This window comes from Psittacula echo (genome assembly GCF_963264785.1).
Source record: "Psittacula echo genome assembly, chromosome: 5".
NCBI lineage: Eukaryota > Metazoa > Chordata > Aves > Psittaciformes > Psittacidae > Psittacula > Psittacula echo.
This window is the reverse complement of record NC_137739.1, coordinates 75,995,164-76,139,342: the sequence shown is the minus strand read 5'-3', so window position 1 is coordinate 76,139,342 and position 144,179 is coordinate 75,995,164.

The window sequence follows — 144,179 nt, the reverse complement described above, 5'->3', positions numbered from 1 at the left end:
ACAACCCTGAAAAACGGCACAACCGGACATTTAAGGGAGCAGTGTGTTTTGCTGTGTGAAGTGCTGCTCCGTGCAAAGCATGAGAGCTGGGGCCCTGCTGCCGAGCAGCTCGGGTGGGTTGACCTCCCCAGTGTGCCAGAGAGCATGGCTACCTTGCAGGGGAGAGGAGGGATTGTGACCCTAAACCCTTCCTTTAGCACTGAGCTGAAAAAGTGCCTTCTCCTTTCCTGCACTTTTTTTTTCTCTTTGACTTCTTTATTCTTAGAAGAAAGGCTTTGTGGCTGAATCACTTATTCTACAACCAAAGCACGTGCAAATCTCCTCAACAGATTTATAGGACTGCATTTCTTCTTTATTTGAAAGTTCATTTTTCACAGTGGATGCCGCACATGGGAGCCAACGTGGGCAATTTACAGCTGGGGAGGGGCCAGGGGGTGGCAGTGGGCTCCCTGCCAGCTCCACAGGATGATGGGCTCACGGGCACGAAAGCAATGTCTCACTGTGGAGGCTAAGGGATCCCGTGAAAAACTACAGCAAGCCTGTAACTGCCAAGCTAATCAAAGGGCCATGGCAAGTAAGCTTTTGGTCTCCTGCCCTGGCTGGTGTCCATCTCCCTCATCAAGTCCCAGTTAGTTCTTTGCATAAAGTCACTTCATCTGAAACATAAGTAGCTAAATAACAGGGGCAAGAGATTGAGTTGTACTTTAAGCTCAGAGCTTAGTTAAAAACAAGCCCATCTAGCATATAATTTAGAGTAGTAAGGTTGGATTCAATGCTTATAGTAAGTACAAGGATCTCTATGGCTTTGGCTGCCTGTACTGATCCATAGGTAGCAACCCAGAACCTTTATGCTTATAAACATGCACTTCTCCAGGTTATTCATCCCACTTCCAAAAGCTCATTGAGAGGCAGAGACTTCCTTCATGTCAGCAAACATGCCCAGTTTCCCATTCCAAATTCACAATGAATTTGAGCTTAGGCAAAGCAAGCATGAGTAAGTACTTCTAGCTTTTGGCAAATTTGTTTTCCTAATTTTTAATGAGCTCTCTGCTCATTACACACACTGCTGTGTGCATTTCTTTTCTTGAACTTGTGTGGGATGGAACTAGGCTCTGACCAAAGAGCATCCCACAGGGAATAATGGGGGAGGCCGATGGTCAACAATTCCGGTATTTTCCTAACTGTGCTACAAGAAATTCTCTCTGTGGAGACACAGTGCTGCTGCCAGCCACATATGCAGGGCATTAACCCTGACTTTAAAATTTATATAGAGTCTGCTTAGGCATTTTCAGGTGAAAATGGCATTTGAACACACTCAGCACAATGAGTGAACCACCTTGTGAAGCCATGGCTGCCAGGGATGAGAGCATCCTCCATGCCAGTGAAGTGATGAATGATCCATAGATCCCTGTATACAATGCTGTGTTTCCAGGGGATATTCTGAAAGATGGGATTTCTACCCTAACACTTGCAAACAGCAGCCTTGTGTGCAGATATGGCACCCTGGTGAATGTTGCAGAATACATCAGTGAAGCCCTTTCAGGTCTTTGTGGGGGATATCCTGAGTAATTCAAAAGTAGGCAGTATATGTCTGGGTTTGGCCTTTTCTAACTGCTGCAGCTGTTTTAGCATTTAGAAATCTAAAGTGCCATCTGAGCCATCAATCAGCAGCTCCGTATTTGTGTGTTGTGTCAGTTTGTGATGCCATGCCAGCAATTGCATGCAACACAATGTTCAGTGCAGCCTGGCATGGAAATCCTATGTCAAAGGAAGTGAGAAAGGTTTCCCTGTCACGTATATGATGTGGGGTCCACAAGCATAGTGGAGAGGACTGGCAAAGGAAAAATGGCAGCAGATCCTGCAGGATTTCAGAGCTCAGACCAAATTTCAAGTGGGATTGTCAGGCAGTGTAAATACACACTGCTCCATGGATGTCACAAGTGCTACACTGAATTATGTCTGGTAAGACTGTGGGGCTGCCGTGAACGGCTGCAGAGACAAACTCCTGAGTTCCTACCACTGATTGTACAAGGCAATAAACTATTACTTAGGGAAGAGAACAAAAAGAGTGGTTCATTTTTGGAACATTTTTTGTAATTGTTTAAAATAGACACCCAAGGTAAAACTGCAGACAGTTGGCCAGAATTTGGTTAAAACTGCTTACTAGATTATTTTTAATCTCTGTTCTTGATATTCTTTATCCATTTATTATTCTCTTCTCAAATGGACATCTTAATTCAAATAGTTATACAAGTTATAATATGCACTAACTTCAAAGGACAACTGGATTTTGTCTTCCCCACATCTTTCCTTTCCTGTGTCACAATGACTCATACGAAGAAGGGAAATAACGTGGACAAGCTGTCTTTTTTTAATTTTCTTTCAAGTGGAGAGATATATAATTTTCTGCATTATATAAAATAAAGCAAATATATAAATCTCGTGCATTTTCATGCTGAATGTCCCAGTACTACTGAGAAGGCCTGAAAGTCTTGGTATAGAGCAGAATTACTCAGTTCATTTTAATTGCAGTCCACTAGATAAATTTATCGAAGTCACCTGGGTAGAAAGCAGTCTGCTGGCTCCAGGCCTGCTGTGAGGACAGGCTCCGCATACCGATCTTGCAGCAGGCAAGAATCGCTCCCAGCTGCCTGCAGAGCAGCTGAGGCACTGGCAGAGAAATACAGGCTCTCCTGGAAGGAGATTTCATGGGCCTTTGTGGACATTGTGTAGTAGAAGTAGTGCAGAGACCACAACTGAAAGAAAGTACTCTATTTCAGTTCTTAATGACCTGAAAGTAAATATTGCAAAAAGACCTTTTTTTATTAGGAGGAGGGTAAAATTCCCAGAGACAATTTCAGTTCTGGAGAAACGTTTTTTCATTCAACTGAAATGAAATGCCTGAAAAAAAACCCCATTCTGTCAAAGAAGATTTTTCTTTGTAGGTGCCATGAGCAGAGCCTAAGAAGGGAGTCAAGCTTTAGAGTGTTGTTGTAGTGGATCAAATGTACAGCCTGGTCTCCTCAGCATCCAGCTCAATTTTAATATTTCTGTTGTTTTGTAGTTCTCTATGTATTTTTCCAAAGTATATTCATGCCTTCAAAAGAATAAGCATATGGTGATGGAAATGGTATTTTGTGTGTTCACACAACAAACATTAAAACCTGGAATTTTGTTAGCTTACCCCAATATTAGATTGTGATTCCAGGCAGCCTCCTGGGCTGTAATGAGAAACAGAAAGAGCTGTGCAAGCCTTCTCTCTGTCCTCTTTTTTTTAGAGGCATAAGAGGGTAAAAGTTGTTTTGCCTTTGGCTAGTCACACAAGTTGGCATGGTAAAGTGTACTTTTAAGGAATCATTATAATTAACTTTTCTTTAGATCATGTTCTGATCATTTAGGACGTAAGGAATTCTCCCTTGTACATTATTTGCTCTTACCCCAATACAGCTAATATTCTACTTAACACAGCTGATACATAAACTACTTTGAATATCTTTTCAGATGTCAACATTGAGAACAACTTAATTAGGCATGGTGAATTGCAGTGACCTTGTGGAGCTTGAAACACCTTCTGTAGGGCATTACAGTAGCAGTAGCCACGTGTTCCTCAATATTGCTTTTTCTTTCACCTTTAACAGCTGTGAATGTAATTTAATATGGAATGGCTATGTAATAATTGAAGTGCAGGCTGTGACGTGTTTAGTACAATAAGGTGATTATGCCTTGGACTGTAGCACTTTTTTTTTGCAAATGCATGATTTAATTAAGAGATGTGGAAGTAAAAAACCAAAAAAACCCCAACAAACAAACAAAAATAAAAAAAAAGCACCAAACCCACACACAAAAAACCCCACAACAACAAATACCCTAGGAAAACGATACACCACCTTTCCTCTCCAAGCAAGGATGATTTATAAGCATGTTCTGTCCAGACATTCTTAGCAGTCTGTGGTCTGAGCAACCAAAAAAAACACTGAAGAGTTGAAAACCTGTGTTTTAGGAGGAGGAGGAAGGAGTTTTATAGGTTAGGGATGTAGAGCCTCACAGGAAGAAAACTCCTAGCACACCTGGGACTCCCATCACAACAATCATGTAGCTTAGGACCAGGGTTTGTTAACTGCATGACATAGTGCCATCAGAATGGTAGAAGAAGCACTTCCTAATGTTTTATATGGGGAAAGAAAGGAGAAGGAATAAATTACACGATGAGACTGTGAAAATCTGCATTAATGAATGAGTTTGTATCTCCAGATTAGCTTGCCCTGCTTTTGGGAAAGGGAGCAGCTTCCTGATCCCTTGGGGTCTTTCCAAGTCCATAGGGTCCTGTATATGGAATTGTACTGCTCTGTGTGTGTGCTCTGTAACATCTCTTGCTAACTGTGGTATTCATCCTAACCACATACTGCTCTGCATCAGGAAATCCTAGTTTTCTACATGACACTCAGATGTTTTGTTCTTAAAAGCACACCATGGCCGCTGTCTTGGCTCAGTTGCTTCACTGGGATTCTTGTGGCATTTGTCCAATTCAAAATTTTGATCCTAACTTCAAGGCGTTCACATTCCTTCTTAGCTGCCATCCACAAGTCGCGTGGGTGAGTTCTTTATTTCACCATGCAAGCTATGAAGAAATTATTGAATGGAACTGAACTCAAGGCTGAGTCCTCTGGAAATTAATTTGAAATGTCCTCTGAATTTGACAACAAAACATTGATCATGCTTACCATGTGGTGGCTTCACATAAACACCTGCTTTTCACCTTCTGAAAATACCATGCAAGGCAGCATCTGATAGACACCTTATTAAATATATCTCACAGTAACAAAGCAAAAGTGCAACATAGATACCCTTTTACTATTTAGATACAACGTTCTTATAGTGACTCTGAGTCAAGATTTCAATGGCAGCACTGGACAGTGAGGTGATGGTTGATGGGAACTTGTGTGATTCTCACCAGTTTTGATCCAAATTCAATCCATGTAGACTTGTGCCTTCCAAAACCAATGGGGCAAAGCTTATGGAGCTGCTGGCATCATAGCCTGAGGGGTGTATTTAAAGTGAGAAGTACAAAGACAACAGTTTTTAAGAACACCCTATTAGCTATTCATGATTTCAAAACTGGCTGAAAAACTATCCTTGTTAAAAGAATACAGAGGGCTATGGTAGCATGGCAAAGGAAATAAATTAAAAGTTTGAAAAGGGAAGTGACTGGCCGGGGAAGCTAAGTTAGCAATGAGTTGGAAACCCAAAAAGGACTAAAGATCATAAAGAGTCATTAGAAATATTAGGAAAAAAAATTCTGCAGGGCAGGTTTTGCATATAGACCATTGCTACACAAAGACTATAACCCTTTAAGAGGTGATGAAAAGGAAGAATTTTTCAGTAGATATTTCCATTTTCTTTTTTAGCATTGATAAGGTAGGAGTTAGCAGAGGAAAATTACACATTAATCTTCTTCATAGCACATGTGAATTTTAAAGTAATTACCTGAGGATCACTTCTAAATTTCTCCATTTTTCAGACATCGAGCACAGCAGATTGGGGTTTTTTGCATGGCTGGCCATAAGCAAAAGGTCAAAGTGATTTTCCCGGTGAGAATTTTACCAGTGTTAGTCATGGTAATAGTGAGTTTTGCCTTCCTCTAAGTGTAGGTTCTAGATCTTATATCTTAGCTGGTCATGTCTCCTCCAGAGTCTTCAGTACTAGCGCACCTCAGTCCCTTGTTTACTCACATGAGAACAAACCCAGTATATTTTACATGATTTTTTTGGCTTTCTGTAGAGGTATGTGGGTGAAATATAGGGTTTTATAATGTACAGGAGGTCAGAGGAGATTTGACCCTGGGCAGAGACCATGTGAAACACCTCGAGTGCCTCTGTGCAGCAATGTAAAAAATATTCATTCCAGACTGACTGTGTTTATTTTCATCTAAGACTATCAATAGAAAAAAGGACATGGGACAAAAAGAAAGCCTGAAAGGATGCACATTTGCCAAAAATATCATTCTCTTTTCTATCAAAAAAATGCTGCTATTGCTGTTCTGTGTCATTAGCCAGGCAGTGATTTTTGTTTCTCACAGGTTATTGAAGTCGCTATCCTATGCTTTGGCATCCATTGGGAAGGGACTCTCAGATTCCTACCTTGAACTCACAGCCAGCCCCATGCAAGTACTGACAGGAAATGTGGCAACAAACAAGTACTATTGGAGAGTGTTGTTGGTGTTTACTCAGTTATGTCTATCTGGAAAACAGATGGACACAATTGAGTGTCTACATTTACCAATTGCTTAATAGCACTTTCTTGTCTGTCTGTCTAGCATGGTGTTACTTCTGTGGTCTTTGCTACTATCAGAATAATTCATGTACTCCCTGGGGATCCCTCCAGTGGCAACTGGTACAGCTCTTTGGAATAAGCTTTTTAGTCTAATATATATCCTATCCATGTTATGATGAATGCAGAAATGGAGGCTAAACTAAGGATTCTGGAGACATCATTGAAACAAACGAACAAATATCAAAACATAATTTGAACAGGTCTCAGGCTGATGTATATAGGACGTAACAATTTGGGAAGATAAAACCTGAAATGGTGGACTGTAATACATAAAATAGTGCTAGAATAGAAATCTTGAAGAAACAATTAGTCTTGTTTCTAGTATGAAGTGCAGTTTGCAGCATAGTAGAATTCTGACAAGCCCCATCTGCTTAAACTATGCTTCCTTATAATTTAATTACACAAGGTATCCATGCCTGAGTCGTTAAGAGCATTATGAATAATGTGATTCATTACCAGTGTCCTACATGTTTTGTTTGTTTCTTTTTTTTCCTGAGATATATAACAGTTACTTACAAAGATTTATATTTTGACATCTCCATCTGGGCTATTCTAATACAATTTTCCAGTATATATTTGTTCTATTTCAGTAACTGAGGCATGTTGCAATCTTTCTCTGGGGTATGGGAACAGCTTTATAAATGCTCAAACAGATGTGTAGTTCCGTAGTGCTACAAAGTTGCATTTTCTCCAAATAAAACTGCCTTTTTACAACCACAAGCAATATCCTCTGTGTTTCAGTTGGTACTGCTTTGGTCAATATTTTGACTCTTTCTTGTCCTGAGTTGAGTTTGTATCTTTGCAAACAGGCAGCAAAATAAATAATTTAAAAAAAAAAAAAAGGAACATTTTAATGGACAGGCAGTATAAGAAAATAGGAAAAGTCTGAAATGTCCTAAAAATGTTTAATGTCAGATATCTGGATAAAACAGGTAAGCAAGTTAAAGCTGCAAAGAAAATTTCACAGTTCAAAATGTGGCCTGTCGCAGTCACATTAAGTTGTACAGTAGGTTGCTTCATTTTAGAGTTATCTCTTCAAGTAATATTAATGTAATCATGTTAAGACTTCAAGGGCTTTTACAGGAGAGCAGGGCATCATTTAACAGAACGTCAGTGAGGAAAGACTGCTGGCTAAAATCTTGTCATGGTATTAAGGGCTGTTCTCATACACGGTTCTTAATCCCTTCAGCGTTCTGTATATGCCAAACCTCATCCAAGAAGACAGGTTTAGTCACTGGAATTAAGAAAAGAGATGTTTTAGATGTTTTCTAGCAAGTCCCTCTGCTTATTTTAAGGTTATACTCTTAACGAATCATTTCTGTTGGCTGTGGTTGAGGGCAGAATGCTAACATAAGTGAAATTTTGATCTGAAATGATTCAGTCAAGAAAAGATTTACACAGGTAATCTGATGTTCTTTTCCATTGTTGGCTAGAGAGAAGATAGCCAGCAATTAATACGTTTTCTAGTGCCATGAGTAAATGATTGTAATGTAGCTGACCGACACCAAAAAAAGGGACTAGCTTCTGGTTCCCTTCTACAGGGGATTTTGGTCAAGGCCTGTATGCCAGGTTGAAAAAGGAAGGAAAATAATATTATCTGATGAAGCAGGTGACAGGGTTGAAGTTGGAGAGAATTTCATCTTACAAGTAGAACCTACTTTTGTCCCTTCATCTAGTGGGGAGCAGGTTCCCTCATTCCTTAAGGTGTAAAGGCATAGACTCATAGAATCATAGAATAGTTAGGATTGGAAAGGACATTAAGATCATCTGGTTCCAACTCCCCTGCCATGGGCAGGGGCACATCACACTAAGCCATGTACCCAAGGTTCTGTCCAACCTGGCCTTGAACACCGCCAAGGATGGAGCATTCACAACCTTCCTGGGCAACCCATTCCAGTGCCTCACCTTCCTCACACTAAAGAACTTCTTTATATCTAATCTAAACTTCCCCTGTGTAAGTTTGAACCTGTTGCCCCTTGTTCCATCACTACAGTCCCTAATTGAAGAGTCCATCCCCAGCATCATTGTAGGCCCCCTTCAGATACTGGAAGGCTGCTATGAGGTCTCCACGCAGCCTTCTCTTCTGCAGGCTGAACAGCCCCAACTTTCTCAGCCTATCATCATACGGGAGGAGCTCCAGTCCCCTGATCATCCTCGTGGCCCTCCTCTGGACTTGTTCCAACAGTTCCATGTCCTTCCGATGTTGAGGACACCAGAACTGCACACAATACTCCAAGTGAGGTCTCACGAGAGCAGAGTAGAGGGTCAGGATCACCTCCTTTGACTCACTGGTCACGCTCCTCTTGATGCAGTCCAGGATACAGTTGGATTTCTGGGCTGCGAGGGCACACTGAAGCTGGCTCATGTTCATTTTTTCATCGACCAACACCCCCAAGTCCTTCTCTGCAGGGCTGCTCTGAATCTCTTCTCTGCCCAACCTGTAGCTGTGCCTGGGATTGCTCTGATCCAGGTGTAGGACCTTGCACTTGCCATGGTTAAACTTCATAAGGTTGGCATCAAGCGCACCTCACAAGCGTGTCAAGGTCCCTCTGGATGGCATCCCTTCCCTCTGGCGTATGAACTGACCCTCAGCTTGGAGTCATCGGCAAACTTGCTGAGGGTGCACTCGATCCCACTGTCCATGCCACCGACAACACCGATCCCTGAGGGCCACCACTCGTTACTGGTCTCCAGCCAGACATCGAGCCATTGACCACAACTCTTTGCGTGCGGCCATCCAGCCAGTTCTTTATCCACTGAGTGGTCCACCTATCAAATTGATGTCTCTCCAATTTAGAAACAAGGATGTCGTGTGGGACAGTGTCAAAGGCATTGCACAAGTCCAGGTAGATGACGTCAACTGCTCTGCTCCTGTCCATCAGTTTCATAGCCCCATCATAGAAGGCCACCAAATTGGTCAGGCAGGATTCTCCCTTAGTGAAGCCATGCTGGCTGTCACCAACCACCTCCTTGTTTTTCATGTGCCTTAGCATGCCTTCCAGGAGAATCTGCTCCAAGATTTTGCCAGGCACAGAGGTGAGAATGACTAGTCTGTAATTCCCCGGGTCATCCATTTTCCCCTTCTTGAAAATGGGGGTTATATTTCCCTTCTTCCAGTCATCGGGAACTTCACCTGACTGCCATGATTTTTCAAATATGATGGCCAGTGTGGCTTAGCAACTTCATTCCCCAGCTCCTTCAGGACCTGCAGATGGATTTCATCAGGTCCCATGGACTTGTGCACATTCAGGTTCTTAAGATGCTCTCGAGCCAGTCTCCTGGGTTCAGCCATAGCAGTCATTTTTCTCCTTCTTAGTAGCTGGTGCAGTGCTGCGTTTTTGACTTTCAGCCTGGAAACAGCGCTGATAACACCGACATTTTTAGTTGCTGCTTAGTAATGCTTAGTCTGTCCAAGGACTTTCTGAGTCTCATGCTCTGCCAGGGAAGAGGGTAAGCCAGGAGGAAGCAGAGACAGGACACCTGACCCAAACTAGCCAAAGAGGTATTCCATACCACATCACGTCATGCCCAGGATGTAGAACTGGGGGCAGTTACCCGGAAGGGTTAGATCACTGCTCGGTCGGGCTGGGTATTGGTCGGCGGGTGGTGAGCGGTTGTATTCTCTTCCCTTGTTATTTCCCTTATCATTATTATTATTGGTGGTAGCAGCAGTGGTTTGTGTTATACCTTAGTTGTTGGACTGTTCTTACCTCAGCCTGTGGGAGTTGCATTCTTTCTATTCTCCTCCCCATCCTTCTGGGAGCAGAGAGGAGGAAGGGGGGTTGTTAGAGAGCGGCTGTGTGGTTCTGATTTACGGCCTGGGCTTAAACCACAACAACCAGATCCTCTCCTACAGTGGGCCGAAGGTCTTCATTCTCACAATCCCTGTGTCTGCCTTCCAAGACTTGCGTGGTGTGGTCAGAGCATTTGCCAGTGAAGACTAAGGCAAAGAAGTCATTGAGAACCTCAGCCTTCTCCAAATACAGGGTAGCCAGCTCTCCTGATAGCTTCTGGAGAGGGCCCACGTTGTCCCTAGTCTGTCTTTTATTCACTATGTACCTATAGAATCCCTTCCTGTTATCTTTCACATCCCTAGCCAAGTTTAATTCTAATTAGCTTTCTTAACCTGGTCCCTAGCTTCTCAGACAACATCCCTGTATTCTTCCCAGGCTGCCTGTCCTTGCTTCCACCTTTTCTAAGCCTCTTTTTTCCCTTTAAGTTTCCTCAGCAGCTCCTTATCCATCCAAGGAGGTCTCCTGGCACTCCTGCTGCACTTCCTTCTAGTTGGGATGCAACACTCCTGAGCTTGGAGCAGGTGATCCTTGAATATCAACCAACAGTCTTGGGCCCCCCTGCCCTCTAGGGCTGTATCCCATGGAACCTTACTAAGCAGGTTCCTGAAGAGGCCAAAGTCTGCTCTCCTGAAGTCCAGGGCAGTGAGCTTGCTGCATGCTCTTCTCACTGTCCTGAGGCTTTCGAACTCAACAATCTCATGAGCACTACAACCAAGGCTGCCCTGGAGCGTCACATTTCTAACCAGCCCTTCCCTGTTGGTGAGCACGAGGTCAAGCATGGCACCTCTCCTTGTCGGCTCCTCTGTTACTTGCAGAAGGAAGTTGTCTTCCACACAGTCGAGGAACCTCCTGGATTGCTTGTGCCGGGCTGTACCTTCACTCCAACAGATGTCAGGGTGGTTGAAGTCCCCCATGAGGACAAGGTCCTGCGAGTGTGAGGCTGTTCCTATCTGTCTATAGAGCGCTTCATCCACAGAGTCCTCTTGATCAGGTGGTCTGTAACAGATCCCCACAGTAATGTCCCCCATAGCTGTTCTCCCTTTAACCCTGAAACACATCTTAAACACAACTTTAACCTGAGTAGATGCAAGATATTTTGCTTCTCAGAAGGTGAACTTTCCAAGAATGGTGACAAATAGGATCACAGAATCATAGAATAGTTAGGGTTGGAAAGGACCTTAAGATCATCCAGTTCCAATCCCTTTGCCATGGATGGGGCACCTCGCACTAAACCGTGTTACCCAAGGCTCTGTCAAACCCGGCCTTGAATATCACCAGGGATGGAGCCTTCACAGCTTCCTTGGGCAACCCATTCCAGTGCCTCACCTAGTCAGAAGGGATAAAGTAGCCAATAGTGGAGCCAGACTGATGTTCTCATCTTGCAAATATGCCCCATGTTGTTTACACAGTTGGAAGCCACTCTCTGTGGGGATAGCACATGGACAGTCCCATAATTTCTCCCTGAAGTATCCTGTTTTAAGAAGACATACTGGTATTGCAAAAACAAAGTGGATCTCTCAGGTCCTCATCAGCCTACAGTCTCAAGCAATTTCATGCCTATTAAGCTCTGAATATACTTATTAACTTCCAGGGGACATCTCAGGCAGTCGCATGGTCAGTCTGGGGATCATTGCAAGAGGTAATGCTGCTCTGAGTGATTTCAGGTGGAAAATCTTTCCTTTCTGGAAAAACCTGCAGACTGGAATAATTGAGGAATTAAGGGGCAATAGAGTTTGAATCATCACTAATATTCTATTTGCTATGTAAACGCAATACTTGTTTCTTGCTAAAATTTAGGCAGCTTTCTGGTTATTCTTTGAAATTGTAGGGCCCTTTCTGGAAAAACGGAGAAAGTACGTATGCTTTCCAGGAGTTGTCACACAATGGACAGCAGTGACTTGAACCCGCAACCTCTCAATTACTCTGTGTCAGTCAAATGGCTTGGCTGATCGGATGATTTTGTTAGATTTACTTGATGAACACAACATCTGTACAGACAGTCTTCCAAGAACATTTCATGTGTACGTGCTTTGAGAAGCAATGGAGAGAATGCAATAAATATGGTAACTAGCAGGTGATGAGGAATCTGATGAAAATAAATTCAAGACACTTATGAAGACTAAATGAATGTCTCAGTACATATATAAATCTTCTGCTCTTTATTAAGTCCTGCAAAGATTTATTAAATTTTGTATGGTTTAAGAAATACAAAAGAACTGTAATAATAAGAGAGAAAGGCTTGCATATAATTCGCATTTTATTAATGGTCAAACGGGTGATTATATCTTTTCTGATATGATGAATATTACAGAGCATTATATAAACTAATATTTGTGGAAAATTTATGCAACTCAAAGATATTCAGATGGTTCAATCTTAAAAAAACCCTAAATAATTTTCTAGCCTTAAATATCTTTGGCATCATGGTTTCTACTTTAAAAGCATATGATTTCAGCATTATTTTTATCAGAATTGCTTTTTCTTTTGTAGGAAAAAAAAAAAAATTATACCAATGCACTTTTCTGAACAGCCTGAAGTTTTGATTTCTTCCCATACAGATGTAAATCTGACACATTTGTTCCCAGAGTGTTAATGCAGGGTTGGGACCAGATGTGAGCAATGAGCATCTGATCATAGATACATGCAACAAGGGCTTCCCTCAAAGCAAGAGAAGATAACACTGACTGCATGGCACATGAGAGAGACCAAGGCAGTGCTCAGCAGACAGTGCCATTAAGACCACATCCAAAGAAATCACACAGGAGGAGTTAGAAAGGGGAAACAGCAACATAACTAACTAGCCACAGTTATGGTAAAAATATGTAGATGAGTAGTGGTTAGAGCTTAAAGCTGGAAACATCTCCTGAAGTCCTATGGTAGAGCAAGATGTCTTCTACTCTTAAAAGATGCCATTCAACCAGACTGTGCACTAGAGCTGAACCCCTCCCCACAACCCACAAAAAAAAAAGCTTCAAATATAAAAAAAAGTAAAAATTACAATGTGAAAATATCCCATCAAACTGTAATAGAGCAGCTATCAAGCTGTTTTTCCTGTGTCCTAATTGCTTTACCTGAAAAAATTGGGAAGAGCCAGCTCCTGCCTTCAGGCACAAAGTACATGAACACGTTGCTTCTGGTCTCTTCAACCTGCTTGTTGAAGCTTAAGTCCAGGCTTAGCAAGGACTTCTGAGGAAACTCAACTGAGCTTGCAGAGAGAGAGCACATCACCTTTCAAGCCTGTGTTTGCTGGAGGGTAGGAACTTACAAACAGACATACCAGACCATTTGACATATGGTAACATTCTTGTCGGCAAAAGAAACTGACTATTTCAAACCTTCACTTACATCACAAGAAGTATTGTATTAAAAAAAAAAAAAAAAAAAAGAAAAAAATATTGCTAGTAACAAGAAAGTTTACTGAATGACTATAGGACCTCTTGATAAGGAAGCAGAAATGAATTAAGTGATGGATGGTAAAGTAGCTGGAAAGTGAAATGATGGGTCTTCCATTTGCCTTTCCATTTAAAATATGCACAATTTCTTTATCCAAGGGCACTTGTCATGGGAGCTTAGAATGAGACCTTGACAGAGGCTGAAGTCTCTGAGGAAGCTATGAAAAACTCCAAAACCCAGCATAAGACATTCAAGAACAGTAAACCCTCATGGGTAAAAATTCTGAGGGTTCTGAAAGAAATAAATTGAAAAATAATAGGGATGATAGGAAAAATAGTCACATTTCTTTGCTCTGGTGAGATATGATACACATGAGGACAACAACATTAACTGCTTTAAAGAGAAGACATATAAAATAAGCTGTGGATATTAGCATATTACAGTAATATCACTGAATACATATTGCAGAATTATCTCTGTCCAGCACAGATAACTCTACATACACTTGTTGTTTAAACATTTGAGAAAAATCTTTTTCCTGTTAGATCTGAAGGTCATTCGTATTCCGTTCTTCCTCAGAAAAGCATGAAAAATACAAAACACAAGCGTAGGTCACTGCTGCTCTGCAATATTGATAGACAGCTTTTCCAAATGTGATTTCCAGATTGAGTGTATTTACGTATGTGACTTTGGCAACTTGCATATTTGAGCAATTAAATACATCCAGTAGTAGCTGTGTATGTGCTAAGAGTGTGCTCCTGTAACGTACATCATGTAACGTACATATTAAAGAAGTGCTTTCACCAACTTTTGAACATTGCTTTTGCCATACAAAGACATTTTGAATACATGATTGTCAAGAAAAGAAGCCAGCAACAATAAAAAAATATTTTAGAGGACAGCTTCTTTGTACAGATGCAAAATTATGGATCACTCCAGTAGGGACAAACATGAGTTAATTTAACCAACACTTGAACTGTTTGCAGTGTTGGATTACTTTATCTGAATTTACAACGAAAGATGCTTGCAAAAGGTTGCAGACTCACAGAGGGAGACACGAGTGAACTCCAGTGACTATTTAGCCAGGTGGCCTAACCGAGGAAAGAAGGTGCAAAGCTTGTCTGAATAGCTACTGAGGTTTATGAGGCTAGCCAGGTAAAATTCTTGTGAGGGGTCATTTGACTCATTGCAAAATCAAAAAAAATTATGGAATAATGATGATCATAGCAGTGGTGTCAGGGATTTGATGGATAGCTTTGCACTGGTACTTTCAAAATAGCTGGAAGTGGTTGGTCTACAACCTCCTCTTCCTCAGGAGGGGAGACAGCAGGGAGGCTCATCTCCTGTGTTCACCCTGCGTGCTCACACATGGCACATACTGGCACTGTGTTATATTTGTTACAGTTATGGTACAGACTGTGCTTACTCTATGTTGAATAAGTTTATAGAAGGATTTTCACAATGAAGTGCTAAAGTAGCAGTACGTTGAACTCCATAATGCAGGAGTTCATGTGATACCTATGTTTTTATTAACAATGCCAGCTGTTAATGAAATGCAGAGAAGACATAATTCCAGTGTGCTATTAATGTTTATCCCATGTGAGCCCCAGAAGCTACTTTTGCTCCACTGTTCTTCTATGCTTTGGCATAATTGAGTTTTATATTTGTCAATATTAATGTTTTCCTGTACTCCCTGGCCTCTACCACCCCCAATGGACATTATCCAGGGCTTGGCATGACAGCAAAGTATATTAGTTGCGTGGTATATCCTGCCTACCTTCTTGATTAAAATCTGTTGATTTAAAGTCTTTACCCTAGTAGAGCTAGAAAATGTGGTTGTTGTCTCCCTTTCCTATCAGAGGAAGGATGTTTCCTAAATGTACTATCAGAAACGCTAGCTTTCCATGGCTTGACAGATAAAACCCACAAGCCTTTTGTGAATGTTTCCCCATAAGAATGAATTAAAGGATCTCTGGAATGAACTAGTTGCCTTATTTCACAATTAGAAATTAACAGAAAGTTCTGGATGGGAACATTGAGGCCAGCTGGGCAGCAGCAAGGAGGAGGGATGCATTTGTGCATCAAACAAGCCCGCACACTGACCTTTTTTGCTGATAGGAGAAGTCTAAACCCCAGTGATCATGTTATCTTCAGCAAAGCTGGGAGCAACCACTGGCGGAGAGGAAAAAGCAGCTTACAGCTTTCTACTGCATTTGGCCCAGACTCTGAACCCAGCATCAGAACACCTTGTGGATGAGCTGCTTAGCTCTCTCTTTAATGCCAACACTAGCTCTGACTCATGGTGGTGCATCATCTACCCATGCTGCCATGAACAATTGACACCAGGGTCTTCCACTGATGAATCTGAACACGTTAGTGATATGGATTATATTGCAAACAAGTCTCCGCATACACAGTATTTTCCCCAGGTATGATACAGATGTAGAAAGAGCTACAAACCCCATGAGCATCACTGGGGCTGCTGTCTGTGGTGCAGCCCCCTGACCTGCTGACCTGTTCTGCATGCTGAAGACTTTAGAAGAACTGGTGAAAGAAACAAGTCTAGCCTACTCCAGGAGCAATAAGCCTGTAGGCATATGATAGCTTTGCTAAATCATCAACCAGCTGCCAAGGATCATTATATCCTGTAGACAGACAGAGTAGAAACCTGGTCATAATAAAACTCTTCTACTTAGAACCAATTTTAGCCTGAGGCTCCTGGTTGGTTTCTTCTGACTTCATCAAATAACAAAAAAAGAACCCCATCAGTATTAAGCATTTAAAAATCAAATATGGAAAGGAAAATATTTTTGTTCATGGCCATTTTCAGGTTTATATTTCTCTTCACAAGATTTTGGAAACTGATACTGGTTAAATGTTATTTTTGTAATGAAAATTCATCCTTTAAAATGAAGCTCTGATCAGCAGCTATTTTTCTCCAAGGCAGATGACAGCCTCATGAAGATTCATCTTGGCCTAATACACAGAAACAGTGCTGGACCAGAGTAGAGTTTTCCAACATAATGCTGAGAATTTTATCATTTATTAGCTGTCATGCATTTTTTCTGTTATTATTACTGCTGATTGTGGAGATTTTTTATGTCTTCTTTATAATCAGCACTCTTTCCTCCTTATTTATTCATTAATGCCACAGCCCATATTTGAGATCTCCAAATTGTTTCCATGGTGACAAATGGGTAATGTCACAAAAACTTGATTGTAACGTAACTGCAGTTCAATAGGTGTCTTGAATAATGAATTGTAATTTTTAATCTTCCATATGTGGCAATGCTTTTTTTTTCATATGTGCAGAAAATGATGATATGTGATGTGAACTGCAATTCTGGTGCAAAAATATTACTGAGAGGCTATGAGATGCAAAGATTACATCTAGATCTGTACCCTGTGTTTCTTGTTTGTGGGTCCTTGAGCCAAGACTATTATCTCCTCAGCTGGTGAAACTTTAGGAAGTAATTGGTGGGCTTAACACACAGGGGACCTTGGGTGAGTATAGGCAGCCTAAAGATAAATTTAGAGCAACCGAGCACTCAGCTTTGGCTAGAGCAGCCCTGGAGTGCAGGGGTTGTCTCCAATAAAATCTATGGGATTCTGTTTTGACTTAGAACAAAAAGTTGGAACCCAGAATTTTTCATAGTTTTCTTCCTTGAGGTCTTTAAGTGACCCCACTCTCTGCCCCTGCTTCACTGAAGATGCTCTGCAGCTAAAGTATCCTACAGCTAACATGTTCTACATATAAGTCTGAGCAGTAGCCACTGCTCTTGCAGTGGGACTGAGCCACAAGAGCAAGCACCGATGTAGTTCATCACTTCTCGGTACATGCCCCACTGGCCACCCTTTCTTGGATTTCAAAAATCCATAGTGTGCATTCAAAAGGGGCATTGCAAGGAGGGACTGCATAATTTCTGAAGATTTTCTTTTTAGTGAAAAATATTATTGAAGTTCCAATTTAAAAGGTGTATGAAGGACCTGCTTATCTGATCATCTATTTATGTTTCTACCCTGAGATTCAACTATATACTGTAAGTTAAACTAGTGCTCTGTACTTTCCTAAAGAAGAATATGTGATACGGCTTACACAAAGATAAGAGTATATTTGTCCAAAACCTCCTGTACTCTGTACTCCATAACATCATAATGCAACTGATTTCATCATTTTTTAATACTCATTTATCAATCATGCATCTCCAGACACAAATAGAATAAAGCTCTCTCAAGCAGGTACAAGATCCACCTTGATGGACCTCCCTGTGTTGCAGTTACAAATTCTTCTACATGACTGAAACTATAAAGTGAGCTGAAGCTAATTAAAAACTTTGATCTACTCAAAAATTCCTGTGAATTGAAATGGTAAATTTTAAAATTCTTTTTTTTGCTTTGTTTCATTTTTCCTTTGTCACATAAAAAGCTATAAAATAAGAGGAGTTCTAGATGGGTGCATAGGCAGAGGAACCGTTTTTTAAAACAAACAAACAAACAAACAAACCCATCAAAACAAAACAGAAAAACCCACAAAAAACCCAAACCCGAAAAAACCTCTTAGAAAGATGCTTGTGTTCAGGACAGCAGAAAAACGGAAGTTGTAGCACATGAGAATTTTACAGGTACAGTACTTTTCTGGCACCGTAGTTCTCCTGATCCCCAGTTTTCAAAACCCACTGCTGCTCCCAACTCTGCTACATGTCAAAGTGGCCATTATGTACATTCTTGTATTTCTCTAAAAAGCCCACAACAATCAACATATTTCAATATATTAATGCTTAGGTATTATAAACTGCTTTTGCAAAAACTTTTTTCCTCCTTTCCTGCTTGCAAAGAAGACACGTTCTCAACTACATAGTGGTGAAATGATGGGTTTCCTTCCCATTTAAAGATGCAGGATCTAATCCTTTGCTATTAATGTTATGAGTTGTTCAAGGATTCATCTCAGTTGCATCACGCTCCAAAAGGGATGTTACAAACACATCTACATGGCCAAAGGGTGCGATTCTATGGGCACTTTTTATAAAGAAATACGACTCACTGGGCACAGAAAAATCAGCTGTCAAGGGCCAAAGCAATACCTCTGGGTGGCACTTTTTAAATATTAAGTAGCAAAGGCAAGCTTCATGCATTTCATTTGTATTAGGAACTGAACTGTTGATTTATTTCTACTGAGGAAAGATGTTGATGAGTTACTCTTGGCAGAAAAAATTAACCTGGAGTGTTCTACATGGAGAAATCACGTGTGGGTGGGGTGCAGTTATTTTGTTATGGGTTTTTTTCCTCCTATGCATTACTGTCAGTTTCCAGCAGATAACTTGGGGCATTCTCTTTGTATCCTTCATAGATCAGCAGCTATAGATCAGAAGAGAAGGTTCCTTCTAGGCTTTTGTCCCACTGCAGATGTCCCTAGTCTGTTCAGCATCAGGGAGAGGACTGGCTCTGTCTAAAAGTGCAGAGGTATGTTTTAGGAATAAGACTGCAGATTCACCCAGGTTATTACCAGAGACCTTTCTTGCACTTGTAAAGGAGCCTTTGGTGTATGGTCTCTTCTTCAGTTCAGCTCGACTTTTCCTTGCTTACTCAGGTATGTCCAGTGTCAGTTCCCAAGGACAAGTCATGCATTTGGCTCATTTGCTCCCCAGCATCTCCACTTGAGGAGCAGCTCTGCCCTCCCTCCCTTCTCCAGTAATTGCTCCCTCCCCTGAATTTTCTCCATCACATTAATTTCTCTCAGGAAATGCCAGCAAATTTCTTATGCAATTTTATTTCCTTAGTAATTTTTAGTTCATCATTTCACTGTTGTGCCCTGACCTAGCAGAAATACCTCATTAGTCTGCCTTGCTCTCCCTCATCTTGAGACAAGATGGCTGGCACTGTCTTTGTAAGTGATGGGCTTTGAATGCTAATTTTCAAATAATGAGACAGTTAAATATTAATTTTGCAATTACGGTAACTGTGTCTTTCTAAAAGATCAGCAAGTCGAACTAAACATTATTTTGGTATGTGTAGTTACTTGACACCTGAAGAGCACCTGGTGATTAACATCTTGAATGAGCTAGTGTCTGGCAAGTTTTAGATGGGACCATTCTGTGATGAAGTTCACAATGGTGCAGTTCTGCACCCTTTAAACTCATAGTTTTGAAAATATTTTTTCTGTAACAACAGTCACCACCACTCGAAAATTACTGGGTCTGAATTACTCTTTAAGAAAGATGTTAGTATGCTTCATCTATTGTCTGATAGTTATATTGAGACATTTTTGTGGTGTATAAAGTGTAGAAATATCTTTTTGTTCCATGGTAAAAAAAATTCAGAAATAAACACTGCTAAATTCTCATATGGATTTAGAAGAAACCTCTTCACAGTTCTATTTCTGTCTCCTCTTAGCAAAGCATTGGACAACAGCAACACATCACAGGTTGCATTGCAGCTGAAGAAGAAACTCACAGGCTAATGAGGACGTCACAGCTTTGGGCAGCTATTGATGCTGCAATTCTGCAGAGGCTGTCAGTGCCTGCAGTTAAAAAGGTTTGGCTTTATGTAGCTTCACATTTTCTCTTGTCACATCCTTCATTCCTTACTCAAGATATTTTTGCAATTTCCCTGACAATTTCAAAAAAACAAGCATATACGGTGTGGCATCAAAAGGAGTGTGACCAGCAGGCTGAAGGAGGTGATCCTGCCTCTCTGTTCAGCATTTATGAGACCTCACTTGGAGTACTGTGTGCAGTTCTGGTGTCCTCTACATAATTCTGTGATATGCAGTCACACATTTATGGGAAAAATATGGGAAATAGGAAAAAGTGCTGAAGCATTACCAATAAAGCAAATCTGGTACTTGCAGATGATGATGACAGACTGGTCCTGGTTGTGTCACAGTTGACCTTGCTATTGTCCCACTTGCCCACCTTCCAAACTGTTCTGCTTGCCATTTTTTAGATGAGTTTATTTGGGCTTTGGCAGGCAACAAGCTGGAAGTCAAACAAAATTGCAACATCAGTGACAGCTGATGTTGTGACTGGTACTGTACAAACCCATCTGCTGGAAACTCTGAGGCCACCAAATGCTGTGATCACTGGGAGCAGACTTTCTTTCCACATCTATGCTGAACCTGTGTTCCTTTCTTCAATCTACTTATTAAAATAATGCCTTGGAGGATTAACTGGCATACAAACCCACCAACTTAAGGCAGCTGGTGCTACTTCTTAGTATACAATAGACAAATAAACCATGTCCTATATTGTCCAGATTTTGTTTTATGTCCAGTTTCTGAATCCCTTAACATTGCTTCTGACTGTAGGAAATAATTGACCAGCTGTTCTTCAGTCATATGCAACAGTACAGGCTGAAACTACAACATCAAAACTATTTAGGAATATAAAAGATGGCATTTAGCATAGAGAAACCAATAAACTTCTCACTTTCCGTTATGACATGCATCATGGTGTTTATAGCAGATTAAGAGTGTTCATGGTAATGGCACTATTGATTCTAGAAGCTCTCTGAGCACTGACAGAGATTATAAACTGAAAACTGTTTGAGGAACAGGTAGTTTAGAAAAAGAGGAACAAGAAATGCAAGATTCATTCACATCACTATACCCACATCATCTTGGGGATGAGTCAGTGAAAAAAGACACCATCCAGTGAGTTAGTCCTGAACACTGAGAGACAGGTTCTTGCCATCCTATGTGATGGCAAGACTTTGTTTTCTTCACCTGTTGTTTTCTAAAATGATAGCTTTTGTAGAAGAAATAAAATGAGCAAAACTAAATATTTTAATTACTTTTTAATACTTTAGCATAAAGCAGCTCTAAAACTCAATGGAGTTTTGGTTTGTGGTTGAGAGACTTTTTAGGACTGCCGCTGCATCTAAATGGCAAGTCTGACACCCTTCTAGATAAGTGGCATCACACACACAAGTGCTTGCCTCAACTCTTGCAGCACACCTTTCCTCATACTTCCCCATATTGCCCACCTGAAAACAGGAGCTCAGGTTCTTGCTGCCTGCAGGCAGTGTCTGGCAGTGAAACAATAGCATGTCTTGAAAAGACACTTAAAAGGCTCTTATTATTAAAAACCAGGACAGAACGACAGATCAAAGGAAAGCAAACACAGCTTTGTCTAATCTTGATGCTGTGAAACTCTATCAGCTTCTGCCAAGCCCCTTAGGACTCCCATTTGCTATGGGAATTAGAGGTTTAAATATATCTTCAAGGAGCAGGGCTTAATTTTTCTGTTCTATGGGAAGGATCGTGCTCATCACCACCACCTTCCCCAAAACTTTTTTGTGCCTAAGATGTGAAGTTTCCAGGGTGAAAATCCTTCAGGGTGGATTGGGGCTGCTCTCTCAAACAACTGCAGAGCAGGCAGTCCTTATGTGTGATTCATCTCCCCCACCCTTGTCTAAGGTAGACGGAAAGACTTTTTTTCTAGAAGCATCTTTCTCATTGAGTGGACTGAGGAACTACTTTTAAACTATGTGCCTTAAAATGAAGTCCAGTGATATGAATCCCGCAATTTGCCTTCAGAATTAAGATACCTGGATACTTAAAACCTGGCCTTCCCAGAGCTGCAGAGGGATGCAGGCCCCCACTTCCTTTTGAGGAAAGAGGACATAGATGCAGAGGGTTTGGACACATTGTGAAGAGGCACTGTCCCACCTGCTCCACACAAAAATCTTGTAGGTAAGCAAGCATGAATGGGTCTGAGCAACAAAGAGGAGGTAAATGTTGTATCTTTCATTTGTCCAGGATCTGCCACCACCAGTGACCTCCTCATGTACATGGAAATAAAGAAGGTGGAGAAACCCTTGCAATCTTCAAGGGAGAAGCAATTTTGTAAAGAAGATGCTATCTAGTGTACCCAAGGCACATGGTGTAGGGCATTGAAAGTAACCATGGAGAGAATATAGTGAAGACTGAGGAAAAAAGGTATGACAGAAACCTGTGGACCCATTTGCTTTGTTGCAGGCAGAACAAAATCCTCCGACATTCTGGGAAAACCCAAGGCTCTCTTTTCCAGCTGTCTTCAGAGAGGTTGGCATGTTCATTACCATGTCCTGATGGACAGCCCTGCATGTGTAGGGAAATTGACTGCAGGAGCATGGCAAAACAGGTTGCTCTGCAGGAATTCTCTCTAAGCAACTCCTATTGTCCTGCTGTATGGTCAGTCCTGGCTGGAATAAATTTTAATTAATGCACTTGCTACCTGAATGAACAGAGCACTGCCAGGGGATCTACTCCAGAAAGCTGCACACCAGAGCCTCCACTATCCCCATGCATGCCAAAGAGTTCTGTGCAATGCTGGCTGTGATACAGGACTATATATGTCACTCTATACTGACTTTAAATTAATGGTCAAGCAAGTCAAAACACACCTCTCAGTTACTTATTACACAAGACAAATAGCACAGTATTTCTGCAGGGTCCCAGCATACCGTATGTCCAGTACAGGTATATTTATAGCAAAAAAGGTTATTCCTGCACTGAAGTACTTTCAAGCCCAAAAGCTATGACAGAAGTTTGGAGAAAAGAGGAATTATTACACCCATTTTCCGCTTATAGAGTTGAGGACTAAATACACTAAATAACACACCAGGCAGTCAGCAACAAAGCACAAATCCCTGTCATTTACAGGCCTAAAATGGGACTCTGCCAGGATCCTCCTTTGAAACCAGTCCATTTACAGACTGTGAGTCACTGCTTATTCCAAGCACATGTTTTTGCCCAATATTTCTTTCTGTGAGATGTTGAAAAGCAGACCTTGAAAAGTGCCTAGTCAGCACTTCAATAATGAAGGTCACTTATTTTGCTGACTTCTGTTAAAGAGGTCCCTAGGTACCGTTGCAGCTACAGGCAGTTCAGTGAGCAGATATGCTCTCCTTTTTCATTTTTCATTCAGTTTCTTCTTTTTTTCTTTTTTTTTTTTTCCCCATATTTCATAGTCCAAAGCACCTGATTAATTCAGTACTCCTCACAGCTCTCAGGCAGCTGTATGATTAGCCTCTGAATGTATTTTAAGCTGAGATGTGCTGAACTGCTGTGGTCTTCCATAAATTCTTTTATTACTGTGAGAAGCAACTACCCATTTAATAAGAACAGTCTCCATTAATTCTATGATCTCACAATGCCCCAACACTTTTTATCAGGAAAAAAAGACGTATCTTTCACCTTGGAATTTTAATAATCCAGTGATTTTAACTTTTCTCACTTTTAATCTTGAACAGATCCTGTTTCCCTGTGATAGACGAGACATGATATGGTTTATCTCACACAACATCTCAGCCCTGCTTCTGTCATTGGGTGTCAGGCAAATAGATTATAGTCAGTCCAGAAAAGCAGGTGATCAACCTGTTAAACAGGGAAAAACACAAGTACTGAACCAACAGGTGGCTCAAGGAAGATGTTCCTTCATGAGCAAGTGGATACCTAAACCAGGCAGAAGAGAGAACAGAGGAAGAAGAGAGAAAGTGCGCAGCCAGGTTAACGTATTCCAAAAGGACCCAAATTAATGAGAGGAGACAATAGGGAGGCAGAGGAGTCTGCAAGCTGGACCCTTCAGCTTGAATGTCTTTGTGGTGGGGCTTAGTGTAAACCCAGGTCACAGCAGAATACTGGCCATGCTTGCAGCTCAGTGCAAGGTAATGATCCAGGCCCAGAGCTTGGCAGATCACTCATGATTCTAGGCTGAAAGGGAAGCACATGGTAAAGAACATGAAAATTCTCAAAAGTCCTGAAAAGCAATGCACCTTAAATCCCACTGTCGTGGTTTAAGCCCAGGCCGTAAATCAGAACCACGCAGTCCACTTCCCCCCCAGCCTTTCTTCCCTCCGCTTCTGGAGGGACGGGGAGGAGAACCAAAAGAATGCAACTCCCACGGGTTGAGATAAGAACAGTTTAATAACTAAGGTATAACACAAATCACTACTGCTACCACTAATAGTAATAATGATAAAGGAAATAACAAGGAAGAGAATACAACCGCTCACCAACCGGTACCTCACCCCCACCCTGCAGTGATCCAGCCCTTCCGGGCCCTCTCCATTCTACATCCTGGGCATGACGTGCTGTGGTATGGAATACCTCTTTGGCTAGTTTGGGTCAGGTGTCCTGTCCCTGCTTCCTCCCACCTTCTCCTCCTCCCTGGCAGAGCATGAGACTCAGAAAGTCCTTGGTCAGTCTAAACATCGCTGTTATCAGCTCTGTTCCCAGGCCGAAAGTCAAAAACACAGTGCTGCAGCAGCTACTAAGAAGGAGGAAAACTGACTGCTACTGCTGAACCCAGGACACCCATAAATACCACAAGAAAACCTTGACAGAACTGATGACTCAGCTGAAACCTGGCTTTGGACTGCAGCATCTCCCAAGAGGGGAGCGTTTGCTGAGAAACCATTACAAGACAAGAAAAGAACACAGCTTACAACAAAGCTTTCAAATGAGGATGAATGTGTTTATCAGTGGTCAGCGATGAACCTTTGATGTGTCTTGGAGGAGCAGAGATCTCATGCATAAAACATAATAACTCTACAGGGCCTTGATCTGGAGTTGTCATTACTGTGATTCATTTTGCGTTTACATCAAGGCACAACAAACCTGCTAGTGTTTATTCCAAAATACAAAAATAACCTTACATCTAGTTTCCAGAACTACTCTGCTCACAGCCTCCCTCATACAGAAACCACTTTATTACAGTAAATAAAGTGATTCAAGAAATATATAAGGTATTCATAAAGTGCATGTAGAAAATCAAGAGGTAAAGATATGACAGATTTCCTATCTGAGAGAGGTACAGTTTTAGATTTTAAAAAGACTTATGCATAATTTGTAACACCTTAGTGTTGCTAGACCTAAGCCACATTTGCACTGTGCTGTGCTCGTACACACACAGGTATGGCAGAGATGGCCTGATAAGCTTATTTTATAACAAGGTAAATAATACAAATAAATAAATCATAGTAAACGCTGGTGATGGTTCCAGAATTAATCTGTAAACTGAAACTCTATCCTCCAGAAATAATCTTTCCACAATTTGAGGGTTCCTTGCTTTTGAGCCTGCTTGTCTGTCTCAATCTTTTCTGGAGACCTGAATATAGCATTGCTTCACCATTAATCCAAAGCACCAGGCTACCACCAAACCAGCACAGGTTACACTTAATCATCATTGTCCTAGATTATTTTTTCTCTCTTTTAGATAGAGATCTTTAATAAAAACAACTGTTTTGTTCTTCGTTAATACAGCAGTTTATATTAACAAATTGGCCAGGCAGTGGGTCGTGTTTTGGATGAGCTGTCACTATGTAGTCCTCTCTGCACTCTTGTCTAGTTGGCCTGGAAAGCTACTTGTGTTGCATTGCCATTGACATGGCCAATGCACTTCTTTTCTGTCTTCCTGGTTTTGCTTTCCTCTCATTTGCATTTTTTTGGCCTAAATAGCTAGCTCGTCAGCTGGCAACTGGGAACAGGAAAAGATCAGGGAGCTGATCCCTTCTACAATGATTTCCCACAGGATTTTACACTTGAAGCTTCTGTAGGATCCAATATTCCCAAGTGTTTGACCCAAGAGTTGACTTCCAAGAGTGCATACCTGAAAATAATACAGGTTATCATCAGTATTCTTGAAGGGTAAAGAGTGTGCACACACTTTAGGTCTGCAGTGACTATCCAGATCCCTTCCAGATGCAACTGGAATTTGCCCTTTTGATCTTCCTCTTGCAGCTACAGTTAACTTGGCTATGGCCTTATGACATGTGGGTCACTGTCATGGTTGAGTATCCTGTGGTAATGCTCATCTAACTTAGTAAAGCTGAGGCAAGAGACTAAATGAAGAGGATTTGGCTATTGGAATTGCCAATGCTCTCACTGAATCACACACCATTTTCTTTAATAATCTTCTCAGGTTTGTTAGCATTTATGGATTTATTTTTTTTTTTTTTATTTAGAAGAGTATTTCAAAATATGGGCAGTGTGACAGATTCCTTGATTCCGTAGATTTACAAGGCAAGAACAATGATGGAAATGTGATGGGGTAGAATTATAACAGATGTAGGAGGAAGAGTGAGGACATACATGATGCTCTTTTCTTCATTTGCTTTTTATGACTGTTTTTATTGCCTCTTTCTATGCATAATAAGTGAAGAGCTGTGAGAAATAAAAAAAGCAGAAAGCCATAACAGGCTTGCTGAGCTGCTGCAAAATATAAGCAACCAGCAAGACAGAAGAACATCCATCAAAAAATTAAATCTGTTTACAATGAATAAGGTAAAATTCTGGCACTGTCTTTGACTTGTCAAGGCCCATCTTGTGGGTGTGTATCCTAGAAGCTCAGCAATCAGAACAAGAGCCATTGTTGGATATCTTCAGCTTTTCCACAAGTAGGTTCCCTTTTTCTTTAATAAAAATCATCTATTTTGTCTTAGATAATGCTACTCTGATTTAAGTGAATATCCAGCAAAGGCTGATCTCTAAAAACTACAGCAGAGGTGTTTGGTTTGTTTTTTTTTTAATTTGAAATCATTCATAATGGAACTGAATCAAGTGAAAAAAGAAAAATGGCCCTAAACTTCCTGTTTCTTTAAGAAAATTCTCAGTCCTACTAAAACATATCACTTAGCCTTTCAAGAATGGTCCGTGCCCTTTCCAATGAAATGGTAATTTTAAAATGCTGACACTTCTGCTCAATTCAGGACATTCCCCTAAAAATACTGTTTGAGCAGTTTATATTGTTCTACCAGAATCTCTTATTTCCCAAAATTATATTTACAATATAGTAATTTCTTTATGCTTGGAAGAATTAGTCTTGATTCATTCTGATTGATTCCAATTCTGCTTTACATCTCATAATGTTAGAAACCAGCCTTTATTATCAGTAATTCTCCTGACAGTGTTGAACTGATTCTTACTGCTGTTAACAGCCCAATGTGTAACATGTTAATGGTCCATGGCTTTGCCTTAGGAAGGCCAACTAATGAACTGGTTGTTTATGGCTGGTAATGATTGATTTGTCAGTGATTATATTGCTTAATTCAACAGCAGCATGAATCAAAGATGACACTTCTTTCTTTATAGGTTGTCACTTAGGCTTTAGTGCCCTTCAGGGTAATGGGTGTTGAAAGGCGTTTGTTGTGATGGCCTTTCTCCACGTTTCCTTCTTACAGCAATGCCATAAACTATTTTTTAGTGTATGTGGCTACGAACATAAACAGCTGATGATTGAACTGCATAGGGAAGGAAAAGGCCCCACATATTAACCTTGTCATGATAGCCAGCTTGGATACACCACTACTCATTCTTGGAGCTCGGCCATGGGGCTGAGTTCAACATGATGCCATATGTCAGCTGAGCCAGAATAGCTGTCCATATGGGTGCAGCAAAAAATGAACTAATTCAACCTTGCTCAAGCTACAGCAAAATGGATTTAAACAAGTCAAATTACTCCATAGTGAAAAGCACACCCATGAGCAGCTCTTGAGGCTCAGCTGATCCATTTAGCCCCAACAACTCGATCAGGCTTCTTAGGAGTCAGTTATTTCAAAGTCATTTTACAGAACTTTGGCAACAAGAAGGAACAATAAAACTATGGGTCTATGCAGTTTCAGTCATTTTAGCCTGCAAGCTGCAGTGCATGCAGCACTGTGCTCAAGTGATGCACAATACCCACTATTAATTCTGATAGTCTGGGGTTTTCATTTTCATGCTGCACTGCATGCTGGGTTGCAGACTGATAGAGCTGATTTCCATAAGAAACTGAGGTTAACAAATACATGTTTCTGTTACTTCTTCATTTAGAAGAATCTGGACTCACAGAAGAATAAGGAAATGTGAAGACTGACAGCCCTCCAATCTTAATTCTCTCCCAAATCTTTTTTTCAGACAAATATCCTCATGTACGAACACAAAAATGCTATATGGGTACTGTCCTGTAGAGCAGCCTGGATCCCATACACCGGAGTGAGGAACTGCAAGGAGCCTTTTGGAGCACTAGATCTACCCATTAGCCCCATGCAGAGTATGCACAAGGTTAAAAGAAGAGGACAGACCCAAAGTTTGAAACCTTTGCTTCACTGCTTTCAAGGCTTTGCCTTCTGCACAGTATTACCCAAGTGTCATGATGAAATGTCATTAAATTTCCTCCAAATGACTGTAGACAAAGTGAAATGGCTTATTCACCCCTTTGACAAACACAAAAAAAAGACATTTATCTCTGATGCAGGTATATAAAAGAAATTGCCACCTACATAGCATCGAAATCTAATGTTCAAGTGCTTTTGGAAAACTTGTTTGCTGAAGTCTACAAAAACAGCTATGTTCTGCTACCATACAAGCCCAGATATATAGCTGGAAATTCTCTTCATCAAAATTTCACCACAACTTCACCACAATTTCAGCTAGCCAGATTCACTGTTTCTGTTCTCTGCTATCTCCAAATATATGATTGCAGGATGACTAATAGCACAGTAAAAAAAATAAACAAAACCAAATTCTTCGTTCCCAGGGTACCATAATCACTCATACATCAGCCCAACAAAAATGACAGAAACTAAAAATGCTTCAACTCCTATTACTTCATAGACCAATTAACCTAAAATATTCATGAATTAGCCAGGACAAAATTGCTTTGAAGACAGCTTGTTTCTGGAAAAAAATAACTTCTTTCATGCTTTTTTTTAAAAAAAATCCTCATGTGCCTACTTCACAAACTTTCAGATTAGATGCATGCAGAATATTTGTAAAAGAAGTTACTTTTAAAAACAAACCTTTAGCAATGATGCCATGTTTACCAGTGCTGTTTGATAACATGACATTACTAGTGAAATCACTATTTTCTGAACAAATGTATATCTGGGAATGAAATATCACATTTTCCCAGCTGTTGCTCTGCTCTTGTTTCAGTAACACGTCTTAGAAAACAAGGTTACACCTTTACAGGCTTCAGAGGCATGTGGTGAATTCACACTTCTCTATGACCTGTTTCCCAAAGGAATATAACAGTTATAAGCTAGGCACATTCTTACACTTGGAGACATGTCTGTCAGTCAGTTTGGTGAACATATATATCCCTTTGTTTTAAAGAGAAATGAGATAGCTTACAGGTTTGTGCATATGTACTTGTCTGTAAAATCAACTAGATCGGGTTTTTTTTAAATGTGCAATTATAGTGCAAATACTTAGAATTAATTGATACAGACTGATGAAATGTGGTAAAACCAAAGATGATTGGTTTTTCTTTCCTAAACATAATTAAGATTGCTTAAGTTCAGAGAACTGCATTAGGAACCCAATTTCAAGTTTCTTATTAAAATTTTCTAGAATTACGCCTCTTGCAACTGTGCATTTTGGATTGGTACATCTGGGGATTTGGAGAGGGAGAGTGTTCAGGTGTTTCTTTAATGAGCTGTAAGCAAGCGTGCACAGTGCACAGGCTGGGAATCGCAGGAAGAAAAATGATACCAGACGTGTGCAGTGGCAAAGTCCCATCTTGTTTTCTGCTCCACTTTCAGCTACATCTACTTCACAGTGACATTGCCTACAGCAACTTATAAAATTCCCCACCCAAACCCCTGCAGTAGTGCAGCTCAGCTCAGTTTTGCAGTGAATAATTCACTCTGGTATACACAGCGGTACCAAACAAAAAAGGGTTTTCAAGGCCAGCCCTAACCTGGGACTTATCAAAGTTAGCATCCTGTCTTAGATTACTTTGAATTACTCTTCGGTGAATTTGTACCAATTTCAGCCTGAGCCAGCAGTAAGACACTGTGTCCAATTTCAGCTGTTTTAGCTTCATGGAAGCCCACCTGACCTGCCTACAGTAAATCCTGCTGTTTTGCTTGTGCTTGAAAGACAAAGCTGGACGGCAGGAATGTGCTTTAACTCAATGGAGGGAGGCTACATGAAAGCAGAAGGAAAAAGAGAAAAGAAAATACATGAAAAATGTATGAATATAAATATACATACAAAAATGTATGAATATAAATATACATACAAAAATGTATGAATATAAAAATACAAAAAAATGCATGAACTGGAGGGACCAGCAAATAGAGAAGGGAAGCTGGAGAGCTAGATGGAGAGACAAAAGGCAGAAATCAACAGGAAGGCAACCCAAGGAGAGCATAACCAGGAACAGACCAGGTCTGTTCTGGCAGTAACAGCACACTGCACTATCCAAGCCATGAAAATAATCCAGGCAAAAATATATGGCAAACACAAAGGAGGGAAATGATGAAAGCCTTGAGGATCTGCCCTGCAGCTATTTGGAGGAGAATAAGACAAAGGATGAAATTCAGATCACATGGTAATGGTAGATTGGACCCAGAATACATTTTGTTATTTTCAGGGCCACAGGAGCACTGATATGCTTTAAATGGCCCCTGGTCAACTACTGCCATGCCCGTGCCCAACCATGGACCATGGTGCTCCAGACCTGGGTCTGCAGACTGACTTCCCATCTTGACCTTGTCCTGCCCCATAACCACAGTCTTTTCTGATGGTTTGAACTCTTGGTTAAACCCCACTCATTGCCTTGTATTTGATTGACAATCACCAGACTGTCAATAAGAGCTGTCGCTGTCAGAACTCTGCTCACCTGGCCATACCAAGGTGGGATGGGGTCCAGCTGCTGAGCTTCTCACCCTGCCCACCATACTGCACTGGGCTCCCCATCCTTTAGGGAGCAGCTGGCCCACACTGCTCCCTGACACTGGGGTAGGAAAGGTCTGGGAGCCGTTCACATCACTCCCACCAGACTTGAGGATTGAAACTGGACGTCTGTTTTGTTTTGGTTGATGTGTCACTTCCCTTTGCTTTCCTTCCAAGCAAATAGGAGCTATAAGCCTGGACACAAGAGAACAGTGGACAATATAATGCAAAAGCACCTCTCCTGGAGTAAGTACCAAAGCTGGCCCTCTTGAAAATTGCAGCAGATGGCATATGCTTCTCTTACCCATGAGCAAATAGACACAGTATTTACCTGAAGACTGTTGGGGTTTTTAAACTTTTTTCTACAAGTTTCTCAATCTTTCAGTTAAATCTCAAATTTACAGTTCAATGTTCTCTAAAGACATCTTCTAGCTTAATCAGTTAATTTATGTGGATTAGAAATTTTTGGGTTCAGGAGGTCAAGAACAATGAGCATGGGTGACCTATGTTAAGAACCATCCTTCCAAGCTATGGCTTTCCTTTGGAGCAGTTCTGCAGAACTGGTTTCTATTAAGTTGAAGTAGTCTCTGCTACCTGTGTCTGAATGCTTGCCTGCGTGGAAACTCACCTCTGCCTTTCACTGATCAACAACACATAATAGTGAAACTGAAATAAAGTTTTGCAGCTATTCATTTCACCCTCTCCTTCTCCAGCAGAACCTCTGAAAAGACTGAAACAGAGAAATCATAAATTTGTGAAGTTCAAGGAAGGTGGACAGTCTCCATTCAAGCCTCTACAGAATTTGACCAAGGAAACAAACTAAACTGGGAAGCACTAGTGAAACCTAACCTTGAATACTATTTTGGGTTCCTCACTACAAGAAAGATATTGAGATGCTGGGATGTGTCCAGAGAAGAACAACAGAGCTGGTAAAGGGTCTGGAGCACAAATCTGATGAGGAACAGCTGAGGGAACTGGGGAGTGTTCATCCTGGAGAAAAGGAGACTCAGGGGAGACCTTATTGCTCTTACAACTACCTGAAAAGATACTGTGGGGAGGTGGGTGTCGGTCTCTTCTGCTGAGTAACAAGTGACAGGAGAAGAGGAAATAGCTTCAAGTTGCACCATGGGAGATTTAGATTTGATACTAGGAAAAAATTCTTCTCTAAAAGGGTTTTCAATCATTTGAACAGGCTACCCAGGGAAGTGGTGTAGTCACCATCCCTGGAGGTATTTAAAAGGCATGTAGATGTGCCACTTAGAGACATGGTTTACTGCTGGACTTGAAAGTGCTCAGTTAATGATTAGACTTGATAAACTTAAAGGTCTGTTCCAAACAATTCTATGCTGAGTGACCACTGCCACTTCTGTACCCTTCAAATGGCCCTTAGCAGAGATAAAAAAAAGAGCTTTTTCTTAAATGCTGTGCCACAATGCAATTCAGTCAAAAGGAACAGATAAAAACGCGTAATTGTGCCCCTTGCTTCCAGAGGCACTCTCTCTGTAACCTTCACCAATGGCTCTTAAAATGGTTTATGGTGGTACACATGCACACATGTAATCAAAGACTCCTAGTAACCTAGTCTGTCCTTTGCAAAAAAATAATGCTTCATTTATTTTCCTTGGTCTTTTAGAAGCTTGAGGCAGCTGCTAAAAGACCAAGCCCTGAGTCCCTAGATAGCCACTGCTTTGTTTTCATGAGGCACAAAACTCCTGGGCTCCAGCAGGAAGAATTAAGAGCCGTTAGCTGCTTCTCTGCAAAAACCTGGCACAGAAGGCGCTAGAGCTCCAAGTCCTATTGATTTTACCAAGTGACTTGAAACAACAATTAACCTTTCTAAATATGCATCTTACTTTGAAAAAGAACTGAGATGCATTTTAAAGTTTGTTTTTAAAAATTAATGAATCGATGCAATTTTACGTCTATTGACCAATTTAAAATGTCAAGGTTGTAGTAGGAAAGAACACTAAAGAGATGCAAATCTTGTTATGCATGGACATGGGCACTGTTTTGTTGGACACTTGACTCGGAACACTCAGCTCTCAGGTCCAGTTCCTGTCTTTTTAAGTTTTATCTCCTTTAACTCTTTACCGAACATAGTAGGTGTCATATGCATTTATAACACCATGGAAAGCATCTTGGTCTTATTCAGAAACATGCGTACTTCAGTGTATCTCTAGATACAGAGAAAAAATCTGTCACATAACATTTATTATTTAAATAGGGTCTCAGAACTTAGCTTTCAGTCAGGGATATGAGTACAGCTACTTAAGGCTGTGGTCTACAAGCTCCTCAGCAAACAAGCCCTATCAGGATTCAGTCCTTACTTAGATCTCCTTGAACCAGGTTTCTTATTCCCTAACCACTCAGTGTATCAGAGATTTCTTTTACCTTTTCTTCTTTAGTGTCTACAAGACAACAAGCACTTTATAGAGATGATAAAACACTACCCACCCCAAAGACACTGTGATATGAGCATAAAATAATGAAAGGAACCAACACAGCATATTCATGTCTATTTTAATTTCCCCCCCCCGCAATAACATGTAGTTTCTGTCTACAACAGTCCCCTTTGCTGAGGCTGCCAAACAGCTGAGGCAATTATCTGCAATTAACATGGGGCAACAAATCTGTTGGGTTTTTAACCACCTAGACAGAATGGCATAACCAAAATACCTAGATTACTAGAAGATAGAAGCATACCTTGACGTGAGCAAATTTAATGTCGGCAAATAGCCATGTTTTAAGACTTCAAATTAGCTAAATTAGCCTTCACTTCAGTGGTAGTTTGCTTAATTGAAAGTAAAGACTGAAATTCTCAATAAAGCCCAGAGCTCTCAGAGTCTCAGAACTACTCCACTGCATTTGTGTTGGCTCTTGGTTAAAGTTGATAAGGCAAAGAAACAGTTAAAAAAAGGCCCCAAACTCCTCACTTTATAGTAAGGAACAATAACCACATTAGTCTTAATGAAATCACCACTTCAGTTATCTATATTTTTTGAATTGAAATTAAAGAAGAACTATCAAGATCCAGTCAAACTACCAATAAGCTGGTGAAATGATCTCCAGAAATTCAGCAGGATGCTGATGAAAGCAAAGCAGCTTCCAAAGGGATTTTGTGAAGAGCCTCAAACCTCCTCTCTTGCTCTGGTAAGTTTCCACGTCTGTTCCTCTGAAAAGATTTCCGTTGCCCTCTAATTCCCTTCTGATCTCCACATATTTAATCTTTCCCTTAGCTGCTTTCTCCCCTACCCCAGGAGCTGCAAGGGACATCCCTGCTCCATCTCACACCTGCCTAGTGACCTGGTGAGCCTTGCTTGAGAGGGAACTGATCACCTTCATACAGGAAACACCCTTTAGAGATACAGGAACCTGCACATTTTTTTTCTTCCATAGGCGTAACACATTAGCCACATACAAATGGATTTTCCTGGAGACCATAAACCAAGATCTCTAAGACAGGACCTGCCAAACTTGAATTCTGTCTTGAAGGCATGAAATAGTTAGGTTATTTCAAATAAAGTCCTGCTCAGTATAAGCTGCAGTTTTGTTTTAAGAGAGACTGAACAAATCTTTTCCTCTAGGCTCATTTCTGGGCCCTAGAAATTACAGAGGGATGTCCAGTAGCAGCAGCACTGGCCAGAAGCACTCTGCTTCTACCCGGTGAGCTCTGCAACATGTGCAGGATACAGGGCAGAGGAAAAAGCCTCCACACACTGTTTCCTAAAGAAACATTTGGCTACCTGAAAATATGAGGAAATGAGAAACTTATGCTTCAAAATGGGGAAAAAAAGTCTGCATGCATCTTAATAACAGGCTAAAGTGGCTTACAATAAGCTCATACTAAACACTGATGAAGGAAAAGCCTTAAAAAAAGAAGGAAGACTGAATTTTAAATGCGTTAAGGTGATAAAAGTGATCTGCATTTACTTGTCCTATAGATTAGTTCTCTGACTACTCTTTTTCTTTTTTTTTCCTGGAGGGCCTTTTAATTATGCATTGATATCTCATCAAATACAGATGAAGAAGGTCAGAACAATTAGTATAAAACAAACACTTCAGCATAATGCACCATAATGATTATTTTTGCAACAATCAGTTAGCAAGTTCCAAGAATGTTTGATGCATTTTAAACTAAGTAATTATCAGATTTTCCAAATAATCATAACAACAATTCAGCAAATCACCAAGATAAGCTGCCTGTGTAAGGCCACATTCTGCTAACTAGCTGTTCCTGGGGCATCAAGTTTGCTTCACACGCTGGCCTCAGAGAATAAGCTGCAATTTGGCACAAATCACACTCACAAAGGGGATATATAAAGATAAATTTGTACTAATGTATAGATTTAGTTTACTCTTGCTGCCATTCTCCAGTCTTTATGAGACATCTCAAGTCCAAAACCTTCATATTTTCATGGTTTTGTTGCATTACAGCTGTTCACATAAACCTGGCGTGGGAAGATTCTGATCCTGGAGGATTTTCTGATCCTGGAGGCAGAAAGCCACCCATCTCCATGCCACATGCAGGATCTGCTCAGCCCCAGCTCTCTGCAGTGCTGAGGATCCTGTCTGCTCTCAGCTGTGGTCACACAGTGAGCAACACACAGTTGCAAATATTAAAGTTGGCATGTTCTTATTTTGCCATCAATTTCTACTATCACATCTAGGTAAAGTTCCTGCAAACTCAAATTTCTTCCTGTGGGAATTTAGGCTTTTTGAGGGCTCTGTTGCCTACCTGCATAGATGATTTAAGATCTCTTTTGCCACCCCTGTCTGCCTTCATCCCATGCACTCTGGAGCATCAAATAAGGCAGTTAAACAAGTAACAGCAAGAAGGAAAAATGAGAAGCAGGACCAGAAAAGAGATAAAACCTTATGTTTCAAGCTTCAACAACAATGTTCAGCATTGCTGGAGACAGGAGCCCTCAGCCTGGGCTAATGAGAAACTATATTCTTAAAAGGCTTGTCAGGGTGTAGGCTGTTAAGTTTTAGTTCATTTTTAAGGAATGGTCATCGTTGTTTTGCTGCTAGCTGCCTGACTACCATGCTGTCTAGCACAGCTAACACAACGCCAGTCCTTCTCCCAGTTGTTGTCTATGCGTCACACTCAAAGCTCTGCATTTGACACCACAATGCTGCAGAGGCAGCTTCTTGTTCATGGGATGCGCGCTCAGTAGATTGGTGGTGGTAGGTGGGAAACGCATATGGAGCATATGTAGAGCTGTCATGCAAAAATACTAGACAGGATTTGAGAGAGAAGTATTGGGGAGACCTCAGAAATGGAGTCAGACCTCCCTATCTCCAAAGCTAGTCGACATCTACTTTTGCGCCATGCTAAATTATGGGCATGAAGACTGGGAATGGCTATGAGAATCACCTCAGCTTTTTCTATCAAAATTTGGTTTCACTGAACTGAAGAACCATGATACCTCAGCTGCCAGTTCAGTGGCTTTTCCTAATGACGCACAAAACCACCTTGACCTCCAGCCATGATCATTACCTCTGCCTGACCCTCATGGTGCTGGAGGTGATATACTCAGTGCTCTGTATATATATATATATACTCACTGTATAAAAATCATTTCCCTGGAGGAAACACAGTATGTTTAATGTCTAGTCTTTTGTGTGGTGGACTTGAGCTGGGCATGTGTGGGATCCATCACTGGTGCTGTGAGGTCAGTGGGTGCACATGAGTTGCTGAACATTAGAAGAAACAAGAAAACTTGTCAGGAAGGCAACATCCCCTTGGTATGATGGCTTTCACTCCCCACCCACCTGCCATGCACACAAGACATTTCAAATAACTGAGAATAACAATGGAAGATGTCTCTATGATTCAAAGTAAATGGGTATCTGTATGTTATTAGTGTTACAGGAATGACCTTTTCGTACAGCAATGTTAAGAGCGAGATTGTACCTTTAGGTTCTACTTCAAAGCATACTGGGAGTTAATGGAAATCTGCCCATCAGCTGTAAGAGATTGTGCTGGGCTTTCACAAACAAGATTGTGCACTGAAAATGTGAGGAGGACAGGGGATGGAGGCAATCTAGGAGGGAGAAGGAGAGAGAACACATGTAGATGCTCCCCAGACACAGGCCCATACCTGTGTGCACAGTCACACCCAGCAGTCATGAGAAGACCTGCTACTTCTATTGGCTGGTTTTGGGAATGGCCAATACAATGGCTTATGCAGTTGCTAGATATTTGTAAAGCTGTAGTTACTGTTGCCCACATCCATGTTCCAGTTGCCTATTTGGGAACTGCCTCCTATGAGTTTTTACAGTTCTTACATTTTTGGAAGAGTTTGGAATTAATTTATTATTGATTTATGTTACATAAATAGCAAGTCCAGAGGAAATGTAAATAATTTTTCAAATGGATGTTGTAAAATTCTTTTAGTCTACAGCTAAATTTTGGGGACGAACATATGCCCTTGCTTATAATTGGCTGATTAGCTTTTCTCTCAATTTTTATTAACTATACACCAAAACACCATAGTGACAGTTTTCTTAAACAAAGAGAATAAAGGAGCTGCCTACTCCTCTGCACAGTGCTGAAGAGGGAACCAGACACAAATCCTTCTCCCATGCTTCAGGAGGAAGAGCAAACCATTACATGCAATATCTAGTCAAGAGTAAATTATTTAGGATCTCCTTTAATGCTCTTTACTATCATGAAGATGCCTATGTAGTACTGCAGGAATCAGCTTGGAGGGTGACATGGCAGCTCACAAACCACCCTTGTGGAGATTAAGTCATTCCCAAAGTGTGGACACTCTGCAGGTTTCATAAATGGTCTTTCCCCTTGCTCTGATTCCCTTCTGACACAAAACTGACCCCTAAACTTTAATCGGTAGAACTTCAGTCACCCACATCACACCTGCCTGGATGACTTGACACAAGCAGCCATGTAACAAGCAGATTTTTATTAACACAAATAGTGCCTAAAACACAATCCATCAGCTATGTGGGTTGGTAATGATTCTGACCTCACTGAGAATTCATTACTTTTTGCCGTAAAACATTTAGTGGCTCTAAGTCTCACACAGACAATGTCTTGCAGAAGTACAGCCCTTCAAGCTTAGGAACTGAACAATATGCCTGTTCCTCTACAAGTTTATGTTTGTAGAGGTAGATTATGTGTATACATATATAACCAAATCAAGGGAGGAATTAATGTACCTGTTACACAAGAGCTATCACCACAAGCTACATCTGTAAATGTAAATGCTGTACTCATTGCTTCGGAAGATGAATTTTATAGACAAGCTCACTGGGTTAATGCCTAGATCATGTTCTTTACCTCATATCCTTGGCACGTTTTTTGTTTCCAGACCTCAGCCATCTCACTGTTTTGCATGTTTTTGAAATACAGTAATGGGAACACTGAAAGGAAAGGTGAGCAGAGGAAACTGACAGCTACTGAACTGTGCAGTGAGGAAGTGATCAATCCAGGTTTCATCCACTTAATTTTCAGCCAACATAACAAGTACTTTTGTTTTGCTGTTCTTTTAAGTCTTGTTGTCAAGGATACAATGATATCCTCTATGTCTGAAGATGAATCTGTTATGAAGAGCTGCTTTTCATTGGCATTTACTCAGTCAAACTTGACATGAAGGCAGCATCTGTCCAATAATTTTTTACTTAAGTAAAGTCATTATTTATAATATCCAGCTCAACAACAAAACCCATAAATCTTTCTAAAAGCCAGCTAGAGTGGCACTGAATGCACTTATTTTTTATCTGAGAAATGTCAGAAGGAAGGGCTCTGTAGTGGACATGCACATTCTTTTATGATTGAGGTGAAGGGTTCAAATACAGCATAGACAGCAGCAAGAATAAGTTTGATGATCTACATGCGCAGGATTACCATAAATGTGGCTACTGAAGCTCACAGTGAATGGTCACACCTAGCCTGTATATAGCACTTAAGTCATGCAGGCTGCGTATCCAAACCCAAACGCTCCTCTTCCATCAGTTACATCTTATAGTGAAGTACGTTACACAGCATATCTTCCCAAATTTATGTACGTTATTACAAGCTGCTTCTGCTTAAAAAACCAAACAGCTCTGTCTGTGAGCTGTACCCAGCACAGTGCACTAAACATGTATCAGCTATACACAGAGCAGGGCTATAATCTTGCCATCATTCACTGATCATTTGTTTGAAAATAAAAATATTAGCTTTTCATTTCCTGCTCTTTTTTGAAGCACGAACTGGGATCTAAGAAGAAGTTTTATGGCAAATATGTTGCTTGGGCAGCATTTAACCCTCTTGCTCCCATGAGTGCTGGCACAGGAAGGCTGATACACTGTCAGTATCATACACTGAAGATACAGATACACTGAAAGCTTTTTTCCACAAAACCATGGTTTTTGAGGCAGTCTTCCTTCACACCAACAATGACTGAGATCTTTTAATTCTTAAGCAGTTCAGAAAAGCACTGACAGTAGAATTTATCAAAAATATATCTTGCTAGCCAAGCCTGACTTTTTATCAATAATCTTATCAAAGCAGATTTAAAGAATCTATATAATATTTGGAGTGAATTGGCAGATACTGTCTCAGAGAAATTCTACCTTGAAAACTCATTAAATAGGCTTAGATAGAAGAACTTTGGTGTGGGCTGGATATTAACTGAAGGCAGCATACAAAAGGTAATGATGAATATAAATGTTCTGAGTTGGTGGCAATATCTAATAGGGTGAGATTTTTATTTACTGTGGATGGGGAAATATTACAGAGAGACATTAAAACCCATGTGATTTCAATTAAGAAAAAAAATCAGGTTAATACACATATAGGTTTGGAAGGAAAAACATTCAGCAGGAGTGTGAATTTTTAGAGTAGAAAGATGCTTACCATGAGCAGCCAGGATACAGCAGTAGATGTTCAGAATGAGCACTGACCACTCATGGCTCCCATCTTCCCCTCATCTGTGATCGTGTTCTGCCCACATCCCTGAAAACAGAGCTGCTGAGAACTTTGGTGAGTCTTGGGGACCACATGGGTGCTGAGTCCACACTGAAATCTGGAGGAATGAAAATGCCAGGTGAAACTTCAGTCTGCAGATGGGGTTGTAACTCACAGCAGGGGTTCAGAGACATTGCTCCATCTTTCTTTTAAATGCGATGCACCTGATTGGATTATGAATATACATACAAATAGGTGTTCTTCATTATAGAAGCTATAGTCAATTATTTCCCCTTCTTCAGAAGCTATTAAAAACATGACTGAAACAATTTCTGCTTCACTGAAGGGTGTTTCTTTCCTGTTACTTGACTTCATATTGTCAAATGCACACATATAAATTTCCATTTAACGAATTCCAGGACATTTTCAAATTACGGTAAGAGAAGTTCCATTTTACTCTTTTGCCTTGAAAACTCAGGTCAGTGCACACCTAAGTACAGAAACCTTCATCCCTCAAAGGTAATGACTGCAAACCGCTTGAAAACTTATCTTGGAAGATCTGGTAACACCAATTGCCCTGCAGGGGCAGGTGATTGCTGAGAACATGCAAAGCTCATGTCAGTCTCAAGTAGCAATTCATTGTGCAGAATGCGGGCAATCCGATGAATCAGTAGGCGGAGAATATATCTGACCTTGCCAGGACAACAGCTCTTGGCTGAACTCTGCAGTGACGTCTCATACTCCAATCTTCAATTTTCTATAAAGCAAATGGCAATAAACGCCCATAGCTGTCACTGCAAGTCTTAGGATTGGTTTGCTTGAGTAAGTGTAGCACAGGAATCTTTGGGTTGCGTTCAGCAGCCCATCACCATGGTATCTGTCATAGTATGGACCATCTCCAGGAAGATGCTTGGACTAGGTACATAATGGATGGACAAAGGAGCACAATTTGCACAGCGTTTTCCATTTAGAAACGTTCTTAGATCAACTGAGCTGTCTTTGGACTATGTTAATAAAGCAATTGGCCAAGTGTTACCCTTGACGTACACACTCGCATGTCTGTTTAGGCAGAAAGACTTTCTTACGCTTACAGTGGTGGAATAGCTGAACCGTTTTCTGCTCTAAAACAAGCACACACCTTATGGAAATATACAAACCCCACTATGGCCAGAGATATATGTAATGGAGACAGACAGGAGACACTTGAATTCATTTTGAAGTTGTTCCAGTAAATTGGAAAAGCAGTTTAGGTAACAATTAAAGATTAGAGCAGTCTCCTTGGCAGAAGATGAGGGAAATAACACAGTACCACAAACTTCAGTTTGGAGAACTGATGAGACTCTTTAAGCCAAGATTTGTAAAGGGAAAGCATTTAGGAGTTCAGCAATCTGCAACTGGGAAATAAAAATTTTGCATCTTTTGGGTTATGCTGGTAACTACTATGGCTGAAAAGAAGAAGCGTATTCCAATGGTGTGTGTCACAGTCAATGATCACTTATGCATGGTAAAAAATCTAAGTGAGCTGTCAGTCAAACACAGAAGGTCAGGCAGCTGGAAGCTTAGAAATAATTTTCTAGAGCTTCCTGAAAACAAGATATTATTTCTCAGAAAAATAAAAAAGGAAAAAACAAAACAAAACCCAAACCACTTGTTTTTGTCTGAGCTCAAAGATAACCTAGGTCTCCTGGAACTCTCCAGGACAAGGTCCTCAGCAGACAGGTGGAAGTGAGCTCCCTGAATCTGCTGGGATATTAAATACTGAAGGTGTCAAGGAAAGAGTGGGAGCCTCCAGAGCAGCCCTGTGAGGCACAGTTCTAGCAGGTTTGCTGCAGTGCTTTTTGCTGGATTGTGCACTTGAAAACCTGGTGTTTTGCATATCTCCCTTTGCTAATTACCCACATGATGGTACTTCAGCCTGCTTTGGCACACCTCTGGCATTTAATGTCTTTAAATGTTGACAGATGGATCGTTGTCTCCTGTTACTCAGTGAAAGCTGGGAGCATAATGCTAAGCTGATTAAAAGAAAGGGAATCACCAGTTAAATCCATTTCTTCCTGACTTCTAAATGTGGAAGTACCTTCTCATTGCTTAAGGAATATATTTTTGTAAAAGATCTGGCTCCTGAAATAGCAGTACAAACACTCCCCAAATACTCTTGCAAGAAGCAGACTTTCTTCTTATCGCGCTCAAAGAGTTTTCCCTCTCCTTATCCTGCTGTGGAAAAAGAGCAGTTTTTTGTCTCACCTTGCAAAAGAAAGAATCAATTTTATTCTTTTATTAAAGAGGAAAAAAAAAAAAAGAATAATAATAAGCAATAAAGCCTGCTACTTAAAGAGAAAATTGTTTAGCACCTCAAGGTCCAAACCTACAGCAAACCATGTTGTCCAAACCATTTTTTCTACCTGGACTGGCTATTGACCTGAAGAAACTGAAGTGAAATTCAGGTGCTAAGAAATAAAGAGGCTCTTTGAGCCTCACCCAGCAGGTAAGTGGCAAAGCTAAAAGCAGCAGCCAGAGTTTCTGCCTCTATCATGTCCTGCCTTGTTCCTCTGGCCAGATGAAAAAGGTATTTAATCAGGGTTTCTAGAAGCCTTTATTTTTATGCCTCAGAAAACACTAATCAATTGTAGGGTTATGACCCAAGAAGTGCCACTGAAATGAGATCCTGACCTCAGAGCAGGAGACACAATGGGAACTACTCATTTTGTTTTCCTATTCACATGTCAATATTATACCTGCAGCTGATCATAGGATTCTGCTGTAATCAAATGCATTTTCAGTGTAAACACACATTAAACTGGAATTTTACATCTGCTGATCTCTGAGGTGGGGCCTATTAGGCCAAAAGTGTCTGTGCCTGATCTCACCTCCACTCCATGAGCAAACGCCTTTTCACAGACATAATACGTTCCTAACTGTACGGTTGCTCCATTGTTAATTGGCCCTATAAAAATTATCAAACAGAAGTCTCCACTTTTCTTTAAAATGGAAGCTTACAGTGTGCAGGTAAATGAAGATGGAAAACTAGTCAAGGGAAACCAGAATTAATAATTCTTCTAAGAACTTACAGGCATGCATATGTATGATGCATTATAGATCTGACTGATGAATGGCCCATAAGTCATCAGAAGTAATGGCTTACACTAAGTAATGGAGGTTCCTCTTTCAAGATGAAACATTAGTCACTTAAATGCCTTCCACATCACACTGCAAAAAATCCTTTTGGCTATTTAACTTAAGTACTGTTTTCTTTATGAGAAGTTATTAAAAAAAAAGACTGCTCCTGGTTTAAATATGGCACCTCATTAGTCAAAATAAATACTCCGGTCCCTATTTCCATGCATCACCTTTGGCTTTGCTGTCATTGTTTTGTCAGTGTTCAGCAATTATTTATTCAATATTCTGCTTTGTCAGATTTCTGGGTGCTTATGGACCTGCAGAGGATGAACAATGGCATTACCCATTGCATTATATACATTTAAGAAGTTGCAGGCTTTTCCACCCATATTAAGGCACACTCACATTGTGTCTTTCTGCAATGGCTGCAACAGCCTGGGGCTTTGCAAAACAACAACTTGAACCAAGTAATCAGAAGAAGAGATGATTCCTTCAGATTTGTTAAGCATTGGTAAATGGTCCTGTCCAGACTTGTTTCTTCTGATCAAGAAGTATATTGGAAGTATATATCCATGCAAAATCTTAAAGAATATGATGCATTTTCTGTGTCCCCTTCCTCTGGAAAGTGATGACTGTCCCACACATCTTTCCTAAACAATTCACGTTTTGGCATTTTAATTTAATATTTATCTATTTGATGGTTAACTTTACATAGAGCTATCCACATAACCAGGCCTACCTACCATCCATTACCAGTGCTTCAAAGCAAATACCACTCTCCTCTTGAGCTGTCAGAGGAGGACGAAACCAGGAAAAACCTGGGGTGTCTCATGCCTGCTCCAAGTTCCATACTTCCAAGCTTCTCATGAATCCTTCCCTTCTAAACCGGTATGATTAAGCTAGAAGATACAAAAAAGGCCCTGTGTCGTTGCTACTCTTCATTAAGTAAAACTGATTTTGCTAAGGAATTCACCAAAACCCAAAGAAAATTTCACCGGAGGTCAGTTTTTCTATTCAAGTTCATAAAGCAGCTCTGGAAAACCAACCACATAGTGGTTTATACTGCATTGTATTGCATTTCCTATTTGATGGTCTGGTAACACTTTAATAGTCTTGAATGAGCATTTAATTTAGACTTAATAGGGCAGCTTCTCTGTTGTAATTAAATATCAATTGATTGTTAAAAGAGCACTTGCTAGATTTAATATATAAGAGATGAACCTGGGTTGCTATATAATTAACTCAGAATGTAACAATAAAAGTGCAATTAAATTTCTAGAACACAGAACTTGTAAAAAAGTTTATCAAGTTGGTGGACATGAGAGGAATTAAATAAAAATTGTTTAAAATTGTGTTTAATAATGATCCTACGATCTATTAATTAGTTTGGTTAACTATTGATGATTTTGACCTTTGATGTAGACATTCCTTTGAGATGGAAATCAAACCATGAAAGTGACTGTTCCCACTAGGCATGCATGGTATCAAGAGACAGTTTTCTTCAAACAGGTGTAGAAGAAATGTCAGGCATGTAATGGAATTTTAATGTTTTTTCTGCATTAATAGTGTTTATAAAAACCCAGCCTTTTAGCTATTAAATTCACCATAATTTACAAATCATAGAATGGTTTGGACTGGATGGAACCTCAAAACTCATCTAGTGTCCCTGCAAATCCATTTATTAATTACCAAATAAGTAATTAATTCCCACTCTATTTTTCTTATTTTGCTTTTGCCATTACTGCTGCAGATATTTTTTTTAATAGGGTCAGTCACCTAAAAACGAAGCAGCCAGAAAAATCCCAGACAAAACAATGGTTTTGGCTATTAATCATGAAAAACCATCCATGGGCAGAGCATTTAATCCTACAGTAGAATCAGCCGCCACCAAACTAGCTAGAGAAAAACAAGAACAAAAATGATGCAAGTATCTTAGAAATTCATTTCAAAGCATTTTTACAGGCTGGCATTGCTCTGAACTTACATTACATATGTAAGGCCCCTCACTACTAAATTAAGATATTTTCTCATTACAAGACATCACCAAGATTCTCTTTGCAACTATGCCACCCACAAGCATCTTGCAGTATGCCTGTAAATCAGTGACCATGCCTGCAACATGCTTTCTTCCCCACAACATATGTTGCCCACTAAAACCAAACAATAACACAGCAGAAGATTCATAACTTCTGTTGTGCCCAGGGTCCCTGGCCCAGACAGCCCAACTCACTGCTTACCAGCTTCAATCATTTTTCTTCCATTTAGATTTAAGGAGGCAAAGTTTTTTCAATAAATGCCATTTAAAATAAAGCAGCTGCTATTCCATACTGGGATGTTGAGGTGCGTGCAGCAGCTATTTGGCTTCGTGACAACAAATCCTAAATTCGAGTGAATTGAAATATGATTTTGTTGTTGGCTTGCTTTTTTTTTATCTCCATTCTCCCTGTCAAAATCATTCTAGATGTTTGACAAAAAAATAGTAAAACCAGGATTGATTTTTAAGTCAACTCTTTCCTGGAAAAGCCCACAAAGGGTACATTTTATGTAATGAAAATAGAATTGCTAATAGTAGGGAAGTCTTGCGGGGTGCTGTGCATTGTGCAAAGGATGGAGGAAGAAGGAAGAAAAGAGATAGATGCTCAGGCCAGTGCAATGCTCAAATAGAAAGACAATAATGACGGCTGTCACACAGTCCCTTCAGGTGCCATGACTTTGGGAAAAAGGGGAACTTCCTTTTAGTTCACATTTTTTCCACTGAACATGACAGAAGCACAGGTTAAGGAATTCTTCCAGCGACAGGGCTGCTGAACAGTGGTAAGTGCAGACAGGACAGCCTCTTCAATCACACTGTTTGCTTTTGTCCAGATAGTGTTTTCAGATGAGTCCAAGTAGAAATTAAATAGAACGTGATAATTTTTTTTGCAGCGCCATACCCAGGCCAGAGAGCTCGGGTTTTATTTATGTTTTAGAGGCACAGCAAGCCCACAATTACAGCACACTGGAGCCAGCTTGGAGGACATGGATAGAAGTAGGCTTACCCGCAGGATGACTTTTATTAGAGTTTGAAAAGCCAGCCAGCAAGGAACCAGTAAGCAAATATTACTGCCTAAGAGACGATGGCACAATTCAGACCACAGTGAAAATAATGGAACAAACTCATCACTGTTCGAGGTCTGGCAGCTCTGGCAGCTCTTGCTCCTCTGTATCTGTGTGTTCCCGGTGCAAACTTATCTTTAGGAGTATTTGCATGGCTGGGACATTTGAGAGGAATCGAGCACAGCAGAAGACATGGTAAATGTTGGTAAATCAGAGGCTGCTAGCAGATGCTGCAGTGCTGGTTTGCTTGATTTGCAGTGCAGTGCACTTCAGTGCATGTGTGCCCGTGCATGCACATCCACCCTCTGTGCACCCCTCTGTCTGCTGGCCTCCCCAATGTCTATGCAAGTGAGGACCAAGCCATCAACCTCTTCTGTTCATTACCATTAACTGGCCATCAGGAAGGCAAGAGATGCATGTCTGACCAAAATACCCTGGAATAAAGTGTCAAGTTTTGAACCTCCTGCTATAAAGATGGCTAAAGCATCCCTGTATCTTCATTTCCTATAAAAAATGTGCTTGCCCAACCAGTCCCTAAAAGCCTGGTCCTTTAACACACACGCTTTTCAGGTAAGGAGCATCTTTCGCTAGAGACTTGCACATCTCCTGCCATGGTGAGCCTTAAACTGGATAAAGCCACTAAATTCTACCCTAATATAAACATTAAATAATAAAGCTAAAATCTTCATTAAGGGCAAAATATCCTATAATCACTCAATACAAACAACAGCAGAACTGGGATCTATCCCTCCGGAGGCTGGAGAGAAAAATATGACAACTCTTTCCTAAAACTCAAGAACTGCAGCGCTAAATCATGGGGGCAACTGCTGTGGCAGGCAACTCCTGTTTATAGGGATGAGATTTTTGTCCTAAATGCCTTCCCAGTATCAACAATGCAATGTGAAAACTGAAATGAAACAAAGCACTTATCTGATATTACTTTTAGCACAACAGCAAGGATACCCTTGCATTTTTTTATTTGATTTTTTAAGTCTTACTTGAATATCTTATTTCTCCCCAAAGTGCTTGTGGAAAATTAGCACCAACCTTCTGTAACTTGCAGGGTACAATTTACTAATATGTAAATCTTACCTTCACATAACTCAAAAATAGTAAAGCTTAAAGGCTTTGCAGCTGAGAATCAAACTGATCCAACTCTCTGGAGAATTAATGCAAAATCTCCCATTGACTTTTATAGGCATTAGAGCAGACCCTCAGCTGACTTTATAATCTACAAAGGGAAAATGAGATTTCCAGAAAATTGGCTCAGCATTATTTTAACACTATAAATGTTTCTACTTGGAAACAGTAGACTTTGCATGTTTTTCTCCCAATACAGAGATGAAAATGTTCCCATAAAAAATACTTCGTTAAAATGCTTTTTGGAGAAAGTCCCATCCTTGAAAGATGCATTTGCTAAGGATATCTCAGAAGTGACTTTCTCATTTGAGAACACCTAATTTCCAACAGAATGGTAATTGCTCATATCATTACTTTCTAAGTAGGCAGTAACTTTCCTTCCTTCCTTTCGTCCTGCCAAAAGCCTTCCCATCCCTGTCTTTATAGCTACTTCTCCCCCCTTCCCCAACCTTTTATTATAGCAAGGAAGTAATTAAAACCCAAACATTTCTACCATTACCACAACAGGAAGGATATAGATCAAGAATATAGCATATATAAATTCTAAAAAATTAAGGTTCTTGTAACTTATTTGGTGTTCTTTTTCCTCCATGAACAAACCATGGTTACAAACAGAAGCCTCAGCCCTCTTCTCCAGAGGAGCAGGATGAGATGTCCTGTTACTTAGGTTCATCCATGGTCAAGTGCAGGGTGATGGGCCTTTCCTCCTAATGAAAGGAAACACAGTAATTTGTTAAAATATAGTAACTGGATTGTCAAGCTGAAATTTTAGTGGGAGAAGACAGATAAAAATCTTCATTTTCAAAACACATGCAGATATGCAACTACTGTGCTTTCATAGTGTATTTGTGCTAATTTAACAATTTTTTGATCAGCTTTTACTAATACTATTTATTTTTCAAAACAGAAACACGATAATAACCAGGAGAACTTTTGCTGACAAAACTTCAGGAAAACCATCTCTCACAGCACACCCCCAAGTTGTTTTTTTTACTGTGAAAATGGTTTATTTCCTCATTTGGATACCTTCATTTTGGTGCAGTAACACATCTTCAACCAAAGCATTACCCCAAACCTATCACATTTTTCCCCTTCCAAGTGAAGCTGAAAACGCACACACAGAGAAAATGAGAGCTGTACAAATCAATTGGTGGCAAGATGCTCCCACTGCCGCTCAGATTTCCTCCCTCACCTTCTCTATTTAGAGCTCTGGAAAATTTCTGTAAGTGGGGAGCTTGGCTGCAGCCTCTCCTCTAACAAGCGCTTTCATTAGTATTCACTTTACATCAGCAGAAACAAAGCTTCCTTTCTTGGTTTTTTTTTTATGGGAAGAGCAAACAAAAGCTTTATTATTCTCTGCATTGTCTGCAGAAGCCAGACAACTCCTTGGCTTCAATGAAGATCAAATATTAATGCCATATTCCAAGCAGGATTTTTGAAGCTATCAGCATCTCATGCTTGTTGAAAACAGTGGCTGGAGAAAACTCTTTACAGAGAAGTCCTTTAAAGTGTGTGATGCTCGCAGATGAAAACCAGTAGGTTGTTGAATGCAATTTTTAAAGAAACTGGGAGAAGCTACGGTAGGCCAGACAGCCCTGCCAAATAATCATCGTGGAGACAAGCAGAGGGAGGGATTAATTTTCAGATATGGAGCTTCAGAAATGATTGGGGGGAAAAGCTGGGGTTTGCCTTTCCCCTGGGTGCACCAGCTGCAGTGCCAGGCTGGAGCTTCAACCTAATCCCATCCCACTGCCACTGGATTAAGACAGACAAGATGCAAGAAAGAGCAGCAGCATTGTCAGTTCTACTAAAAATGACCCATATCAGTTCGCCAGCTTTGGGTAGTGACAGTTATTGCCAAAAATAATAATTTATTTTCTCTTACCTCTTTACATTTTTCCACCTTAATCTTTGCAGGTGGAGGCAGAGACTTATTTTGCTTATATTCACAGCAAGCCCTGTGACACAAGGGATCAGGAGGGGAGGCAGGAGGGAGGAAGAATGAAGACCACGAGAATGTGATGGTCCTTCAGCCTCAGAAGGGAAATTTCCTAGACAAGTAGGAGCATTTTCATGCTTTTGACAAAGTGGTTTTTGTTGGTTCAGTCCTGTTTTTAGCATTAGTGCCCTCCTAGAACAGCTAAGCACTGCCTTTCATTGGAGAAGCAGCATAAGCTCCAGAAGAAATCTCTTCTGAAGCCCTACAAACTTCACCCAGAGCAGAAGATATGGCAGACCTCTACCAGCTGCTGACAGAAGGGGAAAGAACCTTCATTTCTGGGTAACATTTAGTTTCCATCCTCTCCCACCACTGCCTGAGGAGGCCCTGGGGTGGGTGGCCACGGTCCAATTTACAACAGTGTCTGATCAAGTCACACAACACCCCAAAGGGACAAGTCACAACCCTCCCTCTGAACCAGAGACTGTCTCTGCACCCTGTGATCAGAAACAAGGCCAGATCCCTCAGCCTTTGTAGCAACTATCCCATGGAAGAATTTAACTTACTTCAGAGACCTTGAGAAGATGGAGACTTCTGTTTCCCTTTAAAAAAAAAATTATAAACCCCATCATACAATAAAAATTCCAACTCTACTTTTCTACTTGTATGAAGATTTAGGAGCTCCTATCAGGAATATCTTTCTGAATTTCCTGGAGCTTGTGTGCCTATACACCTGACTGCTCATTTTTTCCCCGGTGTCATCACCTAGTTAAATCTGTTGTCTAAAACCGGTTTGCACAGAAGGGTAAGAATCCACGATGTTTAAATTAATTTGTTATTCATGAAGCAATCATCCCCAAAATCTTGTCCAATCCTGGTAGTGTAAACATGGTCATCCAGGTGTTCAATGGGTTAATCCCTGCCTGCCCATGTCAGCTGCTATAAACTCTTTGGAAATATTACCTACAGGTGATTAAAACACAAGAATAACTGTACTGGGTCAGACCAAAGGCCTATCCAGGCTCAACTCCTCTCCACAAGCATGGCCATGGCTAAACCAGCTTCTAGCTTGGAGATCTGCTGAGCAGGAAGTGTGACAAAAGCCGCTGCATATGCTACAAATCCTGTTTAAAGTACAAGAGTTTCCCTTTGGAGAACAGTATTATAATATACAACAAAAGGACCCTTAAAATCTTTCAAGAAGGGACCGTAAACACAACATGCATTCCACTCAGTGCTAGACTCTCTACATGTATTTTGTTTCTAAATAGGACCACTTTCATTAGGTTGGCTGCTAATTAAAAGGTTTTTTACATTGCTGGATTTACAAACAGATTTCTTACTCCTGCTGCTTTCATTGTACATCACAAAGAAACCAGAATGTGTTCTTTCAAAGTCCTTAACAATTCTTTACAGCTCTGCAACATCTGAGATTACAGAGAAATAAAGCAAGAATAAAGTTATAGCGAATGTAAATATTAGCAAGAGACCGCACTTCATCTTCCTTCTCGGGGGTGATCCTGAGAGCAGATGCAGAGCAATGGGTATACTGCTTTCCGTCGTCAAAACCCCGCAACTGCATATACCTGCATAGCAATTACCTGCGTACTGCACTGCATCAGCCAAGCACTTGCAGGGACAAAGGAAACAGATTGGTCTCCTTTTAATTTTAATTCTATTGCCTACAAAAAGCAGCCATAAAACGTGATGAAATATATATTGGTATGGAACAACTTAGGGATATCTGATGGCATTAACTCTTTAGCAACCACACCTACACAAAACTCTGCTATGCTTTTACGCACAGGCAATCTGCATTTTATATTTCATTGACATGTTTTATCCCAAGGACACAGTCAGTGTGGGAGGAATAACAGCTTTAGCAAACTGAGGAAAAAACTAAATGCCCGATTTCCACTCCCAAGCAGTATTTCTGCCTTTGGGATGACTTAATTTCTCTTCTTCATCATCCACTCTCTGTATCTGGGCTTAGCTTTTTTGGACCCACATAGCATTGCACAAACCTTGAAAACGATAAGTATAGTTTTGCAGTATGGGATCCATTTATTTCTCCATGAGTCTGGAGCACCCAGTTATCTCCAGGCTGGCCAAGATTTTGTGGGAAACAGGCTGAACAAGCACAGGAGAAGGAGTTATCTCCACCTCCAAGCACTGACAGTGCTGGCAAACCCTGCACTGAGAAAATGCCCCTATTTCCTAGAGGAAGCAGTATGGCACAGTGAAAATAAGGGCCCCTTTTAAAAGGGAATATTATTTGTGAAGAACATAGGTATGTACCTTTCACAAAGGGATCACTAAAACCTGCTTCATTCCAGCAACGCCACTAACATCATACAGGTACCAAAGTCTTTTCTATCTCCTGTGCCTGATGGTGCTGCCACCAATGTCCTTGTCTAGCAAATAATAAATAATGTCCAAGATAATAAACGAATCTGTCTTCCCGAAGGATGTGCACAACGGGGGCACCCTCGTGCTGCCTCAGAGAGATGTCTTAGTGAGTCATTTTGGTGCGGGGAAAAGCCACAGCCCTCCCTGCAACATTTCCAAAAACTCCCATTACTAAGACACGCCCTGTACTCTGAACCCCTTCCCTGGGGCTTTTCCTCCCATCACAGTTTGGAGACCAGAGTGGCTTCTCTTGTGAAGGCTATTCTGGAGCATAGGCTTGAAAAAATGAGTGATGCAAATGAGAATTTGAAAGCCCAAAGCAAGATGTGACACAGGGTCCTGCCCATGGCAAGGCTCCCCTATGTGGGGCCACTGCTGCCACAGCATCCATGGTGAAGGGGCTGTATTTTGACCCTGCCCACCTGCCATTTCCCATTTACAGAAAAGATGGATGTGCAGAGCTCCGTTTCCAAATGTTCAAATGTCGTGGTTTAAGCCCAGGCTGTAAATCAGAACCACGCAGTCTACTTCCCCCCCCACCTTTCTTCCCTCCGCTTCTGGAGGGACGGGGAGGAGAATCAAAAGAATGCAACTCCCACGGGTTGAGATAAGAACAGTTTAGTAACTAAGGTATAACACAAATCACTACTGCTACCACTAATAGTAATAATGATAAAGGAAATAACAAGGAAGAGAATACAACCGCTCACCAACCGGTACCTCACCCCCACCCTGCAGTGATCCAGCCCTTCCGGGCCCTCTCCATTCTACATCCTGGGCATGACGTGCTGTGGTATGGAATACCTCTTTGGCTAGTTTGGGTCAGGTGTCCTGTCCCTGCTTCCTCCCGGCTTCTCCTCCTCCCTGGCAGAGCATGAGACTCACAAAATCCTTGGTCAGGGTAAACATTCTGACCAGCAACTGAAAACATCGGCTTTATCAGTATTATTCCCAGGCCGAAAGTCAAAACCACAGCGCTGCACCAGCTACTAAGAAGGAGAAAAAGTGACTGCTGCTGCTGAACCCAGGACAGTGTATAGTGAAGCAAAGGGAATAATGACAAACTGACATCTCCCATTGTCCCAGTGCATTCTGATATCAGTGCTTTCTCCTCTTGGATCGCATGGAACCCACAGAGATAACCCTTGGTACTCAGAGCCTCCTAAAATAATCTGTAGTAGGGAGTGAACAAGACAGCTGTAGCAAATGGAGATGTGATAGGGATAGCAGTCCTCCAAAGCACAGTCCTTTGGGAATTCCAGTGGACTTAGACTTTAAAGCATCTCTCCATCCTCACATTAACAAGATACCTCACTCCTTCACAAAGAAGCAAAAGCATATATATAAAAATATATATATTAAACATACATATTAATACCTCTGTATAGGGAGGGAAGATAAGAAGGAGGAAAAGAAGAAAGACCATAGATCAGGATGCAGCCCAATGACCATATTAAGCACGTGCCTGTCATGCCAACTCCTCTTCCAGCCTGGCACTAATATTAAGGAAGAAAAATGTGGCTCTTAGCTGCATGCATGAGTGCTTCAGTGACCTTAAGATGACATTAATTTGTTGTGGCTTCTTAAGGTAGATTTCAATTATTGCAAATTTTTTAATACTGATGGGGAAAACACAGAAGCCTGTCAGCATTGGCTGATTTGAAAGGTGATGTAATTATCATCAAACCTCAGTAAAGGATTTAAAATTAGAGACAACTTAGTCTGTAAATACTTTGTGTCTAGGTTATTGTTCTCTTTTCCTGATGGCTTTTGGCATAGGCCTTTGTCAGTGGTTTATTGTACAACCCTTTGGCTGTGACAGTGTCTTCTATGAATAAATCATACACTTCAGTAAGCACCAGACGATGGCAAAATGCAACGGCAGATCAAATAAGCAATAAAGCACCATTACAGCTGCCTGTTCTCCTCTGCAGGTTTACATCACCATCTGATTTAATTTCCTATTTGTAAAGGCGCAGCTCACTGCAACGCCATTATGAAATAAAATCATAAATGTTCACACAGGCACAAATGAAAAGTGAGGCACCTGCTTGGTTACGAGGTATTTACTCCCTCAGCAATGTTGTTCAGCATCTTATTTGCACGCTTGGATCAGAAAGAGAAGGATTTAGAGAGGATAAAATATTTTGGGCCTGTTACTGCCACAACAGCAAGATTGTGCAGAAACCTGTGTGTGTGCTGCAGTCAGACCTGCTTTTATCACATAAATGAAAGTATCTAGGAAGGGGAAAGGGTAAAATAGGCTACACACGCATTACTGTTCTGGACCCTTTGGTGACATTGAGCTTACCTAGCACTGGTAACTGGAGCTGGAAACTGTAAATTGTTGCTGTGCTGCTAGGGATGAGAAGCTCTGCTCCTCAGCTCAGGACCTCAGTGTGCTGCAGCAGAAGAGCACCAACTAGATGAAGTCCCTTCTTTAAAGCATGCAACAAGGATACATGGCTTTCTCTGGAACATAAAAACGAGCAGGGTCAGGGGCATAACTCAGCCGCTCTTTGCTCACCTACTGCCTCCCTCCAGTTTAACACAATCCTGACCATGTTAGGCCATGCAACACGCCATCTGGGTACAGATGTCTAGGGGGCATAACCATGCACTAGAAACTAAACCATCTGCAACAGCTGTAGCAGCTGTTCTGCAGTCTTCTTGTGGAACTGTGGTGCTTAACAGAACTGATTTTAGTCTCTCTCCAGTCATTTTCCCTATTTCTCTTCCTAACTACCCTTCATCAATGTGGTTGACTTTAACAATGTGGACATTTTTGCTGACCACATTTGTTTCAGAACAGCTCTGAGCAGATATGCAGCTGTGGTGTGCCACAGCCTGATATCATCTGACGTCATCTATCTGGACTTGTGCAAAGCCTTTGACACTGTCCCACACTACATCCTTGTCTCTAAATTGGAGAGACATCAATTTGATGGGTGGACCACTCGGTGGATAAAGAACTGGCTGGATGGCCGCACGCAAAGAGTTGTGGTCAATGGTTCAATGTCCAACTGGAGACCGGTAACGAGTGGTGTCCCTCAGGGATCGGTGTTGGGACTGGTCTTGTTCAACATCTTTGTCGATGACATGGACAGTGGGATTGAGTGCGCCCTCAGCAAGTTTGCCGATGACACCAAGCTGTGTGATTCGGTTGATACGCTGGAGGGAAGGGATGCCATCCAGAGGGACCTCAACATGCTTCTGAGGTGGGCTGATGCCAACCTTAGGAAGTTTAACCATGCCAAGTGCAAGGTCCTACACCTGGGTTGAAGCAATCCCAGGCACAACTACAGGTCCTTTCCAATCCTAACTATTCTATGATTCTATGATATCACTGTAAGTGTATTGGGTTTGCATGACAAGGTTTTGATAACAGGAGGGCTACAGAGGTGGCTTCTGTCAGAAGCTGCTAAAAGCTTCTCATGTCTGAAGGAGCCAGTGCCAGGTGGTGCCAAGATGGATCTGCCTATGGCCAAAGCCAAAGGGCGGGGGGGGGGAAGATCTGATTTTATTTCTCATAATTCTACTCTTATTTGATGGATAATAAACTAATTTTCCCAACTTAAGTTTGTTTGGCCCGTGATGGTAACTGGTGAGTGACCTCTCCCTGTCCTTCTCTCAACCTACGAGCCTTTTGTTGCAATTTTTCTTTCCCATCCTGCTGAGCAGGAGGGTGACAGAGCAGCTTGAGTGTGCACCTGGCATTCATCCAGGGTCAACCCATCACAGTAAGTAGATAAAAATTTAACAACAACAACAAAACAACAAACAAAAACAAAACAAAGCAAAAAAAAAAATAAATCCAAAAAACCCGGAAAAATTTATCCTTTTACTGGGATGTTCAGCTAGACCTCTACTTGCCTCTATTCTACATTTCCTCTCCAGAGGAAAATACTATACTTGTGTCGTCAAGGGGAAACAGTGGGGATAAATATGAGAAAATGGATTCTGATGCATCTGCTGATGCTTGCCTTTACGCCTGCACACAAAGCATCTCCCAGCCTATCAGGCAGTCAGCTCACCAATAACTCTGCCAGCAAGAATAAATATCTGGCCATGAATGGAAATCTAGACTTCTCAGGGCTTTGCATCTCATCAGAGATGGACCTGGTGGGACATAGTGAAAGGAAATTGTCAGTGCAGGGTTATGTTCCCTGCTTCCACACAGCATCTAGTGAAAGGCTGTGATTTACCTTAGTGCTAGAAAAATCACTTCTTCCAGTATTGCCTCTTCCAGTCTTCTCTTCCTCCCCACAATGAAATGTCCCAGGGGCATCCTTGGCTGATACATCTGGCTTTATTATAAAGGCTCCAGTTCTGGTAAGGTTACTGAATTAGAACATGCATCTGCTTCATTTATCAGACTTGTGCAGCCCATTGCACACACACTCCCTGGGCAACTGCGTTTCCATACCCAGCTGAGGTATTTGCAAGGAAGAGTTTTACCTGACTCTGAAGACAGCTGCCAAGAGAGCCTTTAGTTAGCAAAGTGCCCCCAAAACAGCTTTTTTACAACATACGCAATGTAGCTATGGCCTGGTCATAGGAGCCATGCATTCCTACTGCAATGTAATACCAACCAATGCAGAGTTTGTTTTTTAACGGTACACCACTGCTGCTTGCTTCACTGAAACCGTCTTGGTGAGTATGAGCATGTAAAATACCAAAAGATATTCTATACATAATTTCCATGTAAACTGTCTGCAACAGTGAACTAGAGCTCTAGTGTTTGTCCAGGAAAGTATTTTTGGTTTACAGTTAAAACACAAGCACTGACCTTTCAAAATATAATTTCTATCTAGTAAAGCTGAGATAGGGGTAAGCAAATGGAAAACTTCCTGCTACATACTGATTTATATTTACCACTGGCTTCTGATAAATAACAGAGAGCCCAAGCACCTCAGCTGCTGTGAACAGGGGCAGTTTCACAGACGTCACCTTTGGTGCAGTCTGGCTTTTTTGAGACTGTTTGGGGTCAGCACTCTGCTCCAAGATTTAAGGTAAACCTAGGTAGTTTCATCCTTGGTCTTGCTAGCCTCATTTCCCAGTCTTGGGCCACCCCCTCCTGTCTTCTTCACAGGTAACTGCTAATGATCACCTAGCAAGTTCCGTGAAGACAAAATGGCACTATGAAACCAACTTGGTTCAACAACATCTACCTACGCAAATACTTCATTGAAAGTCTTTTTCCTCTTTTAGCCAAAGTGCTTACCTCTTTGCTGTGTTTGCTATTGCCATTTTCAGCAAAGACAGGAGAAAAAGAGAAGTACTTGATGCTTCAGCCATCTCTGAATGCACCATCTGTGAGTCCTTCCTCTGCATTCATCCAGTCATGAACTAGATGTTTCCTGAGCCTCCTTTTGTAGCTAATGCAGCTGCACTTCTGAGTGCCCTTCTACTTGACCCTTGCTCTGTGCTTTTGTCTTTCTGCTTTTTTCTGTGTCCTTACAGTGCTCTCCTTTGCTCTGTTTTTCAGACAGCTGATACAGTTTTTGCTTTCTGTACAATTCCTTTTTTTGCTCAGAGTCAATACTGAGCTCATGATTTAGCAACTGTGGTCTCTTTACCACCCGTCTTACTGCTCCTCTGCATGGGATGGATTGTACCTGTGCCCTGAATAGCATTTTTAAAGAACTGACAGATTTCCTGTATTCAGGTTTGGAGTTTATTGGACTTTGCCTTATTGAAGGTCATTGGTGGGGTTTTTTCCTTGTTTTTTTGGGAAGTGTTTTGTTTTTTGTATTTTCTGCAACTTTTTACTCTTCCAAAGTCTTCCTACGGTTTGTGACCTCTGTATTTTATGGCCATGCACATAGGTCACCTTTTACCTTCATATTCTCAGCCAGTTTGTGCTGCTCCTTAGAATCAAAGCTGGAATCTCCCATTTTCCTATTCAAGTTGCATATTTGAATGTTAGCTCTAACACCTCTTTCTGGATGGCTCAGGAGCCCTTCAGCAGTCAGCACACCCCATTCCCAGGACTAGAAATCTCTGTGTGATTTTAGATTTCATGCAAGCCAGAGGATCTGGTCAGGGGCTTAACAAACATCTCTTGTTTTCAGTAAGTTACCTGAAACTTACTGAAACATGCAACGGCATGGCAGTCTCAGCCACAGAACACGAGCAAAGGCAGGGAGCTCCAGCTTCTGTAGGCTCTTGCCTTCAAGCCTGAAGAGAAACAGTAAAATCCTATGGTTTTGCTATCCCATCTACAGGTAATAATCGTGCAGATACTTTCAAGCCTGAGAACTCTAAAATATTGATTTGTCAGTATACTGCAGAACTGAGAAGGGGTTATTGTGGGTTTTCAAGGGCTCGAGGGAAAAGGGTTGCCTGGTACCAGTGGTATGGTTAAGTACCAAGCTAACACAAGGATTACACCAGCAAGCACTTAGTCATGAGTAGTCCAGGGAAAATGATGCAAGCACCAGCTCAATCTGCTGAGTATTTGGGATCAGCTCAGGCCAGGCCTCAGTTTGGGTCAGTACCTACTTAGGTGAATAAGCAGAAAATTAACTCCTCTTAAAGCCAACTTTTTTTTTTTTTTTTTTTTTTTTTGACATTACTTCTACATTGTATTTTTAAATAAGCAGTGGTTGTGTGGCAAAGGCTTACTTGGAGAGAGAGGGGAAATGGAAGAGAGAAATCTCAGCTCCCCTCAAGCATCTATGGTTTTAATACTTTTTCCACTGTGTTAAAAAAAATGAAGCATTCAATGAGAAACAAACATTGGAGAATAAGAGCAGACAAGGTTGAGCTGTGCTAGTAACCTGATATATAGCTGTGGTTAAATTATTTTGTCTTCCTTTCTAAATGCAGCCTCCTGCCTGTGAAATGAAATGCCTGCTCTCTGTAGACAGAAGCAGTGAGGATGCATTATTTGGGGACTACGCAACATGCCAAAGCAGTGTTATAGAGGTGCTCAAAGACTTCCCACATCAATTGCTGCAGACATCTTGTCTGAATTTGGCATCAAACCTTTGAGGAAAAGTTCCCACAAGAGAAATGCTTCCAAATGGAAGTGACCACACAGAGATCTGAAGGGAGGGAAAAGAGACATCCTTCTCCAGCTACATTTTAAAACTTGAGAAATATTTTTGGGTTTACTTTATTGTTTCTGTTGGCCCTCGCTGGTGTTCCCAGAGCCACAGACAAAACTGTGTTCTCTAACTGCTGTAGTGGAGATCACCCTGAAAATAGGCTGCTGCAAATAGGATAATTGCTTACTTCTTGGAGACAAACTTTAAATTATTCCTAACTTATGACACAATTCAGCATCTCCAGTAGCTTGTAAAGCAACCACAAAGAAAACAATGAAAACTTTAAAGAGACCCTAATGCATTTTCTATTCTGGGTGGCAGAACAGGAATGAAATTAGCAGACTTCTGTTCTTGGAAGACTGTGTCTTTTGTGACATGCACTTAACATTTTTAAGAGCATCTCCTGCAGCTAAAAAATCACCAAAACACAGAAAGTGCATTTGGCAGAAGCCTACAAATGTCAGCAAGATGTTAAGGATGATAAAATCAGTCACCTGTTTTAGTGTTTGCTATATCTCCAAAGCTTGAAGTGCTGTAAGAGGTCAGGTATGTTGAAGAAATGTTTGGTTTCCTTCTCAATAACAATTATAATATTAAATACCCGTTAAGATGTCAGGATCTGAGGAAAGAAAAGAATACTTATTAGTAAAATGACTTATCTAACAAAGTGGCATAAAACAAACCTATATATGCTTTAAAGACTTTGTATACAATTTACAACCCCATAATTACTACTGAGTCTATGATTCTATGATACTTTGATACTTATTTGGACAGTTGTCTGAGCCAGAGCTTTACAGCACTATAGTGTGTGAATAAAGAACTCTTCTCTTAGATTTTGATATCTGATTTTGATTTGAAATTACAATTGTATCAGAAGACCTCTCTTTAAAGTCTTGTTAGTTACTAATCTGGCTCTCGTCTTTCTCTTTCCAGCCATCACGAGAATCGCTGTCAACAGTCCCATCTCCTAGCTTGGCTCTGTCCCCTCACCACCCCACTTGGATGTTTTGCTTCCAGGACACTGGAATCACGTTCTTATTGAAGACCAGACACTGGGACACTGTGTCTAAGCACACTCTTAAATACCAGTCTTACTTTGATAAACCTGGGCATTCACCTCTTCATCTGCCTCCCATTCTCTCTTTAACCGTGCTAACTCAGTGCTCCTCATTCAGACTCTGAACTTGCCCTTATTTCTTCTCCACTCCCCACAGATTGCTGGATGCAGTTCTTCAGCTTGGCTCCCACCACCACCACCCTGCCTTGAAATATCTACAACTTTAGGTACCTAACAACCTTCACAAATCTAACCCACAGTTACTTTAATCTTATATTTCCCAGGAAGAGCCCTTTCTATTGTGGGATTTTTTTTTAATTTTTTTTTTTTTTTACCTGAGAGGTTTTTTAACTGATTCAAAGAACTAAGTTGTCCAACATCCATAGGAGTCCAGCCCAGAATAACTCATGCAGGCATCCGACATGCACCATTACATCTCACGCAGCTCTGGCTTCCACATCACCAAATAACTCAAGCCTACTCTTACCAAGGACAAATGTTTCCCAGGGAATTTAAGAAGCCAATTATATGGCTTACATCACCATTTAATGGCTATGTGCTCTCTCTCTGGCCACATTCCTTGCCATTAATAAAATATAAGTGACTAGATTTGAAGTGCACGCTGATTCGTAAATCCTGCTTAGTAGTGCTAAAGCTGCTGAATATACAGATGCCTGATTTGGAAACCACTTTTGTCATCAAAGGGAGAGTTGAGCCCTAGTTTAAGGTCTGCAAAAACCCCTCTAGAGCTTCACCATTTTTTTTTCCAGGCAGTTGAGGATTTACAAAAGCACTGCTTTTTGTCTTCATTCCTGTCTGGCAACATGTGCAACTGCAAACCTATCCTGAAGCTGCAGACAGGATGAGCTCCAGACAACGCCACCAACACTACCCGTCATCTTTCAGTCACTCTGCCTGAACACACAGGGAGCCCTTTCCTTTAATCCAGACTGACAGTCCAAAACCATCTTTTGAAATGGGGTCTGTAGTATTTGGTCATGCACTTTGCTCTGGATTTTCTCACATTCGCATTAGCAAACACTAAAGCCATTAAGTTTGCTTAACTTAGTGTTTGGCTCTGCAAAGCCACTGGCACACATTACAAAGCTATTTTACCATTCTATACACCCTGTTCATCAAAACTTTGAACTGTAAAGTTTATAGGAAAAGGCTGGTATCTGGGTAGTTTCAGAAAGAACAGAGGCTATAAAAGCTGTACCCATTTCCCATTCTAGAGCTAGTTGCTAAAGATTAAATTTTTTCTTCTTTTTCGGTACCTGTTAAAACTGCAGCAGAGAAAACTATCTAAGTTGGCTTAATAGATGGCTTTCTAAATGCTAACTGAAAAATTAATTTGACCTCTGAATGCAGCAAACAATGGGGTCTTTGGCATCAGATGGTTTTTTGCATTATTATTGAGAGGATCTAGCTGTAAGCAGGTACAAACAGTAAGTGCTGTGAATACAACTGTTCAAGAGACAGTTTTTGCTGCATGAAGATCCCAGTCTAAATAAAACAGAGAAGCAGTGGGTGCAAGGCCCTAGCCAAGCATGGGGAGACAGAATATGTTGCTTGAGGTACAGCCTAGTGCTTGGTCCTTTGGGCCATCAATTTATCTGGGAGTAAACCCAAGGACAGTCAAATTACACTGACCGATTCTCCTGCAAGTTGATGCTGACACTGGGGACCGTTCTGCACTATTTCTCATGATTGAGCTTCAGGGAGCAAGTCCTGTGTACAGAGGATATGCGGGGAAGTTTTTGTGATCCTCATTCAGAGATCTCCAAGTACAGTGTATTAGGTATGTGCAAAATCAACAAAAATATCACGTGCCTCAATTAATTCAAACTTACATGAGCAATAAATGCATCATTTGCATTATTACTAACACGTACGATCTAGAGGCATGTTTGGATATGAATCTAACATGATAGCTTTAGTAAGTTAATTAGATAATTGCTAAACATACTAATTGATTTTTAGTTACAGAGAGTGAAGCTCGCAGCAAAGCCAAGACTGGCAGACTTCTCTGTCATTAGAGAACAAAAGAAACTTCAGCAACGTTTCAGCATTCCCAGACTCAGACATGTCCTGTTTTCTGTATCTTTTTCTCTAAGTCATTTACAAACCTACCAAGACTTCCCCGTCCTCTGATTTTCTTCCTATTTTAGAGATCTTTAGTGAGAAGAGGAAAAGCTTAAAAACACCTCAGGAGACAGATATTTGGCCATACTAGCTTAAAATCAATTTTCTGCCAAGAAACATTAAGTTCAGAACCTAAACTAGCCACCACTGTAGATTTGTCACCAGGAATAACTTACATTTCTGTTTGGGTTTAGTCTTTGGCAGTTCTTCTGAGACCACGCGTACTCATCTTTTAGAAGCCATGTCCAGTTCCTGTGCACAAGCACAGCAATCAGACTCCCCCCAAGGAGGCGGATGTGCAGTTCACCACAGAAGTATACGCCAAGTCCCCACAGCATGTGCCCTGGCACGTAAAATACTGTCAGGCTTTCCTCCCCATCTTGCAGACCAGGCTTCAGGAGGGAAGACCCAAGGTGCATGTCACTCTATCAGAAGAAAAGGCAGGGAAACACAGTTGCTGCCTAGATTGCAATCCTAGGCAAGCTTGTTATTGAGAAGCCTCCAGGGATGGATGGATCCATCCACTTTTGGATGGACAGTAGACACGCACCTCCACAGTTCCCCAAAAACAGGAATAGGGGCTAGCCAACAAGCAGCCAAATACCAAATGTGAATATGTACCCTAACTGAAATGACCCTTGGTGGTGGGGCAGTGCCAGAAGCACCTAGCCTTTGAGGTATTGTTCTGCACTGTCATGATGCAATGTGATAAGCTCCCTGGGAAGGGTCTGGGGAGGAAGGTCGACAATGTAATGACCAGCAGCCCAATGATGAGCTTGGGGCTCCCTTTTACAGCAGCTTCTGAGCCCTTCCATCCTTCAGTGGTCCTCTCGTTCTTCAAAGAAAGCCTGGAGACTTCCTCACCTTTCCTAGGAAAGCAAGATGTGACTTGCATCAAGCAGGGAACCCAGTGTGTTGCTGCCACTGTGGGGGTAACTCATCTTGCTCCACCAAGGGTTACTGCCCCAACAAAAAGGGCTAACTTTTGGCATTCAGCTTTGCTACAGGAGCAGGGTGTTGCTTTAACTCCTACTGCCAAAGCCTCTCCCTTAGAGAGAGGTGGGGACCCCCAAAAAGAATGCACAGCTCTCCTCAGACCTGTCCATCATGCCAAGGAGTCCTGTTTAAAAAGGATCAAATTCCCATAGAAACGAATCTGTTTCCAGCTCTTGATAGTAGTCTGTACGACTTTCAAACTCCCTTCTTCCATTTGCCACCAACATATTGGAGATCTGCAAGTCCATGGCACCTTTGCTTTGTCAGTCACCCCAGTGAGATTTCTTTCTAGTGACTGAGAGCAAGGCTTTTGATTCATGCTCCTCACACATGCAATTCTCCCCTGGCTGCACCGTTATGCAAGAAACTCTGATTTTAAAAAAACGTAAAGGCTCTGCCTTTTCCATTGCTCTGTGTGCATGTGACCATGAGATGTCACATTATTTTTACCTGTACTTGTTCAGCTGATCCCTGAAATCAGGGCATGATGACAGTTTTGAAACAAAGGTGGGTTTTGATCTGCCAGAAATTTTTTGCAAGAGGGACCTGAAGCAGAACTTCTGTTCCACCACCTTTTCTGCAACCCCTGCCTGACCAAAACCATGCAGCACATCAGAGTCAGCTTATTCATTTCATAGCAAAAGGAAATTTTCTCCCATTTCCTTCTTACGAACTGAAGAGCAAGGTCAGAGCTTGACACAGCTCAAGGGCTCACCAGAAGGAAGGGCCATTTCAGTACAAAGTGCTTGGGACTAGCAAGTGGGGAGGAGAGCTCCCATAGGCCAGGCTGTGCCGGCAGGATCATGGCTTAAAGGGCTTTTAAGCTGGACTCAGCTCTAGTAAGCAGACAAGTCTGGGTCTGGTTCACCCATGAGAGGTGGAATGCATCAGAAAGGAGCTGACAGTGGCTTCCCCTATTTCTAGCTATTGAAACCCAACATCTCCAGCTGCCCTAGAGGTGCTGCCTGACCCACTCTCCCATGTAAGAGTGATCTTTAGTAGCAGGAGAGGTACGCAAGGAAGCATGAGAGATGAAGAGAGCATTGACAGAGGAAAGGAGGGAGAATTTGTTTGTGCTTGTGCTGTTTCAGAGAAAAAATATGTAAGGAATCTCATGCTTAATATTGAGATAGCTCCAACACACCCAAAACCCCTGTAGAGGAGCAACACCTCTAAATAAAAATGTCATTCTCTTCAAGGTATTAAAAAAACCCACGAACAGTCTCTAGTGGGAGCATCAGGACGAGCTCTGCAGAGAGGGCAGAACCCCAGAATAGCACCCCCACCCCAAATGGAGCCTACTTCACAGTTTCCTCAAAACTCCTTAGGGTTGCTTCAAGCTATATCCCTCCTTCCATCCTATTTAGCTTGCGAATGACATTTAGGATGGGAAATGGGCTTTTCTCCTTCCTCAGCTCTCCCGTGCTCAGCACCTGCGTGATCACAGAGCTATTTCAGCCTAGAGATAGCATCAGGGGAACTCCTGCATGTCCATCTAGTTACTGCTCATCACTTGGACTCTCACTGGCACCAGAGCTACTACAGGTCTGTTTTTTATCTGTGCAGACTAATCACTGCTTGGGAAGCACAGCAGTGAGGCTGTTCCGCAGTAAAAAGCTGAACCCTTCATTATAGAATAATAGAAGATGTGCTGTCCATTTCTATATGCAGATTTCTCCCTGATGAGTGATAGTGCCCGCACTGATGCTCACAGATGCTCAGTAATGCATGCAGCAACCACAATGGGTCAGACCCGATCTCCCCTCCCTCCCAGTGTAGGAGGATTAGGTGCTCCTCTGCCCTGCACAGCTCAGTGCTATTTTAGGAAACCTGACCCCAAACTGAACTTTTCCAGACTGTGCAGCTCCTCAGATTTCAAAGTGGCAGCGACACTTCATGGCCAGTAATGAAAGAAGCCAGCACAAGCGCAGCTGTTTCCTGCCGTGGCAGCCAAGACGGTGCTGGAAACTGGGTGTCTTGAGGTATGTGCTGCTCCAAGCAAATAGGGGGAGATTTGACATTTCTGGAGAAGGAGTCCTGACATCTACTGGATTGGTGTAAAGCCTTGGTGTCTGAATTTCACAAATGTGTTCAGGGCAGCTGTCTTACAGCATGGGAAAACACATGAGAACACATGTATTTTAAACTTTACAAATGTGATGTTTCTGGACCTCTTTCTGCTAGACCAAGAGGGTTTATGAAACTTTTCTATTGAAAACACACAATAAAAGGTTTTGGGAAACCTGATTACTGCACACCTCTGAGACTTGAAATGCATCTTAAAACTTATACTCTAATACGGCAACCACATCCAAGAAGGTGAATTTCTGACAGTCTACTTTTCTCTTACTTTCCTGTGCAGTTCCAAAAATTGTGTTTCCAGAGGAAGCTCTGAAGAAACCAGTATTCATGTTCCAGAAACACTTGTCTCATTCTCATGTAAAATGACTTCTTTCTGGTAAGATTTCTCCCAGCTTTTTTAGATCTTTCCAGCCTGCCACCAAAACCTCCTTCAGACAAAATGATTCACCCAGTGCTCCACCTGGGAAAGATGAACGAGGCTTTCATAGGGAATTTAAAGGCTCAGTGCTGCCCTCGTCTTGCTATAGAGGACTCCTATCAGAAAGATGGCTTTTACTATAGCTAATGAAGATAGGCCATAGCATAGCTTAAAGTAATTAATAACATACCAAACTTCAGTGGCCAGGAAGGAAACTCCAGAAACTAAAACAGGAACTAAAAGTGTGAAAATGAAAGGTTCAGATAACCCGCCAGGCCCTACTGAGAACAGTGCTTTATTCTTTCATTCTGTCTCACCCCATCATCCATCTACACCAGTATTTTTCCTAGCACTCACAACTGCCTTCTGCCACTGCTCAGCCACTTCCCTAACCCTGTTTGGTTCATGACTGAGCATTTGTATTTACATAAATATAATCCCCTTATGAAAACAAATCCTTACTTGTGAACAAAACTAAATCTGCAGAGGCTCAAATACTGCATTTTACCTCAAGCTATGGGATTGATCAACAGACAGCAGAAGAGAAAGTAATGCTCTAGACTATTTGTCAAAGCTGTTTGAACCCTTGAACCATTGCACAGCTGTTTAGCAAACACCAGACCCATATTTCACCCTCCCTTTTCCACCTCCGTAGCAAACACCATTCACTAAAAGCTCATGCATAGCTCTGTTTTTTTTCCAAACCCTGCATGTAGCATGTATGATAACTTCCTCTCTTCCTCAGCGTTTTGGTCACACATCTTTCCCAAGTGTCTCTAAGTTCAGCCTGCTCCAGCTGGGTATCAAGGCCTAATCTCAGCTGCATTTCATGTTAAGGCTGCATTTCCACATCATGGGATGCTACAGGTTGTGACACACCGTCCTGGCCAGCTGCCACACCATGGATGCTTTGCACTGGGGAAGCCAGTTTGAAGAAAGTCACAGGTAAAAATAGCAAAGCAGTCTGCAGCTAGGAACAGAGAAAGCAATTCTTGGCGCCCTCACATGCAAACAAATGATTTATGTCATTTGCTGGCGCTGCCTGCAAACAATGCATTTCCTGGCAATTCGCCGTTCACGGGAACACACCAGGTCTGGCAAGACAGAAACCTCAGTCACCAAGGGCAGCATGGCACAGCTGTTTGCCAGTCTGTGAGCAGGGATGAATGCAGCTGGATATGTGTTTTTCTAAAGCTGTAGTTGAATAAAAATAAGCATTCATATCTCAGGCAGCCCAGGAGCCCTGGAGGCAGTTGACTGATGGAAGGATGAGGAACAGCAGCAAGTTAATTTAGCCAGGATCTCCTGCAGCTTTGCTGTAGGAAATGAGAGGAACATAGAATCATAGAATAGTTAGGGTTGGAAAGGACCTTAAGATCATCTAGCTCCAACCCCCCTGCCATGGGCAGGGACACCCCACACTAAACCATGCCACCCAAGGCCTCATCCAACCTGGCCTTGAACACCGCCAGGGATGGAGCATTCACAGCCTCCCTGGGCAACCCATTCTAGTGCCTCACCACCCTCTCAGTAAAGAATTTCTTCCTTATATCCAATCTAAACTTCCCCTGTTTAAGTCTGTACTTGTTACCCCTTGTCCTGTCACTACAGTCCCTGATGAATAGTCCCTCCTCAGCATCCTTGTAGGCCCCCTTCAGATACTGGAAGGCTGCTATGAGGTCTCCATGCAGTCTTCTCTTCTCCAGGCTGAACAGACCCAACTTTCTCACCCTGTCTTCATACGGGAGGTGCTCCAGTCCCCTGATCATCCTCGTGGCCCTCCTCTGGACTTGTACCAACAGTTCCATGTCCTTTGGAACAGTTTCATGTCCTTCTTCCTTCCATGTTCCAACAGTTCCTTGTCCTTCAAACATCCACAGCAACAGCATGCCACTGCCCCCAGCCCACATGCTGGTGCAGCAAGGGGATACCAACCCACCTTCTACCCCTAACAAGTCCCTTTTTGTTCTTAAAAAAGTTGAAGCAACAATAAAATGGATCATCTGTGGTTTACCTTGTCCATAGGTGCTTAAAAATGCGATGGCCATGCAGCCCCACGCCTCTTCTTAGCTTGAGCTCTGCTGGTGGGAGGGAGGACAAGAGGGGAAATGAAAACTTGGGTAGGAAGAAGGGGAGCAATGCTGACAGGGCTCCACTATGCAGCTGAAATCATGAGACAGTCAAAGCTTTATTACAGGGAAAATGAGAGCTATTTCAGAAGACTTCAACAAAAATATTATTTCTACCTCAAGGGAAATCCCTTTGCTTTTGCTTTCTTTTATAGAAGACAGTTACCTAACACATGGCTTTAAATATAGGAATGGGGTCTTAGCAGGCTTTCTTTTTTGGTTTAGTTTTGTCTTGCTCCCATTTCTCTTTCCCGTCATTCCTTCCCTCCTCCTCCCCACCCGCCCTACCCCCCCCTTCTTTTCTTTCAGAACAGTGAGTTTTTTGGAGCTTTTGCAATAACAAGACTGTTTGAGCAGGATGAGACCCATCACGTACCATGCCAGAGGAGCAGTGCCTCAAGAAATCACTGTCAATTCAGAACATCTAGCAAAAAGCACACTTTTAAATATTTCATTTAAAAATCTGACCCACTTTGGCAATGGGAGCTTTTTAGCATTGGCTTAAGTGAGAATGAGATTTCAAGTTCAGTCTGTAAAAGCCACCATTCGGATTATTAAAACTCTAGTGCCATACACAAGGTTTTTATAAATTGCAAGCAAGGCTGCCTTTACTGATGAATGAACTGCAGAAGAATTTATTAAGACAAGGTCTGAAACTCTGGCTGCTTGGTTGAACTGCCTGGATTGCGTTCTGCTTGTACTCAAAAGTGCCATCATCCATGTCAAATTGCTGTCAAATACCAAAAAGTATGGGATTAATTTGACCACTCAGATTGCCCTGACAGTGCTGTTTGGAAACAAGATGATTCAGCACCCTGAAGTATTCCAGGGTGTTCATATGGAGTATTACACAGCTTCTGAAGGCAGAAAACCCTTGAAAGGAGGTCTGCCCTGCCTCAGACAACTTCCTAAGTTGAAGAGACTTCCACCTGCTTTTTAGAAAACTGAACCAGAAAAGACTTCAACATTATAATTTTGTTTCAGCAATAGCACGTGAATTTCATTACACAACTTTTTGGGAGATTACTGATGTTTCTGGATAGATGCTGGCAGATGGAAGTGTTGTTTCTTCAGTATTTTACCACAGCATTTGCTCCCCACTATTAGTACTGCAATGTTTTATATAGACTTGACCTTTGCACAAGTACAGGATACCAGAAATAAGTAAAGAGTTTGTCGTTACAGGAGAAGATGCAAATTGCCAACCTGGCTCAGACAGAAGGTTTACCTTGCCCGGCCTTGCTTCTAGCAGTAGCCATCTGTAGTCAGTTGTGAGGGTTAAGGAAAGGAAATCATATTGTGATAGCCCTCAGCACATCCTCTTAGCCTCCAGCACTCCTACCTACCACCCTCGTCAACCAGAGGTTGCACCTACATCTTTACTTTTAATTAATGACATATTAATTAACATACCTCAACCAGGATATAGTATTACTACCGTGGAATAGCTGTAGAAAAATGACTCACATACTTTTCTGTTTTAACAAATCAGCCCTCCTAAGGCTTAGTATTACATCACATGAGTGAAAAAAACCTGAAATAATCAAACACTGACCAACTAGCGGATCTCAAAAACCATTGGCAGTAAAGAACTATGGAGAAGCCTTCTGCAGCCTCAGCTAGACACCAGCATATAGAATCATAGAATAGAATCATAGAATAGTTAGGATTGGAAAGGACATTAAGATCATCTAGTTCCAACCCCCCTGCCATGGGCAGGGACACCTCACACTAAACCATGTCACTCAAGGCCTCATCCAACCTGGCCTTGAACACCGCCAAGGATGGAGCATTCACAACCTCCCTGGGCAACCCATTCCAGTGCCTCACCACCCTCTCAGTAAAGAATTTCTTCCTTTTATCCAATCTAAACTTCCCCTGTTTAAGTTTGAACCCATTACCTCATGTCCCAACACTACAGTCCCTAATGAATAGTCCATCCCCAGCACCCCTGTAGGCCCCCTTCAGATACTGGAAGGCTGCTATGAGATCTCCACGCAGCCTTCTCTTCTGCAGGCTGAACAGCCCCAACTTTCTCAACCTGTCTTCATATGGGAGGTGCTCCACTCCCCTGATCATCCTGCTCTATATTCATTAATGAACTGGAAGTACAACAAGATAACAAATCCACTATTTTCTCTCCTTACACACTGCCATGAAGATTGACAAAATAAATGAGAGATTTATTTACAGCACTATAGTTCACATAGTGATACACACACATAGAAGCTGAGTATCTTTAAATACAGCTGAGTACGTGCAAAAAGAGATGATGCAGGTCAACCCTGCAAGACTAAAATCCTCCTCTGAAATGATTGACTTTGAATAAAACATGTTCATAACAGGGAAGAAAAATAACATGACTTCACAGAGTGATGCTATGGCTAACAGGGTGGTGGGAGTGAAGGCAGGGAGAGAAGAAAAGAAGCACACAGTAAGTCACCTCTCAGCAGCCTTGCTAGTGCTGTGGAGGGGCAAGGACATGACCATTTGCTGGGAGGTCTCTAGCTTGATTTCCTGCTGAGCCTCCAGGATCCGATTTGGGCTGAAGCCTAAGAACATTAGAAAGCAGAACCGTAACTGGCTTTGCAGCTTGCAAGAAGAGAAAAGTTGTCCAAGAGGCGGAAAAATTAACACTCCCTGGTATTTCTTACCATGTTAGGCTTGCAAAGGTTACTGCCTGGAGCTGGTAAACCTTTCAGTTTGCCCCTTTAATTTTTGTTTTTCCACTTTTACTTTTTTCTTTTCTCTTCAGCTATAACAAACATTATCTCAAGGGAAAGGGGACTGCTGGTCACCAGTTCCCATTTGTTATGGATGCCTGGGAAGATTCCCAGTCAATGTGAGAGCCCAACACTCTGCAGAGCTACCAAAGAGCTCCTACGAAAGGTGCCTTTGACCCTAGTAAAGGAATGGGGTAAGCCCAAGATGCGAGCATGGAGTCACAAAAGCTTAAGACACGGTGAATGAAATAGGGAAGACCAGAAAGAAACCTCAGGGAAGTTGCTGATTTGGGCCATTGCCATCCCTGGATGTGCCTAAATAGGTGAGGAAAAATATTGGGGTTTTTGCCTCTACCTGACAGTAGTGTAGCTGAGAATTCATTGCTGAATACAGGCTTTGTGCTTTTGTTTTTAAAAAGAGGTTGAAAAATTGGTGTGATTTCAGGAAAAAACTACATAAATTACTCAAGGACTAGGAAAAATGCCATGGCCTGAGAACTTGATTGGAGAGGAAATGTGATTACATGGGATAAGTACCTCTTTGAGGAGAAAAATGCCTGGTATAGAACTCCCCCCTGACATCTTAGGGAAGGCAGAACATGGAAATTAAAATGAGAAAACAGCCTGAATGTCTTATAAAAGGTGGGAACTGAGCACAAGCTTTACCAGGACTGATGGACCCTCTACCTCCTCCATCCAGGACTGGATGCCTCCTTGCTCCTCTAAAGCAAAACCATAACATCCTAAGGACCCCTGGATGAAGCTCTGATACCCTGGGCACCAAGAGGGTGGTCAGTCTGTCTCCTTCCTGAGTCCTCAACATTTGCAGTGGTTATTTGCACAGGGGAAGTGATGCCCTAAAGCAGCCATAAAACTAGGTAAGGCTGACTGCTGGGAACATCCAAGGTACTGCAGCTAAGAGCTGAGCTTTGCCTGGAGTGATTTATTCTGGCAAGGAAAAACTGTGTGGCTGCTGGTAACTGAGCTAAGTTGTCTCTGTGTGAAATTATATTTTGATCAGCTTCTAACCCACACCCCGAGTAAATTCAGAGCCACAAGGGCCAGACAGGAGGGTGGAGACTGCCAGTTACATGATGAAGGTTGTGCAGTTTCTTAGACTCATTGCAAAGAAATCCTCTCAGGTTACAATATTGACCCATCCAGCCTACCAATAATGAAGAAAAAAGCATCAGTACTCAACGTAACAGCCCAGACAACAAATGAAAAACCAACCCCAACAGCAGCACCAGTTCCTTCTGCTTAGAGGTGGTAAAACACTCACTGATGAACAAACCCTATACGTAGAAAAACAGATATTCCATTCTTTCTCCAGGTTTCACAGTGCATTATCACCCCGTTGCACTCCAGCGGAAAACCTCATGGTTCTGCCTGCTGCTGTACCACTGCTATTAATGCTAAAACCCATTACAAATTGCAGTGAGAAGTTCTTTTTGTTGACCAGTTGTTTTAAGCAGCCTTTCTACCTGCTTTTTCTTCTCATTCATCTGCATTTCTGCCCCTAAAATCCCTAAAATATTCTAAGGCAAGAACTTGAAATACGCTTCAATTCTGAAAGCTCAGTGGATCTTCTGGACTATTATCCCCAGAATGCCTTTTCCAGCTCAGAGGAGAAAACCGGCATGCCCAAGGTGACTTTCATGCTGACTATTTGGTGGCACTCAACAGCTGACTGCATATGGATTGGAAAAGGCCTTTAACAAATGGGAGCTGACCATAAGGTCAACATGCACATATCTATACACGTTCACACAAACACACATTTCAATGGGTTAATAAACTCAGTAGTCTTTTCCACCCTCTTATTATTTTGTTTTCTTTAGGATTTATTTGGCAATATGCCCAAAACATACTAAGTCATTCATCCCTGAGAAAAAATTATGAAATATGAGAATCTAGCTATCAGCACAGACATAGATATAGAAGACAGGTTATTTATAAGGGTTATCTCAAACTTGTCTGTTTTCAAGAGTCAAAGCTAGAGCAGAGCTGAAATTTTCAGTGCAGTGCAGCAGTAGGAATCTGACATTCTCACATTCCTGAGGAGGCTCTCGTGGTGTAAGATGGGCAAACTTGTATTTGTTAGGTAAACCAGCAGAACACACTAGATTTATAATAAAATAAAAATAGTGCCACTACTAATCTAAAAAGTGCTTTGTAGAATACAAACCCAACCTGCTCTTACTGTTTGGTTGTGCTCCCTGAAATATGCTGCTAACTGCTGGGGTAAGAAAACTGCTCATGAGTACAGAGAGAGCTGTGAGACCCTCCGGGGTGCAGCCCATGCACCGTGGTTGTCCCTGGCAAGCTCCCCAGGGAATTAGTGCTGTAAAAAATGGGGCTGTTGCAGTGACTGATCAGCGGTTTTGAATGGTAGGTTCATACTAGGGAGGGACAACACTAATGTAAATAAATTATCACTGAAGGATTTTATTAGAGCTATAAAATAAACTCCATTGTAAATGTTACAAATCTGTGAATTTTTGCAGGGCCATTTAACAGGCACGATGCTGGAAGCCTGCAGACAGCCCTCATACCTCACCAGAGAAGACAGGAGCCTTGAGTTTGCTCAAGACCTTGAGCAGGACTGTTGGTATAGACTGATTTACACCAGCAATACTGGAAACACCCCTTGTGTCCTAAGGTTATTGTCACTGATAGTGATTCACATTAGAAAGTTTTAAATGCAAATTGATGCAAGAGCTCACAAGGAATATATAATATATATAATTCTTAATATTTAAGGTGCTTTGACCTAAAGACCATACCACAGTTTGTCTATACTACAAGTACAAGGTGGTATCTTCAGCACGTCTATGACAGCCTACAGGTATCTTTCCCTTTTGCCAGAGGTGACCAGCACTGAGCAAAAAATGCCTTCACACAGGGCACAACCACATACAACCCATATGACACCACTTACCATATTAACACCACTTACTCCACAAAACCTGCAGTTACTTCTTGGATCATGACTGGTTAAATTCTGCTAATCCAGGGCCTCACCTAACTCAACCCAGCTTCACTGGAAAGATGCAAAATTGCTGGTGTGTCACAGGTATTTCTGCTGCAGGACAAATCCAAATCAGGAGCCAAAAGCAGCATGTTTCTCAGAAAAATCAAAGCTGGAAGTTTAACAGATTTTGAAGTTGAAGATGATGTACAGAAGCAGAAAATGACTTCCTTCTCTTTTTCTTCTGGTTAAATGTTTGGGTTCATTAGCCTTGAAAGACTCTCACCCAATCACTTCTACAGCCATCTCTCACAACAACACTAATGTCACACTTCAAAGTAGACAATTTTTCATCCTTCTGGCTCATCTAATGCCAAGTATTTACTATTGTCTGGAATACCCTTCTGAGGGAATAGCTCTCCTACTTCTCTTCATAAAACAGGAAATATTTCTGTTTTGACAACTGACTTCTGCTGTCTGAGCCTTAAGGTTCATTTTTAATAGGTGCAATTTTTAAATTTGCTAATTAGTGGTACCTACACTCTAAATGTTTGCAAAATCCATTAATTTGTCAAGGGAAAAATAATTCCCTAATACATCTTTCTTGTTAAACTCCAGCCATGTAATTTGTGGTTCTCTGACCTGGACAAAACTTTTAATAGAAAAATTCCACAGATTAACTTCCAAGATTTTGCATTTACAAAAAAAAAAAAAAAAAAAAAAAAAAAAAAAGTGTAAAGGAAGTATTTGAATTCCCACACTGGAGTTCTGCATAACTTTTTGGTTTGAGCAAGAGACCTTTGGGCAAAGCTTTTAAAAGCAGAATCATACTCAAAATGTATTCATTCAAGCAACTTAAAGCAAAAAACAGGGTTGCTGAGAAAAAATTCTTTAGTCAACCTCAATAAATATCTTACCATTCAGGAGCAGCTTCTTTATAATCCAGATATTTTAAAAATAGTTTATTCAATGGTACTTGGGGTTAATAAACTTTCAGAAACTGGGTTTAAATATCATAATTTATTTTAATCCTGCTAAATTCTGCTGCAGCTACTCATATAATCCAAACTGGTACTCTGTGCAGTGATGAGCAAACACCTATGTTTCTTCAATTTTATTTAATCATAAATTAATATTGTTTATTAAAATATTTAACATCAGATTGGTTGGTTTGGGTTTTTTTCCCTTGCACACAAAGTCTGAGGTTGTGGTTCCAAAATCATTAATGCTGGATCCACACCCTACTTCTTTATACAGATACAATACATGCTAATGGGACCTGCTTTTCTGACAGATTTAAGAAGGCAGCAGGAAGAATCATAGAACCATAGAATAGTTAGGGTTGGAAAGGACATTAAGATCATCTAGCTCCAACCCCCCTGCCATGGGCAGGGACACCCCACAGTAAACCATGTCACCCAAGGCCTCATCCAACCTGGCCTTGAACACCGCCAAGGATGGAGCATGCACAACCTCCCTGGGCAACCCATTCCAGTGCCTCACCACCCTCTCAGTAAAGAATGTCTTCCTTATATCCAATCTAAACTTCCTCTGTTTAAGTCTGAACCCGTTACCCCTTGTCCTGTCACTACAGTCCCTGATGAAGAGTCCATCCCCAGCATCCTTAGAGGCCCCCTTCAGATACTGGAAGGCTGCTTTGAGGTCTCCATGCAGCCTTCTCCAGGCTGAACAGTCCCAACTTTCTCAACCTGTCTTCATACGGGAGGTGCTCCTGTCCCCTGATCGTCCTCTTTGCCCTCCTCTGGACTTGTTCCAACAGTTCCATGTCCTTTTTATGTTGAGGACACCAGAACTGCACACAATACTCCAAGTGAGGTCTCACGAGAGCAGAGTAGAGAGGCAGGATCACCTCCTTTGACCTCTGATCACGCTCCTTTTGATGCAGCCCAGGATACAGTTGGCTTTCTGGGCTGCGAGCGCACACTGCTGGCTCATGTTCATTTTTTCATCGACCAACACCCCCAAGTCCTTCTCTGCAGGGCTGCTCTGAATCTCTTCTCTGCCCAACCTGTAGCTGTGCCTGGGATTGCTCCCACCCAGCTGTAGGACCTTGCACTTGCCATGGTTAAACTTCATCAGGTTGGCATCAGCCCACCTCAGAAGCATGACAAGGTCCCTCTGGATGGCATCCCTTCCCTCCAGCGTATCAACCGAACCACACAGCTTGGTGTCATCAGCAAACTTGCTGAGGACGCACTCAATCCCACTGTCCATGTCACCGACAAAGATGTTGAACAAGACCAGTCCCAACACCGATCCCTGAGGGACACCACTCGTTACCAGTCTCCAGTCGGACATCGAGCCATTGACTACAACTCTTTGCGTGCGGCCATCCAGCCAGTTCTTTATCCACCGAGTAGTCCACCCATCAAATTGATGTCTCTCCAATTTAGAGACAAGGATGTCATGTGGGACAGTGTCGAACGCTTTGCACAAGTTCAGGTAGATGATGTCAGCTGCTCTACCGTTGTCCATCAGTTTCGTAGCCCCATCATAGAAGGCCACCAAATTGGTCAGGCAGGATTTCCCCTTAGTGAAGCCATGCTGGCTGTCACCAACCACCTCCTTGTTTTCCATGTGCCTTCGCATGCCTTCCAGGAGAATCTGCTCCAAGATTTTGCCAGGCACAGAGGTGAGACTGACTGCTCTGTAATTGCCCGGGTCACCCATTTTCCCCTTCTTGAAAATGGGGGTTATATTTCCCTTCTTCCAGTCATCGGGAACTTCACCTGACTGCCATGATTTTTCAAATATGATGGCCAGTGGCTTAGCAACTTCATTTGCCAGCTCCTTCAGGACCCACGGATGGATGTTGTCAGGTCCCATGGACTTGTGTACGTTTAGGTTTTTAAGATGGTCTCGAACCAGATCCTCTCCTAAGAATAGGGTGCATGATGCAGGCACAAAGTTTAATATGCTTTAAGAAGTTACTAGAGCTAATTTATGCAAGGGGAACACCCTTATCTCCTGGGGCCACAGTGTTTTCATCTGGTACCAAAGGTCCTCAAGTCAAGTACGACCTCATTCACCTTACACATGATACCAAACTTCAGTCTTGAATTACCACCTCATACTACATAGACTCATAAATGCATGCCTATGCTATTGGCATTTATTTATTTGGTCTTTTTTGCCATGGTTGTACATAAGCATTAACTCCAGATACAAGCAGGGGAAGCCAGGTAAGTATTGGATCAGCCCATATCACACATGCATTTCCTAGGTTTATTTTGCTGCTATACACTACAGAAACATGCAGTACCTGGTAATTCTCTCCATATTAGATTTCCATCCCTGCACAAGCCCTTGTGTAAAGGTGTTTGAGTCCAGCTTTGCAACAGGAGTCCATATGATTTTTTTCTGAGTTGCATCTAGGAGCCTGCAGCCTGACATTAGACCCATAGCCCTAGAAAACCTGCTCCATGCCACCAAGTACTGTTTCAGTCACAAGCTATCATTGGGTGCATCCATCCTCAGTGTGGGTCTACTGGACTGTATTGCATCTCCACTTCTAGAAGATTATAAGCCACAAAACAACTCTCAAGAGTCTAAACCAGCTGTGAGACCCTTCGTTCCTAAAACCCTACCAAAATTCTCAGGTTTCAGTGTACTACAGAGGGAGAAGGCAAGGAGGTCTTGGAGGACCCTGCTACTGCTTGGGTCCTACAGGGCTAGGGAACTGGTGACCTGGAAATGCCCAGTGAATCCCAGAATCACAGGACAGTTGTGGCTGGAGGGCACATCTGAAGAAAATCTGGTCCAACTCCACCTGCATATGCAGGGCTACTGAGAGCCCAGGACCGTGTCCGGATGGCTTCTGAGCATCAACAAAGGTGGAGATGTCACAACCTCTCTGAGCAACCTGTGACAGTGGAAGTGTTTCCCGACAGTTTTCTTTGGTTTTTTGTTCTTTAAAAGAACTGAGAGCAAATTCATACAGTTATTTTTCAAGTGGGATCATTTTCACAAGTTGTTAGCTGTTTCAGAAGTCTTTACAAGACACAAGTTGTGACTGCTGCTCTCTCCGTCTGTTCCAGATCCCACCTTCTGTACAGATTGTTCCTCCATGGTGTTATTGTCCTCCTTTCCCCCTCACTGCGTGCTCCTGTGCCCCACACCAGTTCAAAGAGCATTTACTTGCTTTTCTCCTCAGACATCTCACTTCAGCTGACAGCTTTGCACATAGTGGGGGAGAGCAGTACAAAGACAATGCTGAGAATCCGCTCACAACTACAGCGTAGAAATGTCCCCTTTCTTACCATAGCAGCAACAATATTGATGTTTGCCAGCAAAGCGTGATTGCCTAGGTACTGCTTTGGCTGGTTACCTTCCGGAAAGGTACCCAATAACACTGATTCAAACGTCTTCTTTCAGAGAGCTAGGAAGCTAAACACAGACACCCCTAGGCATAAGAAGTGCCTCCTTGGCTGAGAGCTCTGCATAAAGCAAGCTTGCTCTCTGCTGGATCAAAGCCTGTGTCAGGGGAACATGCTCCCACAGACAAAGAAAAAGCTGTTTTGAAGGTATTTCTGAGCTGCTGCCAGCTCAGCATTTTTACTAATCCAAACAGTGTGAGGCAGCTGACCCAGACCACAGCACTGGGATAACCGTGCACTGGGGCTGGCTTTTGGTGCCAAGGGCGCTCTGCTGAACCAGGCAAACGGCCCTTGCACTGCTTTGGCAGGAGGTTTTTATTCATCGGTACCACCTTGCTTTGTCCCTCCATTGAACACAGCTGTACTTGGCCGTTCTACATACTGGAAAGCACACAGCACTCCACAGTCACAGATTTAGTGAGGGATCCTGGTAACATGTATTGGTGACTCATTGCTAGCCAAGGTTAAGATAAGGATCAATCACCAGCAGAAAGAATAGAAGGCCGGGAAAAGAGGAAAAAGGAAGGTGAGAAAAACAACAGAGAAGGCTCAGAAAAATTAGGGGGTGTCTTCCTGGACTGGAGAAATCTGTATGAAAATGCTGCTGTGGTCCAGCAGTCACGGGAACACTCTGGGCTGCTCATCAGGACACTTTAGGACTGAGTTGATTGATACTGTTTATTAACTCTTGGAACTTAACCTGGTTTATTCAAAACAAATGTGCTTTTTTGATCCAGATCATGAAGATTTGATGTTATTACCCATTGGTTCCAGATAAAATGTGTAGTGAGGTGACAGACCACATATTTCGAAACCCTGCATCTTTCCAAGCAATTAACAAACTGTAATTCTATATCTGAATGCACCAATATTTTCTCTCTGTTAGGGTCCCCAGGCTACAGATATTCGGATTATGGGCTGATGTTCAGCCTGCTGGCTGGGGAATATTGCCAAAGAGGCAGTTTAGTCTAATGGGAAGATGAAAAAAAAAACCCAAAACCAAACCAATCCTGTGAAGAAGAAATACATACAGAAAGAAGTAGCAGTAGTTGAAGACAGAAGATAAAATTACTATATTTAATAATTATTAATATAGTTAATAAGCAAACTTGAGAAAATACGTGATATCCATATGCTTTTCCTGATTCTACTCATTTAGGACCTTTTCTCTCTCAAGTCTGACTGCAGAACTGCATTGAGAGAGTAAACAAAGACTTTCCTCCCTATCTTACTGGAATGAGAAGTGTTCGAGTTCATATTACAGATTTCCCTTTTTTTTTTTTTTCCTTTCATACATTGATATATAGCATTGGCTTAAAGTGCCTTGTGTCTCAGTTTAGCCATGTCAGGTCTGGTTTCATTATTAACCTTTTAGGAGAGTCCTCCAGGCAAATGCTGGTGCTGAGGACTCCTCTACCTTACAGCTGCCTTTGGCGCATTACCTGATTACAAGGCATTAAGGTAATGGGAACCTCTCTGTTGCCTCTGGCAGACTTTGCAAAATCAACTGGAGATGTCAAGGAAATAAATCATGTTAAGAACACACGCAATGGTGTTCCTAAATGTTCACCAGACTGTTGTTCAGTTGCATGAGTTATGCTCGAGTTATGCTCAACTTCCCCTTAAAAGAGCAGCTGGAAACTAGAAATAGTCTTTACTACCAATTTATCAAAGAAAGGAACATGAAAAAAGAAAAATCAATGGGGAATTAAAAAATAAGCTGTTACCTAGAAGGAGAGATTTTCTGAGATTTTGCAGTTCTGCTTGATGAAACTAAAACCTGCAGAATGGAGGATGTATCTGCATTTACATAAGCTATTCCATAACAGAAATAATACTGGATCAGTGCAACACTGAGAACTGCTGTAGCACAACCTGAACACTGACCTGCTCAGGAAACTCTAAGCCATCCCTGGAGATATTCAAGGCTGAGCTGAATGTGGTTCTGGGCAACCTTATCGAGATGATGTCTCTGCTCATGGCAGGGTGGTTGGACTAGATGACCTTTGAAAGTCTCTTCCAACCCAAACTATTCTATTGTTCTCTACAGTATTAAAACTACTGCAAAATACTGTCTTGCTATAAGAAAAGCTATTTCAAAGAGTACCTGGAAAAATCTTCTGCCTAACTGTCGCGACAGGACTCAGTCGGAGATCAATGTGATCAGACAAAAGCCATTTATTATAGAAAACTAACTCTTTATATACTATTGCTTAAAGTTGCTTGCAATAACTTGGCACATTGTGATTGGATACATATCTGTGAGGCCCTTAACAACTAACATATAATTGGTTAAGCACAGGTGTGAGAACCTGACCTTCAAAGCTTGCCCACAGTCCACAATTTAGCAACTCAGTAAATTCAAGCTCCTTCTTATCTTGCTGGGATTGTTACTCCCAGTGCCTCACTCCTGTCCTCCTTCACCTTTAGTTGTTCCTTAGTTCATGTCGAACTCCACATAGGCACTTGCTGATCTGGGTATGTGGCTGTTCTTTGCCAGAAAATCATCCACATCTCCCCTTTTTCTTTTTGTACAAGCCAAACGCTCTTTGTAGCACTCATAATCATTTGTTGGATACATTGAAAATACACAGCAACAAAATCAAAATCGTTAAAATGACAATAAACACCATTAGTCCACCTTTTACTAAAGCAACCAGCCAACCTGTCAGTCCCCATTCACCTAATAAATTGTCCAGCCAAAAGGCTTGCCCATCCTGATAACACCATGTGTAAGATCTTAGCATGTTTCCGTATTTCTTCAATATACGTCAATCACTGGCTGCTGGGCCTAACCAACAGGTTTAGATATTAAAAAAAAAAAAATTAAAAAAAAATCATTTTTTGAGGTTGAACAAGTTCCTAAACCTGTTTCTACCCCACGGCTTTTTCAAGTAGTACGCCAAAATTCAGTACTCCATTTGTCATTGCAGAAATAAAATAGACTGAAAAAGAAACCCTATACATCTCTCATATCCATGCTTCTTAATCCAGACTTTGCTCATTGCAGTCTGTTTAGGTGAAAAAGCACCCAGGCTATTTAAAAAGGAGCATTATTTTAACTCCTAGCATTACAGTTTCCTCTTAAGTATGCTGAGATTCATTAGGATTTTTCAATGTATTTATAGACTCTGATTATAGAAAGCACACAAGATTTCTTCCCTAATTTCTTTTCAGCTAAACAGTGGAAATTAATTTTGAAGGTCTGTAGCAATATCTGCCTTCTAAGTAGAAGATGAACCAGAAACCTAGTATAAATTAGAAGCCATGCACCCAGGTCTGTAATGTATTGGGGTGCAAAGTTAGAGCCTAGTGGTTTCAAACAACAGTTACTTTTCTTTCAAATTTCCAAATGCCATTGCTATTTTCAATCTTTAATAGCTGAAATGGCAGTTAAGGGTATGGAAAATTTCTCATGGAATGGAAAATTACACATAGACTGCAGAATAATAATGGCATTTAGTGCTTACGGCACATAATGTTTCACAATTTCAAAGCACTGTATTTACAGGCGTCAGCTCAAAAAGGAAACATGATGCCTCAGGTCTGTTAAACTCTATTAAACTCCTCCAGATGCTATAAATATGTCCAAAAAGCACTGTTGCCTTATAGCTTCTTGTTCAGCTTTGCCCTGGTCCAGCCCAATCTAGCACCAGAGGTGTAGACAGAAGTTGAATTTTGCAACACTGGGGTTTCACTGTGCCAGGAAACATGGTGAGTACCATACCACTTCAAATGGCATCCCTATTTGGAAATGAAGAAAGGAAAGACTAGTTCATGCTGAAGGCAGAGCTGAAACAGTCCTCTGAACAGGAATTATGGCACCTTAACCCTCGTGCTTGATTAACTATGGAATTCATATTATCCACTATCATAAATACATCTCAGAAGAGCCCAGGAACACCAGCTCACAGTTCCCCAACACGTGCTGGTTTTACAGCTTGATGGAGCTGCAGATCACTTGCAGAAAAAAAATTACTTGAATTATTTAATGAATATAAGTTGCCATCTCCACTCAGGGAACAGGCAGTGATTCAAATCACAGAACAAAGTCAAGTCATCCTAGAAAACCACCTGTCCATGTGAAAATACGTACTGAGCCTTCTAACCTGGAGAAACACCTCTCTGGTTGCCTTCCCAGCAGATCAGTGGAAGGGTAGGTTGGCAGTATTTACTCATTTCTGCACTGTGTACTGTACGTACAAACAACACTTTGCCCTTCAAGCTCCTTCCCCTGCCTCATACGTTTTACTGCACACAGCCATTCCTACACACTGTCTACATACTGAAGATGGGGTGCAGCACTGGATTCACCCCCATATGTTTCTTTTAAATACTGATAAGGAGGAACAGCAGACAGGCTAGGTCTGAAGCTCTGCTAATACAGACAGGCTGGAGCCTGAGTGTAATTGAGGGTGTCCCTACATCTATCAGTAAACAGCCCTTCATACAAACAGTCCATCAATCCCAAACTCCTCTTAAGTACAAACTGAATAGCTAAATGCCTCCTTTCACACTCACATGCCAGAATCAGAGTCCCAAGGAGGAAACCCATTAATGCAATTGAGATGCACCAAAAAAAAAAAAAAAAGCTTTAGAAAACAACCACTGCCTACTGAAGAATTGTTTTGCTCTTAGGTTAACAGCATACCCACAGCCCATCTGAGTAGAACCATCTCCTTCAGTGACCACTGCATCTTTCATTGTTGCTTCATGTGAAATTGCAATGGAGCGACATTTATCCCACTCAAACAGTAGATGAGGATGTGCCTAGGACACTAGATACTCTCAGCAATGCACAGCTTTCCAGGCATGCTACCTGATGTACCAAGGCTGGAAAAGAACTTTGAGTGTCAACATGTGATGTCCCACTTAAACCAGCAGCAGCCTTCATCACATCATCATCTCTACAGACAGTGAATTTGGTCTTGGGTGGCTAGGGAGGTGACAAGCAAGAGGTTTTGAGACCTTTAAAAAGGTGAAAAGTAAGGTATGTACTACAAATATCAATTTCTTCACCCTTAGAAATAATTAAGTCAGTCTGGACTTAATCCTCTTTCATTGCAGTAGGAGAGGCAAACGGGTGCAAACACTGCACTTCATCCTGACAGCAGCAACCAGACATTTACACATTGACTCCTGATGGAGGAACGCAAGGAGTGTGCACGGGGCAGGAATAATCACACTGCCAGCATTTAATATTGCTTCTGCAGAGAAAAGGAAGAGGTCAGTGTAAGTTTAATCCCAGCACTGAGAAAGGATAGTAGTGTTCACATATCAGAAAAAGCACATTAATGTTATTTACAGACCCTTGCCACTGCAGACCCATGAAAGGGACTTTGTGGACTCATACCTTCTAATGCAAGGGCTAAATCTGTGTTCACCAAAGTGACAACTGTTTCTTTTCTGGTGTGTAACTGACTGTACAAGATCCATTGTGTCTTTTGTTCCCTGTGTTCTGATATTTGAAAATGGAAGAACAGGCCTAAGTGACAAGCATCATCATTACCCCTGACTGTTCACGAGAAAAAGACATTATTTCTTTTAAAAGTATCAGGTAATTATTTAATTAGATCACACAGTGCAGAAAGTGAAAAATAATTCAAAATACTCCATCTACCAGGTCTACATACTGTAAAACATTTCCGTAGTTTTCCTATTACAGCTCTCTAAAGAAGAAAAAGGAAAAGTTCAACTCAGCCATAACACGATGCCATATAACACTCTCTGCACTGTATAAAGATTTGATAACAATTAAAATTGATTTGGACATGTAAGCTTATTGCAGACAAATTAAACGTGATTTATTTTGCATGGCAGAATGGAACTGAAGTTCTAGAACACTGAAGATGTGCAGATGAAAACAAACAAACAAAGCTCCAGACTGTATCCAGCACACTGGTATCCAGTGTCACTGGTGTCTGCAAATACATGTAGTGGAATTACATGTAACACAAAGGAAAAATTTTCTACCAACTTCTCTATGGTTGGTAGTCAACCTCTATTAGTCAATGCCAGCAGATCAGATCTGGCCTTCAAGTCCTAAAAAAAAAATTAAATAAATCTAATTCTAGCAAAGATGCTTGACTTTTTCAGAGCAAGGGTCTGCCTCTGCAGACTGTTGCCTGTGGTCATATTTCTGTGCCCTGCTGAACTCATGGTAGTTAATACATTTTTCTTCATAGATCCTGACACAAAGGGTACATGTACATTATGCTATATGGTGGCTTGTACATGACTGCATACAATGATCTGACCTATTTTACAAGCTTTTAAAATCACCTTCAGACTTTCATAGTTTTAACACGTAGCATTTTAATGTTGCATGTTCACTGAAGAATTTATGAGGGCCAGACAGTGCTTCTCCCAAAAATAAAAAATATCTCTACCTTTCCATGAAATAGCATTTTCAGAAATACCCTTAAAGGTAAATTTTTGAGTGTTCAGGGACCGTAGCTCAATTATTGGCCAGAAGGCAGTGGAACTGGAGGAGCACAGGGGAGATGTGACTTCCTACCCCAGTTCCTTTTGGCTCGATTCTGTACACAAGCCCTTGTCCTTGACAAACTCCTGAAAATGACTGATTCCTTGGTAATTCTCTCTTCTCCCACCAGCTAAGCAGGCAGAATGCTTAACTGCAGTGGCATATCATGGAGCAAGGGCTACAATGCGGCTTGAACACTGCTGTAAATCTTACACCACTTTCTAATTAAAAGCACATAACTATTCACAGGGATATCTAGGACCTGCCATGACACTCTCACAAAGCAGGCAAGTTTAAGATGAACGACCTGATAACTCTTTTTCCAAGTGAAATTCATAGTGGGTCCTGCAGATTGTTGTGTAACTTTACCACAGTGACTGGCCAAAGAATTACTGCCCAATTTTAAGCCTAGAAAAGACATTAGATCATTCAGTATGATCTCTTCTGTGGCACAATACATTAAATTTTATCCTGCTATTCCTGTACAAAGCCCAAGCTTGTGTCTGACTACAGTATACATTCATGGTGCCTCTAACAAGAGCTTGATTCCTTTTACCATACTTTATAATTCCGGTGACCCACACTTGACTCTTTTTTTCATTACATTAAACCCTGATCAGCCTTTTAAGATTTCTGCAGTGTTTCAAGCTCTATTTACTTACTTGTTTTATTACTCAATAAATTGCTACATCAAAAATCCCCTCAATCATTTGTAGGTCACTTGAGAGCAAGCTATCTAATCCTGTTGATTTAAAACTATTTTTTATCTGTAGGTATTGTGTAGTATTTGTTGCGCTGCAAAGGCCAATAACTTCACACTAAATGAGTGCATCTGCTTCCCTCCAAGCAAAATCTAGAAGCCATTCTTAAGTAACAGCATTAATAACCTTTCCAATGCAAGCTCATAACAAGAGAACAGCACTCTCAGGGTTTCCTTCAGTTTTGTAAAGAGGACATAGAAAGGCAGTTGATCAAGGTCAGCAGAAGAGATGGTGTTTAACTCAAGATACTAAGAGGGCTGTAATAGGCAATAATAAGATGGAAGAGCTTGAAAAGCCTAAAAGGTATGAAAACTCACTCAGCATCCTGAAATATACATACATAAAAGGTATTCCTGTAAAAATGATAAAGCTTAATTAACATCTTTCTCTCTTAGCATCACACAGAGAAAATATCTAAAAATTAATCACAGATTTTTCTCTTATAAGCAATTTATATTGTTATAAAATTTAGATAAAGGTTTTATTGGGGCACATTTTGCTCACGCGGTTTTGGAGGATTTTTTTGTAATAAACCATAATTCCTCAAAATTTCAGTTTCAGTAAGCATTTCTTTTCCTCCTAGGAAATAAATGAAAGAAAAAGTTAAAGGAAACAGCAAAGGTTCTGATTGTCAAAAGCCACCCATAACTACATTTAAGACTATATATTGAAATAACCAATTTTACACAAAAATTAACAGCAAGCATATGCATCCCTTTGTATAACATGCTTATTCCTCTCTGTTTGGTGTACAGAGACATAAAAAGCAGTGAGAAATTTCTAAAACTCCTTCTACCCCCATGGTGCTCTTTCCCATCTATTCCCATCCATTTGCTCAAATGGCCTCAGGGCCAAAAAATTCTTTGTAACTCAAGGAAATAAATGTTGATTTACTGTGAAATATCTCCTGTGGCTCACAACCCTATAGCAAGGGCACTGTATTATTTATTCTGTTAAGTAAAACAAAGTTATTGCAATATAGCAATGGAAAATTTACACTATTTTCTTAAACACTCTTTTGTTATCCCTCGGCACTCTGCAGCTCCTGAACTTTCTTGCTGTTTAGCACATAAGGGCAAATGCTTGTTTACTCTCACAAGCTCCACACTGGGTCTCTTCTACCTCATTCCTTGCTGAAATTGTTACTCAGCCAGCGATTTTCATTGCCTGCGAGCATTCTTCTGAACAAGTTATGCACAAAACTGTAGCAATCCACATATTTTGAAAATATTTCCCTGAGTAGTTCAAAAGCGTTCATTTTCTGAACCTTCAAAAATAATCATGAACCATTTGAAAGATCAAAAGCATTGCAGTGAATATAATACAGTGCATGTGGAAACAGAGAAGTGAGGAAGGAAGAGGAGTGCATAAGCAAGCTTAATAACTGTTAGCACCATCAGAGGGGAAGGACAAAGTGAAATTATGCTATCAAACCTAACTAGAAGGTATGGACATGAAAAGTGTTATACCAAAACAAGAGGATGCTGCTTCTGGGAGCAATAGCTCAGAGAAAGATCCAGGAACAAACTGTGGATATGTTAACATCAGCTCCCCATGTGATGTTACAGAAAAAAAACATGTTCCACTAAGATGGCAGGTACCATTTTCAGCATTTTGAGCTATGAAATTCTCCTTCAGCTTGCTCACTGGGCTCTTAAAACATTACTGTAACACCATCTGATTATAATGAATATAGCAGTAGCTGTATCTACTTATGTGATGTTTCTACAGCCTGTCATTGATCACCACTGTTATCAAAGAGAACATTTTTAAGAAGTATGAAATCAACTCAGTGTATAAAAATAACAACAATGATATTTATACTAACTCTGCCATGAAAATATTTTTCTTAATGGATTATGACCCTGAAATCATCTATCCCTTCCAAGAGTATTTGGATAACATATTTAACCTGCTGTATCTGGAACTTTTTTTGCAAAGTGAGCATCACAAAATCATGTAAGAGTTTCAGTTCAAAGGGATCTTTGGGTGTCTCTAGTGCAACTGCTCAAGCAGATAGACCTATATTTGCCAGCAGCATCTTCATCGTAATGTCTTATTTTATATTTTATTCTTGATCTTTGAAATTATATAGATAATGTCTCCACTGAAAAACTGAAAGTTCCCAAAGAGCTAAGCTGGAGGAACCCCTGACTTGCAAGAAATATTTGATCTTTAACCCTGGCCCTAAGGCACCCATCCCTCTGCTGGGCTTTGAGCAGGAAACTCAGCAGGCTACATTTCTCCTTGCTATTGATAAATTGATCCTTTTTTCTTAATTATCACTCCTTCCTGAACTTCGCTTGTCAGGACTAGCAAGGCTTAGAAGCAGAAGATGGCAAGCTGTTTGAATTACAAGGGTTTTTCTAATTCTTCTTTATGCATTTTCCTATTTATCTTTGTAACATCTCCTTCTCCTCCTTCAAATGTTGTGTCATTGCAGGTATTAAGACAGACTGACCTTTACAACTACCCATTATTGACCAAAATACAACAGTAACATGAAACTCTGTTCTTTCATAGAGGGGAAAACCTATATAGTTAATTGTGAAGAAATTATTCTGTTAGAATAACTGGCTGCAGGTGTTTGTTACAGGAAGGATATTGGAAAATACGAATTCTTTTTCAAAAGAGTTACAGAATTATGATTTATGAAAGTAGCATACTTTTAACTAGCTGTAATGATGAAGTATTGTGTTCACAGCTCAAATGATAAGATGCCTGAAGGAGCTCTTCCAATTATGAACAGATTATATGTACAGCATTAGGTTAATGCCACTTTATCTGGAGTGATGCAAGATCAAATAAAGACTATCTGTACCTTTACAAATATAAAACACTGAGGTTTGCAATGCTGAGGGCTAAGATTAACAAGAGGTCTAAGTTGGAATTTGTAATGATGAGTCTCTAATATAACAAAAAGAAAAAATATAAATGTTGAAAAAAAACTGGTGCAGCTGTCATGCTTTATGAGTGTTAAATTGCTCCTCAAACTTCGTTGCTTTAGGAGTGTTAAATTGCAGCCTACTTTGCTGATCTCATATGCCTGCTGACAGCCAGGGTCTATCACCTGAGGACTCACCCAGGGACTTGGAGACAGAGACAAACATCCCCCTCACCTTCCTACATATCTCTTTACTGTGAGGGTGACACAGGTTGCCCAGGGAGGCTGTGCAGTCTCCATTCTTGGAGATACTCAAAAGATATCTAGGCACAGTCCTGGGCTCTCGGTGGCCCTGCTTGAGCAGGGAGCTGGATCAGATGGCTTCCAGTTTTCTTCCAGCCTGAACCACCCTGTAATAGATCTTCTGGTAACTGACTTCCATCCTACTCCATCAAAGAGAATAATATGAAAGGCAAGTTTTGAGACAGCCTATCCTTCTAAAGAACCACAGACTTGTATTTGATCATACAGAAAAAAATCAATTCACTTGAGCCATTCTTTCCAATGGTATGGAAGTCCTGGAATCCAACTTTGGATCCTTTCCTGAAATATAATTTTCTTAGTGTACTTATATTTTCAACATTAAGGTACTTTAGGGAAAGGACCATGTCTTTCTTAAGAGCCATAGCACATTTTCTATCATGGCACCAGATCCCACAGACAATCTGCAGGTTTCAGCCTGAATGTTACCATTAGTGAATAACAAGGTTATGGCAAGAATAAAGAGATAGCCCTTTTACATACAGTCTCACAATGCTTTTTTCAAACATGAGGTAAACTTCCAATTCTGGAAGAACTTCTGGTTTGTTTGCTTACTTCTCTATCTTCCCTGGTGGTTGCCAGTCATGGTGGTACCTGAGGCAGGACAACTCTCAGAAGTGTCTTTAACCAAAGACAATCCCCCTGAAGCGTGACAACCACCAGGAATGTTGACATATAGATCTGAAAGAGAGGTCTGCCAGCATGCTGATTACAGCTACCTCTGCTGTAATCATAAAACAGATGGCTCCAGGAATTTCCAGATTAGATACATCACCAATGACTTACCAACATCATCAGTCCACAAAACCAATGTGCAACCTGGGAAAGAAGCAAAAACTTCAAACTCAAAAGGTACACCATGGTCATACAGGGTCAGCTAGTCTAGCATTGCTAAACATCTAAAACTGCATGAAATCCAGGTGAGCATGGTGGGTTGGCCTTGGCTGGATACCAGGTGCCCACCAAGTGATCCCTCCCCTCCTCAGAAGGATGGGGTGGGGGTCAAGATAAAAGCAGTTTATTAAAGCTAGAGCAAAGGCTGCACATGGAAGCAATGGAAAACAAAAGATTTATTCTCTACTTCCAATCAGCAGGCAATGACCAACCACTACCCAAGAAGCAGGGCTTCAGCACACATAGCAATTGCTGTGTAAAACAAGTATCCCAATGACAAATATCCCCTTCTCCTCCTCCTTTCTCTTAGCTTTTATTGCTGAACAGACATTATATGGTGTGGAATATCTTTTTGGTCAGATTGGGTTGGCTGTCCTGGCTGTGTCCCCTTGCAAGGTCTTACCCACTCCTAGCCTACTGGTGAGGGAGAATGTTAGAGAGAAAGGTTGATACTGTGAAGTGCTGCACAGCTGTAGCCAAAACACACGTGTGTTATCAACACCTTCCTAGGTACCAACACAAAACACAGCACGACAAAAGCAGCTATAGAGAACATTAGTGCCATCTCAGCCAGACCCATCACAGTCAGCCAGCTACAGCAGGTGAGAATTACTTTCCCTTCCCATACAGATGGGCTCCAGGAAGAGAAGCAGATATTTCAGACCTCACAATCCCCACAATGTAGATGGTACTTCCAAACCTTGAAACTCTCAACAAATCCATTGAAATGCCTCTTATTCGCTGCCTCCCCCAATGGCTAGTAAGCGAGGGAATTCCATATCCTGAAAGGTACTGACTACCAAGAGAGACTTTTGGGTGTCCTTTAAGTCCATCCTAGGTTACATGTGGAAGAGTGCTAAAACCAATAAACCTAAGGCACTTTTAATCCCCCATTTATTTGATTTTGCTTTGGGATACCAAATACATTGAAGGGAATTTCTATTAATTACATGCACATTAAATACTCATAGCTGGTATATTAAACATGTCTAGATGCTTAGCTCAGAAAATTGAGTGGATGTAGTTTACACATCCTGTGTAGCAACTGCAGCACATACTAGTGATTCAGAAAGCCATGTATGTGATTACTGGCAGTCATAGTCTGCAATTCCTACATGCATACAGCTCATAAACCCTTCCTCTCTAAATCTGTCCATTCACTGTGTGTTAATTTCTTAGGAGAGCTTGATAATTGAGCTTCATGAACACTAAAATCAGTTCTGCATTGAGCTGTACAAGCTTTGCACAGCCTTTCACTGCACTCTGAATGCTCTTAGTGAAGGGAGCTGCATTGCACTGTAGTTTATGATCTTGGCTAGGTGTGAGTCAATGTATGCAGGTTCAACTGTTCCCCTGTGCTTAATGAAGACCATAAAAGCCAGTGAGAGCTGTAATACATTCTTATTTGCATATCCAGGTTGAATAATCCTATGCACTTGTGTGCCTTACTAGACTGCTGTACAGCTAATCAAGAGTACTAGAAAAGAGAGTTATTTTGTTGGTCCAAAATTTGTAGAATGAGAACAAAAAATGAGCCCTCAAGGCTTTTCTGTCTGATAATTAATCTTCCTGGAAGACTGTACTGACAAATAAATAAGTCTCACAGAACTACTGTTCAAGGTCTTCTCTGCCAGTCATCCACTACCGAAGCCCTACTACTTCCTGAAGGTGAATGCTCAAGATTATGCATAATTCACATGCTACCTTTGTTTATCAGTCTCATCATCACCCAACAAATTCCTTTCTTCATCTTGAAATTTTTTCCAGAGTCAAGTCTCCAAGAGCAAACACCACAAAAAAAACTCCCTCATGACCTAGCAAAATCAAAAAACTCTGTTTTCTGCACTAGGTGTAAAATGTCCATACAGAATACTAACAGAAATACAATAAGTGGAAAATGGCAGGTGACACTATTTCCACTTGTTTTGTTGTTCATTGGCTTTATGTATCTCCCAGCACAAGCTCAGGGTTTAGCTTCAATAATAGAAGGTGATGAAGAAACCACCTACACTGTGCAGAGAGTAAAATGTAAAAGTGGTCAACATCTAGAGCAGGAAGGTCAAACACATGAAAGCTAGAAGACATCCCAAGAGTACTCCTTATCATTGTGAACAAGACAACATACTGTATTAAAACTGTACGTTATTAAAGCTCTAAACCTGCCATTCCAGGATCCCTTTGTCCATATGATTAAAACAGTCAGTGATCATTTATCACTTCCTATTATTTCTACAAAGCCTTATCTTAGCCTTGATATGTGGTGAGCACAAGCTTGGTTCTTCACTGCTCTGCACTTTACAGTGAAGGTCATGCCAAAGCAGAGCAAATTCAAAAAGTTTCTACAGTTGAAGTCTTGCAGCCAATTTGCACTGCAATTTCAGATTATATAAAGTGCATAGCACAGAGAAGACAGCACAGCCCCCATCAGATTTCTGAGCAGGAGCACACAGATATGTACAGCTGAAAACAAACCAAAGCAAACTCTAGACCTCTTACTGCAAGAGAACTACACCCTGAGGACTACACAAAGAGACTCAACATGGGATCTTGTCCTACCTGAAAACAACTTTGAGCAATGTAAATCAATCAAAAGAGTTCATTTTAAACTAGTCCAGGCAGTACCAAAACTCAAGGGAAACTGGATGAAGTCCAGACTAAGAGCATGTCTGTGCCACAGCATCATCTCTTGGGCCAATATAAAAAGTGAACTGAGTACATGGGCCAGGAAGATCCCAAATAGGTTGAACTGAGACGAACTATAGCTACAGCCAGAAAAATTCCCAGTAGCTGTGAGCCAGGAATTAAATGTTCTCAGGCAGATAGCAGTCAGGTTTACCATGTAAACCAGAAGAAAGTACTAGAGAAGCTGCACTCCAACCATAAATGAGAATTTCATGCTTACTGAATGCTTTGCAGACAACTTCCCATAGTAAAATGAACAAATCAGAGAGACCAATTTAAAAGAGTTTCTGTAACACTTAAATACTAACAACAAACCTATGACCTCACCCTCTTCTCATTTAAATTAAAAATTTAAATGAATATGATTCCATATGAAGCCCTGCTTGAGGATTTAGCTATGTGATTCCTATTAACACTACAGCTAAATTGCTGTACACCATTCCAAGTCACCAGAAGCAAGCAGAGAGTGACAAAACAGTTGCAAGATATAGTCAAGGAGCTTGCAAGATATAGTCAAGGAGCAGCGTCAGAATGACAGTGCAGAACACAAGTTATCGAAAGCTATCTGTAAGTAAGGACTGAAAATACCTTCTCATGGAAGTAAATTGCAAAACTCTAAGCAGCAAACAGGAAAGGGTTGTGAAAGATGTTTCATTAATAACAGACTTTGTGGGAATAGTACATTAAGGTCAGTGAGAAGGTACCAAGAAAACTAGGGGAAGACAATATAGGACAGAATTACCTGTTTATACTGGATTTATAAGGTCTTTTCCTGCAGTTTTCCTGTTTGTTCCTGGGAACATCAGGTTTATAACTTCGTTATTCCCTCTGCCACACAACACTAGATGGTGTGCTGCCGAGGAGGCATTCGAGCCAGGAAATACCCAATATGACCCCAGCATGTGCACATCCCATCTCCCTCCAGGGCTTTGCAAAACTGTGTTGGCGACTTTATTGCTTGCTTTAGGCAGGCACTACTCAGAGTATATAAATCAAGCACTACTGACGAGAACGAAAAGCATCTTTGCACAACAGTGTGTTTCTGTGCCACCAGCCTGAGCTACTAGGACTGTGCTGCTCATGAGCCAGGCACGTGCCACTGTTAAAGTGATTAAATATCCCTTAATGACTCGAAGTGTCACTCAAGTAGGCTGTGGGAAGTTGAAGGCAGGCATGCATGGTCAACACGGTCTACCAGCAGCTCTTCTGCTAATCTCAGATCACATTACCACTCTTTCAACTAAGGCAGACCAGACTTGAAAGTAAAATTGTTCTTAAATTTTATCTTTTTTTTTTTTTCTCAAAGTACAGATGGAATGACAGTGATGTTTTCTTGACATGTATCACATCCTTACCACAAAAGTTTAAGAGCCAACAACGTAATTTTATTTTTCAACTTAAAGTGTTTTTAGAAATATTTGCGTCTAAAATGTAAACATTTCAGAATTCACAGTAATATTTCAACTTTACTTAAAGTGTTTCAGTCACCTGAAACTCACATTTCTAACATTAATTACCAATTTATTTTTATTTAAATTTCAGCAAACTAAGAAGAAGTCTCCTTTAAAAATAAAATTCTCAAAAGTTGCTCCAAGTCTTCATTTTCTAAAATGCATTCTCCTCTGAAACAAATGTGATTTAGTGATGTCATCTAGACTGTAATGTCACAATAAGAATTAGCAGAGTGATACTGGAGGGGCATATGTAAGACTTGTAAGAGAAGTTTAATTAAACTTGAAAAAGTAAATGAGAAGTTATGTATAATACATGAAAAAAAGCAGCAAAGATTTCAATATGTATAACAGGCACCTCACAGATTTCACTGCTGACTAATAACAAAAATAATTAAAATGGTGTTTGTACAAAGCCCTTATCTGGAGGGGAGAACAATGAGATATATAGATGGGTAAATGGATAAGATTTTAAAGAAGAAGCAATAATCAGAAAATGAGACTAAAAGATCCTCCTGTTCATTGTGTTGTGGGTAGGGCAGAGAGTGCAGGATGGCATAGAGAAGATGGACCTCAAGCACTCAAAAAAAAAAAAAAAAAAAAGCTTTTCCTTTACTTAGAGGGTGTCGTGGTCCACGCAGTCTACTTCCCCCCCCCCCCCCCCCGAGGGATGGGGAGAAGAATTGAAAGAATGTAACTCCCACGGGTTGAGATAAGAACAGTCCAGTAACTAAGGTATAACACAAATCACTACTGCTACCACCAATAATAATAATGATAAGAGAAATAACAAGGGAAGAGAATACGATACCACCCGCTGGAAATGAGCCCGACAGAGAAGAGGACGTGGCCTTCCAGGAAACTCCCAGTTACTTCCCTGGGCATGACGTGCTGTGGTATGGAATATCTCTTTGGCTAGTTTGGGTCAGGTGTCCTGGGTTCAGTAGCAGTAGTCAGTTTTTCTCCTTCTTAGTAGCTTTTGCAGCACTGTGTTTTTGACTTTCGGCTTGGGAATGGAGCTGATAACAGCGATGTTTAGACTGACCAAGGACTTTGTGAGTCTCATGCTCTGCCAGGGAGGAGGAGAAGCTGGGAGGAAGCAGGGATAGGACACCTGACCCAAGCTAGCCGAAGAAGTATTCCATACCACAGCACGTCATGCCCAGGAGGTAGAACTGAGAGTCCCCGGAAGGGCTGGATGATGGCAGGGTGGGGGTGAGGTACCAGTTGGTGAGCGGTTGTATTCTCTTCCTTGTTATTTCCTTTATCATTATTACTATTAGTGGTAGCAGTAGTGATTTGTGTTATACCTTAGTTATTAAACTGTTCTTATCTCAACCCATGGGAGTTGCATTCTTTTGATTCTCCTCCCTGTCCCTCCAGGAGCGGAGGGAAGAAAGGTGGGGGGGGAAGTAGACTGCGTGGTTCTGATTTACAGCCTGGGCTTAAACCACGACATCAGGTGTCCTGTCCCTGCTTCCTCCCGGCTTCTCCTCCTCCCTGGCAGAGCATGAGACTCACAAAGTCCTTGGTCAGGGTAAACATTCTGACCAGCAACTGAAAACATCGGCTTTATCAGTATTATTCTCAGGCCGAAAGTCAAAACCACAGCGCTGCACCAGCTACTAAGAAGGAGAAAAAGTGACTGCTGCTGCTGAACCCAGGGCAGAGGGAAAAGTAATTCCAAACTAATTCAAAACTATTATAAGTTAAAGGGAAGAATTATTGCCAGATGACAGCAGCAGGAGAAATTAGCAGTAGATGAAACACATTTATGTTGAGGTATGCCACAGAGAGCAATTTTCTGTAGCTCTGTGGTCATATTTCAAATGTCTTAAAAATGAGCCTAGTGAAGCAAGAGAAAATTGAGGACATAAACATGGAGTTTCCCCAAGGCATTTTGTGGTGGTTAAGCCTAAGTCACTGGAGAGGTGAATCACTACCTGCCCTGTGCCACAGCAAGCTGCTTATTCAGCCAAACCTACTGCTAACACAAAATAACCCATCTCTATGGTGCTGTGATACTGCTGAGCACGTAAAAGTCCAACCTTTCAGTTTTACTAGGGAAGGTTTGCCTGCACCTCCTACCTGTTTTATTACCAGAACAGAAAGACAGCAAACAGCTCTCCAGCAAAAAATATATGGAAAAGAAAAAAGATGAAAATAAACACTGGTTCAATGAAAATGCTCAAAAGCATAAAAGCGTTTTTTCTTTCAAAAGCTGAAAACCTTCAAATGTTGAGATAATTCTAGTAAAACCATGTCATTTACCTAAAAAATCATTTAGGAAGGTCACTAAATTGACCTTTGTTAGTTATTTTGTCATAAAGAGCCTGAAATATATATCACAGATCAAAGAAACTCTTCATCATCTCTGTCCATCCTAACTCCATCCCTGACTCAGCCAGGTCCCTGTGACACTGCCTCTCACCTCCCCCAACCAACCCAGAATAAATATGGCTTCTCTTATGCTGATGAAACACATTCTGCAAAGAGCCAGGCAGAAAGATGAGAGGATCACAAACCACACATGGTATTTCCCTGGTGCTTTCTAGGCACTTCCCATGTCTCTCAAGGCACACTCCCCAGGAAATCCTGTTGCAAGCAATGATTTGAGCATAATGGAAGCAAACATAGGGCCAATTAATGATAGTCTGGGAAGACCATCTATCTATCCATTCTATCACATGGATGTGAACGTACAGATAAGTCCATCAAGGTCAGGAGCCCCAGCACTAAAAGGATGTGGACCTGTTGGAGTGAGTCCAAAGGAAGCCATGAAGATGCCCCGAGGGCTGAAGAACCTCTTCTGTGGAGACAGGCTGAGAGAGCTGGGGTTGTTCAGGCTGAAGAGAAGGCTGCCTTACAGCAGCTTCCAGCACCTAAATGGAGTGACAAGAAAGCTGGAGAGGGACTTCTGACAACTGCATGAAGTGACAAGGCAAGGGGTAATGGCTTTAAACTGACCAAGGGGAGATTTAATTAGATATCAGGAAGAAATCTTCACTGAGAGAATGATGAGGACCTGGCACAGTTTGCTCAGAGAAGCTGTGGCTGCCCCATCCCTGACAGTGTTCAAGGCCAGGTTGGACAGGGCTTGGAGCAACCTGGTCTAGTGGAAGGTGTCCCTGCCTATGGCAGGAGGTTGGAACTAGATGGTCTTCAAGGTCCCTTCCAACTGAAACCAGTCTATGATTCTATAAAGCATGGCTTTGCCTGCAAGGTTGACAACTGCATTTCAATCCATAGATAGAAACATGGCAGCAAAATTCGTTCCAGGTCTAACTAGAGCAATCAATATCAGAATAAGTCCTTGGGCTTAATTCCACCCAACATGCATCAAGTACTCAGCATCCACTTTTTGACGTTACCTCTTCTGTACAGCACCTTACACATTGGGACCTAGCTGGTCTCAAATCTATTGGCATTGCCAGAACATTATGGCAAAGATATTAAAGATGCAAGGATGGCACATTCTTGACCTGTTCCTCTGCTACCAAACCACACTGTCAGGAACACTTCCACTTTCTCTGTCTCTTAAAGACCTCTGTAGCTCTTTGTAGCACATGAGGGCAATGGGTGTGCTTTTTGGTGTGGCATATCTAGGCTGTACTGACCTCCTTCCATGTTAAAAAAGAATAAATTAAAAAAATTAAACCATTTCTGAATCTTAACTAAACTTTTTGTCTCAAACTTCTGAATTCTTGTGTGAAAACATGGTTCTAGCTTTTATTTTTTGGCACCAGAGGATTCCATAATACACTGCAGTCATACATAAAGTCATGAAAAAGGAAACAGCTTCCTACCACAACTAAAATGCCTTGATGTGGAACATATTCTAAACACAGAAAAAATGACAGCGTGATTTTTTTTATCTTCTAAATGTCCTTGACATCTTACAGGGATTTATTTATTAATGTCTATTAGGAGCACACAGATAATACAAAAGCACAGCATTCTTCCATATTTTATAAAACAAGGAAAAAAGTCACTGCAGAAGCTGCTGTTAATTCTATGTAAAGGGGAAACCAAAAAGTCTGACAGCTTTAGAAAGTAAGAAAATGACATTCTGCATAGTTGTAAAGGTACAATAGTGCCTACTGCTAAATTATCATTCCCGTTTTCAGACCAGATATACTCTTAATTTTTCCTGATGACAGAAAAACTCAGATTCCTAGTTTTGTTCTATCACTTTAACACTTTTTCCACAAATGTCTAAAACTTGTCAACTCCTGCTTTTTCCTCATGTATGTGGCCCCACTATTACACAGAATATGGATTTACGCTGAAAATCCGCAGTTCCGGGATCACTTTGCCCTGGTGGTTTGCATGAGCCTAAGCTTATCACTTTGCATCTTTATATGCTTCCATGATTATCTAGTTCTTTATCCCAATTACAGGTATGAAATCTATTATGTTAAATTGGAAAAGATACCAGTAATTCTTAGAGTAAAGACTGCCTCTTGTTTACCAGCATTCCTCTTTCTGGTTTATCCACTGCTCTTTCTTTCTCAAGGATGCCACTTACTGTTTTGTCCTTTGTAGGAGAGAGTCCCAACAAACACCCCAGCATTACTGCAGCCGTGGGGCTTTGTCCTCAAGGGTTTTGCTGTAGGCATCTCTGACTATCAAGACGCTCAAGAACTTGGATGAGGAGCAAGAGCTCCAAGCACCAGAAAAAGAGGTGCTTATTCATTTCACCTACCTCCAGAAACTATGCAATCCTCAAATATATGTAGTCTGCCTGCTGCTGGTCTCTAAAGTATAGCTGCTGCACAGCTACCTGACTTAGAGTTCTGATGGAAAATAGGTCTGAAAAATCTCGTGAAGATGCTAAGCAAGATGAAGAAAGTGAGGAAGCTGATAGATCTGGTGATCCTAGAGGGGAGATCAGACATACAATCATTGGCAAGGAAGCTGGACTGTGTCAGGGATAACAAGGAGTGACTGCAAGCAGAGATGTCAAGAACCTTTATTAAAACAGCAAGAGAAGGCAATGGAAAGGAAAGAGGAAGATAGTGGGTGGCTGGAGCAGGTGAAGCACAAAATAGGAAAGAATATGAAGAGTGGTACAAAAGCAAAGGTGAAGCTGGAAGGGAAAGTGGAGAGAAACAGCATAGGAGAAAAGGTTATCATCACTATCATCTAACCTGAAGCGGTGAAGCCTGGGAGTAATAGAAAGCTACTGAAGATCAGTGCCTGATAAAAGACCTGGATGACAGTTTTGGACTCAAGTATTATTGTGCACAGCTGCGGTAGCTAGAGGGTGAGAAGAGAAGGTAGAGCAGCAGGGAGACATGATGGCAAGGGTGAGTGTGGTACATGGAAAGAGGGGCATTAGGGTGTGTGGAGGGCAAAATCTTGATTTTCAGTGATTGGGGAGAGTAGAAAATTATATTAAAGTAGGCAGAAGGGATGTGTAGAGCTGATAGGGACCGTTGGAAGAACATGTTGAGATGGTGTGCACCAAATGTGTGAAGAGAATCATAGAATCATAGTATAGCTAGGGTTGGAAAGGACCTTAAGATCATCTAGTTCCAACCTCCCTGCCATGGGCAGGGACACCCCACACTAAACCATGTCACTCAAGGCCTCATCCAACCTGGCCTTGAACACCGCCAAGGATGGAGCATTCACAACCTCCCTGGGCAACCCATTCCAGTGCCCCACCACCCTCTCAGTAAAGAATTTCTTCCTTATATCCAATCTAAACTTCCCCTGTTTAAGTTTGACCCCGTTACCCCTTGTCCTGTCACTACAGTCCCTAGTGAAGAATCCCTCCCCAGCATCCCTGTAGGCCCCCTTCAGATACTGGAAGGCTGCTATGAGGTCTCCATGCAGCCTTCTCTTCTGCAGGCTGAACAGCCCCAACTTTCTCAACCTGTCTTCATACGGGAGGTGCTCCAGTTCCCTGATCACCCTCGTGGCCCTCCTCTGGACTTGTTCCAACAGTTCCATGTCCTTTTTATGTTGAGGACACCAGAACTGCACACAATACTCCAAGTGAGGTCTCACAAGAGCAGAGTAGAGGGGCAGGATCACCTCCTTCGACCTGCTGGTCACATTCCTCTTGATGCAGCCCAGGATACAGTTGGCTTTCTGGGCTGCGAGCGCACACTGCTGGCTCATGTTCATTTTCTCATCGACCAACACCCCCAAGTCCTTCTCTGCAGGGCTGCTCTGAATCTCTTCTCTGCCCAACCTGTAGCTGTGCTTGGGATTGCTCCCACCCAGGTGTAGGACCTTGCACTTGGCATGGTTAAACTTCATAAGGTTGGCATCAGCCCACCTCACAAGCGTGTCGAGGTCCCTCTGGATGGCATCCCTTCCCTCCAGCGTATCAACCGAACCACACAGCTTGGTGTCATCAGCAAACTTGCTGAGGGTGCACTCAATCCCACTGTCCATGTCACCGACAAAAATGTTGAACAAGACCAGTCCCAACACCGATCCCTGAGGGACACCACTCCTTGCTGGTCTCCAGCCGAACATCGAGCCATTGACCACAACTCTTTGTGTGTGGCCATCCAGCCAGTTCTTTATCCACCGAGTGGTCCACCCATCAAATTGATGTCTCTCCAATTTCGAGACAAGGATGTCATATGGGACAGTGTCAAATGCTTTGCACAAGTCCAGATAGATGACGTCAACTGCTCTGCCCCTGTCCATCAGTTTCGTAGCCCCATCATAGAAGGCCACCAAATTGGTCAGGCAGGATTTCCCCTTAGTGAAGCCATGCTGGCTGTCACCAACCACCTCCTTGTTTTCCATGTGCCTTCGCATGCCTTCCAGGAGAATCTGCTCCAAGATTTTGCCAGGCACAGAGGTGAGACTGACTGCTCTGTAATTGCCCGGGTCACCCATTTTCCCCTTCTTGAAAATGGGGGTTATATTTCCCTTCTTCCAGTCATCGGGAACTTCACCTGACTGCCATGATTTTTCAAATATGATGGCCAGTGGCTTAGCAACTTCGTTCGCCAGCTCCTTCAGGACCCACGGATGGATGCTGTCAGGTCCCATGGACTTGTGTACGTTCAGGTTTTTAAGATGGTCTCGAACCAGATCCTCTCCTACAGTGGGCCTAGGGTCTTCATTCTCACAGTCCCTGCGTTCGCCTTCCAAAACTTGGGTGGTGCAGTCAGAGACTTTGTCAGTGAAGACGGAGGCAAAGAAGTCATTAAGAACCTCAGCCTTCTCCAAATCCCAGGTAGCCAGTTCTCCCGATATTTTCCAGAGGCGGCCTACGTTGTCCCTAGTCTGTCTTTTACTCGCTACGTACCTATAGAATCCCTTCCTATTATCCTTAACGTCCCTAGCCAAGTTCAATTCTAACTGGGCCTTAGCCTTCCTCACCTGGTCCCTAGCTTCTCAGACAGCATCCCTGTATTCTTCCCAGGCTGCCTGTATCACAGTATCACAGTATGCTAGAGATTGGAAGGGACCTCAAAAGATCATCTAGTCCAATTCCCCTGCCAGAGCAGGAACACCTAGATAAGGTTACACAGGAATGTGTCCAGGCGGGTTTTGAATGTCTCCAGAGAAGGAGACTCCACAACCTCCCTGGGCAGCCTGTTCCAGTGTTCCATCACCCTCACTGAGAAGAAGTTTCTTCTCAAGTTTAAGTGGAACCTCTTGTGTTCCAGTTTGTACCTATTACCCCTTGTCCTATCATTGTTTGCCACTGAGAAGAGCCTGGCTCCATCCTCGTGACACTCCCCCTTTATATGTTTATATACACTAATAAGGTCACCCCTCAGTCTCCTCTTCTCCAAACTATAGAGACCCAGCTCCCTCAGCCTTTCCTCATAAGGGAGATGCTCCACTCCCTTCACCATCTTAGTTGCCCTGCGCTGGACTCTCTCCAGCAGGTCCCTGTCCTTCTTGAACTGAGGGGCCCAGAACTGGACACAATATTCCAGATGCGGCCTCACCAGGGCAGAGTAGAGGGGAAGGAGGACCTCTCTCGACCTACTGACCACCCCCTTCTAATACACCCCAGGATGCCATTGGCCTTCTTGGCCACAAGGGCACAGTGTTGGCTCATGGTCATCCTGCTGTCCACTAGGACCCCCAGGTCCCTTTCCCCTACACTACTCTCTAACAGGTCGTTCCCCAACCTATACTGGAACCTGGGGTTGTTCCTGCCCAGATGCAGGACTCTACGCTTTCCCTTGTTATATTTCATCAAGTTATTCCCTGCCCAACTCTCCAGCCTGTCCAGGTCCCGCTGGATGGTAGCACAGCCTTCTGGCGTGTCAGCCACTTCTCCCAGTTTAGTGTCATCAGCAAACTTGCTGATAGTACACTCAATTCCCTCATCTAAATCATTGATGAATATATTAAATAATACTGGTCCCAGTACTGACCCTTGAGGCACTCCACTAGATACAGGCCTCCAACTAGACTCCGCCCCATAGACTACAACTCTCTGGCTTCTCTCCTTCAGCCAGTTCACAGTCCACCTCACTACCTGATCATCCAGACCACACTTCCTCAGTTTAGCTATGAGGATGCTGTGGGAGACTGTGTCAAATGCTTTGCTGAAGTCAAGGTAGACCACATCCACCGCTCTGCCATCATCCATCCACAATGTTATTTCCTCATAAAAGGCTATGAGGTTGGTCAAGCATGACTTCCCCTTGGTAAAGCCATGTTGACTGCCCCTCATAACCCTCTTATCCTTGACATGCCTTAAGATGGCATCAAGGATAAGGTGTTCCATCACTTTCCCAGGGATGGAAGTGAGGCTGACTGGTCTATAGTTACCCGGGTCCTCCTTCTTGCCTTTTTTGAAGACTGGAGTGACATTTGCTTTCCTCCAGTCCTCAGGCACCTCTCCCGTTTCCCAAGACTTGGTAAAGATGATGGAGAGTGGTCTAGCAATGACTTCCGCCAGTTCCCTCAGCACCCGTGGGTGCATCCCATCTGGACCCATGGATTTATGGATGTCCAGATGGCTCAACTGGTCTCTAACCCATTCCTCGTCGACTAAGGCAAACTGCTCCAGTGACCTGACTTCATCTGAGGTCTCAGGAGTACAGGGCTCTTCAGGACTGCCTCCAGCAGAGTAGACAGAAACAAAGAAGGCATTCAATAACTCTGCCATCTCTGTATCTTCTGTCACCAGGGCACCCATCCCGTTCATCAGTGGGCCTACCTTGCCTCTGGTGTTAGTTTTATCTGCCATGTATTTGAAAAAGCTCTTTCTGCTGTCCTTGACCCCTCTGGCCAGATTTAATTCTAAGGAGGCCTTAGCCATCCTAGCTGCCTTCCTACATCCTCTAGCAGCAGCCTTATATTCCTCTCAAGTGGCCAGCCCCTCCTTCCATGATCTGTAAACTCTCCTCTTCCACTTGAGCATACCCAGCAGTTCCTTATTTAGCCACGCAGGTCTCCTGGCCCTCTTCCTTGACTTCCTATGTGTCAGGATGCTCTGATCTTGAGCTCGGAATAAGCAATCCTTGAATGCCAACCAACTATCTTGGGCCCCTTTACTTTCAAGCAGCCTTGCCCATGGGATTTCCTCTAGCAACTGCTTGAAAAGGCCAAAGTTTGCCCTGCTAAAGTCCAGGGTTGCAATTCTGCTTGCTATTGTACTGGTCCTACCACACAAGATCCTGAATTCCACCATCTCATGGTCACTGCAACCAAGGCAGCCCTCAACCTTTACTGCTTTGACCAGACCCTCCTTGTTAGTGAGGATGAGATCCAGCAGCGCTCCTCTCCTGGTTGGCTCATCCACCATTTGGATGAGGAAGTTATCATCCATACACTGGAGGAACCTCCTGGACTGTGGCTGGGTTGCTGAGTAGTCCTTCCAGCAAACATCAGGGAAGTTAAAATCCCCCACGACAACCACGGCCTGTGACTGTGAGGCCGCTCTCAGCTGCCTGTAGAAGGCCTCATCAACTTCCTCACCCTGATCTGGTGGCCTGTAATAGACACCCACAACAGTATCGCCCTTGCCAGCCTGCCCCTTAATTCTCACCCACAGACTCTCAACTCGCTCGTCCCCTGTCCCTGGACAGAACTCAGTACATTGCAGCTGCTCTCGCACATTAAGAGCAACCCCACCACCCCGCCTGGCTGGCCTGTCTTTCCTGAAAAGGACATAGCCCTCCATGAGTATATTCCAGTCATGCGAGCTGTCCCACCATGTCTCTGTAATTGCCACTAGATCGTAATCTCCTGACTTAACACAGGTTTCTAACTCCTCCTGTTTATTTCCCGTGCTGCACGCATTGGTGTACAGGCATTTCAAGGAGGGAGCTGAGCTCACCGATTTCACCCTAGGATTATAGGAGGCCTCCCAGTCTTCATCAATTCTAGAGTGCTGCCCCACTGGGGCAAGCCCAGCTACAACCCCATCCCCCTTTGGATCTAGTTTAAAGCTCTGTCCCTGCTTCCACCTTCTATAAGCCTCTTTTTTCCCCTCTAAGTTTCCTCAGCAGCTCCTTATCCATCCAAGGAGGTCTCCTGGCCCTCCTGCTGCACTTCCTTCTAGTTTGGATGCCACACTCCTGAGCTTGGAGCAGGTGATCCTTGAATAACAACCAAGAGTCTTGGGCCCCCCTGCCCTCTAGGGATGTATCCCCTGGAACCTTACTAAGCAGGTTCCTGAAGAGGCCAAAGTCTGCTCTCTTGAAGTTCAGGGCAGTGAGCTTGCTGCACGCTCTTCTCACTGTCCCGAGGATCTTGAATTCGACCATCTCGTGGTCACTGCAACCAAGGCTGCCCTGGAGCGTCACATTTCCAACCAGCCCTTCCCTGTTGGTGAGCACAAGGTCAAGCATGGCACCTCTCCTTGTCGGCTCCTCTATTGCTTGCAGAAGGAAGTTGTCTTCCACACAATCAAGGAACCTCCTGGATTGCTTGTGCCAGGCCGTACCGTCGCTCCAACAGATGTCAGGGTGGTTGAAGTCTCCCATGAGAACAAGGGCCTGTGAGCGTGAGGCTGTTCCTATCTGCCTATAGAGTGTTTCATCCACAGATTCCTCTTGATCAGGCGGTCTGTAACAGATCCCCACAGTAATGTCCCCCATTGCTGCTCTCCCTTTAACCTTGACCCACAAACTCTCTGTCAACTGCTCACCTGTCCCCAGACAGAGTTCCATACTCTCCAGCCTATCCCTAACATAAATAGCAACTCCCCCTCCCCGCCTGCCAGGCCTGTCTTTTCTAAAGAGCCTGTAACCTTCCATTCCAACACTCCAGTCATAGGAGCCATCCCATCATGTTTCTGTGATGCCTACTATATCATACTCCCGTAGTCGTGCACACATCTCTAATTCCTCTTGTTTGTTCCCCATGCTACGGGCGTTTGTATAGAGGCATCTGAGCCGAGCTCCAAATGAAGCCGGCTCATTGGCTGGAGCGGCTGTAATATCTCTGCATCGCTCCGAACATTTATTGTAGGTGCTGGCAACTGACTGGGTGTGTTGGGATGGAACGACACCCCCCTCCCCCAACACATCACACACAGAAGAAAGGAAGCAGACAGCTTTGGGTGAAGGAAAGAATGATGCTGACTTGGTAATACCACCTTCATGCAAAATACATCAATAATCCTGCAAGCATGCTGCCCTACTCTGGTTTTAAGAAGCACATGTATCTTGGGACCAGGCAGCTGAGGTCCATCTCTGTTGGGCTCAAGCTTGACTAGTTCTTCAGCCACATCTCTGATGTGGATGCCTAAAGCAGCAAGGCTGAACTTTGTGACTCAGTGAGTCTTTTTCTGATCCTATTCCCGATCCTGTCCCCCCATTTCTTTTGAACATTTTCCAGCTGTATGCTTGATTGTCACATCTTCACTGACTAACTTTGAACTCTCCAGGACTAGGCTTCTTCTGTGCTTCTGGGGTTATTTTCCCTTCCTTTCAGTACCTTCAAACTGAACATGAAAAATTAACTGAGATGAGAAAATTATGCCAAACCTGACTTGAAAAGACCTCTATTTCATAAGAAAACTAGTACTGAAGTTCTCTTACCATTTGTTTTTAGTAGATAGGCATTAGTACTGGGCAGAATGCCAGAATTTGAGATGTTTTGAAACAGTAAAACCTTTTCCATTTTATGTGAATTGCATTTTTAACATGTAAATTTTATGCCTTAGAAATCACTGGCAGATATTAAATCATTTTAGACACCACAAGTAAAATCAGATTAATACTCAGTAAAGATGAGTCTTCTATTGGTAAACTAAGGTAACACTATAAAGACCAGAATAAAAATACAGTTGCAGGGTGCACAGCAAAATATTTAAATACATCATCTTTCTAATGGTTGGTATTTTTGCATGGAGCTGTACAGCTCCTGGGATAGACTGCAGTATCCAAATGAGTATTCACAAAAACTAAAATGAAGCCCAGTTGCTTAGTATTCACCCCAAGAGATTAATTTCATTATGAACCCCAAAATTCTGTTAGAATCATAGAATAGTTTGGGTTGGAAGGGACCTGTAAAGTTCAACTGCTCCAACACCCTGGCCATGGGCAGAGGCAACTTCCACTAGATCAGGTTGTTCCAAGCCCTATCCAACCTGGCCTTGAACACTGCCAGGTATAGGGCAGCCACAGCTTCTCTGGGCAACCTGTGCCAGGTCCTCATAATTTACTTGGTGAAGAACTTCTTCTTGATATCTAGTTAAATCTCCCCTCAGAGTTTAAAACCAGGTCAGTTTAAAGCCATTACCATTCGTCCTTGGCAAAATGTCCCTCTGTAGCTTTCTTCTTGGCCCCTTTAGGCACTGGAAGCTGCTTTAAGGTCTCCCCAGAGCCTTCTCTTCTCCAGGCTGAACAACCCCAGCTCTCAGCCTGCCTCCATAGGAGAGGTGTTCCAGCCCTCAGAGCATCTTCATCATCTCTTTTGGACACGCTCCAGCAGGTCCACATCCTTTTTAAGTTGGGGGCCCCAGCTGAGAGCTGACTAGATGGGGAGAATCACCTCCCTTGGCCTGCTGGTCATGCTGCTTATGATGCAGCCCAGTACATGCACTGCTTTTTGACTCTCACCTCCAGAATTAAAAATCTCACAATACAGGATTATCTTGTGCACTGAAGAAGGTTGGGAACAGATTTTTTTCAAGCCAGGAAGCAATATTTTACTCAGCAAAGGTTTAACTCTACATATAACAAGAAAAAAAAGAATAAGAGTTAAAAAAAAAAAATATATATATATATATATATATATATATAGTGTTATCCAATATGGAAAATTGCAAGATATCCCACTGAAAAGCGTGTTACAGAAACACAGGTCGAAGAACCGTTGTTCAGGCTGCAGTTCTGCAGGACATGATCTGCATATTACTGTGAGTCACAAACTAAATCAGGAATGTCATCTTATCACAAAGATGACAAACAGGCCCTGGAATGTCTCAGTTGCAGTAAAGACTTCAAAATCAGAGAGGTAACCCCCTGTTTACCTCCAGTGTTGCATACAGTTTACATCAGTGTCCTTACTAACAAGATGGGCTACTGGGATTGAGGCCAAAGAAAGGCAATGGGCAGAATAAAAAATCAAAATCAACAACAAAGACACCAGCAACAGCAACAACCACCACCACCCCCCTCAAACCAAATGAAAACATGTATGAGCTACAAGGAAAAAGCAAAGAAACAAACAAATGAGGATTTTTAAACCAAAAGAAAGAAGGTAAGTCAGATGGGTAAACACAACAGTTTTCAAGGTTATAAAGGGCTGTTGTATGCTCATAAATTCTAGGACAATAAATTATATGCTTAAATTTCAGGAAGGAAGGCTGAAATTAATTCTAAAGAAAAAATGAACTCTAACCGAGGAGTACTGAAACCCAAGAACCCATTGCCCAGGATGTTTCAGACTTCCTGTCTCTGGAGGTCTTCAGTAAGAAATCCACCCTTCTTCCAGAAAATACCAAGGTCTGAATTATCATTAGCTAGTACAGACAAACAGACCAGAGGCTTCTCAAGGTCTGTTCCAGTACTACACATGAAAATTGGGCTGTACATAAATGCAGAGCAGGATCCAGGTAAGTGAGCTAGGCACAAAGAACTCCTTAGTCCATGATATATTATGAACTCAATATTCCGTCTTTTTTCATTTCCTTCCCTAATGCCAATCTTCTGTAGAGTTTTCCAGTAACACTACTATACTGGATAACACAAAGGCATAAAACATAGTCTGCCCAGTCTGTTTGAAAGGTCCGTTAATATCACAGTAACAAGTTTTCTCACTGTTGAACTGGAGAAATGGTCTGATACCTAGTAAATCTGTCTCAACTGACATAGGTTTAGAGCAGTCCACATTGCTTTTCCAAAGCCAAAACTAAAACACAAAATTCGAGACTGTAATTACATAAGTCAGACAGAGGTATCTGATAGTAGGAAGTGCTTTAACTCAACAATGACATTATGGAGCAATCCAAGAGCTGGAAATTAGAATGGAAACAAAAACAAAACATTCAATGGTGGGATAAGATAAAAATTGAAAGGAAAGGTAGTTAGGAACTGAAAGAAACAGATTTGCTCAATTTTCCAGTGCTTCAAGACTTAGGACTGAAACTGGACATCTGGTAGAGAAAGAAAGGTAGGTCTTAGATCCATCTAGCTCTGTTCAGAGGTTGATAGGGGATTACTAAAACTCTTTAGGAAGGAGATTTTAGGGTGAAAACCCTTTGATGTGTCATCCTACAAGATGAAAGATAAGTCTGGTAGGAACCAATTTGCTATCTGCCCTTACAGAGAGAGTTCCACACTCTCCTCTGACAGCCGATGTTGAGTGTTGAATAGTTTAGATGAGAAACTGTCTGGGTTAGATATAGTTAGCTTTGACTGCTTCCTAAGGAGGAGTAGCCTTGGGGAATTGCTGCTTCACATAGCTCTTCAGACACAAAGATGGCCAGACACACAAAGACATATGGATGCCTCACATCTTTCAGAGATTCAAAAAGGGAGAGTTGTGCTGTGTTTATGTGGGTCAGTGCTACCATAAAACATTCCACATCAAATTAGAGTGTTAGAAATATTCATGTTTCTCAAAGACTATCCATTACACACTGGATGCCATGCTTTACTCCTGCATTTGCTTGCTTACTTATTAAAATACACAAAGCATTATATTTATTTGGAGGGGACAATGAACCAGGAGGCTTAATTTCATTATCTCTGCTGCAGAAGTCCTGAGTGACCACTAGTGATCCATTTACTCACTTTGCACCTTTTTGAAATAGGATTAATATAGACAGGAATCTGGTTTGTACTGCAGCATACACACATTAATAATAAACACTGATAACATTCTTGGTTCAGGGCCACTATGGACATATAATCTTTATTATTTATAAGCCACCCAAAATCTTGCTGAAAACTAAGTCATATTCCTTAACACAAAATATACTTTGAATAACTGAGTTATTTGTGCTCCTGAATTTGTGTTTAAGGGTCAATAACATAAGGTGGGGTCTTAGCCATTCTTGCAAACAACTCTGGAGTTATTGGAGAATATAAATAATTTCTAACTTTTCTATAAGAATAACAACAAGTATACAAGAAAGTCTGACTTAATCTAATAGCTCATGCCTGGTTTTCAGTTTATCAATTTTCCAAATAGTAGCAATTTATTCCAGTGATCACCAAGAAAAGTATTTCTGCCTTTGTCCTGGTTTACCTGTAAACTAAAGCTAATTAATGCAACATGGCAAGAAAACATCATGATGAATGATTGGGCTTTCTCTGCATCAACTACGCATTTTCCTGGTTCAGCAGAGATTCAAAGACTGGTCACAAAAGTGCACAGGCCAATCTGAGTTGAAGGAAAGGATGGGGGTATCAGAGGTGCAAGATGAATTGTGCAGACATCTGCTCTGCATTGTTCTCTTAACTGAAAAGATGAGAACAAATTCCATGCCCAAACACAGGACATTTATTGATTGCACCCAAATAACACCTACACAGGAACTGGAGAAGAAGTTGCACATTTTGGCAGCCACAGTGTCAAGGTCAGATTCTCTGGGCATACATTTCTCAAAAGGAAACACACTCCATACAAGACATGATTCAGAGCATGCAAATGCATGGATCACATCCAATCCTGTCAAGCCAATGCAAACTATCTCCAATGTCTCTCTAGAACATTACAGGCGATAGCAGCGGTTAGTACCACAGGTAAGAGACAGAACTGTGCTATACTCCACATCACTGATAAAGAGTCACAATAAGGATGACAAAACGTAGTTATGGGCATCACAGGTGCATCACTTCAGTGGCATTTGACACATTCCAGTTCTTCCCTTGACTGTACCAAGATTGAAAAATGTAGATCTACCTATTTGCCTTTAAATTCAGATTTTCCTTGCATTCCTCCTATTTCTCTTTTCAGTGCCCATCTCACATGTGGAAAGATGCTTCTAGATGAGCTTTATTCAACTTGAAGATGTTAGATGCAAATTCTGCTCTTACTTACATTGCACGGAATCCTACCAAACTCCAACAAAAAGATTTTTTTTTTTCTCTAGATTTTTAAATTAAGAACTCAAGGGGTGGTTAAATTATTTAACTTTATAACACCCTTCGGAAATACTAATCTATCAATGTACCACAGTTCTGCCACACTGCCACACACATGGTTAGAGGTTACTGTTACTAGTTCTGCTTCCACCAGATATATAGTGATGCCAAATTCTGAATTCATATTGCCATCAAATTCATATCGTCATCAAATTCCCATCAAGTTGCCTGTTTAACCCAGGGAGGAACACAGCGCACAGTTGTTTAATAATAGATGTGGGAATGGTTTGATATGACCTGAGATCCAGCATGAACCTCTCCTCTGATTAAAAATGAAGTTTAAATCAATCCCTTTCCTACACAACAAGAAACTTTCACCCATTTCTCTCCTGACTGGAAAAGGCAGAAAGGCAGATCAACACTTACAACAGCTGCACCAGAAAATTCAATTACTGAATTTCCTAATTAAACGAACAGCTGAGTTATAATGACTAAAAGAGATTAATTCAGAGGGGGGAGGATGGGAGGAGGAGGGAAAAGGAGTTTGAACTTTTTGACCCCAGAAGCCCTATGATTTCATCATAAATAATTCCAGAAAAAAAAAAAAAAGGACAAAAAAAAAAAAAAAAAGAAAAAAAGAAAAAAAAAAAGGGAAAAAGGGGGGGAAGGGGGTGGAGAGGGATAAAAATAAGACTATCAAAATGAACAAGATAGGGCAGCTGAGATACTGCTATGGACAACTGTCCAAACACTTTTTTCCCTATGTGCATCTCTATGGATAATTCCCTGCTGCAGAAACCCTACATCCATATTCATTCTCAGGGGTATGTAACACCTCTAGCAAGTAAATCACCATCACAGCACCAGCACCACATGCCATGTCTCTTTTATTAAACAGACCTTGCAAGATTAGCCGAAAGTATCAGAGAATCATAGAATGATTTGGGTTGAAAGGGACCTTAAAGCTCATGTAGTTCCAGCCTTCTGCCACGGGCAGGGACCGCTTCCACTAGACCAGGTTGCTCCAAGTCACATTCAACCTGGCCTTGAACGCTGCTACGGATAGGGCAGCCACAAATTCTCCATAGAGGATACTTATATCATCTGATAAATCCCCAAAACGTTGTATTTGCCTTCTGCCAATCACTTTCACAAAACTGCTTCAGATTTCATTTCTAATCTTGCAGGTGTTTTCTAGAAAAAGTTGCACCTTCCCTCTGGCTAATTCAATGCAAATAAGTTCAAACAGCATCTACATTTTTATTTCTGTTCAAAACAAGCAATTCTCATCCAAATCAATGCAGACCTCTTACTTAGATGAACAAACTGTAATGTTTCATCTTTGAAATGCTAGCATATTATGTAATCAATTTAATATTCATGAACTTTAATACATGCAGAGTTTTGCAGGGTTTTCTATTTGGTAGCTGCATTAGGTTTATGGAACCTCCCTGAAAAATAAAACTTCTAAATTAAACAAAGCTTTAATAGAATTTACAACTGGAACTCAATTATGGCAAGCTATTTTTTATGCTTTGCAGCTAAGCTGATACCTTGCTGTCATTGGTTTATAAAAATAAATCATAAACTCCACAGAAATCATTAAAATATATGCAATTACAATTCTCAAGACACCACTAAAGCAAAATAGAGCAGGAAACAGAATTGTAATTATGTTATTTTCTTTTCTGTCCTGAAGTCCCTGATATTGCATTTCTTCCACTTTTATCTTCAGTTTACTAGGTAATAGTAGCTCACAGTCTAAACACATATTGGCCGCCTTAAATATCAGAAGCCTAATCCAGTAGACCTTTAAGCACAAGAATAATTGAACTGTGAGCACAGTAAATTCATCATCACTTAGAAGTCTTAAATTGAGCTTAGACATTGTCCTGGTTTAGCAGCACCAGTCACTTTTTCTCCTTCTTAGTAGCTGGTGCAGCACTGTGTTTTTTGACTTTTGGCCTGGGAATAATACTGATAAAGCCGACGTTTTCAGTTGCTGGTCAGAATGTTTACTCTGACCAAGGACGCTGTGAGTCTCATGCTCTGCCAGGGAGGAGGGGAAGCTGGGAGGAAGCAGAGACAGGACACCTGACCCAAACTAGCCAAAGAGGTATTCCATACCACAGCACGTCATGCCCAGGATGTAGAAAGGAGAGTTCCCAGAAGGGCTAGATCACTGCTGGGTGGGGGCGAGGTATTGGTCGGTGAGGTGTTGCATTCTTTTCTCTTGTTATTTCCTTTATCGTTATTATTATTGGTGGTAGCAGTAGTGATTTGTGTTATACCTTAGTTACTGGACTGTTCTTATGTCAACCCTTGGGAGTTTCATTCTTTCGATTCTCCTCCCCATCCCTCCAGAAGCGGGGGGAAGAAAGGGTGGGGGGGGAAGTAGACTGCGTGGTTCTAATTTACGGCCTGGGCTTAAACCACGACAGACATCTTTCATAAGAGATGCACAAAGAGCAGTATTTATGAACCTGCTACGTTGAGCAATCATCTCCAGTTCATATGATACAAGAAAATGTTCAGGAACAAAGTTCATCAGACAAGAATGGCCACTTACTTTAGCTTCCAAACCGAAGCACCATCAGGTTGGGTGGGGATGTCCTCTCTTCTCCACTTATAACCTCTTCAACTGCTGTGCTACTTCTTTATGTGTAAAACTCCTCCTATGTCCTGTATTATGTGATTCATAAAGGCTTCTTCACTTTCAGAAAGATTCCATAAATTATAATAACTAATAAATATTTAATTTTATTTTTTGTCTGGGATCGTGGGGCTGTTCCTTATTTTCATATAGCTTACCACTAATCACAGTGATGAATATATATGTATATGCACACACACACAAATTCCATAGACTAATGAAGAAAATTATGTCTTATACTGTCCCAGTCATCCCAACGTGGTATCCAGTGATGAATTCCCAGCATGCTTGAACCAATCTTACAGATCAAAAAACAAAAAGAAATTAAAACCAAAGAAATTTAACTGTATTCTGTACAGTCAAACAATAACAAGCCAAATACCCCAATGATTGTGTGATGTATTTAAAAGTAGCCTTTGAATTGTGAAATCCTCAAACTCCCTGCTTAATTAGACAACTGACCTGACCAGGCTATGCTGCCTGCGTAACCGCCAAGTTTTCAGGGAGTCTGTTTTCATTGTTGTTTCTAAACAATGCTCAGCCAGAGTCTTGAAAATAGAACTGCATAAATAACCAACTTTGTAATTAAAGAACAATTCCAGAAAGACTGCAGCAAAAGTAGAACAAGTGACTTTAGCACACTGACAAAGTGTTGTGCTGCAAGACAGAAAGGGTTTCCAATAAGAGAGAGGTGCTGGAGCCCCGGACTGAAACAACCCATTCACCATATGCCTTTCTGAGGAAGCGTGGAATCTCAGGCATCCTTCCCCATGTCAATGTAGGGCACCTGTGCTCAGGTCTGCAGTCAGCTTCTGTGCCTAGATGTCTGGAAGCCTCTGCTGCTGTTCAGTACCCTTGGGCGGCTGAGGCGAGAGCAACACCAGGTTTGGCAAGTGGGGTTATCTCCTGAATTTATTTTTTTTTCAAATCCTCTTAAAACCTCTTTCAGGACCTCTGGCATCAAGTGGAGGTCACCTAGCTGGGAACAGCAGATGGCTGTGACACACCAAGCTACAGCTCCTGTCAGTGTTGCTACATGCACCTCTGCAGAGGAGGGACAATTTCCCACAGCCAGACACCAGTTTTCTTTCATGCTTAAGCCAGTAAACCTGCAACCAGCAATACAGCAGTGCATTGGTGATGCAAATCAAGGACAAAGCTACATCAGGAAAACCATGGTTCCTCAGAATCACATAATAGTTTGGGTTGGAAGGGACACTAAAGGTCATCTAGTTACAATCCCCCTGCCATGGGCAGAGACACCTTCCACCAAACCAGGTTGCTCCAAGTCCTATCCAATCTGGCCTTGAACACTGCCAGGGATGAGGCAGCCACAACTTCTCTGGGCAACCTGTGCCAGTGCCTCACCACCCTCACAGTAAAGAATTTTTTCCTATTATCTAACCTAAATGTCTCCTGTTAAAGTTTGGTGGTCTTTACTTTTTCTTATTACTGTGTTGCCTCCACAACACCTTAGGTGCCTGGTGTCCTTCACAGTTGCTAAAAGAAAAGCCTCTGGCAGCAGAAAACCCCAAAGCATTCCTCTGAAGGTAGTGCAAGCAGAAAATTCCTTGGTATCAACTCTTTGGCACTCTTTATGTCAGTGCTTTTGCTTTCAAGCATAGCTCATAACTATTTCAGTTAAGGTGCTGCTAAACAGCATCTTCCCTTCCCAGTCTTACTCTTCACAGAGAACCCACACACTCATTACAGTCACCTTGCTGATGTCCAGGTGGCTGTAGCAAAGGTGCAGCAACCAGCCGCATGAGTTGTGCCAGCAAACAATGAGCACAGAGGGTCTGCAGGTCCAATATCACTATCAGTTCTACTGCTCTTCTGGAAAGAATAGAGGCAAGAGTCTGACAATTCAAGTATGATGTATCCCTGCAAACACAGCTTCTGAACTGTGTCTGCATCAAAAAACCAAGCATAATAGTCAATAGATCTCACGGGTGGAAAAATATCTCCCTTTGATTATAGATGCTAGCAACAGGGTAGGAGAAGATGAGACACCAAAGCACATACAACTGCATTATAATCTTTGATATTTAGTAACAATATGTTTTACTGCATGGAAATACTCAACCATCTTACAGTGAACTTAACCAACACACATACTCTAAGCCCTCTAGCATGGGAGGATTTTTATATATATCCCACAGAATCATAAAATTCAGGTCAGAAGAGACCTATCATAAAATCATACAATAGTTAGGGTTAGAAAGGACCTTAAGATCATTTAGTTCCAACCCCCCTGCTATGGGCAGGGAAACCCCACACTAAACCATGTCACCCAAGGTTCTGTCCAACCTGGCCTTGAACACCGCCAGGGATGGAGCATTCACAACCTCCCTGGGCAACCCATTCCAGTGCCTCACCACCCTCTCAGTAAAGAATTTCTTCCTTAGATCCAATCTAAACTTCCCCTGATTAAGTTTGAACCCATTACCCCTTGTCCTCTCACTACAGTTCCTAGTGAAGAATCCCTCCCCAGCATCCCTGTAGGCCCCCTTCAGATACTGGAAGGCTGCTATGAGGTCTCCACGCAGCCTTCTCTTCTGCAGGCTGAACAGCCTCAACTTTCTCAGCCTATCTTCATACAGGAGGTGCTCCAGTCCCCTGATCATCCTCGTGGCCCTCCTCTGGACTTGTTCCAACAGTTCCATGTCCTTTTTATGTTGAGGACACCAGAACTGCACACAATACTCCAAGTGAGGTCTCATGAGAGCAGAGTAGAGGGGCAGGATCATAGAGGTCTCTGGTTCAGCCCTCACTCAAAGCAAAGCCAACTTTGAAGTTGGATCTAATTTGAAAATCAGGTCAGGCTGCTCAGGACCTTGTCCAGTTGAGTTTTGATCTCTGATGCTGGAGATCAAACATCATCTCTGAATCATGGCCTGTCCACTGCCATGATAGATTTTATTCTCCTAGTATCTAATTAGTACTTCCCTTTTCAAAATGTGTGTGCACTGCATCTCAACCCATCACTGTGCAACTCAGAATTTTTTCAGCAGGACCATGAGGTCTTTCTCTGTAGAGCTGGTCAGTCCTCAGGCTGTGCTCATCCTTCTCTAGGGGCAGGAATTCCTGGCAGCCAATTTCTGCTGCATGTCCTGGCTACTCTGGAAAGCAGCCCTGACCCTCCATTTAAGGAAGTCTTGACTTACAGTATTTCCTAAAGTTACACGCACATACAAGTACTATTTCTCCTTTCTTACCATGTGCTTTTTCACTTCTTTTAGTTCTATGTTTGGCTGAATAATTCACTGCCAGAACTGCAAAACTCCACCCAGCTGTCCCTGAATTACAGAAACCTTTCCTCGATATCCTTCTCCATGTTCCCTTGCAGCAGGGCAGATGTTACTTCATCAAGCTTTTTGGGATGCAGCAGTACTATTTGGCAGTCCTGTGCCTGCTGTTGGAAAGGAGTATCCACAATCACTCAACATGAGGAGGCAGAGCACTATTATCATCCCCACCATCCCCATGAAAGGACGTGTCATTGCCCTGGAGCATGACCAGCCAACAGCATGGTCCATGGCTGGCACTGGACAGAGCATCACTGAGTGAAGCACACCAGGAGTACTATAGTTGCATACACAGCAGTAACTATGGTTTGGCAGCTACTGCTTGCAATTACCAAACCTGTTGTTGGGGAAAATGTTTCTTCATGTCCCTGGAGTGCTCAAAGTTATATGACTCCCTGAGATGTGAAAAAGCAGAAGTAACAGCTGTGCACATTAGCACACTTATGCCCATTTTTAATGTATTTTCTTTGGTGGTGAGCAGACAGTAAGGGCAAGCAGAGGGAGGAAGCCAGGGAATAATAAATGCAACAGTGGTCAACTGTACAAAATTTAGAGACTAAACCTGATTCACTGCTTATCAGAAATGGAAAATGTTACTTGAAATCTGCATGACATGCATGCCAGGTCCTGCAGAGCTTTGCTAAGTCATCTGAACACAGCTCCCATCTTATGGCTGTATACAGCATACAATAGATCAGATAAGCACATGCCTGCCAAAAAGGTAAGCCAATTAAATTTTCCAAAGAAGGCACTGTACGAATTCCTTATTGTTCATGAAAGCAATCTATGGATGGTTCTCCACTGTATCAGATTGAGCCACTCAGACCAGCTATCAGTCTGCCACTCTGAAAGATATCCCTTATTCCTGATCAACTTCTTTTCTTAAACAGAATACAAAGTAAAATGGCTTCAGCTAAGACATTCCCTTTGCTGTTCTAGCAGCACGCACTTTTCAGGTACACCATTTGATATGACTACTTCAGCCAGAGGCATTATATCGTTTGAACTAAACTCTTCTTGGAGCAGAAATATTCATTAGAGCTTACACAGCATCTATCCCCATTACATCCTAGGCTTGCTTTTGGAAATCTACACACTACAGTAAAGCAAACAGAGGAGACAGAAGAATAGCAAATAAGTTACAGTAATGATCCTGCCTGCAGTAAATGGCTTCCCAGTATTACTCTTGAAGGCAAAATTCATTAAATCCAAACAACCTCAGAACCTGATTCAGTTGCTCACATAAAGGTGTGCAGTGCTGTTTGAGGCCCCTTAGTCCACCAAAAACCACAGTGGGATACAGCCCGTGACCTACAGGAGACATCTGCCCCCGTGACATGACCAGTGCAGCCTGGATAGGGCACCAAAGGGCAGCTCAAATAGATGCTTATGGTCTGGCATTTGCCCTCTCGGACACCCCAATTTCTTTTCAGTTCCTGAAGTGTATTCTTTTCTCCACTTTTTCTTGTAGAGTGCTGCTCTTTTTACAGCTGGACAAATGCTCAGCATGTACTTTGTTCTCATTTTATCTACAATCTTATAGTCTCCTCATTAGCTCTGTACTAGTTTTGGTTTCCAAGGTGGAGGAGCAGCCACCTTCCCTTCAACTCATGTTCCTGCCAGGTAACTGCCAGCAGGGATGAATCAACACAATTCTCATACTAATCCCTATCCTTTTCCTCAATACTAAAATCTATTACTGTAATGCTTTGCTTATACTGCACCGTAAACAGAGTTTTAAAATTAAATCCAAATTACAATGCCCAGAAGCACTTTTATCTGTACTAAAAGAGAAAAACCTATCTTTTTTAAATCTTCGTACTACCATTCAAGTATATGTTTCAGTGATGCTCAAAGGATGTTTCAAACACCTTGTGGGTCAGGAAATTCCTTATTTGTTTTCTGTTGAGCATCTCCAAAATCCCACTGCAGTACAGACAAGAGTGGAGTGATACATCTGTTACAGGAACAGTTGCTGGAAAGCATTATAGCAAGTCACTGAACAGTGAACGTAATAACTAAGGGTTTAAGTAGGTGACAGGACACAGGCAGCACATATTTCAAAACCAGTCAGTCTGATTGATCTAATTTCCTTTGCTGACATCACTCATGACAATGTGTCTGGTAGCCGGAGGAGGAATAGGCAACATTTCATTATTTGGGACTTTTGACAGTACCTCTTGAGACAAAGGGGGGGCATAAAATCACAAAATGGAATATATAAACCTTTAGAATTAGTTTTAAGTAATGTTAAGTTTGATGGCTTTGTAACAGTAGCAGTGGAAAATTACTGAGTGGCATGATACATAGAGAAAAAAAAATAGAGTACAGCTACAGAACATACTGAGAATTCTTGTATGAGACAAATCGTTATGGTTGACATAGTTTTAAGAAAAATAGTCTAGAATAACAGGACATAGGGATAAGGAGTATCTGGGAACGGCAGGTGTCCAGGATGGCCTACAGTTAAACTAACTGATAAGTAGGAGGATAGGAGGATTATTATGTCTCTGGTGCTAACAAACCAATTAAGCTGGTATGAGCATCTACTGCGTGTGCTTCAAAGGCAGCCAGAAGTAATGAATATGGTTGGAAGAAGTAAACGACCCTCAGAGACCACCACCACAATTTTGTACACATGCAGGGAGCCTTCTTGAAAATGATGTAATCCATACGTAGCCTTGTGAATATGTATGTATGCCCAGGGACTATATAAGGATGTCTTGTGTAGCAATATGGAGGCAGATGTTAGAAGGAGCTATCCCTCATGTCTCCTGGCGCTGCAATAAAGAATACCTGCTTGTCAACTTGAAAACTTTGTTGGCAAGTTTGTTCCTGGAGTTTTCTCTGAATCACTCTCATGACAACATCTACATCCTCATTCCCCAGAGTATTTTGGGAGAAAACTCTGTGAGCATTGTTAAACTGACAAGCAAGAGAAAGAAGTACAATTTCCTGATTTTTGTGATTCTAGTCACTGCTTTCCTAGATGAGCTACATAAAAGTATAATAAAAATAAAACATCTACAAAATCAGTGGAAGGCAAGAAAACAGAGCATATCACAACTACTTCAGGAGACCAAGAACAAAATCTCAGTTGCATTAGCAGTTGAAAGAGCATCTGAAAAAGTGATGGGGTTAAATTCAACAAGCACAAGTACAATACCTCTACATTTGAGTAAACCTAAAATATGCAGGAGAAAGGACTGACAACCTTTATCTGGTCACAATTACTGAAATTGTGGTAGGAGGGCTTAAATAGATAGTAAAGAAAAAGGAAATATCACATCGAGCATTATTAAGTGAAGTGCTAGGTAGCAAACACTGAAGGCAATTACTCAGTTCTGTGTAGCCCTAGGGAGGTCTAGAGGACATGGTCTAATCATTAGCATTGCTCTTACACAAAATCTAAACTAATTGGAAAGTGTCAAGCAGAGAAAAGGCAACAGATTCTCTAAATGTGACTTCCAAGGCAAGACTGGAAAAGTAACATAGGAGAGTACTGAAGCAAAAGAGACTCCCAACATAGATTCCTAACATGTAAAACACCCTGGTTAAAAGAAGGGTCATCAGCTCTTCTGTGTCCCCCCTATCTTGCAGATTGAAAGTAATTGGAAAAAGATTCATGTAAGATTTAGAAGCAATAATGGCAAGAAGTTTCTAAGCAGAAGGTAGAAAAATTCTGGAACAGCCACCTTGGGACCAAATGATTGCCCTTTATTACAGGTTTTACTGTCATTTTAGCATATCTCAGGTCACACCAACAGCTGCCTCTCCAAAGGCAGCTGGCCCCTGTGCTTCCACCACTAGGAAGTACCACCAGCCAGAAGCACTGCTGTCATGTGCCAGAGCTCAGATGAAGTTATGGAGGCAGGAAAACTAGAAGTTTACAGTTATTCTTTGTCTTTAACTGGCAGGAAATCTGACCAAGCCTTGTGCTTTGGTTGCCATCCTGCACCTGAAATCTCCTTGACAATGTTAGCGCAGACCTTTCAGTCAATTGTATTTTTCCCCATCAAGGCAATCATTTCAAGGGACATAAATCATGAAGGACAGCACTGATAAATGGCTTCTCAATATGTATCCATATATCTGTAATCATGTAACAGGGGTGATATTTTTTAAATGAAAGATCAGGGTAACAAAATCAGGAAGAGGTATTTCTTTCGCTTTAAAACTTTGAATTAAAATCTCAATATAAAAAGTGTCAGCACTTTTGAAAAGTTTCTAAGAAAACTTTTGAGAAATTAAGTTCTGAACTAAGACTACAATAAGGGCATTGGTTTCATTTATTTTTACCTGTTCTAGTTGTGTATATTGAAGAAATATCTTTACTAAATTCGGCTATCTGAAAAACCAATACTACAGTGTAGCCGTTCTAATATACAGCCATTATTTTAAAAAATCAAAATAAATGAACAGTGAAATATTAATAATTTATGAGGTTTAGGTATTTTTGCTCTTCTGACAGCAATATATTAAACTACATACATTCTATTGATTTCACTTTTGCCTATGCAGTAGGTATAAAATAAGTTAGTTGGACATTAAGTCAGCATAGGCTGAGAACCTAATTATTTGCATGGTTCGTGAAATAGAATTTATAGTTTTCTCCAATGCAGTTTAAAAAAAAAACAACCAACCAACCAAACAAAAAAAAAAAAAAACACACCAAAAATCCCACAAAACAAAACAAACAAAACCCCACCCCCCAAAAAAACCCCAAAAATGCAAAAAAAACCCCAAAACAGCAAAACCTATGTTTCCTTTGATATTTAAGCTTACCTCTATTACTTAAAACACAATAGAAATAAAACAGTGTTCTGCTATCTGCACTATTGGTTTCTTACGGCAGGGACAGTACATCTCCTGCATCTGTCACAACAGCGTAAACTTGTTCTTATCATAAGGCTTAATTCAGAGAGTCTGCTGAGTGAAAACCTCCAAAGTTAATTTGGTCAGCTCATTTTACTGCCAAGATTACTTACTTCCCCAGGTATTCAGCTCCGGCTCAGACCTTGTGTGTATAACAAGTTGCGCTGGTTTAGGGAGATCTTTTTTCAAATGTGTTTGGTTTTTTTCTCTTTTTCAAACCAATCCAGCCTCTGTAATGGTTGAATCAACTCATAACTAAGTGGCTCATATTGCTAAAGTGGGCAATTAATCTAACATCAATAAGCCAGCACTAAATCCCTTAAAGAATGGCCATGAGTGCTGCAGCCACTCAACTAAATCTGCTGAACATCTTTTAGAGCAGAGCAATTTCAGACTGGGTAAGCAATGAGCCATTCTGCAAATCTTCTCTCCTGTTCCACCTTAAATCCATGCCACTATCACTCAGACATTATTCCCTGGCCCCTTGAAGACACATGGGCTGATCCAAACTGCAGTACCTTCACAGGAGCCAGAGGAGCTAAGCTGTTTTCCAGCATTGGAGGATTGTCTCCCAGCCATCCATGGAAGTCCTTGACATTAATATTAACTGAGCACCACATACCAGGACTAATATTTACCACTTAAATCTCAGAAAACTGCCTCACATGTCTGGTCTAACCTTGGAAAACCAATATCATTTTTGAAAAAAGGGACACGATGACCTTTCAATGACTAGGGAAAAAAATCCTAATTTAAATATGAAAGGTTGTACCTACAGTCTTTAGAGTATGATAGAGACAAGCATATGAATTCAACTGACCAAGGAAAAGCAGTTGAAAGTGATGGATTACAGCTAATTCAAGACAGGTGTGAAATATTGAGACAACTCTCATGCAAATTATTACACAAAATTACCCTCAGCCCACTCAAACTTTTCAGAAAAGCTAGTCATTCACATCACCAGCGTGTTGGAATGGATTTCTGGCACCACCATATGCCAGAATGGATTTTTCCATCCTAATACTAGCATCATCACAGCATCATTATGCAGTTAGCATCTCAACCGGACAAGGGATTCTCCATATTCTGCAGCAAACAACTAAACTCACCTGTGTGAGCGAGTGGGAATTAAGTGGGCTTATTTTACAACCACTGGGGACTCTGCAAGATTTCCTAGGAGAAGGGAGGGAAAGAGCACTTGTTTCTACAGGATTTCTGGGACCTATGTACCACAGTAAAAGACAGTAAACCTCATTACAACTGGGGAATATACTCAGCTCTTGCATTCTTGCAACCCAACCTTGAGAAAGTCTCCTCACTACGTACCGGTTTCCAGCGGGAGAGGTGAGTGTTCCATCCATGGTACAGCAATATTTTACACTTATCTACAGTTTTCCAACTGAATATCACAACAGCAAAGGAAATAATTTCTGCAGAATATGTATATTTTCTGCCAGAATATCAAAAAGACCACTCAAGCACTGGCAAACTTTCAGTTAGGTAACTGATCAGAGCTGATAGGCAGCAGGATACTTGGTTCTAGAACCCCTCAGTGCTGGAACATTCAGTTAGGTAAGTGAGCAAAGCTGCCTTGCAACTAAATAAATCACATCAGATTAGAAGAAAATCTTCCCCTTCAAGCATCTACACTTTTACCAAGACTTCGGTGCAATCCACATACAGAATATTTGTCAGAGAATGGAAGCAAACACTGAGAATGAAACAGTAAGTTACCTTTGTCTGTACAATTGTGTTCCAACAAGAAGTCTTAAAACTCCAACCAATAGATTAATTCATGATCATAAAAGTTGCTTACATAGAAGGCTGTTCTCTGAAGGACATGTTTCCTGCAGAATAGCTGTCACGAATGCCATGGTTTCTTGCAGCATTAGATTTCTTAAGTGTTGCAGCAGCTAAGCATAAACTACGCTGTGGCATCCGTGATGGATCAGATACTGGATCTGTTTCCAGTCTCAAAATCCAAAGCAACTGAACAATAACACCAGGTGCTAAAACCGCTCAGCACTGGTAAACTTTTAGTTAGGAAACTGAGCAGAGCTGTTGGCAGCAGCACACGAGGTATCAGAACCCTTCAGCACTGTGAAATGTTCAGTCACATAACTGAGCAGAGCTGGTTGGCAGCAGGAGACCAGGTTCTAGAACCCCTCAGCACTGGGGAACATTGTGAGGTAACTGATCAGAGCTGGCTGGCAACAGCACACCATGTTCTAGAACTGGCTTGCAGCCGCTAGACAACGTGCCGCCTTGCTCCCAGAGAATTTCCTATGATCCTGTGCTAGGTACTGCCCAATTTTGCCTAAAAGTGGAGGAGTACTTGCTGTGTCTTGGGATCACAAACATCTTTCCAGTTGACTTTCCTGCTTCATGGAGGGAAGAACATTTGTTAATTAGAAGAGGTGTTGTAGTTGACAACAGGAATGTAGGCGACTGATATCTGTGATGGAAGATTCCAAATACTGTCCTTCAGTGAAGGACAGGAAAGACATTACTTTAAGATGATAAAGAGCTGACAGTACCAAGATAAACACTTGCAGTCACTGATGGGTGAGGTCTTTGTGCCCACTCTCCAGCCCAAGCAAGCATTCTTCCTTCTCTGTGGGTCCAGCACAAACAACAGGAGTAGCAGGGGTTTTTGACAGATGACCAAGTATAAGACCAACAGCCAGACTAATAAAGGAGTTGCCCCCTTCCTCCAGCAGAACGATCCACTCACAAGAGAGGCAGCTGCATTGCTTCAGGCTGAGGAGAGCATTATTGCCCAAGACTGATCCAGGCAGTGCAGCAGCTGGGAGTAAGCTATGAGCTCCCAGGAGAGAGACCAAGCTGTGCACAAGGTGCCTCTCATCTTCTCCCTCGTACAGCACAGCTATACAACTCAGAGCTGTCATCCCAAGCCAGGACATCCTTCCTCAGGAGGATGGTGATAGCAACTAGTGACAGATGTGCTTCAACACTAGTCATCATCATGAGGATGATCAGGGGACTGGAGCACCTCCCACATGAAGACAGGCTGAGAAAGTTGGGGCTGTTCAGCCTGGAGAAGAGAAGGCTGCGTGGAGACCTCATAGCAGCCTTACAGTATCTGAAGGGGGGCTATAGGGATGCTGGGGATGGACTCTTCATTAGGGACTGTAATGATAGGACAAGGGGTAACAGGTTCAAACTTCAACAGAGGAAGTTTAAACTGGATATAAGGAAGAAAATCTTTACTGTAAGGGTGGTGAGGTACTGGAATGCGTTACCCAAGGAAGTTGTGAAGGCTTCATCCCTGGCGGTGTTCAAGGTCAGGTTGGACAGAGCCTTGGTGACATGGTTTCGTGAGAGGTGTCCCTGCCCATGGCAGGGGATTGGAACTAGATGATCTTAAGGTCCTTTCCAACCCTAACTATTCTATGATTCTATAGGTGTGTCCTCTCCATCCTTTTGCCTTCCCCCCTCCCCCTTTCTTTTCTTTGTCACCGAGCAGAGGACACATTTGCCAGCTGCAGCCACACAAATTCTACCCATACATCTCTGTTGGTTTAATTTCAGTAAAGAGAAGGACATTTTGCTAACACCATAATGGAAAGGATCAAAAAATAGACCCTGGTAATAACTCCAACATCAATTTTCTGACATAAGATCAGAAGGCTTTCAATTTGAAGTGTTCCCAGATGATATTTGTTAGGGAACATAGAGTACTATTTTCTCAACACTAGTAGCAAGTAAGCTTTTCCCTTTTAATATGGTTCCACCTGCGTTTTCCCCAAAAGGATGATATGCTGCAGCCAAATAGTCATTTTGAACAGAAACCTCAACAGGCTGCAAGTGAAGTGTTACATCTCAATTGGCTTTAGAGATTTGCTCAGCTCACTTCCTTTTCCTAACCTGCTGCTGTCTCTGATATGGTCTTTGCTCTCCTACAATTCTGTAGGCCATAAGCTCTCTTAAATTGCCCTCAGTAAATTTAACTCAGTTTCCCCCCATTTTCAGTGTTTTCAGCAGCAAATTGGCAAGCTTTACTTTCTACATTGAACGATATTAAGTAAATGAAACTACTAACACATAATTTTTCATATACTGAAATGTGAATAATTTCATAAAATTTAAATAATTCAGTGAAATTATATTACTCAGCATGGTGACTGCATGTTGAAGCGTTTTGTCATTTTTACAAGCCCTTACCTATTTCATTACTTTACACAAAAAAAAAAAAATAAAAATAATAATAATAATAATAATTAAAAAAAAAAAAAAAAAAGAAGCCGTGTGGAACAGTTTGAGATTAACTGGAATGCTGACATCTAAAAATTTTAATTCACAGGAGCTCCTGAACAAGCTTCTTTCCATCTCAACCATAGAAGTAGGTGTCAAACAGTTTTTAGACCTGAGTGCACTCAAAGGTGCATAGAGACAAGCACAGGAAGTGAATGCTTCAAAGGCTTTGATGAGAAAGGTCCTCTGTTGGTCTCCATGCCACCTCTGCTAAAGCTGGACCAGGCTGCTCAGGGTCTCACCCTGCCATTCTGAAAATCTTCGGGGATGAGGATTACAAAGTTTTTCCATATCATACAGCTGAGATTTCTGTTCCTGCAACTTATCTTTTACTATTCACCTTTGATGAGAATCTTACTTCATCTTCTCTGTCACTCAACTTTGAGTTGGGTGATCAGATCTCTCTAACTTTTCCTTTCTTCTGGCTGAACAATTTGATGTCATTCACAAACTTGATGAAGGTGGTCCCCAACATCTAAGTTACTGATGAAAATGTATTGACATTTCAATAAACAAAAAGTTCATATCAATATTCACCTCTGAGCAATGCTACCCATATCTGGTTTCTGCTTATACTTTAAATCACCCATCATTAGACTTTAATTCCAACACCACCTAGAAAATTTAAGTCAACAAGGAGGTACTTAGTGACTCCTAATCATACCTAAGCAGCCTTTGTAACAAACTTCCATATTACTTTCTTGGTCTTCAGTGCATAAATTCTTACAAAGTAATATTTCAGGAGGCTAAATAGCTTCTCTAAGTCCTCACTACTAGGCCCTAATCCTGCTGAAACATGGACATGTTTACCCCACATAAATAATTTCAGCAAAGCAGTGGGACTTCTACACCAAGGAACTCATAAACCAGCACATGGAAACACACTTCCAAGCACATTCTTGATAATCACGTCAAGAGAATAGTTAGGAAAGGCAAATTCTATAAGAAAAAAAGAAATCATCTTAGAGGAACTTCTAAAAATTTCCTGCTGTAAGTTCTGTAAATTGTCTATAATGGATATTATTCCATTATCAGACATTGGATAATTTTTATTTGTTGATAACTTCTGTATGGGATAATAAAACTTCCAATATGATTCTATTATTTTTTACTACAGAGTAAATTAGATGTTTATTCAAGCCAGTTTCCCTTTGATTCCCTAGGTGCCTAGGGCATTTACAGACACCAGTATGTGTTGTTGAAAAAAAAAAAAGGGGGGGGATTAACAAACCAAAACAAAATATTCGGCCTTCAAACCAAAATAAAAGAATACAATTAAACTGTTGGAACAAGCAGCAAAGCAGTAGCTTATTTGGGAAAAGCCAGTATTTCTATCTATGTACTCTGCCTTACCCAAAAACATGACATGTCACAGTTTACAGGAGTCATATTAGGTGGCCTAACTGGCCCTTCTGACTTCACACAATTTATTCCTCATCCTATTGTGCCTGTAAGATAGAAGTAGGTTAGCAAAAATTTCTAAGTCTCAGGAAAGCAAATGAGGAATATCAAGAAAACCAAATCCAAACAACACACAGGAAAGGATTTTAAAGTATCCAAATGAAACCCACAGCCTCTCAGCAGATAAGTCTGGAATATCTCAAGTCAAATTGTATACGAATAGGTTTACAGTGAATAGAAATATTCACTAGCTTTAACCAGGTGCCCACTGTAGAGAGAAAGCACTGAAAAAAAAAAAAACAAAAGAAAAAAAAACAAACAAAACAGTTACAGCAGTATTATTACTAATACTTTCAGATGAAACTAAACAATTCATTGTATGTCAGCTTGCATTTCAGATGAAATTGAAATACACTTTGTAATGATACATTATACACAATCCAAAATAATAGAAAGGTATTGTTTTGAAAGGCCTGAAATAGAGAATTTGTTACATCTTTCAAAGATGATTCCTTTTCATACCACAGCAATTTGATTAAATTATGCAAAACAAAAAATTGAGTTAGACAGGGAAAAAAAAAAAACCCACCACAATTTAGATACAGAACTTGAGCTGTCTCAAAATGTTAGAGATCATAAACAATCAGGATTTCATTCAAGATATTATAATGAGCCAGTAGTTAACCTACCAGAATCAAACAAACACAGTGAAAGCCATTACAGACTAGTTAATTAGAGGTAGAATATTTGATAGTTTATCTCCAGAATGTTCTTCTCGCTAAGGGAGAATAATTTTCCCATAATCTCTGCAGACACTGAGCTATAGGTGGCTTAGGAAAACCAGCTGACATTTTAATCCTATATTATGCTGCAGATGACATAATAACCTAAATAACAACTGCAACGAGCAGTTTGAAGGCTACTATGACAGTACTAATATCAAGAAGAGACAGTTTGCCAAAGAGAGTAATCTAAATGTTCTAATAAAAGCTCATGATACACTAGGATAGAGCAGCAATAAAGCAGTGTGCTGTCAGGTGGTATCAAATTAAAGAGGTGCTGCAACACAGGGTGTGCCCTTTGTATTCTCCTATTGCTTTCCATGTCTTCTTTCAGTGTCTGCTTTTCATCCAGCAAAATAAACACTTTAAATAAATTTATTTTTATAATGAAATATTTTTTCTTTATACTTCCAAAAGAAAGAATAGATTCATCTGTTTAAAAAGACTTATCTACATACCAGAGAACTCGAAGCAAAAATCATGTAATTCATATCACTCTGCAAAGCATCCTTCTCATGGCTACATTTGATTAGGTTTCACCACTAACTTAGAATCTTAGAATAACTTAGAATGGTTTGGGTTGGAAGAGACCTGAAGGATCATCTAGTTCTAACCCCCCTAACACAGGCAGGGGCACCTTCCACTAGACCGGGTTGCTCAAAGCTCCGTCCAACCTGGTCTTGAACACTGCCAGGGATGGGGCAGCCACAGCTTCTCTGGGCAACCTGTGCCAGTGCCTCATCACCTCACAGAGAAGAACTTCTTCCTAATATCTAATCTAAATCTGCCTTCTGTTGGGTTGAAGCCTTTCCCCCTTGCCCTATCCCTACAGGCCCTTGTTAAAATCCCCTCTCAAGCTTTCTTGTTGGTCCTCCTAGGTACTGGGAATCTGCTCTAAGGTCTCCCCAGGGCCTTCTCTTCTCCAGACTGAACAAGCCCAGCTCTCTCAGCCTGCCTCCATAGTATCCAAAAGCCTATTTGTGAGCACATCAGTTCCCCACCACCACCCCTTTTATCACAATCTTCTCCCACATGCAGTCTTGGGTGGCATTTAGCTACATTTAGGCAACCAGGAATAGTTCAATTCAGTTGGGATTTTCAGTGAGTGGCAGCATGCTCTACAAGGTGCAGTGCTCAACTTTAACGCTGGCTTTTCCTCAGGAAAAAGCCTACTAGAAACTAACGAACATATTCCTCCCAAAACAGAAGCCTAATTCAATGACTAAATATTTCCCTAGCTACTTTCATGATGTTATGGTGCTTCAAATGGCTCGTTATTGCAAAGGCCAAATTTACTGTTAACCTGGTGAGAAAGGTTTGGCAAGCAAGTTAATGTTGAGGCAATGTAAGAACCACCTTCACTTCTGCCTTTGTATCAGTTAAAAAATGGGTAAGCAGGGGGAAATCATTGACCTTGCAGTATGCTCTGACAGCCTATGAACACATGTGAAATACTTACAATTTATTTCTGGCACTTCCAGATAAAGTTTCCAGCAGTTCTGTGCTCTCCCCCATGTACACAGACACAGTAAAGCACCATTGGAAGCATTCTATGTAACTTGAAAAACTTTACATTCTGATCTGAAGACAGCCTATTACTAATTTCTCTTCAATGCTTTGAAGAGGCTTCATAGTATATTCAGGCCAGAAACACTGCAGGATGCATCCTTAAGGGTGATAAAGCGCTGGTTGTGCATTACAACTTAATAACAGCAATACAATAGATCAATGATTTATATCAGGCTGGGGACTGGTGGATACACTCTTTTATCAAGTTCTTTACTATAATTGTTGCTCACCTAACAGTAAGCTAACCAATAAGATTGATTATTTTCATATTCTGACCCCAAAAATGCAAGTAGTAGCAGTTTATATTTTATTTCAGAAGGGTATTTCAGTGATCTGGGCCACTGGGCCCTTACAAATGAGAAACAGATCTCTAAACCAGACTTTACATTCTGCAGAAAGTCAGAGTTAAAAGAAACAAGTCAGCTGTCAGGTGTGCACAAGAGCTGAGAGCTCTGCCAGCAGACAGAACTGGCCAACTCATTTACTAACTTAACATAGATTGAAAGCTTTGCGTCTAGAACCACATAGCACAGAAAAGCTCGTAGTGAATTTATAGAATCATTATCATACAATGCTATACAAGACCACCTAGTTCCACCCCCCTGCCAAGGGCAGGGACACCTTCCACCAGACCAGGTTGCTCTAAGCCCTGTCCAACCTGGCCTTGAACACTGCCAGGGATGGGGCAGCCACAGCTTCCCTGGGCAACCTGTGCCAGCGCCTCACCACCCTCATAGGGAAGATTTTTTTCCTGACGTCTAATATTAATCTCCCCTCTGTCAGCCTAAAGCCATACGATTCCTGTTACTCTCCCCTGTAAATTCTCCTTGCCATCACTGTTTGCTGACACCTTAAACACATGCACCTCTTACAAACTACAGTCTCTGCTCACTCCTTCAGGATATTGACACGGCAGACTCAAGCATAATTGGTGATTTAACTATATCTGGATTTTGTGGTTAGGATAATAAAGCTTCTGCAGGTACTAAAAGGCTAATTAAATAAAAGGTTGTCAATATTAGAGGAAAAGGGTGGGGAAATGCACTTGAAATTCACGGCTATAGATGAAAGCAGAACTCAGACTACATATGTAATAAGAGCTTCTGAAAGGTTTTATTTTTTCTTAATCATTTACAGTTATTACTGTAACTGTAATTACTGTAAAATTACTACTACCTAAAATCTACTGCTCTGTGGAAGTCAGGTGGATTTTATATCACAAATGTATATTTTTTGTAAATGCCCTATAGGTTACACCATGTAAAATTTACAAAAACTGCAAGTACAATGTTTTGAGGGTTTTTTTGGGGGGTTATTATTTGTTGGGTTTTTTGGGTTTTTTTTCAAATAGCATTATAGAAATATCTTTGCAATATAATTTTTACCTTTACCATGAAACCATATTCAGTATGTTTTAAATATGCTTATGTTTTATAATCAAGGCTGCTAAGTTCTACACACCAAGAATTAAGGGCACCAGGCTTCACTGGCAGAAGCTGTGTGTTGTCTGTCTTTAAGACAGACTAAACAGATATTACATATACTAAACAGGTTTTGATTATAGGCATTTTCATGGCCATGTTGTGACACATCACGAAGCTGATTTTATTGCACATGATAATCTTTCGTCCTCCACTTAACACTAGACTTCACTGCCCTTTGAGTTTAAAGTTAAATGGGAGGAAAACTGACAGCTTATTTTCTTGCACAGAGCTTATGAATCCTCTCCTCTTTTCTTCAGTCTGTCTTCTCTTGCAAGACCATAAGGCAGGCATCATTTTGGCAGCCATCTCATTTTCCCAGAGACCTAACACCTGTAACTCTTTTTCTAAGTACTTTTTGTTGTATTTCAAACATTAGGGTATTGGATTTCCTTGATGTCCCCAAGGTTCAAGTGTGGTTCTCAAAGTGCCATTTTTCCCATCCCAAAATCCATTACATACCTCCTGCATTGATGTAGGAGGAATTTGCTGAAGAACATATCTATGCAGAACCTGAAGAGATAGACTTGTCAGCAGTTGCCTTGAGTAAAAATAACACAAGGAAAATTGACCACTGCAAGCTTCAAGTTATCCCCCCTGCCCATTTTCTTTCTCATGAGATCCATGGTGTTCCACTAGATGCACTCCCTAATCTCAGCTCATTACCTATTTATGCATAGCTTTTAGCATTTTTCTCCATCATTACTAGTATTAATATTTTCACACTTTTTCTACACTTTTGCATTCTCATAAATTTATTACTGCATTAGTCAGGTCTGGAGCCCCAACACAAGAAGGGTGTGGACCTGTTGGAGCGAGTCCAGAAGAGGCCGCTAAGATGCTCTGAAAGCTGGAGCACCTCTTCTGTGGAGACAGAGAGAGAGCTGGGCTTGTTCAGCCTGGAGAAGAGAAGGCTCTGGGGAGACCTCAGAGCAGCTTTCTAGTATTAAAAGGGCCAACAAGAAAGCTGGAGAGGGGCTTTGGACAAGGGCATGTAGGGATATGACAAGGGGGAATGGCTTTAAACTGACAGAGGGGAGATCTAGGTCAAATATTAGGAAGAAGTTCTTCCCTGTGAGGGTGGTGAGGCACTGGCACAGGTTGCCCAGAGAAGCTGTGGCCGCCCCATCCCTGGCAGTGTTCAAGGCCAAGTTGGACAGAGCTTGGAGCAACCTGATTTAGTGGCAGGTGTCCCTTGCCCATGGCAGGGGGTTAGAACTGGGTGGTCTTTAAGGTCCCTTCTAACCAAAACCATTCTATGATTGTACATTTAGGTAGCAATACGTAGCTTTTATTTTTCAAATACCATCCTTACCCTTGAAATTCATCAGTTGTTTTCTGTTGTATTTAAACATCTTCTATATTTTTGGTCATTTTTTTTGTTGCTGTTTTGGGATTTGTTTTTGTTTAGCTAAGTTCTTTATTTTTGTACATTCTGAACACAGTGAGCATGACTGTAATGGGAGAAAAAAAAAAAAAAAACAAACCAAAAAAACATACATGCACTGTATTTGTGCCATACACAGAAAGGAATAACTGCCCATATTTCCATCTGAATTACCAGCAAGAGGAGCATGGCATATTGGCATGGACTAACCCATTAAATGAAGTACTGCAAACGACATTAGATATCATCAGACAAGATCTGGAAGAAGGGGCAGACAGTGAGCTAAGGTTGCAGAGAATTTATTCAAGATAATCAAATCACTCCTGCTTGTGAAGACTTGAAGAGCGGATGAAATTTGGAATCTGCCATTTGAATATACATAAAAAATAAAAGTCTGTATTTTTTGTACTCAAGAATAGATATTACGTTAGCCATTTCTCCAGGAAAAAGACTGCAGAGGCATTGTAGAAATTTGTTCAAAAACATCAGCTCAAAACCCAGCAGCAGACAAAAAGAGAACTACAAGATATATTTAAAATAAGGACCAAAGAACAAACTATTAAAGTAAACCTTAAAAAAAAAAAAAGAACTATCTGCCCGCATCCTGAACACTTCCTTCCTTAGTAGCCAACTTCTTTGTAACAGGTGAATACACCAAGATCAGGTAGAGTGAAATCCAATTCTTTGGATTTAATGATCTAAAGAGTTTAGATAATAAGAAACTATATAGATTCCTTAGCCTAAGCAAAAGACCAGTGGAGATGATGATATGGCAAATTACAACTTAATAGGTGTGCAGATATTGAATAAGAACAATTATTCCTTGTTCTTCCAAACACAGCAACTGAATATATGCACTGAAAGTTATAAGGTAGTTTTAAAACTTGTATTATAACAAATTAGATACAGTATTTTTTTTAGAGATCACAAGCTGAGGCATGTGCCTCACTGATATCCTTAGCAGCTATACATGGGCCATCAGATCCTACCAAAAGCTCACACTATAAACTACCACTTCAAATGTAGTCTATAAAAAAGGTACACTTCCATTCCCACAGAAAGTTTTAATTCAACTGTTGTTATAAAACAGCCTACAAGAACAAACGCACCCATTTTCAAATGTAAGTTTAAGATGACATTCCTCATTAAATAAGTTAATTCCTCTAGAAATTAGATATAAACAATGGGTGGGTTCTTGCAAAGTCAGTGACCACTGGTCATTTAAATTCACTGCAGCCTCTAACCCGCTGGAGTTTTTACCAATTCTGAATTGTTCTGTGAAGCCATTTGTTCAGAATTTGTTGAGCCCTGAGTCTCACAGCTATAGCAATAATTCAGATGAGCTCTGTTCTCCCTAACAACCATGATTGCAAAGCCTCCTGTGCAGATAAAGCAAGTCTTGAGCATTTACAGACTATAAGTATTATTCTAACTTTCCATTTCCATTAACACAGTAACTGATCTGCATTTTCAAGGGATGAGCAAGCCACAACTTAGGTACCCTTCTATTTCCTTCTTCCCTCCTTTTTACTTTCATCTTCTACAGAATTTCCTTTACCTCTGCATTGTAACCTGCACCAAATGAAGAATGAATCAGCTACCCAGACACTAATTTTAAGTGCCATGACAGAACATAGATGTTAGCTAATTAGTACAGTTGATTTTAACCCACTATAAATACTCTTAAAAAAATATTTGAGAATGTCACATCAAACCAGTTTTAGTTTTAATTACTTAGTGCCCAAGCATGCAGCAGGAATAGCCATGTATCAAAGTAGCAATAAAAATAATTTTATATTCATAACAACTTTTCCAGAGGAATAATAGAGATTTTTAATTTATTGTAAATAAATGATGCATAAAATAATTTTATATGCCTGAAACACTAGATTTAAAATTGCATGGGTAAAAAAAATAATTTGGTTTTGCTTTTACTGAACAGATTTCTAAGCATTTTAAGCCTCGCGTGGGTCATTAAGCAACATCAATGATACTGCTCACATTTTTCAATTAACGGCTCTTGGAAGAGAATTTTCTCCCTCACCCAGTGTCATACAGTACCCTATTATACAATATACAAGCAGCCTGATTTTATTGCTGTATGTGGCTTTGTATTGAAATTCTGGATGTTAAAATATTCTGACACAGACTTCTTCACACAGCAGGCCCCTACTAACACCTTTGCACAGCAAAGCCTGAAGTCATCTACGGTCCCTCCTCCTCTGGGCTTTATTTAAAGTAATTCTGGCTTGGCTGCAGAGCCTTCAAGGTCTGTAGTTTACAGCACAGAGCCAAAGCTTGATCACAATCCAGAAGGGAAAGACTTTCTGAGTGCCTTTTGTTGCTGTTTAAGCTTCAACATTTAATGAAAGGTAACAGCAACACTGCAGGAGTTTTTAACAACCTTTTCCACAGGTGTTAGTGGGATCAAAACCAGCTCAGAGGATCACAGCACACTTTTTTTCTGCTTATGACTCCAAGACCCCAACCAAAGCTGATTACAGTGAGCAAGATGTACGTTAGAGAAGAGATAGCATCAAACTCAGAGCTTCTCTTTGCCCTGCTTCATACAAGCACCAACACAAAACCACAAACTAGCAGAGAGATGCCTATTGACTGGATTTGCTTTTTACTAAGCAGGGGAGCACCAGTCATCGCTGAGCTCCAGACCCACCTGAGCCATTCACCCACCATGCAACCAGGAGTTAACTGCAGGTCCCAGTAAAGAACAGTCCAAGAAACATCATAAAATGAGGCCTGGAAACTCCATTATCCCATTTCCCCAATTAACACTGCCTGGAAATATGATTCCAAGATCCCCTAATCCTGCTCTAAATCAAAGCATTGCTCCTTCCAGATCCCAAGCCCCAGAGAGGGCTCCGTTCCTCTCTTAGAAGGTGAAATTCCATCTTTGGAGAAAAAGCAAGCTATCTACCAGTTGCTGAACTGAGGAGATCCTCGACAGGAAAGATAATTAATACTTAGTTTGGGTGTTCAGCATTCATCTGTGGAGACCAGGCTTACAGAGAGTACCAGCATGTAGTCAATCTCAGAAATTCAGCCTTTCCTGGAGAGATGGCTTATATTTTTGTATCTTGACAGTCCTGATTTAAAAAAAAAACAAAACCAAAACCCCAAAAAAAAACCAAACCCAAAACCAAACCACCTTCCTATGCAGGGATCACTTCCGAATAGCTCAAGAATATTACAAAACAGCTCCAGATCTGTTACACCTTTCTGTCTGGAGCAAATCAGAGAAATACCACCATCCAGCTTGTCTCTTCCATCAGCTTCATAGCTGTGTCACTCCTGAGATCAGGTAGACTATCTAAATTTCAGGCTCATGCCAACATGCCATGTTTCTTTCCCCATCTTCATCCCTGTTTCAGAGCCACAGTTGCTCCCATCTTGTTTCTTACCCTCCAAGCTCAGTGTTTTCCTCTGGAACTTCATCCTTACTTCTTTTTCCTCTAAAGACTTCAAATGTTGTTTGCTGTATATGACTATGTTGAAACACTGTTCGTCCACTCGGCATTTCTTTGCCTCAGGATATACCCCCTTTCTCAAACTTGTTTCCTCAAATTCCTTCCTCATCCTGGAATAGTTCTTCTTTGTAATTAACAAGAAGCTGTTGGTTTTACAGTGTAAGCATGTAATATAATGGTGTATGTCACAGCCCCAAAGGCTAGCAACACTTTTGGCCCTCGTCTGCTCTCTAAATTTCTCCATGGTCCCATGTCAGCTGACTCAAAGTAGTTTGGCAAAAGAAAAGGCAACCAACCAAAAAATTGTACAAACCCATGAACTCATGAAGGTTATCAAGAAGCAGAAGAGGCAGTATGTAACAGGGGAATCATATTTCAACTGGAGATGCCTCCCACTTGAATCGGGAACCACTACACTAATGACAAAGCTCAGGCTTCCCACCTAATTGGAAGATCTTCCAGTCTTCCTAATTGGCTTTATTTTTATAATTGCAGCATTACCCCATTAGTTGTGCCTTCAACCTGAGCCTTTGAAAGCTCTAAAGCAAACCTCCTGATACATGGTAACTAGTAGCATTAAAGATAAATCAAAACTCTTGTTCAAAATTTCCAGTTTGAATAGAATATAAATCAGTACATCACATTTGTTGAGAGCATGAATTTTCATTACTTCCAATGACTTGTGTATCAAATATAAGAAGTATATTTCTACTTGAGTTTCTAAAGCTAACCATATGTTTTGCAATGTATTCTGCATAAAGCTGGCCTCCTATGCAGAAAGGCACACTATTGAGAGCTTGATCAGACTGCAACAGTAGAACATGTGGAAAATGCAACAGGATATGTATTTTCCATTTGCATTAAGGGTAGCCATATGTTTTACAGGCCCTGTTACATCTCTTGCAGCGAGAGTTTCATCAACTATCATTTACACAAAATGCTCAGAAATGAACCCATGAAAGTCTGGGTTGATGAGCATGGAGCCTGCTTTCCTACAGGCTTTGCTTTTACTTGAATTTAATACTGGGAAAGTACAAGCTTTTATTTAGGCTTTTCAGAGTTGAAGCAATATATCAAGCCTTTTGCTTGATCTCACTTTCACTTTCTAACATGTGAAGCTTCCGGTACTTGGTGAAGAGACCTTTTTCCCAGAGCAGGACCACTGTTGGGTTATCTCTCTTCTGTTCATCCAGCCATTTTCACAGCACTTGTAAGGACTCAGAATTTTGCGACCCCGCCTGCACCCTTCAGATATAACTGAAAAAACTAACAAGCTCCAAAACTACAAATGGAACCTAGAGAATTGGTCAGCTGTGCACATACACCTACCCCTTATGCACTTGGGTCTCTTACCATCATACCAGGAACTTCCAAAGAAAAATCAGGAAGTAATAAAGGCAGATCTTGTTTCGAAAGAGTCTTCCCAGTCAAAAATCACAGCCTCTAAACAGGCCCTCAACATGCTGAGGTCACAAATAAATACAAACTCTCTTCAAACTAAACCACAGCAAACAGCTCTGAAACAAGAAATTCTTATTTGGAAAGCATCTTCCCTGCTATTAAAGAAATATCTCCCAGCAAAGCTATGAACATCCGTGTATCAAATCCCACTTCCAGGTATGTTTCACCCAGTGCATCAAGAGCTCTGCAATATGACAAAGTAAATCACTACCAAGCACCTGAATAAAGTCATCTAACCTGACTGCAGGAAAAATAAGTCTGGATGGAAGCAGATGAGCATTTCTCACAAACCAATCTGTTCCAGAGGTACGAGTCCGATTTATATGGAAAAATGGTTTTTAGACGTAGAATTCATAATTCTGCTTGCTACCAAAACCCATAACATCAAGAGATTAATATGACACCATATAAGTGCCACCCTTTGCCTCAGTCTCTGGGTTTCATAGGCTATATACCTGTCACACACTTTGTGCCTCAATTCCAAGACTGAGAATCTGGTTTGCCAGCTTTTGTTCTCACTGCACCAGTTGGTCTCTCCATAAACCCAGTCTCCTAAAAGGAAGCTGATGGCCAGCCTTGTTTCTACTAGAGACCACACTAAGCAAAAGAAAGTTATTACTATTCTACAATTATCCCAGTTTTCAGTATTTTTCTCTTTACAGAATAGTTGGGGTTGGAACGGACCTTAAAGATTATCTAGTTCATCTAGAAGTCCACATAGACTTGGGGAAAAAAAGAAAAACGAAAACCCCACACCCCACAAGGACTCATTTTTACAAGAAAGAACCTTTGATAAGAAATCCATTTTTACAGGAATCAGGCAGAATTTAGAAAAATAAGTTCTAAACATTAACAAATGATAAGTGTGACCATTGACCTCAGCACAGCAGGCAAGCGTAAAATACTGCTACTTGTACATAAGTATTCTTGCTTACAACCATCAGGCATGGCCTGGGGGGCAGAAGGAAGGACATTGATGGAAAATGTCTGCTGAATAGTGAAGTGTCTTCTAATGCAGGGGAATGCTCCAGCTGCAAGAACCCCAAGAGGCAGGGACATGAGCTTCTCTAAGCCCCCACTACAATATAAAGGACAGACTGGGGAAGCACAGGCAAGAGCAGATGGTGTGAATTACAGGCTGACAATTCAGCTGAAAGAGTACATAAATTGTACTGCAGGTCACTACACACCTGGGCTTAAAAGGGACACAGAAAAGGCTTATAAATTTCTTCCTGGGCTTTGGTATACGGAAGGTTTGAGAATCTCCCAGAGAGATTACAAGATGCCAGGAACATATGAGCATACTGCGCTCCAGCATTTACTTACAAATGCAGAGATTTCATTCTTAATGCAAGTCAAACAGCAATGCTGGTGGCTTTGCCCTTTGTGACCAGCTGAGGCAGCTAGAGCAACGGGAACGCTTTCAAATTGTTTTTTAAAATCAGTGTTTCTTCTCCATTAACTTTTAAAACGTACACAGATTGTGGGATAATTGCTGCATGCTGTAAATCGTGACCAAAATTACTAATTCACCTTCTTGGCAGACAGAATACAGACTAATCACTGGGTTCAGTACCAGGGCTTTTCCAGAAACAAACCCTCAGGATCTGATCAAAAAGCAAAAGGTCACCACAGCACCTGTGCTTGGTCCAGCACAACTTATCGTCACTTTCTCCAAAGGGAGATAAACACTCCATGAGGATGATAAAACAGAAAAAGTCAAAACCAGAGTCCATGCAGCTCACAGTCTGGTCTCCAGCAATGGCAGTAGGAGGTGCTATCAAACACTGCTTGCTCTCAAATTCTTGTACATTAATTTATCTAATCCCTTTTAGACTTGTCTGTGGGTCTTCTCCTTCCCAGATGGCTCTTTCATGTTTCTGTCACTGAATGGTCCCACTGATTTCCTTGCCTACTTACCACTTCTACCTGCTGGAACATCCCTTGAAGGGTGCTCTTCACATCGTGTTTTCTCATCATCTGAATTTCCTCTTTACATCTGACCTGCCATGATTTACAGACTCTTCAGTTCTCTGAAACTTTGAAGAGGGACAAAATTCATAAGCTTTCAAGATCAAAATTATTTTACCCGCCATTTCCCAAAGTTTTACAATGGCATAAATTCATCAGTAAAAGCAGTAAAAGGAGAGTGATATCAACAAAATAATTGCCTGAGTGTGAAACATACTTTCTGCTCTAAATATTATTATTCATCCTTCTGCCTTACCTACAGAGCATAGTTGCCTATTTTTTTAGTCTGAAGACAACATAACACATACCTGAAGATGCAGGAGAGCAGACTGTTTAAAGAGGTCATTTAATAGTGCAGTGTTTGTTTCCTTGGGATGGTGGTCCCGTGTTATTCCTTGCATGGTAGCCTACGGTGATTAAGGTAGTACAGCAGTGCACCTTGGAAACAGCACTGATGCTTTTAGAAGGCTGCCCTCACCATTTCCAACAAGAAATGACATAATAAACAGATAGAGTCCATCTTTTTGTTTTTACAGTTACAGAAGGTGTTGCTCATCATAAGAATTTCAATATAAACTGGTTGCTTTAATGTGTTTGCAGCTTTGGCTCAAGCAAATGCATCCATGCAATGTCAAAAAAATTTCTGGGTAGTGTCCATGCAAAAGAAGGAGCTTAGATAAGGAAGAATCAATGTTGCTTTGAAGGTGTTAGAATGAAGTATTGATATTTTAAGTCTACATTAACACTAATGGCAAAACTATAAATCATGGGGACAGGCTTAATAAAAAGGATCCTGCCTTGTGACTCCTCAGAAGAAGTCTTTAATTGATTTTTGGCATCAGTCAGGTAATTCTGAGATCAATAGGACACAAAATCCACCTATTTGCTTGTTAGTAGCGGAATTAAATTTTGTAGCACAGACTCGCTACTTAAAAAGCCTGTTTCATGTGTAAAGAGTGTACATCTGCTACCTTGATATGCGGGTAGACTCCGCAACTCGTTAAAGTTGTAAAGTAGGTATGCTTTATTCAGCACTGAGATGCATGGGGGATCACTTTTCCAAAGGCATGCGCACCTCAACATTGTTCTCCTTCATATTTATCCTCTAAATTATTACATATTCATGAGGTTACGCAACATGCCTATACACGTTCATGTCCTATCCCCACTTCGTATTATAGTGAGGTAAAAGATCCTTGCTTGTGTAGTGTCTCCTGGTGGTCATGGGCGAGGGTCTCAGATGAAGTAAACGAGTCTTGAACTTTTCACCTCTGGTCGTCACTCATGTTCCCTGGTGATTTAGTCACTATCAAAACTGCAAAGCTGATTTCAGCTGGTTTAGGGGTCCAGAGAGCAGGAACCAAGTTACTGTTTCTTCCTCTTATCAATAGCTTTGGTCCTCCCACCCTGTTCTGGCAAGCACGTTAAGTGTTGAGCACGCATTTGTTGAGTAAGCATGAGTAAGCAGTAACATTGTTAAGCAAGCGGCTTAACCCTAACCCCCCTGTATGTTGGCTAACCCTTCACATCAGCCTATGGAACTGAACTTATTTTGTGGAAACTGTTTGATATAAAATTAAGTTTAAATTAGAGCCCTCTTAAAGTTATATATGCTTGTACTTCAACTCAATCCAATGAATATTAAAACTAGTAAAAAAGCAAATACAAAATTTCAAACCTTTTTAAAAAAATTAATGTATAACCATTGCAATCTGTACTGTAGCTTCCCTAGTACAGCTGCAGATTGACATAAAACAGGCTGTTTCTGCCAGGAAAGACTGCTGATAATTACAAGAAAGGCCACATTTATTTGTAAACCACCTAAATGATTGAGCAATCCCTCAAGGGACTTTAAAGTTTACCTGGGAAAAATATATGGCAATAAAAATGAAAAACAATTAAGAAAACATCCCTTGGATGCCATTCAAGCAATGGTTAGATTTGACCAACGTGATCCACGTGTTCCAGAAAACACGTTCAGATGTGCAGGATCCAGTGCTGTATCATCTATCTCAGATCAAGGGGGCTAGAAGCATGGTAAAACCAGAATATCTTGTGCCAAAGTCCCTGGAGTATGCTTATACACATCAAGAGGCAGAAAGCTACAAAGACCTCAAATTTTCTTACAAAAATCAGTCAAATCTCTCTTGAAGCATTCAAATCAAAATGGCACAAAAACATCTCTTAAATAAACACCAAAATCGACAGGTGTTACTTCTGATCAGTGGTAGCCTTCTTCATCTTTAGGAATCTGAGAATTTGGGACAAATGACTGCTGCAAGCAGTCATAATGAAAATTTAGGCCTTTTCAGCATTACTGAAGTATGTTCCATCTTGTGCTCACTTCAGTGAGTCACAAAACTATTGTCACTTGTCTCTAACAGAAAGTCTACAGAAATGAGGCTTTTACCTAGTATTCGGTATACAAAAGCCACTATACAGGAGCCACCCCACCCTCAAGAAGGGTTTATGCACTAGAGAGCAACTATTTGATTTATAATTCCACACACTGCTGAGGTGAGCCTCATCTAGTGATCCCAGCCACTACTACTACTCTGAAAATGTAGGATAATGGACACGTTAAGCTACAATAAGTTATTTATCATAAAAACCCTGGTTTATCTTCCTCTGCATACTACACACACATGCACACAAATCCCTCTTGCCCTCATTTTTGCCAGATTTATGCAACCCATCTGTTCTGCTAAACAGTTTCTAGCTTTTAAAGTCAAAGTAACTGCCTCTTTTTTTATGTGCTTTATGCATATTTATGATAATTTTACTTTTTCTAGCCAAATATCCCATTTTCTGCAGAAACAATCATTACTAATCAGAATGCCCAAACTGCATGAAGTAGCTAGAAGACCTCTCCTTTCAACAAACATCTCTCCTTTCAATCACACTACCATGCAGAAGTCAAAAGAATAAACAAAAATCATAGGCATTTGATGCCCCTTATGCATGAGTTACAACTGTGTGTGAGCAGAGCTGGTGTAGAATTAGTCACGAGCATTCAGCGCAGCCTAATTACTCTCATTCCCAACGCAAATGAAGAACTGGAGAACCTGGAAAGAATATAGCAGCAGAACATGCTGCAAAGGTGTGATTGTGGTGCCTCCAGGGTTATGTGCAGATTAGAAGAAAGGCGATACCTAAATCTGCAGAAACCTAATGAGCCCTGGTGAAGGACTGAGGAAGGACAACGAGAGAGAGTTCCTTCAACCTGGAAAATCGGACTTCCCAGTTTCCATCAATGCCCTTCTGATTTGGAGTAGGTGACATAATCTTCTCCTCATCATCAGCCCCGAAGTGCAGCTTTTAAAAAGCCAATGAGGAGAAACTGCTTTTACTTCCACACTTGACATCACAAGCCACCCTCTGGTGACCTTTCAGTTAATGGAAAGACTGATCAGATAACAGCAAGTAATTCAAACACATTTTGAGATAATTGTGACTGGTGAGTTGAGAGCACATGGAAGAAAATTAAAAGTTATGACTAAGGTAGTGATGAAGGAAGCTAAAACGGGAGTAGGTCCAGGAGAAACTGTGGTAAAGTTGCCACCTAATAATGCAAGATCTGGGGTCATCTTTTGCAATGATAAACGCTGTAGATGACATCTATCTTTCCCTCAGTATCCAAGCTATTTCTGTCCTGCTTATAACAAGCTCTGTTAAATCTGTGAGAAACACAAGGACAACATTTGGGGGGAGTCAAGAGATCTGTTAACCATGCCCAGAGTTAACTGACATTTCCAACCATACAAGTATTTTAACAAATATCAAGACCCAACTTTGGGGATTCCACTGTGGTAATGTGGCAATAGAGAGGCACTTGGCACCAGATTCTCACCTCCAAAGGAAGATAATATTTAGTAAGTGCTCAAATTCCTTGAAGTTTCCTAGTACTCTGATGTTTAGATAGTTGCCTCCCATTAATGCCATTTCTAAACTATCAAAGTCTAGACAAAGTACTGCCTGGAGGCAGAGACTGTGCATGGGCTAAGAGAAATCCAAACCCAGTTGGAGAATATATATCAGGAAAGAGCAGCTGAACCCTAAGCTCTTCTGAAGACTCAGATTAATGCAGAAAAGCATCTATGCTGTTCTGACTACTTTGCTTGTCACAGTAGGAAAATACACTGGATTAAAAGCAGCAACTATGTCAAATCATTTTCAAGTTTATAAGGGGTGCTTAGTGCTATTGCTTGTCAGCCTTTACCTATTCAGCCCTAAAGCAGCTGATTACCTATGTCTGTCCTCTGCTCCCTGATGGATACCATCTTGCTGAAGAGCTGAGTCTATTTTTCTATCACATGCATTTGAAAAAAATTGGTGACTAAGTATAACAATAATAAATGTTATGGCTAATCCAATAAAAAGGATTATAAAATATTTTATAATCCATGCATTAAAATGCCTTTCTTGCCCATGAATGTTTACAGAGCAGTTGCTGAAAGTGTGTGCCTATTTATTAGCATGTTGAACATTTTTAAAATCTTTGACTGCATAAAAATGATAAATAGGTGCTTAAGTATTGGTTGCTGAAAAGCTACAGGGGACACTTTACAGAAGACAGAAGAAACCAATGAAAACGTTTTACAAAATTAAGTATTACAGGGAACGTGTTCCTAGATTTTAAACACTACAGCCCAAAACGGAAAGATCTTTGGAAAGCATTATCTGGTGCATGAGTTACAGGAAGAGTGACTTATAGCTGTCATTTAATTAAGAGACTGTCCTCCGCAGTCGCAATGATTTATAGTTGTACAACCCTGACACATAGATTGGAAAAGAAAAATTGCAGAGTTTTTTCCTGCTTGAGCTGCTAATGAGCACAAGGCTTCTGTTATCCATCCGTGACCTAGAATACTAGGATGAGCTTCCAGCCTACAAAAGTGGACAATAATTAAATTTGGAACAAAGAATACATATTTTTGAATTTTTAAATGGCTCAGAACTGAACACAGGAGCAGTCTCTCACTCAGTGAAGTCAGTGTAGGTCTCTTAAAATCATGTGGAGCTCAGGGCTTAATTCAGGAAAAACTCACACAAGAAATTCCCTCTTTTCTCTTCCACAGCTAAAATTTTTATGACACTTTTGGAGGAAACTAGAGTGATGTACACTGGTTTAAATTGTCAGATTTAAGCAAGGAGAACTACATTGAACTTCAGAAAGAAAAATCTGGTAGTGTAATTCCTCCCTCTACCCCCAAATTCTAGCATGCCTATCATTGCGTTGAATACATTGTATGTTTCTATCAACCTGGGTAAAGCAAAGTGCAACACTTGAAGTTCAAAGCTGTTCTGGTTGAAAACATATGGAACATGAAGCTATACAAATATCTTTCTGTCCAGGCTTGTTCTCCATACAGGAATAACCACAGGGTGAATACATACCCTTTAAAAATCTGTTTTAACAAATCATTTCAGCTATGGACTCTCTTAACAGAGGGGGGTTTTAAATTCTTTCATCAAAAAGTTTCAATCAGTTCTGTGGCTATTAGATCTCATTTTGTTATTCTTAACCTGTGTACTAGAGCAAGCGCATCATCCCAGGAGCCTACATTTCATTGCTACTTGCACTGCAATTAAAAAGAGTGAACTGAGAATACCCAGCAAAAAGCCCTTATTATAAACCAAAAAGAAGGACACGGAAAAGACTTGGAGCAGAATTTCTAAATATCTTGAAATTAAATTAAGGAAAGGATTTATTCAGACTTACTGTTAATGGGAATTAATGGCATGACTGCATTAAGCCTTAAGCTATTTTGAAAATTTGCTCATTGAGGAGAAAGAAGAGTGGAGAGAATGGGAGAAGCAGCATCAT